This window comes from Crinia signifera, chromosome 1 (assembly GCF_055691185.1).
Source record: "Crinia signifera chromosome 1, ASM5569118v1, whole genome shotgun sequence".
Lineage (NCBI taxonomy): Eukaryota > Metazoa > Chordata > Amphibia > Anura > Myobatrachidae > Crinia > Crinia signifera.
Genome location: NC_139217.1, coordinates 52,638,284 through 52,782,462, shown reverse-complemented (window position 1 = coordinate 52,782,462; position 144,179 = coordinate 52,638,284). Strand labels below are relative to the sequence as shown.

Genomic DNA, 144,179 nt, shown 5'->3' with positions numbered 1-144,179 from the left:
GGGGTGGCGTGGGGCTGCTTTTAACTATGTAAGCACCCATTAGGGTGCTTATACAATAAAAAATCGTAACGCATCGCATGCATCGTATGCGGCTATATGGCATGCAATGCGATGCAATGGCATAAGATGCCATAAGATGAAAAAATTGGGCGCCGTGCAAGGAAACAAGTACCCAAAATTGAACTGCAAATCTTTTTTGTACCAGACAGGCGCCCAGAGGATATAAAGCAATGTATAGTATTACTTTTATGGAATTAGAATGACATTCTAATAACCACTTACAAAGACATTAAGAGATTAGTACGTATAATTTTATGCTACCAATTAGGACAAATAAAGCAGCGATAGTACTTGGTCAGAGAGAGGCAAGTGCTTCCCATTGAAATAAGTCATTATTCCCTCATTATACATTCTATTACTGAGCATTGATCAGCATTTTAGAGTTCAATCAGAAAATACATTACAACCAAATAAATCAGGAATATGTCATGAATATGTATATATTATTTCTCATGACTCAACACATCTGTAAGGGCAAAACTTTACTCTTTATCTTAAAATAATTGTCTGACAATCAATCTTATATTTATTCTTTTGGTACTTGATTCCTAGCACGGCGCCCGTCGTGGGTCATCGCATACCTTAAGTTAAGGTATGCGATGGACTCGACCGATGCGATTTTTGGGCTATTTTTAGCCTTTTTACAACAATTAAAAAATCGCGTCCATCGCATGCCTTAACTTAAGGTATGCGATGCGACCGACGCTATTTAACATTAAATGCATTGTATTCAATGTTAAATTCCTATGAAAAATCGGGTCCATTGTATGCCATTATAATGGCATACAATGGGACCGATGCAATGGACCCGATTTTACAGGAAACAATGTTAAATGGCCCAATGGACCCGATTTTTGATTGTATACCCACCCTGATGGGTAATTTGTATGTCAAATGCCCCCCCATTGTTAAGGGCACCCCACGATGAACACCAACCCGAAGCGTGGTGAGCACAGTGACCCTGCGAGGGGCGGCGGTACGCGTCCTCCGACCTTTTCATACCCCCACTATCCACGTTGGCGTGGACTTGATCTTATATAGTGTGGCGAGCGTAGCGAGCCACCGAGCCCGAAGCGTGGCGAGCGGACGCGTAATACCTGTGAATCCCCTTGCGGGGCTCGCTGCGCTCGCCGCGATTCGCGCTCGCTACACTATATGAATTCAACTCCACGGTGACGTGGATAGTGGGGGTAGGAAAATGTCGGAGGACGCGTACCTCCGCCGCTCGCTACGCTTTGGGTTGGTGTTCATCGTGGGGTGGCGTTAACAATGGGGGGGCATTTGACCCATCAGGGTGGGGATACAATGAAAATTGGGCTCTGGGGGCATATAACATTAGGGCCAATGTAAAATTGGGTCTCAGGGACCATTTTACATTGGTTCCAATGTAAAAATCGCGTCGATCACATCGATCACATCACATGCAATTTGGTTGCATGCAATGCGATCAACACGATTTTTAGGACCCGATGGATACAATTTTTATCGCTGGCGCCGTGCTAGGAAACAAGTACCATTCTTTTATATAACACTGTCCCTGATTCATACTCTGGGCCGGATGCACTAAGCTTCAAAAGTGATAAAATGAGAGTGATAAACAGCCAGCCAATCAGCTCCTGCCTGACATTTCTAGGATCTGATTGGCTGGCTGTTTATCACTCTCCGTTTTATCACGTTGAAGCTTAGTGCATCTGGCCCTCTATCACTGGATTGCGAATTAGCAGCCTGTGCGATTATGGAAGAGCCCCCGCGAACGAAGCTGGTGCACAGGGACTGGGGGAACGATTCTGGTGAGATTGCACTTACCTGACCGATGGGCTCCGATGATTCTCAGCCCAGCGATCAGATCTGAATCTGGGGTAAGTTAACTTAAGCTTCTAAAAATGAAAAGAGGTGATGTTGCCCATAGCAACCCATCAGATTCTGTCATTTTCTCGGATGCAATAAACAAACGATAGACAGAATCTGATTGGTTGCTATGGGAACATCACCTCTATTAATTGTTAGAAGTTTTAGTAAAATTACCACTATGTGGGATTCAGAGTCATTAGAGAGCTGTAGGAAGGCCCCGCCCCCTATCTCCCCTCACAGCTCTCGGGGAGCAGGATGTACAGATGGGGCTTGTCCCTCCTAACCCTGCCCATCTCCCTGAAGCGGAGACGGGTAGGGACACGCAGCTTCCCTGCCGAGAGACTGGGACACGCGTGCGTGTGAGACGCACGCGCGTCCCAGTTCAGTGTAGCCCCTGTCCGCCGGCGCTCGCCAGCGGGGAGGGTCTGGCGAGTCCCGGCCAAGGATGGCAGGGGCTACATCTGTACTATGGGTAAAATTTGGTCAGTTTTCTGAAAACTGACATTTTCAGAGGCTTTCTGCTCTGACTCCCGAGCCCCTCTCCCTCCATCATATGGCGTGCTCCCCTGACAGCTGTGCATGCACAACTGGACTCCTGGTTTATAAACCCAGATGTTTTCAATTCCGAGGACAGATCTGATCATAATGGCTGCCTTTGCATAATTATTCAGGGATGCAGCCAGCCTGTGCTGTAACTTGTGGGACGTGGGCCCAGGTGCAAAAAGTTAACTTAGGCCCCTCCTCCATCCCAACCCAAGTTCACTATAACTTATTGCTGATTTGGGAAGCACTGGGCCCTTTAGTCATCAGGGGCCCCGGTGCAATGCACCTGCTGCACCTGATGGCAGTTTCACCTCTGCAGTCAGCATCTCAGCGGTCAGGATGCCGGCCTATATTAAAACGATACCAGAATCCTGTCTGCTGCCTAAACACTGGTGACGGAACTACTGTATGAAAGAATCATGGTGCGAGTGCTGGAATACCTACATCTGGCATCCTGATTGGTGAGAATGGGTTAGGGTTAGGCACTAGTGGGGGGATTTAGGGTTAGGCTGTGGGAAAGGAAAGGTTAGGGCTAGGCTGTGATGAGAGGAGGGGGGTCAGTATAGCCACTTAGAAGGGGGAAGGGGGTTAGAGTCATGCTGCGGAGGTGTTATATAAATGTAGCGGGGTATAGGGGTTAGGGTACTAGAAGGGAGGGTTAGGCTGCAGGGGGAGGGTAAGTATACTTACCTGACCCCTGTTGGGATTCCCTCCTTCAGGATGCCGGCGTTGATATGTTTCTCATTATTCATGAATACGACATTAATGAATGGCACTATGCATGCTATAAGTGACGGGTTGTATCGTATGCTGTATGTTATATATGTCCATATGGAATCACTTGGGGACATTTATCAAAGCTTGTTAAGTGACAAAGTGGAGAGAGATACATTTCCAACCAATCACCTTCTATCATTTTACAGGCTGTGTTTGAAACATGAGTTAGAAGCTTGATTGGTTGGTACTTTATCTCTTTCCACATTATCTCTCTCCAAACTTCGATAAATCTCCCCCCTCAATTCCACGAACACGAGGAGATATTGGTATCGGTACTCTCATTCACCATTACCCTACCTACGCTTTCCTTTTAATATGCTTCTATATCCTTAACAAACACTCGGAAGCACCACAGCACAGTTCTAACTTTCCAATACAATATAGGACAGCACTTTATACATCCTTTGTACGAGAACAAGTTCTACTTAATCCTTTCTGCAGTAGTGCCACTCCAGTCATCTTCATCCACGTCTCTGCTGCTCTCTCGTTCCATTTCCTATTATTTATTTATTTTATTTAAGTGTTCTAAATCAAATGGTGAATTTCTTACCAAGTGCACTTCAGCATTGCAGAATGTTAGGCAGGCTGGAGTGCAGATACCTGTATACAGGGAGCGCTCCCTTCTCACATAGGTATGAGTGGTAAAAAAAAAGTGAAGTGATTTAACTTACATTTGTTTTATTGTGTCAATTACTTTGTTATAATTTAAATAATAATAATAATAATAATAATAATAATAATAATAATAAAAGTTTTAAATAATGCTGATTTCCCACTACAGACCCATTTTAAGTACTGGTATTTTTAAACGGTATTTAAAACGGTATTAGCATTCCCACTGCAGCAGATTACCGTTTTAAATACCGTTTAAGTACCATTCCCATTGCAGGTAAAATGTTTTTAATCCCCTTGTGTCCCCTTGTACCTGTCCTGCCCCCCCTCCCCCTTACCTGCCAGCTGTTACCCTCGCTCCCCCCCTCCCTGGTACCCCCCTCCCCCCCTGCCCTAGTACCTTGCTCCCCCGTACCCCCCTCCCCCGGTACCTTGCTCCCCCCATACCCCCCTCCCCCCCTGCCCTGGTACCTTGCTCCCCCTGTACCCCCCATCCCCCCCTGCCCTGGTACCTTGCTCCGGGGCAGTGCAGTAGGCAGCGAGTCGGCAGGTCCCCCACTGATGCAGACAGCAGGGCCACTGGGGGCACTGGCGATCCAGGCAGGTCCATGCTCAGGAGGAGGAAGGTCCCTGCCATGAATGGGAAATAGCGTAGCCGCTCATTTAATATGCGCATATTTAATTAGCGGCTCATTAGATATGTGCATATTTAATGAGCGGCTCCGCGATTTCCCATTTGCGGCAGGGACCCCCGCCGATGAAATGACAATCTCCTAATGGACCTTCCTCTGCTTCCTCCTCCCACACTACTTCCCCCTCCTACAGGACAGGTACCAGGGAGGGGGAAGTAGTGTGGGATGTTAAATACCGTTTAAGAGGCATTCTCACTGCCTCAAAAACGGTATTTTACCGTGTAGGACTCTGCTTTTGAAACGGGTTGAAATACCGGTTAACTTTAACCGGTATTTCAACTCTGGCGCTTTCCCACTGCAGCCTTAAACGGTAAATTGCGCTGAAAAATCGGCAATTTACCGTTTTAGACCTGCAGTGGGAAAGGGGCATAAAAGGTGGCAAAGTGGGCTTTATGATACATTGTATTGCCCAATTTTCTGTTCACAATTAAATGGGATAAAATACAGTACAGTAATAGCGCCTCATTCATGGGAGTACTAAATTCCTATATTTACAATGGTGGTTTAAAAGCGGAGAGGGCCATTGTGCTGGCTATTCTCAGGCCCCCTATTCTTTGACAGTTCTGTAGACACTGGCATTGTTGCAGTCTACTGCACATGTGCAGATCTCCAGAAACATGGCGCTCATGCCCCTGGGGAATGCTGTCCGTCCTCCCCCAGGACAGCCGCTGCATTTTCTTACTTTTTTCACCCTGTGGGAAGCTAGATTTTCTGTTGTACTCCTATAAAGGTATCTTTATGTTATTTTTGAATCCTAGATTTGGATTTTCTTCTCTACCATAAGAATATTTTATGTGTGTTTTATTAAGTCGCCAGGTGGGATCATAGACTGTTATAATAAAGAAAGTAGTCTTCCTTTTCCTGTTTCTTTTGTTGGGTCTATTGAACGTGGATAATATTAGAGAAAAATATCCAAATCCAGGATTTGAAAACACCATAAAGATACCTTTATAGGAGTACCACAGAAAATCTAGCTGTAAGTAGAGTATGTTATCCCCCTCTTATTTCTCTCACATTTGAGTGATTATGGTGAAAATACTTACTAAAGGTATATAAAAGAAATCTTTATGAGAGAATATGAATTCACATATGTGTGAATACAGTAAGCCACCTTCATCAATCTACTATTCCTTTACCTATTTTCTTGTCACAATCCTGCCAGAACTCAGTGTGTTTGTCCTGTCTTACCTGCCTGTCAGTCTTGTTTCTCAGCCTGCTGCAGCAAGATCTGAGTATTTGCTTGTAATGAGCACCTGGGTGATTCTGATTCAGCCATTAACTCTGTGGTTACCACTTGAAAGATACAAGTTCCCTGTTGGCCTCATCCAGAGACTGTTCCAGGTGTGGCCATTCCCAATCACCCGGATGGCCAATCAGTGCTGCTCTGAGGGGTTATCCTCCCAGCCCTGCATAGACACTTTGCTTTTGCATTGTTGTCAATAACTTGGGAGGAAGCTTCAGCTTGTGTTCCTGCTTTAGCTCTGTGGTATTCCAGTTACCCAGCATTTGTATCCTGCTTCCAAGTACCTGCTCCAGCATTCCTACACCTGTGTGCTTCCAAGACCCTGCACCAGTGTTCTTGCACCTGTGTGCCTCCAACACCCTGCACCAGCGTTCCTACACCTGTGTGCCTTCAAGACCCTGCACCAGTGTTCACCTGTTCCTGCATTACAAGTACCTGCACCAGTGTTACCCTGTACCTGTATCCAGTACCTGCTTCCTGTCCCTGCACCTGTGTTCCCGAGTCGCCTGCACCTGTGTTCCCGAGTCGCCTGCACCTGTGTTCCCGAGTCGCCTGCACCTGTGTTCCCGAGTCGCCTGCACCTGTGTTCCCGAGTCGCCTGCACCTGTGTTCCCGAGTCGCCTGCACCTGTGTTCCCGAGTCGCCTGCACCTGTGTTCCCGAGTCGCCTGCACCTGTGTTCCCGAGTCGCCTGCACCTGTGTTCCCGAGTCGCCTGCACCTGTGTTCCCAGTTGCCTGCACCTGTGCTTCCAAGTTATCTGCACCTGTGTTCATCTGTGCCAGTGTTCATCCGTACCTGTGCTTCCGAGTTACCTGCACCTGTGCTTCCGAGTTTCCTGCACCTGTGCTTCCGAGTTTCCTGCACCTGTGCTTCCGAGTTTCCTGCACCTGTGCTTCCGAGTTTCCTGCACCTGTGTTCATCTGCACCAGTGTTCATCCGTCCCTGCATTTCGAATTACCTGCACCTGTGCTTCCGAGTTACCTGCACCTGTGCTTTCGAGTTACCTGCACCTGTGCTTTCGAGTTACCTGCACCTGTGCTTCCGAGTTACCTGCACCTGTGCTTCCGAGTTACCTGCACCTGTGCTTCCGAGCTTCCTGCACCTGTGCTTACGAGTTTCCAGCACCTGTGACCACTTGCACCCGCACGCTCCAGCATCTGCACCTGTGTCCACCTGTCTCTGCGTGCCTCAGTACCTGCACCCGCAACCACCTTCATCACTGCCTACAGTGCTTCCAGCACCTGCTCTTAAGTGGTCCAACTCCGTGCTTCCGGCACCTGCTCTCCAGTGGTCCAACTCCGTGCTTCCGGCACCTGCTCTCCAGTGGTCCAACTCCGTGCTTCCGGCACCTGCACTCCAGTGGCCCTACTCTGTGCTTTCCAGCTCCTGTGCTCCCGTGCCTCCAAGTAACTTATCAGTTCCCAGCTTTCCAAAGACTTTTACAGACTTTCAAATGTCCCCTGTACCAGTTCATTCTATGCAATAAACATTACCCATTTGTATCCACTTGCCTCCGTCCTGTTTCCATTGGGTTGTCAGCTAGCCACCAAGGTCACTCCCGGGTCCCAAATCCCCAGTCGTGACATTTCTTATATAAATTGGATACATTTATCCTGTTATATATAAAGATACCTTTATGAACATTTCATGCTTCACTTTGGTGTGAGTACTTTACACCTACTGTACGTGTTGTGCTTTACAAAAGTATTCTAAATTGACTGTTTGCCTCTACTATAAGAAATAGTACATAAATAGATTTCTGGGCATACTACACTACATATATCCTATTCCCTTTCTTTCATGTTCATGAACTGTGATACCGTGGAAGAAAGGGGTATGGGTCACATTAAAGGTTGACAGGGCATAGGTCAATACAGAAAATAGGTCAACATGGCTAAGGTCGAGAGGGTCGGAAATTCGACACAACCATTAGGTCGACCATGGGAATATCAAAGCCAAAAGGTTAACATGAGTTTTTCATGTATTTTTGTCCCGAATTTCGACGTAAGTCAATATGGATACCTTATCAGTGTACCGTGTCCCCTCAAATTTTTGGAAAAAAAATTGCTCTAGGACTCAGTGACATCCCCTCCCACTTATTTTTTTCAAAACAATCCTCTAAATTTTCTAATTTAGAAAATGTTTTGTATATTATTATTATCACTACTAATAGTTTTGATATAAAATATTTTATTGTCCACAAGAGAAAACATTAGCAATCCACTCATCTCTAATGTGCGTGGCGCTCCATAGTCCTCTGTTGTATTACTGCTTTATGACATCCATTTAGTTAATTTAACACCATCCCTTTAATTTATGTTTTGCTCTCTTGTGCGGCATATGGCCCGAGGTATAATAGTTTTAACGACATTTGGAAATTACCTATGTTATTATAAATTATTGCCAACGACAATGATATATCTCAAGACAATATAACGATGCTAAATTTTACGACCCATATGCTTGTTCTAATTATACCGCAGTCGGGATATATTTCATTATCAATAATAACAAGTTTTCTAATAAGAAACTTTCGCGTAGAGTTTGCGTCTATCGGTTTCCAATACCATCTGTAACTCTTTTCCACGTGGCTTATCCAGGAGCCCGGGTACTCTTTCATCTTAAAGATTTCTCTTTCTTCATTACACAGTAATGAGTTCCTTGATATAAATATTGATACATCTATAACATTCTCTGCACAATGTTACAAAAGTGCAACTCTGTGTTACACGATGAATCACTCCGGTATAAATAATTTATGCATAATATGTTTTACTATAACTGGAGATACTGTTTTCTGAAAAGTACATCTGGTCTGAAATACTAAGGGTGACATTCTATGGACTGCGATTTGCGTTTTTTGGGGTTAATTAGACCAGAAAATGGCGATATCGCATTTTTCCATTAAATCGCTAATTTAATGGGATGCGCTAAGGGACTGAAATCGCATATTATGTGCGTTAAGGTATGCTGAGTAAAAGTGCGAGATTAATTCGCATTTTTATCGCATCCAGATGTTTTCGTATAGAAAAGTATACAAGTTGCTTATGTAATGCAATGCGCATTTGCACATCGCACTTTTTTGGTCCCTAATTATCGCACTTATTTCAGACCAGGGTCTGTTTGGCGAATTAGCCCGAACCCTGCACAGATCGCAATGTTCTGTGCAGGGTGCTGCTGTAAAAAATAAAACAAAGGGTTAAAAAAAAAAAAAAAAAAACGAGCGCGGGGTCCCCCGCCAGAGTATAACCAGCCCCGGGCTCACTGAGCCGGTGCTGGTGACATAAAATCAGCATCCCCGACAAATAGGGGTCCCCTGGATTTCATGAAACCAGCACCAGGCTCAAGGTCCGGCGCTGGTTCCCAAAATACGGGGGACAAAATGACTAGGGGTCCCCCGTATTTTAAGAACCAGCACCGGACACAACCAGCCAGCAGGGTAATGCCACAGCCGGGGGAAACTTATTATATAAGCTCCCGCAGCCAAAGCATTAACCCCCTGGCTGGTCAGCATGGGCAGGGGTCCTGGGGAAGTGGGGACCCCCCCAAATGAAGGGGTCCCCCCCCTCCAGGACTTACCAGCCCATGCTGATAGTCCGGGGCTGTCCCCGATGCCCCTGAGCGGTGGGCATCGGGCTGATGGCTTGTGTAAAAAAAAGAATAAAAACTATTGTTTTGTACTGGCGAACTATGAGTCCCAGCAAGCCTACCCCGCATGCTGGGACTTGGAGAACCACAAGTCCCAGCATGCGGGGCATTAAAGGGCCGAGGAAGTAACATCTCTGCGCATCTAGAGCAGAGATGTTACCTCCTCGGCGTCTGTATTCAGAATGATTTCTGGCCAATCAGGAGCCGACTTTCTCGGAAACATCTCTGCGCCTGTCAAAGTCCTGCGAGCCGGGTACCAGATGGGAGCAGCGCTGTCACCGGAGAGGATGCCGAGGTTGTCGCCGGGGACCAGGTGAGTTGGATTTCCTTCCTTAGGTACCCCTGGGGACTACCTCGGATCCCGGACCCCGGATTCTGCAGCCCAGGAGCCCCGGAACCCCAGGACCAGCCCCGGAACCAGGACCAAGGCCCCGGAACCGGACTCTTCTGCCCTGGAGCCCCGGAGGACGGACCCAGGATCCAGGGACCGACCTACGGGCTCAAGGTAGGTAAGTATCAGTGTGTGTGTGTTTTGTGTGTATTAAACTTTTATTTTACAGTGTGTCAGTGTGTTTTTGTTAACTATTTTTTGTACTGCAGAACTACAAGTGCCGGCGGGCCCTTTAATGCCCCGCATGCTGGGACTTGTGGTTCTCCAAGTCCCAGCATGCGGGGTAGGCTTGCTGGGACTCATAGTTCGCCAGTACAAAACAATAGTTTTTATTCTTTTTTTTACACAAGCCATCAGCCCGATGCCCACCGCCCAGGGGCATCGGGGACAGCCCCGGACTATCAGCATGGGCTGGTAAGTCCTGGAGGGGGGGGACCCCTTCATTTGGGGGGGTCCCCACTTCCCCAGGACCCCTGCTGACCAGCCAGGGGGTTAATGCTTTGGCCGCGGGAGCTTATATAATGTTTCCCCCGGCTGTGGCATTACCCTGCTGGCTGGTTGTGTCCGGTGCTGGTTCTTAAAATACGGGGGACCCCTAGTCATTTTGTCCCCTGTATTTTGGGAACCAGCGCCGGACCTTGAGCCTGGTGCTGGTTTCATGAAATCAAGGGGACCCCTATTTGTCGGGGACCCTGATTTTATGTCACCAGCACCGGCTCAATACGTCCGGGGCTGGTTATGCTCGGGCGGGGGACCCCGCGCTCGTTTTTTTTTTTTTAACTTTGCGCTGTCCTGCAAACGTGCGATTTTCAGACATGAAAATCGCACATTTTCAGGACTAAAGACAGCGCACCACTTCGCCGCAAATCGCCCCTCTTCGCACTTTTCAGCCTCCAATGCGCATCACATTAAATAAGCGAATTTTGACTGAAAAGTGCGAATTGAAAAAAGGCGATTTGCGGCGATGTGGTGCGCGAAAAAAACATGCGCATTTAGCGCAAAGCATAGAATGTCACCCTTAACTTTTTTTTTTTTTTAAAACAATAACATAATATTCTCTTAAATTTTTTACCTCGATCAAAATGTTTGGATTGTCTCTAACAATCTGAGTATTCTCTATTTCTGTGTTGAATCCATTTTTGCAGACATTTTTGAATTTTAATTGTCATCAATGTTACCGTCAGTGGTGTAAGTTCATTTCAGTTGCCCAGAGGCAAGATAAATATTGGTGCCCAACAGAACAACCCCTCCCCCCCCCCTCCACACACACACCACCTTATATAAATATATGTCATGTATATCATGTTTAACCCCTTGAGTGGTGGGTTTTGCTGGGGCAGGACAAACCTACAAGGGCAGGTTTGTCCTGCCCCAGCAAAACCCACCACATGAAGTTGTAGGCCTCCGCCCCTGACCTGAGCTTCCATAGCGCCGCTGCGCTGTCCCCCCTGCCTTTGCCGGTGCCTGTCGCATTTAGCAGTGATGTCGGCAGCAGGCTGGGGGATGTTCGCGGCGGCTCGGGAGGACTCGGGTGCCTGAGCGCTCCCGAGTCCCCCCGAGCCGCGCCGACCATCTCCGAGCCTGCCGCCAACGTCACTGTAAAATGAGTGATGGGCTGGCTGGCGGGTCAGGGAAGCTCCGGCGCAGCGATCACCGGAGCAAAGGTGATGGGGAGGACTGGGGGGACTACAGGTTTGCGACGGGGGTGTTCTGTAGAGGTGCTGGACACTTGGACACCACTGGCGCGCACCTATTGTATATAAGTGGTATGCCTGGAGATTTTTTCTGGGACAGCCCGCTGCGGCAGCGCAGCTGAGCCCGGAAAACCACTCAAGGGGTTAAAATAAAGAGATTGTGACGTCTGTGGTCCTGTGAGGAGGGGGAGTCAGCCACATTACTGTTATCAATGGCTTTCAATTAAGTGATTCAAGCTTGCAGGAGAAGAGAAGAGAGGTGCCCAATTGGGAGCAGGAGCCCAGCAGCAGATGACTCCATTGCCTCCCAGTTACCATCAGTGTTATATATGCATCTTTACCTCTGTTCCTGATCATTCCGTTTTATAGACTAAAAAACTACATATAAACGTTAAATATTATCCTTACTCTACTTTTTCTCTAAATACTCTCAATTCTTTTTATGCTACACAACTGCAAGAGTCTTTACCCTGTTTTTTGATTGGTGCTCACCCTCTATTTATATTCATTGGGGTTATCCAATTATTCACAGAAATTTTCAAAGTTTAAAAACCAAGCGTTTTAAACAATTTTTTGTATCAACAATATTTTTTTTTGTCTATCCACTTAGGTTATTATTTCTTGAGCCTGAAAAATATACTGTTACAGTATCTCCACGAAAAAATACATATTATTGGCAAAAGGTCACAGAGCTATGTATTTTCGCGGTCGTGCTCGTGGAAGGTAAAGCTAGATTTAGGGAATTTGATTTTACCCATCTGAGGCAAGTGAAATTAAATACCCAATAAGGGTTAACTGGACATCCCTGACTATAGTAATTACCCACAGAATACTATCACAGCTAATTGGATACCGCATTCGATTTTGATCCTGATGCGCTGACCTGCGCATCAAACTCGAATAGAAAAAAATAGAAAAATAGACTGTGCAGGCAAGACTATATAGTACAGATCTGTACGATAAAGTCCAAATCAAATGCCCTTGCCTTGCTGTGCAATTTGATCCCGATTAGATCCCGATCAAATCGTGATTGAATAGCAAGGCAATCGCATCTTGTGTACACCCCTCTTGTCTGATACCAAGGGGCTTATTTACCAAAGGTAAATATTTATCGATTTTAAATAGTTACCATCACATACTTGCACTGTCAGATTGTCACATTAACATGATTTTTTTTTTTTATTCTTTTGTTCTATGTATCAATCCTCATTAAAACTTTAACTGTAGTCAGGGGCGTTTTATAAAATGAGGTGGAAATGTGCGAGAATTTGCCTGGGCCACCTCCGGACCAGAAATGTAGCAAAGATTAGAAAATATTATTTTCCATGTTCTGTGCCAGGCTCTTGCACTCTTTCAGTGACCTCCGGGGCAATGGTTAGCATTACTGCCTCACAACGCTGAGGTCATGGAGTTGATTCCCACCATGGCACCATTGTGTTGAAATCTTAATTGCAGTGTAAAAATAATGCAGCCAGTATTTACCCTGCACAGAAACAAAACAACTCACATAAATGTAACTCTCTCTGCACATGTTACATCTGCCCCACCTGCAGTGCACCTGGTTTTGCCCATTTTCCAAACAAATTTGTACTGCGATCAGATCTGAATAAAGGCCTTTGTGTGCGCTATATAAGAAACTATTAATTAATAATAAAATAAATAAATAAATATGGTACAGGTTTCTGCACAGAGACTTTGCTATTTTATGTGCAGAAGCTGGTCCCCCTTGACTTCAGTGCTTGAGTGCATCACACATCTGGAACCCTTTGTAGATTCACCACTAATTGGGGTTTGTAATGCCCCGTACACATGATTCGATTTGGTCTATTTTTCTATTTGATTTTGTTTATATAAGCAAAATCGAATCATAATCGAATGGACAACGAACGGTTTTCAGACACATTCGATGCTAATTCGATCCCAATGTGCGGCCCCACGGCCTCAAAATCGAATAGAAGAAAAAACTTTGCAGGCAAGACTATAATCGTACAGATCTGTACTATATAGTCCAAATCAAATATGTTTTGCTTGCCGTTTGATTCAATTGATTAATCGAATCAGGATCGCATTGCAAGCTGAATTGCACTGTGTAAACACCCCTTCATTGAAGTAGTCTCAATTATTGTGCTTTATTTAAACTCATTTAAAAATTAAAGTTAAAATAATTCTTATACGGGTTCTCCCTTAATATTGTTGCAAATTGAGAGAAAATCTCGCAAAATTTTTGCTTTCAAATGTTATATCTTTGCTCTTTACATATCTATATATATATATATATATATATATATATATATATATATATATATATATATATATATATAGGTTCACAGACTTGGCGAATCCTAAGTCAATTTGAGCAGCTCTAACCGAAATCTGTATGCCTGCAAAGTGCTTACCTACACTTAGACAACTGTTTTATTCCTTTGGATGTCTCCTTTTTTATGGAGATTTTAGTCAGACTAATTGATGTAAGAGCCAGACTTATTTTAAGTAAAATCAGACTTATTGATGGCTGTCAGCAGTGTTAAGAGGAAAAGGAAAGTGAAGTTTTGCAATGTAAGACTTTCAAACCTTTTTTCATGAGCAACTTACAGTAGCTATTGCATTTGTGTATCCCAGGCTGTCTGTGCAGCGGACAACTCTTACTTTGCACCCAGAGTAAATTCTGTCTTCCAATGGCAGCCCCCCGCACCCCACCACAGAACTCTCCAACACTAGTATAAGCTCCGCCTCTTCACAGGCAGAACAGTACTTACTGGCTTAGCCTTCAATGGAGAGAGCAAGGAGTCAGGAGCCCTTAGCAACAAAGATTGTTATGATGCCACAATGACCTTGCTCTCTCAATATGACCTCAGTTCATGAGCAAAGTGGATGAACAGGATGCTCACAATAGCAAATAATGGGGCAGATGTATTAAGCCTTAACAAGAGATAAATGCAAGGGTGATAAGGAGAGATAAACGTCCAGCCAATCACCTGCTAACTGCCATGTTACAGGCTGTGTTTGAAAAAAGTCAGTTAGCAGGTGATTGGCTGGACGTATATCTCTCCTTATCACCGTTGCATTTATCTCTTGTTAAGGCTTAAAAACATCTGCCCCGGTATTTCAGGAGACACTCTTGTATTGTTTGCCTGTTAAACATTATTACGTAAGATCCCTGATAGAGTGCAGAGATGATTGGAGGCACACATCACACACTAGTAAGCTGGGCAGGGTCCCTGCGGCGGATGGGAACTAGTATAATAATTAATACCGCTACTAGTTCCCATCCGCCACAGGGACCCCGCCGCTAACTTCCTATCCACCGAAGGGACCCCACCGCTGACTGTGTTTTCAGACTCAGGGGCACAGGTTGGCAACGAGCGTCGGGTGAGCTCCGGCCGTGGCCCGTGGGTGCTCATTTTTTATGGGTGCTCGGGCCCCGGAGTACCCACTGTTTCTGCACCTATGATAATAACAACAATCGCAATGATTGATAATATAAATGTGCAGACCACAGCATGATTGCTGTATACACATACAGTATGCTGAGCACAGTTCAAATTAAACTTGGAGCTAGCGCAGAACCTCCCAGCTACAATGAATAGAGGATGGTTTTGAGAACGCTGCATTTTTACTTTCCCTCTATAAACATGAACAATGCATTAATTATGAAAACAATAACATTAAACAACTTGAACAATTATATTTATTTTTACAATTCTTTTGCATTACTTACCCAGCAAACTATGAATTATTGAATCCTGGATCTTATCCATTCAATTTGGCACCTGCATTGAGATTTCACAGCTCTGAGATAAATCAAAAGGTGACATTTTGTTTATTTAATGAAATAGATTTGATTTTATCATTTGTTTATAATAGGAATTGGATGTAAAGTTTACAGTAGGACTTGTTTATGTAACTTGTCTTTATCTGTATATAAAGCTCACAGTGAGCTCCCAACCTGTTAAATTGGCACATACTGTAGGACAGTCCTTGTACCCTATTATTTTCTCTAAACATTTTTATTGCTGCTTAACTATACCCCCTCCCCCCCAAAAAAAAAGTATTTTACCATTTGAACTATGAATTTTTTTTTGTTATACAATAATAACAGTAACGATTACATTTAACTGCCTAAATTCTTTTTTTTTTTTTTTCAACTCTGGTAGGTATAGGTAAATTAAGAAAATATGAAGGTAAAAATGTGTGCTTATTTCTCCAAAAATGTAAAGCCACCCAAATTTTGTGGATCTGAAAACGGACAAAAACCCTGGTTTTATTTTACTGCGGTTCAAAAATCAGAAATGTAATAGGATAAGAGATTCAGAAAGTGAGAGGTTTGGTAAGAAATCTCCAGATTTTTTAAAGCGGCAATCATTTACACTGCAAAACCAGTATGATTTTGTAGTGTAAATGATTGCAGCTTTAAAAAATCTGGAGATTTCTTACCAAACCTCTCACTTTCTGAATCTCTTATCCTATTAAATTTCACCCTTTAAGTCCAAATTTTGGGGATTGGATTGCAAAAATGGCATGATCTTAGCTGTTTTTATACATTTTTATAATAGACATTTTTCAATAGACTTTAGATGGAACTGAAATTTGCATCCAAAATAAAACACTTGAGAATGATTTTGCCTAAATCTGATTATGAATTAGGACCAAAACCAGAACCTGAGGATCGGATAACAATTCTAAATATAGTTGTTATTATTATTATTATTATTATTATTATTATTATTAGATGTTTTCCATTGCTCGCAGTTCGAATTAAAACACAACATCATTTTTGATAGTTAGGTCGTCCTTTTGCTTGCATCAACCTTTTTACTATGTCGATCTTGTGCTTGTTGACCATATGGTGTCAACCTGCGGACTGTCTACCTAGTCACTGACCTATCACCCAGATCCTGAGCATTGATTGGTAAAATTGTACAGTTTTACTTTTGCTTCTCAGTTCTGCAGCAGCACTGTTTCTGTTTATGTAAATTTACATTTCACAAAATTTCTAATCTATGAATAGAACTGGGAGGAATTAATTCTACTGTGCGGAGTTAGAACTGGGAAACAATGAAAGCCAGATTCCACTGGCGGAACATGTAAGATTTCACAGCCAAATGTTGAACCGAGTCAAATATTTTGCAGAGCAGTTTAGAAAATGTCACTTGTTTCTATCCGGTAGTCTGTTAGCGAGATGGGATCATAACTGGAAACTGAACAACATGCCGTGACTGTCTGTACACTGATCAGTGCTGGATCACAGGTTATTATACTGATGAACCATGCTGGGTGAGACCTATAGCAGAATATTGACTCCCAAAGTGTAGACTGCTGTGCTAAAATATGCAAATGTCTCAGGAGGCATCTAAAAGTAAAACACTGCATGAACATCGGACATGTGACAATAGCCGCGTACACACTATGCAATAAAATGAGCGGCATCGCTCATATTGGCTCTTCTGAATGATATCACTCAAATTGCCCAGTGTGTACACTATTGCCGATAAACGATGCATGCTCCAGAGGGTTATTATAGACCCCCTCAGTCGCACTCCTGGAAAACATTTCCTTTTTACGCTTGATGTCGCCATCCCACCGCTGAGCCCAAACACAGCAGTAGTCAATCATACTGCAGTGGCATTACACCCCCAGATATGCAGATCCAAAAACATTGCACCTTTGTAAAAAGGAGGGCCATGAGTTTGACACCACTTGTTCTAGAAGGTGCTAAATAATAAATAAGACAAATCCAATTGGTTGCTATGGGCAACATCCCATCTTCAATAGATCTCCTATCTTAGTAATTTTACCCCTATGTGTAGAGGATGACTTACATCAGCAATGTTAGATAGAAATATGTAAATATTACATGCCATACTTCAATAACATTTACAGATGGAGCAGCCGCCAGCTCCATCTGAGATGGATGCGCGAGCGGCTCACTCGATCGTGCATCCCCGTCAGCAAAGCGGCGGGGAGTGGCTTCTCTGCCCGTCTCCACTTCAGGGAGATGGGCAGGGAGCGAGGGCAGGCTGGGGCAGCTGGAGCAGAGCAGGGGGAGGGGCAGAGCTGGGCGGAGGGCTGCTACAGCCTCCGACAGACCGGGGCACGTGAGTGTCTCGTGCGCGCGTGAAACCTTCTGTTGGAGGACGGCGGGTGGCAACGATTGGCGATAGAGCAGCCAGGAGCAGCTCAAATGAGAGTATCTGTATATATAGTATCTGTATATATGTATACGTAGAAATCTTTATATTTTGATTTAAAAAAATATTTTTTGGAATTTTTTTTCTTTTCTTTTGATGAATGTTATGAGGCCTACACACAGAGCGATTTCAGGGCATTGCCTACGCGATCTAACTAGCTTGCTTAGAAAATGCCCCTACATCGCCCCGTTTGTAGGGGCCATAGCTATAGCGATGCTTGGCCTTGCGCTTCGCTATCACCTGGCAATTAATGTCCAGCATGCTGAATTAATCTAGTTAATCGCAGGGCAGGGCTGGTGTTCTCACTGGAGAACACTGGCGCTGACAGATCGTTCAACACCAACCGCCGACACATTGTTGCAATCTAGTATTGCTCAGAACACTCAGCAAATCTCCCCGTGCGTAGGCCCCTTTAGGATTGACCGGGTTTAAGTACTCCTTGTTGTACTTTATTTCCATTATGTAGATTATGGTGTTTTTGTACCGGTTGTGGACAAACCAGAGCGATATAATCAGCACTGCCCCTAGTCTGGAATCAGGCTTTGTACAATATGCTTGTGCAGGAAAAAAACAAAAAACTGTTTGCATGGACATCTGGATTAAGTGCGAAGATTTTTGCTATTAAGTAACCAAAAGCTCTTGTTTGGCACACTGTATCTTTAGAAAATCTGCTTTGGTTGACTCATAAAACCAGGTCAGCTGAGAGTTTATAATGTGATTCTGCTAATTCAGGTTTTATGTCTTTAATAATCACTGTGTTGTGCAGCAGAAGTTCAGAAATGACTTGTTGTTTATCAGGACTGCAGCACGCAGGGAACATTAAGTGGCCTCATTAACTATTTAAATAATTTACAAAATTCCAGTGTTGACAAAGCAAAAAAAAAAAAAAAAAGTACATCCCAGAACACATGTAGGTCAGACAAGGGTTTATCTTTGCTATTTTTAAACATATAAGCTCTGGAATTGAATGGACAGAAAATGCAGGGCTTTTGTACATTGGGACTTGTTCTTGGGTTTAAAGTAGCAGTAATATTACAATAACGCAACATTAAATACATTAAATCATTGCAAAGTGGGGAGTCTTTACATTTTGTAATACTTGTCCTATGCATCGAGTTTATTTGGGACTGATATACAGCGATGTGGAGAGGTCTATGAATTTTATTTTACATTCCCAGAACTGACTAGGTCTTCCCTTCCTAGATTTGACCTTGAGAGTTTCCTTGGCTGTAAATACCGTACATAAGAACTGATTAAAAATGCAATCAAAGAAAACGTCTATACATTCACTGCGGATGTACTGTATATATTCCCATTTGCTTGTATATAATCAGACCACTGCTGGAGACTGTGGCCAAAAGGGCATGTTCTACAATCAACAGTAGACTTATGAAAGTAGCTTTCTGGGAAATGGTTATTCATTTAGTTACAGACATTACAGGAATCTGTCCAAAGAGGAGTTGGAGTATAGCAACAGCTACAGGCGGAGTATTGCATTGTAAACTACACTGGAAGAACAATAGAGGGCTCTTCCTTATAAATTGGAAATTTCCAATAAATACATAGTCTGACTTCTCTTTGCACCAAGGAATTCTTAAATACATTTATGCCTGGTACACATCAGAACAATCCCGATTGTTAGTAGATTGTTAGCAGAACGTGCAATGGTCGCACGATCTGTTGGAGCACATGATCTGCATCCAATCCGATCCCAATCCGATCTAATGCTGGGTACACACCAAAACGATTTGGATTGGATGCAAATCGTATGCAAATCGGATCGTATGATTTGCATACAATTTACATATGATTTACATACGATTTGCATACAATCCGATCCCATCTGTATTCAGATGAATGGATCTTTTACAGATCCTACCTGCAGCAGGTAGGATCGGATTCGGATCAAATTCAGATCCAACCAAACGATTTTGACCAAATCTGCATCCAATCAGTCTGAATTGGATCCAGATTGATGGGATTGTGCCAAAATCGTTTTGGTGTGTACCCAGCATAAGTCTGTATCCAGTTGAATGGATCTTTTACAGATCCTACCTGCAGGAGGTAGGAGCTGTAAAATGAGCAAAGGACAGTGGGGACACACATCGGATTGGAATTGGATCTAAACATACAAAACCATACAATCTACTGTACATCCAATCGGTCGGAATTGGATCCAGATTGATGGGATTGAGCCCTAATCGTTCTGGTGTGTACCCTACATACATCCTGGATGGAATAAATAGCTTATTTGCAGAATAATTTTGGAAATAAATGAAAGTATGGGAACCTGACCCTTTTTTTCTGTAATTTTATCATGAAGCAAATGAACAGATTTTAACATTGAAACCATCTGAGTTATACAAAAATCTGCACCTTTCACACGTTCCCATCCTAAATATATATTGATTGATACATTGAAAGGCTTTGCAAATGAAACATACTGCATATACAGTATTTACAATTGCCTTATTAACTTTGAAGTATCCACACAGATGCCTGAACTTTACAATCTGTGTACATACAGTTACCATGGTTGTGTTAGCGCACAAGTAAACGAGCATTGGCGACTCGACAGGCAAGTCAATGAAAAAGGAAATCTGATCAAACAGTGGGGCAGACATATTAAGCCTGGTGAAGTGATAAAGTAGATGGTGATAACTCACCAGCCAATCAACTGTCAAGTAATAGTGTGGGTTTGAAAAATGGCTGTTAGGGGCAGATTGGCTGGTGCATTATCCCCAGCCACATCACTTCACCAGGCTTAATAAATCTTCCCCAGATTTGCCTGCTTGGGGCAGGTAGCTGTTCTTGTACACATCCCATCGCAGCACCGGGGGAGGGGGTTGGAGAGGTGGGCATTCGGAATAGTTGGAGGGCGAGAAGGAGGAGGAAAGAGAGATGAGTGAACATTTAAAGCTGGAAAACATTTGGAAACGCGCATGTGCGTTTTGGGTATAGAGCAATTAAGTACTTTTTAAGGAGAAGTTTGGACTGGATTTTGAGGGGTATGGAGCCGGTGACACGGGCTGCAGAGGGGGAAGAGTGGATTAAACAACATACAACACGCAAGAAAAAAAACACTTTGGGCAGTATTCAATGAGGCCAATTCGCCATGTTTCATGGCGAATTTGTGCTATTTTCACTTTGGAAGGTGATTTTTTTGTGTCAGAAAGCCAATCACCCTATTCCACGTGCACTTTTCACCGTCTGCGAACAGTGAATGAAGGACAATTCGCCGTCTGATAGTCTCCGCAATTCGCTGTGGTTTTTCAATGGGTTTTTCAATGTGATTCGCCGTGAGTGTATTCAATGAGAAGATGGCGAATTGCTTTCTAAGTTATTTTCGCCTTGTGTCACTGTGTAGCAATTGCCATCTTTTTATGGGGAACTGGAATGTGAACTTTTAAATTTGGTGTAAAAAAAAATCAGGAATTTTATTATCTGAAGGGGCATGCTATTTTTTTTGTGCTTACAGCACATGAATATATATTTAATGTAAAATATATTTTTTTTTTTTACACATAACAGCCGCTAAATAGATATTCATATATTTACTGCTCCCGATCATTACATATGCAGGATCGGGAGCAGTACATACCTGGTCCCCTGCTGGCTCTCCCGGGGGGCAGCTTGTGCTGCCTGGGTCCCGGGGAGCCCTCCTCCCCCACATACATTCTGGGGCTGTCCCCTGGCTCCCTGCGGCGGTTAAGATTTGCCGTCAGGGGCAGCGAGCCCCTGCGGCATTGAATACTGGGCCAGTGAGGGCTGGCAGTGAAGGCTCCAGCCCTCCGGAACACGATTCGCTGCACATGCCGAATTTGGTCATTGAATACTGCCCATTGGGTAAATTTTACGAAGATGGGGGGTTTATTGAGGACGGGATGTTGCTCTGGGCAACCAATCCGATTCTATGATCTTCTACAAGGTGCTAAATAAGAAGTTGAATCCATCGTCAATAGAACCCCCATCTTAGTAAATTTACCCCGTTGATAGCAAACACCTTGAAACAGGTTCCACATTCCACATTAACATTGTAATAGATTAATTAAATATTTCTCAGGGCATATTTGCTATCATGTATAAAATGATATATGATATATGCTTATAATGTAATGTATAATCTTATCAGTGCGGGTCAAGGAGTGTAATAAGCTCCTGTTATCTTGCATCAGGCAGCGGAATATGTAACAATATATTATTTCTTTCTGTCTCATGTATTATCAAAGAAAGTTGCGATCACAGCAATTTTCTTGCACAAGAGCCATTTAAAATGTAATTTAGAGATATTTTTTTATCTAGACTTGAACAAGTTTTGTACATGATAAATGTCTTGCATTACATTTTGACATAGAAAAATCTCTTACCTTCATAGTCTGCACAATTCTGAAACAATGAAAAAAAGTTACCTACAGAAAAGTTTAAATTCCCTGTGATTATAATTACACTGGAGATGAAAGTAATGCTAGCCATACACTTATGTGATCGGATTCAATAGGACATCGGAGTGTGATGTCCATCATATCTGATCGCATCTTATGGTGCAAAACTTGCCCCCTTTCAGCACCCGATGTCGTATGCCATATTGCGATGGCACGTCGGGTGCCGGAAGAGGACGGGCAGAGGGTGGGGGATTAGGGTAGCTCTAGAAGTAGTGCTAGCGGGCGGTGGGGGTCAGTGCGGCGGCAGGATTTAAAAAAATTAAAACACTGGGCGGCACTCTGATTGGCTGAGCTCTCTCAGCCAATCAGAGGGCTGCCCAGAGTTTTAAACAATTATGCTGCCACTGCTGAACCCCATCGCGCCTTCACAGCGCTAAACTACCCACACGGATGCCACCAGCCTTCTCTCTGTCCCCCTTTCCCCAAAACCAATATTGCCATGGAGCAGAAAGAGGCCTGCCGCACTGGAGGGAGACCAAGGCAGCATGTGACCTTCAAGACATATGAGAGGCAGATTCGCCAAATCATACCACCAAAGGTGCTTCCAGGAGTGTACATTAAGGACAGGCCCCCCACTCCACCTTATGCTGGTGAGTGTCAACAAATTTACACAAAAACCTTTGCATTGTAATGTTTACATACAATTATGAGATGTTTTTATTTGAGTTCAATTGAAGTGCTGTTGTGGAACTACATATCCCAGGAAGGTGCCCTTAGGAAAGTGATGTTTGTTAATTAATGCATTGTGGGTTTTTTGGGGTCATGTCGTTTCACAACTGCTAGTAGTGTGTGTTAACCATACAACTAATGTGACTCTGTTAAGGTGTAATCCAGAATAATCAATCAGAATGAGTCAACATACACATTCATATGGTCCCCCACTAATCATCGACATGGTGTAAATGTCGATATGGAGAAGGTCAACATGCATTTGTTAAAAGTATTTGTCAGCCGACATGTACTGTAGCAACAGGTGGTTTTTCATGGCTTACCATCCACTAGGGCAGTGGTTCCCAACCTGGGGTACTAGTACCCCTGGGGGTACTCTGCAGACCAGTTGGGGGTACTTGGAAATAATATTGGTAATGGCGGAAGAAGAAAAAGTCTCCCAATGGCAAAAGAAGTCTACCATTGCCATGGAAACAAGCCACATTGTGTCATTTCCAGTTCCATCTGCAGTTTCATAAGCTTTTGCCCAACCAGCAATTCACTGAGAGCTACCTGTGAACATCTGCCCCGCACTGACATGGGTGGAAGAAGCATTCATCCTACAGGCGTTAACGGGAGCTCTGTAGACAATACACAGCCAGCGGCCAGACAAAGACGGACCTGATTCCTTACCATATACTAGTCCACGGCTACTCCTTAATATTAGGCCATGCATACTGCTCACTTTCACTCATAAGTACTGTGAAAATTAAAAATTGAGAGGAGGGGTACTTATAAATGAAAAGCCTAATCAAGGGGTACGGGAGATAAAAAAGGTTGGGAACCACTGCACTAGGGCGTGGAGGGATAATAAAATATTGTGCCGACCGTAGTCATGCACCGAGACACAAGCATGGTAACCACAGTAAGCCATGCGAGGGGACACGGTACACTTACAAAGTGTCCATGTCGACCTATGTTGACATACGCACCCTGCGATCTCCTCCAAACGTCCCAGCTCACAAACTAGCAGCTCAACTCCACTCTGCAAAAACTCCAACTCAAAATCCCTCACAGGTGTCCATAATCATGTTGGGGTATATGTAGGGGAGTTTATGAGTGTTGTGTGGGTCACCTGTGAGGGAACTAACCATTTCTGTGATTTGGGAATGTTTTCTGGGTGTAATTTGCCAGCCTCAACCTGGTCTATTTTTTTTTAGATTTAAAATCACTAGCGAATGGCGATTTCCGAAATCGCACCCTATTAAATCTGCGATTTATATACTTTACAATGGGAAAACATCTGGATGCGGTAAAAAATGCGAATTTAATTTGCACAATAGCCAAAAAATGTGGAAAATACAGAAAATCACACCCTATTTACAAAACACATGCAAATTCGCCATTTTATGGTCACAAAATCGCAAAAAAACTGAAAATCAAACCCTAATAAATGTCACCCAATGTCCATGATGCAAGCAAAACCTGGCAATGCAATCCTGCCCACTCTACAGGCTCACTATGCTCATTTGAGAATACACAGAAGCTATGCTTACACATAGGTGAGATGCACACATGCTTGCGCGTCCATTGTGCGCTGAGAGCGGGCTATTTAAATCTGTCTCTCTCTGTAGAACATGTTTAATAACTATGTCCCCAAGTAGGATTTTCCAATAGCCTTTTCTTGACAGATAAAAAGAGCGATAGCTGGGTCTAGGCGCAAGGTTGGACTGACCCACACACCTAAAGGGGAAACTAATAGTCAACACGGATAGTGAAGTATGAATAAATTGGCTAAAATAAAAAAAAATTGTGAAAAACTCATGTCAGCCTTTTTCATGTGTCGTGTATTGGCATATCGACCTTTTGCTTCTATCAACCTTTTGTCAATATCAACCTTGTGCATGTCAACTTTTTCCACGCCTCGACCTACAGTATTGCCTGTTGGCTGGTAGTTTTCAACCTATTGTCTGTTAACATATCAACCGGAACAATACTAGCAGTATTTAATATAGATATATTTATCAAGGGGCCCAGCCCGAGCACTCTTCAATGGTTTGGCAAACCAATGTGGTGGCTGGCCACATTCACTTTGGAGACTGGCCACACCCCTAATCATTGGCCTCAGCACAGCATTACTTGATGGGCCCTTTATGACCCAGTTCGACACTGTCTATGTAATAATCTCACGCCATGTCCACACTTTTCGTATAGGTTAATGGCCCAGGGTTCTTTCTTAGCAAAACTACTTTTATCCTCATCTCGTTGAATGTTATGTGATTAAGAAACACACTAACAGTTCAAGGTGCATTCGGTACATTTAATAAGACATCTATTTATTTAATAAGACAACCGTTCGCGTCTTTCTTGACTGTAGGGCATAATTAATCTTTCATGAAAAAGTGTACATCCTTTGTTACGTGGAGAATTTTGACAAATGTTTCTTGAGTGCAATCAGGTTCCTTAAAGAACGGATTATTCCCGCACTGCAGGGTACTTAGACATTAAAAGTGGATCTGAGGTTGTCAGACGATGATCTGGGGCAAAGTAATGAAGGTTTCATTGTAGAACTACCGTCACGCTGTTCTTCTGTTTAATAAGATGCGTAATCTTTGTCTTGCGCTGAATTCCTGACACTTTCAATGATATATAAAGAGACTTTCTTCATTAGTGATTTGCAATGGCAGGCAATTGTCCACAATACGGTGGCAGGTTTTAGGCTTTGCCTACAGCAGTGGCGCTAATATACAGATGGAGCCTGGCTCATCCTTTGCCGGTGCCCGTCAGATCCCCTTCTCTGGCGAGCGCCGGCGATAGGGACTGGGACGCGCGTGCATCTCACGTGCGTCCCAGTATCACAACGTCTGGGCAGAGTCTCCCTGCCTGTCGCCGCTTTAGGGAGATGCTGGCCAGTTTGGGGGGAGGGGTCGGGGAGGCGAGGGGTACCGGCGGCGGGGACCCACCGCAGGCTCGTGCGGCCGCGCCCCTGGCAGTAGCCGGCCGCTGGCGGGGGCTGGCAATAGAATCGCCAGCCCCCGCAAAGATGTAGCCGGCTACGTCTGTTCGTGGGGGTGGCAGCTTAGGAGTGCGCATGTCACATGATGCAGAAAGGTGATTTATAGTTATATTTGTTGTCATCATTACTTTTGTCTTATTTTGAAGAGATTGTGCTGCTATTATACAATTGCAACATTTGTCCCAATACGTGGACATGGTTCTCCATTACTGCATTCAGCAGAGGCAGGTACCAGCACCATAACTGTGTGTGTGTGTGTGTGTGTGGGGGGGGGGGGGGGGCAATTCAGACATGATCGCTCATCTCCAAATTTGCCCCTGGTCCCTATGGTGGGGGGGGGGGGGGGTTGCGCATGAGTGTGCAAGCCTCTGGAGCCAATGCCTTTGGCGCATTTCACACTCCCTGGGGCAGTTGCTCACTGATGGGCAACAGGGGGAGGTCGCTGAGGTTCCATGGGCATGCCCACAAAAATGGTTGGGGAACCTATAGAAATGCTGGGTGGGCCCATCAGAACATCGGTGTCTCCATGCCTGCTTGGGGCAGGTGGCTGACGTTAATCCCTCCAGGATAAAAGTAAGTATAGACTTACTTTTATCTACTATAGGAGGAAAAATCCTTCCATGGTGAGCGACCATTACATTGGTTTTTGCTCCTTGCAGCCACATGCAAGCCGATGTGTATGCACGTGCATGCTAGTGCGGGGATTCGCTATGCAGAGTGGGGGGGGGGGGTGTGCTTGGCGGGCTGGTGTTTGCATTCTCTCTAGGCAGCAAATACACAGAGGAAAAATCGAACAAATGATATGAAGACAGCGCTCCACAGTGTGCTGATGTGCCAACAAGCTGCTATCACAATTACTGGGGGTGGTAACTCCCACAGTCAAAGACAAGAAAAAATAATGGTGGATGACAGCGCTAAAACACCGGTATTAAAATAATGACATATTTAATCTCATTGCCTCAAAAACAATGTAAACATGAAAATTAAAAATAAGAAAACGTAAATTAAGGACTTAATTTGAAAATATCACGTGTAATACAAATGAATATTCACCCACTGGTTCCACATTGAATGCTGTGAATGTAGCTCACATGTAGGAGTCCATTCCTATGGTGCCCAATGGTGGTGGTCGTTGGTTGTGTATACAGGTGCTTTGGAATATCTGACCGAGTGTCAAACTGAGGAATGCCAAGGGGTGGAAGGCCTGTCAAAAACAGGAGAAGGGCCACTGTGTTCCTGCCTCCGCCAAGGTCCATGCCCCCTGTTATCCGCACCACACAGGACATTGTGCTTGTACCCGTCACCAACTGTCTTCCCCTGTCACCCACTCTTTCTCTCTGTCACACTCTGTCTCCCACTGCTTTACACTGTGACCCTCTACCTCTCCCTGTCACCCACTGCCATGTTGCATATTGTGGACTTGGGTACTTTTGCTCTGCTACTGTTTTTCACACATATGTTTATATGTCCCATAATTGACCATGCAGTCAAAGCACAAACCAAGCATGAAGTCAAATGAATTGTCTGTAGTCCTATGAGACAGGATTGTCTTGAGGCACAAATCTGAGGAAGTGAACATAAAATTATCTACTGCTTTGAAGGTCCCAATAAGCAAAGTGGCCTCCATCATCCGTAAATAGAAGTTCGGAACCACCAGGACTCTTCCTAGAGCTGGCTGGTCATTTAAACTGAGCGATCGGGGGAGAAGGGCACTAGTCAGGGAGGTGACCAAGAACCCGATGGTCACTCTGTCAGAGCTACAGCATTCCTCTGTGGAAAGTGGAGAATCTTCCAGAAGGACAACCATATCTGCAGCAATCCACCAGTCAGGCCTGTATGGTACAGTGGCCAAACGGAATCCACTTTAAAAAAAAGCACATGATAGCCTCACAGACCATGAGAAACAAAATTCTCTGGTCTGATGAGACATAGATTGAGCTTTTTGTCATGAATACCAGGCGTCATCTATGGATGAAACCAGGCACCACTCATCACCTCTCACCAGGCCAATTCCATCCCCACAGTGAAGCATGGTATTGGTAGCATCATGCTTTGAGGATGTTTTTCAGTGGAAGGAACTAAGGAGGTTATTCTGATCGTAGCGGCCAAACGTGCGTACGTTCCAAAATAACGTACGCTCTCCGTACGCGGCCGTTGGGGTTAAGTCCACCCACAAGTCTGCCGCATACGTACGGTCAGAAACAACGTCAAAGGGGAGTGGCGTACAATTGAGCGTACGCCAACGTACACGGACGGCCCAGCCCTTACACTCCGACAACTGACGTACAACAGAGCGTACGCCACCGTTTACGGACGTCTCTCGTCCGTCTTCCCACCGACTTCTTGCGGCTATCTGAGCGTACGCCAGCTTGCACGGACGGGTCCCTATTGTTTTCAATAGAAAACTCAGCTTATGTCACCGCTCGTGAGAGTGAGCGTACGTCCGTGCACGCTGGCATACCCTTCACATATATGGACCTGCAAATCTTGCCTTTCAACTACAAATCAGACAATTAATTAATTATTCTAATTGTCTACCTTAATAAAGACCCTAATAAAACAACATTTTAACCCTCATTACATGTATATTTGTTATGTTCTAATGTGGCTTTTTAATCACTATCTATGTGTCCCCATATTGCTGTTACTTTTAAATCAAGTTATGTTGGTGTTTCTGTATATGTACTAAATACTTCCATAATTAGTTTGTCCAAAATGTGTAACATGTATACCTACCCTGATGTTATGTGTGATGTTTTAATCTAACAACATTAAACATTCATGCATTTTCACTATGTGTTATTTTACTCAAAAACACACACATTCACACATCAATCATTACCCCTCACCTCAAATTACAAATATAACTTACATTACACATCTGTATGTACCTACCCTTACAAGCCCTCTAACATATTTATTATTAAAAACACAGGCAATTTCTAACAGAATATAAACTTTTATTTTGAACAAACATAATAAGGGGGGGGGGGATAAAAATAAATTAAATGAGGGCCTCCAGTTGGCCAAAAAGAATATATAAATATAGGAGGGTCAGGAATATTTCCCTCATGATCCGTGCCACCTCCTCCTGGTGCTGTTCAGTGTCTGTAGTGAAGGGATAAAAAAAAAAAAATAATATATAACATACACAAATGTTTGTTGTATTTGTACATAATAAAAAGTTGTGAGTTATGTGTGAAGGCCACATACATTTTTAAACTACATTGAAGATGGGTCTGCTGTAAACACAGTACTAAAAAATAATATGTTAACACACACATACTGTACATCGTAAATAACATTAATTAAATTACTCCTTCTTGGATGAATGTATGCTGTATCCCAATTGGTAGTTTGGTTTTGGGGGACTCTCCTCTAACCTCACAATTAGGCTGTGCTATTTAAGGGTTATGACATTGTTGCGGCTTAAGCACTCCTTACTATTTTAAATTTAGGACATTGCTGTACAAATTATAGGCCTAAAGCTATGTTTGTAAAGCATGCATCCGCATGGCCTCACACACTATTAACAAAACAATCTATAAATTTATGTTGCACATCATGCTGGGAAGTGGAGTTACCCAACACCTGGAGCCACATAACTACAACACCACTAATGTCGGATATCTCATTGGATGTACTGTTATGTCAATTATTCAAGGGGTGAGGCATGGCCACACTCCAAAAAACCACCAAGGGGACCCTTGTTCCTGGAGAAGGACAGGCCACACCTCATGGTCGCCCTGCAGTGATATGTTGCAACTAATGTTGATGTTGGATACACATATGTGGTTGTTGTGATTGTTTATGTGTAGAAATGTGTAGGTAAACATTAGACACATTATTTACTTACGGCTAGTTGAGCCATCCTGCTCGCCGCTGGTTGGGTGTGCGGTGGTTGGGGGGGTCAGGAGCAAGGGGGATGGGATAGGACTTTGGATACTGGTAGTGGGTTGGAGTGGGGATTGGAGAGGTTTGGGGGTGGGTGGTGGAGAGGTGTAGGGGGGTTGGAAATGGGGTGGGGAGGGGGTGGGGGTAGGGGTGTGGGTGGGAGTTGGGGAGGGGGTGGGGGTTGGGGAGGGGGTTGGGGAGGGGGTTGGGGTGGGGGTTGGGGAGGGGGTGGGGGTTGGGGAGGGGGTTGGGGTGGGGGTTGGGGAGGGGGTGGGGGTTGGGGAGGGGGTGGGGGTAGGGGTGTGGGTGGGGGTAGGGGTGTGGGTGGGGGTAGGGGTGTGGGTGGGGGTTGGGGAGGGGGTGGGGGTTGGGGAGGGGGTGGGGGAAGGGGAAGGGGATGGCAAAATTTGGTGGGCCCCAGCTTGACCCATTGTCTCCTCCTCTTCCTCCTCCTCTTCCTCCTCCTCGTCTGGCTGCTCCTGGGCTGCCTGGTCCCGGGCTGCCTGCTCCCGGGCTTCTATGCGGGCTCTTGCCCGTGCTGAAATGTTCATGTTGATGGCATAGAAATCGAAGATTGGGTTTCATAAAAAAGGGGGAAAGAAAAATTCACATTAGTCATGCTCATAACCTTCCAAATTATCATTGCTGTTATATTTCAGACATTTATCATGCAAACTAATTGATATGCTACACCCAAAAACTGAGCAACTACTTAAACCCCCCCCTATACACCCCCTATACACCCCCTATACACCCCTATACACCCCTATACACCCCCTATACACCCCCTATACACCCCCTATACACCCCCTATACATCCCCTATACACCCCCTATACACCCCCTATACACCCATATACACCCCCTATACACCCCATATACACCCCATATACACCCCATATACACCCCATATACACCCCCTATACACCCATATACAGCCCTATACACCCCCTATACACCCCATATACACCCATATACACCCCATATACACCCCCTATACACCCCCTATACACCCCATATACACCCATATACACCCCCTATACACCCATATACACCCCCTATACACCCATATACACCCCCTATACACCCCATATACACCCACATACTCAGGAACATATTTATAAAAAGTTCAGAAAACATTGCAAAAAAACGCAGACATACTAGTAAATAAAAACTTACATCGGGCAATATGGCGGCGAAGTGAAGAAAGCAACACTGGCTGCCGCCAGCGCAGGTCAGACCAGCGCCGCTCAACTTGGCCCAGGCTTCTGTGGACGCCGGTCCGGGCGAAGATTAGCCGGCGGGCAGCATTATATGCCCGCCGCTTGTCCATGTTGGACACATATGGGCCCCTGGGCCCCAGGCGCCGGTCCATGACCTCAACCAAGGCCAACAGCTCCTGGGTAGAAAACGCCCTAGCCCTGGTTGAAGTCATAGTGGCAATGGCGCAGTTATTAATTGCAGGTACATATATCACTTTTGGTGCTTGCTGATTGGTGTAAAAAATTGTTTGTTTAGTATTAACTTTATTAATCCTTCTTACATTAACAAACTGGATGCGAATAGAAACTTACGCGGACCGTTCCGATATACACACACCATAACCAACAGCATGCATTCAATGTATAGAGAGGAACTGTATATACAGTGTGCGTAAAAGAATACACGCAACCGTCTACTAATAAATACGCTGCTAAAAGGGTCACAATGCAACATGTTGGTGTATGACAATTTCAGACTCATGACATATGTAAGGAAAGCATTATAACGTGATGTTTTGAAATGTGACTCACAAAGCATACACGAACTCCAACAGATACCAGCTGACAACACTCATCATTGGAATGACAGGTGCTCACATTTCACGATGTAGCACACAATGCTCCACAACCTGTGTATGTGCATATACAGGTGATTGATCAGGTGCGTTGAGACCTGCGTAATTTAAGCGGCAATTATCGGCGGGAAATATCGGCGTAAATTAGCTACTACATTGCGGGGAAAAATATACGCCCCCTTGTTCATGGCGGGAGATTAACATATAAATATTCAGTCAGATGCAGGCCAGAATTGCTGCAAACATGTCTAACTCAGACGATTCCGCAGCTGAGGACGATCTACAGAGAGCTACAGCAGAATCCCTGCTTGAAGCTTTGCAGAAGAGGGAACAGGAGCGGAGAAGGAGGGCTCAAGAGAGAAGTAGCCTGCAAGACCAAGCGGGCCCCTCACTAACAGCCCCTGTTCAACCTCCACCAGCTCCACAAGGGCCAAGAAACCAGCCAGAACAAGAGGTTGCATCTCTCCAAACAGGTGTGACCCAGCAGGTGCATGGTGAGAGAACTGGGGCCACCAGAAAACGAGCTGCAACATCTAGGGTGAGGACTGAGCAGGATACCACCACCAAAAAGAGAAACCCTGCATTTGTAGAGGCAGAATTAAGAATTTTAGTGCCCAGAGCACGCAAATGGATCGAATTGCCAACCAGGAAGCCGGGTGCCAGTGCAAGGAGAAACCTTTGGGACAAGATCACAGAGGAAGTGAACCAGGTGTCACCAGTGGTCAGAGATTGGCTAGCGGTGAAGAAAAGGCAAGTGTGTTTGTCCCCCTGATAATGTCATATGTGTGTACATATGTTACATGTATGTTTTGAGAATAATAGAAAGGTGTGTTTGTAGATAGTGCTACACTTCAATGTCACATGTGAACACAACCATGTCTAATAACCCACATTGATATATGAAACATGCACCATTGGTGTGATGTGAGGTTATGGGCACAGTTCTGCTCATGTGAAGTATGTGAAGTATGTGATGGGACAAGAGAAAGTGTGTTTTGGAAAGAGTTGTTGTAACATGTTCCATATGATGCAACTGAAACAAGAATGACCAAACTGTGCACATGTAGCTGGTGAGAAACTACACATCCCAGTATGCCATCCCATAGTTAAATGACTCCATAATAACCACACTGTCAAGCTATGGTGGAATGTGTAGTTTCACAACAGGTGGAGGTGCATAATTTGGCCATGGATGATGTCATTTCTGCATAGTGATCTATGTATGTGCATTTAGTGGCCTAATGAATGAGATGAGACACTGAAATGCCTCCTAATGGAGACATTAATGTGTGTGTGGGACACATATGGCTAAAAAACATAAGATCACCCACACTAGGAAATGTAACGTAGTCATGATGTTCACTAGCACAGTGGTGCACATATCTCATGGTGATATTTGTATTTTTAAACTTGTAGGTGGACAGACTTCAAAACGACACTGAAGAGGAAGATGACTGACCGGTACAACCACAGCATGTCCACCGGGAGAGGTCCTATGCCCGATAATTTGGAGTATACCCCCCTGGAGCAGGACGCCTTGGACGTCATTGATGTGGCCGAGGTCAGGGGGATCTCCAATATGGACAGTGAGCTCCCGGCGGAGGTCTTTGATGCTGCTTTTGATGGTAAGTCACAGTAATGCATTGTATTTTGAAAGATATTTTTTAGTGCGTATGTGATGGTGACATTGTTTTCAATTATTATCCTAGCAGAAGCAGAAACCCAGGATGAACCGGCAGCAACTTCCTCTGCAGAGCCACAGGTGGAGCAAGTGGTCCAGCCTCCACCAATCCCCCATCTGCTGGCCCACCCCAAGCTGCTCCCCAACCTTCCACCTCTGCTGACCCTCCTGTGTCCACTAGGGGAAGACGCCGCAAGCCATCTGAGCCAAAGGCCCCTGTCCCCAAGGCCCCATCTAAAAGGGGGAAAAAAGGGCCCAAATAATGAGACCTGGTTAACTTCCTCTGTGGTTGGACCCCAAATGTTTAAATTGCACTGGACATCCACTTCCTGAGTTGGCCATCGATCCATTTTCGTGCCATGGGCATTAAAGTTCTTATTTTGACCTCTACAAATGCAGGATAAATTTTTGGTGGTGTGTATCTTGCTTAGTATTCACCCTGGTTGTTGCAGTACGTATTCTGGTGTCCCCATTTATTTCACCATTGCATTTGCAGGGTAACACATGTTTGGAGATATGCAACCTCTTGTTCTGGCTGTTTTTTTATTTTTGTGTCTATTTTATTTGTTTATTTGATTTATGACATGAAAGTGTCAAATAAGCTGTGATGCTGAACAGCAAATAAATTTATTTTACCAATTAAAACAAAATTGTTGTATGTGTAATTTCTTGTGTGAAACAAATACTAGATTTATGTGTACTTACTGACCAGGGTATTTTTGAACATTTGTTGAAGTGTGGTAGAAGTTTCCCATGTGTAACCCTCTCCATGGCCATTCCCATGTTCCTATCCAACTTTTCCCTGCTAATTAGTTTGTGTCAGCACATGTGCAGAGCAACTTAATAGGTGAGAAAGCAGTTTGTGTGCAGGTGAGGTAGCTCCTACAGTAGTAGGTAAAAGCAGGTCCAGAACAATGCTTTCCTCATGGAGTGGGTGAGGCAGACAAACAAGGGTCAAAAGGTACATTTGTGTAGGAATGCATATGTGTCCTCCCTAAAAAAAGATGTGTGAATCGGCCAAACATGAGAAAATTGCTTGTGAACAAACATGTATAACTTTTTAAATATATATGATTTTACAGTGTCATAAGCAGATGTAGGAATCCTTTGTTAGAGAGATGTGAGTGCAATAATGTGATTGGTGGCATCTTACATCCAGAGTGTAGTAAAATCCAATTCATAGCAGATCAGATAGTGGTACAGTTCTGTATTTTGGGTACTATACAAAGATTGTGTGCAAAATAGTGGGCATGGGCTTAAAACGGTACTTGTTTCCTAGCACGGCCACAACGATTTAGATCGTTGTGGTCGTAAGATAAAAAATCGGATCGATCGCATCGCATGCGATTTGGTCGCATGCGATGCGACCGATCCGACCGACCGATTTTTCACCCGATTTTTTTTTTTTTTTCACCTGATTATTTTTAATTGCCCCCCCAAATGTTACTAAGTGGGCTAGACCCCACGATAGACGTCAACCCGAAGCGTGGCGAGCGCAGCGAGCCCGCGAGGGGCGGCGGTGCGCGTCCTCCGACCTTTTCATTCCCCTACTATCCACTAGGGCGTGGAGTGAGAATAGAATAGTGTGGCGAGCGCAGCGAGCCACCGAGCCCGAAGCGTGGCGAGCGCAGCGAGCCCCGCGAGGGGACGCGTATAACTTCACAGGTATACGCGTCCCCTCGCGGGGCTCGCTGCGCTCGCCACGCTTCGGGCTCGGTGGCTCGCTGCGCTCGCCACACTATTCTATTCTCACTCCACGCCCTAGTGGATAGTAGGGGAATGAAAAGGTCGGAGGACGCGCACCGCCGCCCCTCGCGGGCTCGCTGCGCTCGCCACGCTTCGGGTTGACGTCTATCGTGGGGTCATGGCGGGCACATAAAAAATGTGAAATGGGTCATATTGGCCCATTTCACCTTTTTTATCATTTTTCCCTATGTGAGATGGACTTAATCAAGTCCATCTCATCTTGTGCCATTATAATGGCACAAGACCGACAAGATCCTCCCGATTTCAATGTTAAAAGATTTTTTAACATTGAAGTCTATGGAAAAATCGGGTCAATCGGTCGGTCGCATCGCGGCCGATTTTAATTGGTCGCGACCGACCGATTGACCCGATTTCTGTCAATCAAAGGGAAAAAATTGTTAAAAATCGGCCACATCGTAAGGATCGTGTCCCTTAATTAAGAGCCACGATCACTCACGATTGTGGCCGTTCTAGGAAACAAGTACCCTTAAAACATTGCTGAAACATCCTTTGTAGGTGTTAGATGTGGTTTATGTTATTGTATCATAAATACAAAACCTATGTTTGTATTAGAGTGAACACGTTGACACATGTCGACTTGTGTAGATTGAGTGTGCTACTGTGTAAAGTCTATGAAAGCACGTAGTGAATGTGTATAACTGTTTAGCAAATAGCTACCTTAGCATATATAAGCAGGTCTTAAAAAGATTCTTACCTTAAATTAAACAAACCTTTAAATGTCGAGAAGTATAGAAAGATAAGCTTCCAATGTGTTTGAGTGCTGTGTGTGGCTTGCAGGTAGTGAAATCATGGTTTGGACTTAATAGACTGCAGCATTGCTTATTACATTCAGGTGTATGTGTTTGAGTAGTAATCAGCGTTAATTAGCAAACCCAGGCGCACGCTGGCATGCGGTATCTGTAGGGGTGGTCTGAGCTGGCGGTTGGCGGCCGCCTGTTTTGTGTCCGAAATGAACGGTGCTTTAGGCGATCGTGCGGTAGTAGCACCGCTCATTTTTGGTGCACACCCCCGTGTACGCCCATATTTACGCCCATTTTCCCTCATTATTTCGGCCGCTCCCCTCATCACGCCCCTATGCCGCCCCCAATGCCCGTACACTCGCGTACAGGTTTTTTCGCACGTAGAGACCCGTCCGTAAGCGTTGTGGAGTGTTCGCGCCTGCGCATTAGCGAATGTACGCATGCGCAGATCATAAAAAACCCCGGGACGTACGCGTACGGCCCGGCCGCACCAACCAGAATAAGACCCTAAGTGACTAGTCAGGATAGAGGAAAAGAGGAATGCAGCAATGTACAGAGACACCCTGGATGAAAACCTGCTCCAGAGTGCTCTTGACCTTGAACTGGGACGACGACTCATCTTCCAACAGAACATAAGCCAAGATATGAAAGGGAATGGTTTCAGGACAACTCAGTAAATGTCCTTGAGTGGTCGAGCCAAAGTCCAGACTTGAATCCGATTGAACATCTCTGGAGAGATCTGAAAATTGCTTTGCACCGACGCTTCCCATCCAACCTGATGGAGCCTGAGAGGTGCTGCAAAGAGGAATGGGCAAAACTGGCCAAGATAGGTGTTCCAAGCTTCTGGCATTATATTCAAAAAGACTTGAGGCTGTTATTGCTGCCAAAGGTGCATCAACAATTTATTGAGCATAGACTGTGCATAGAATTTTGAGGGAGAAAATGAATTTATTCCATTTTGGAACTTGTCACATAACAAAATGTGAAAAAAGTGAAGCGTTGTGAATACTTTCCGGATGCGCTGTATATTTCTTCACTGTTTGCAGCACTTTTTGCACTATTGATAATATCACTTTGAGGCACTGGTCACTTTAATGTTGCAACTTATTTAAACTTCCCCGTTTCATTTTGTATTACACACACAGTGCTGTAATGTTCTAGAAACGATTTCAGGAACATGTTTAAACGAATCTCTGTTTTACAGGGAGAAAGACAAGCATTGCCTTGTTACTTTTCAAGTATTCACACGTTTGCTTCCGTTAAAATGACATTAGCACATGAACCTGAAATCTTCATACATCAAGGACTAATTGGATTCAAACACTTGTCACTTGAAATCTAGCAATTAGTCCCTATAAATGGAAAGATGTAGAGATCCGGGAAGCTGCGTTTGGCTGCAGGTTTTCTCAATGTCTGAACAAATCAAATAAGATGTTAGTGCAATAAGGTTTGATGTCCCAATTATACGCCTTGGGTGTTTTGTGATGCACAAAAACAGACGAGAAGGGGCTCTGTCACAGTGACAAGTGTAATTGTGTGACAACCTAAGGTGCTCAAAAACGCTAATATAAAGCAATTTACAGGGGCAGGGTCAATGTTTTGGATGTCATTTGGATGTCTTCAATTTGTGTTCAGTGAAGTAGTCAGATTTTTAAATAAGGAAATATAGTGTGTGTGTGTGTGTGTGTATGTCTCATAACACTAAATTGTATAAGTATGAATGGAATGTCCTGGGAAATACTGTATGTAACACAATAGATGCTAATATAAGTGTTCTAGTATTGTGGATCCCTCTTTAGCTGTATCATTAGCTATTGTGCAGGATATTTAAACCTTCTAGCAAGTTTGTGGTTTGTGTGTTACATAACCTTAAATAAACTTAATTAAATAATGACACAGAGGGTGGGGGAGCATCTCGCCACCGGTGTCTGATTAAGGTCCACATGGGCCTGGAGCTGAAATTTACAAAGGGCGCAAACCCCATACTGTCTAAAAGAACATTGCACTCCAAAGATGCGTACAAAAAGGGGTGTGGTATCACAAGTAGAGATGTGCGGCGGCCACTTTTTCGGGTTTTGGTTTTGGATCTGGATTGGTTTTGGCAAAACCACCCTTGTGGGTTTTGGTTTTGGATCTGGATTTTTATGAAAAAATGCTAAAAATGGCTAAAATAACAGAATTTGGTCCTGTTTTTGCCCATAAAGTATTATAAACCTCAATAACATTAGTTTCCACTCATTTCTAGTCAATTTTGATCACTTCACAGCTTACAAAATTGTTTTAATTTACTGTAGTTGGGCCAAAAGGGTATCCCGAGGTAGCTGGATGACTAAGCTAAGCGACAGCAGTCGTCATCACATACATGTGGACCTTACACTTCCAAACTGGCAGAGCGGCACTGCAGGGGCAGACAGGGTGGCAGTTTAATAAACTATCCCAAAAAAAGAGAAATGCTCCAAACAGCAAATACAAAGAGGTATCGGCCTTGTCATGACTGGTGGTAGCAGCTTCAGCACTCCCACTATTTCCTCCTCCATCATCCTCCAAAAATGTGTTTTTATTTTATTTATTACTTTTATTTATTTTTCTTACTTTACACTGGACACAGCCTGTCACACTGGACACTGCCCCTGGACACTGGATACAGCCTGTCACCCTGGACACAGCCCCTGGACAATGGGCACAGCCTCTGGACACAGCTCCTGTACACTGGACACAGCCGTCACACTGGACACTGGATATATGTCGTCACACTGGACACTGGATATATGTCGTCACACTGGACACTGGATATATGTCACGCTGGACACAGGATATATGCCGGCACACATTACATGTCACACTGGACACAGGATATATGTTGTGACTTGTGACACTGGACACAGGATATATGTCGTCACACTGGACACAGGATATATGTCGTCACACTGGACACAGGATATATGTCGTCACACTGGACACTGGATATATGTCGTCACAGTGGACACAGGATATATGTCGTCACACTGGACAATGGATATATGTCACGCTGGACACAGGATATATGCCGGCACACATTACATGTCACACTGGACACAGGATATATGTTGTGACTTGTGACACTGGACACAGGATATATTGTCGTCACACTGGCCACTGGATATATGTCGTCACACTGGACACAGGATATATGTCGTCACACTGGACACTGGATATATGTCGTCACACTGGACACTGGATATATGTCGTCACACTGGACAATGGATATATGTCACGCTGGACACAGGATATATGCCGGCACACATAACATGTCACACTGGACACAGGATATATGTTGTGACTTGTGACACTGGACACAGGATATATTGTCGTCACACTGGCCACTGGATATATGTCGTCACACTTGGACACAGGATATATGTCGTCACACTGGATATATGTCGTCACACTGGACACTGGATATATGTCGTCACTCTGGACACTGGATATATGTCGTCACACTGGACAATGGATATATATCACGCTGGACACAGGATATATGCCGGCACACATTACATGTCACACTGGACACAGGATATATGTTGTGACTTGTGACACTGGACACAGGATATATTGTCGTCACACTGGCCACTGGATATATGTCGTCACACTGGACACAGGATATATGTCGTCACACTGGACACAGGATATGTTGTCACACAGGACACAGGATATATGTCGTGAGTGACTCGTGACACTGGACAATGGATAAGATATAGGCCGTCACACTGGACACAGCCCCTTGTATTACGGCAGCCCCTGTACACAGTGTACTACTCAGCAGCACTGCAGCCCCTGCGTGTGAGCACTGCAGCACTGAGTTAGTTAGTTAAATCACAAAAAACACAGGGTTCAGGGCTAAATAAATCACAACACAGGGCTTAGGGCTAAATAAATCACAACAGGGCACGGGCCACAGTACAGCCCCTGGACAGTGGACACTGCAGCCCCTGCGTGTGAGCACTGCAGCACCTAGTTAGTTAAATCACACTACAGGGCTCAGGCCTATAAACAGTCACTGACTCTCAAGTCTACAACACAGGGCAGTGAGGGCACAGGGCAGGTCACGGAGCACAGCACAGCACAGGGCAGTGAGGGCACAGGGCAGGTCACGGAGCACAGCACAGCACAGGGCAGTGAGGGCACAGGGCAGGTCACGGAGCACAGCACAGGGCAGTGAGGGCACAGGGCAGGTCACGGAGCACAGCACAGGGCCATACCTCCCAACTGTCACGATTCCGTCGGGACAGTCCCGATTTTCGGGTCCTGTCCCGACGTCCCACCCGCGGCAGGCATTGTCCCGCTGCGGGGGGTGGCAGTTGGGAGACCCCCCAATGTAGTAGAATAGACGCTGTGCGCATGCGCACAGCGTCTATTCTCGTATGAAAATGAGGTCGCGGCTAATTAGCATAAGCCGCGCCCTCATTTGCATACGCCACGCCCCCTTTTCGGGCGCTCGCGCGGCGAAGCCGCGCGAGTGTCCCTATTTCTTAAAATGAAAAGTTGGGAGGTATGCAGGGCAGTGAGGGCACAGGGCAGGTCACGGAGCACAGCACAGCACGGAGCACATGGCACGGAGCACAGCACAGGGCAGTGAGGGCACAGGGCAGGTCACGGAGCACAGCACAGCACGGAGCACATGGCACAGAGCACAGCACGGAGCACACGGAGCTTCCCAACCACCCTCTTCCCTCTCCAAGATTGGAGTGAAGATGGCGGGGCGCGCGTGCGTCTTTTATAAGATCCCGCTCCCGCGAGAATCCGACAGCGCGATGATGACGTTCGGCCTCGTTATTGGTCCGGAATTCAGGCGGGAACTCCCGAGCCGGCTCGGATCTGGCCCGGATCCCCGATATTCGGATCTGTCGGATCTCGGGGATCCGGACCCGCTCATCTCTAATCACAAGGAAGGGGCTTGGTGTTGTGTCTGGTTCTGTTCAACTCCACGTCTTCTCAGTTCTTCAACCCGGATCCAATTATCTTCTTCCCCTAGTCCACGTCTTCTCAGTTCTTCAACCCGTACCCAGTTACCTTCATCATCACCTCACATCTTCCAGTTCCTCATCTTCACCACTAAAGAGCCTTGCCCAGTCTTGAAGTATTGTTACGCGCAAGAACTGATTGCGCTCACTTCCTCAATTATTCTTTTGACTTTTCTCAAAGACGTTTATTGGGATCAGCCTGTTTTCTATTTATGAAAAAGTCTATCATTAAACCAGCTTGTTTTAACCCTGCAATCTCTAGTCCGAGTGTAGTTCCTGAGCTTCACACAAACCCATCCAAACCCACTACTGTGACACTGTGACACTTATATCCATAATAATGTCCCCTTGGTAGCCATGCCACCAATCCAATTGAGGAGATCTTACCGTATGTCAACCCTTCAGTGTTCATTAGTCAAATGTTTGAATTGTGGAATAATATGTACACTTTTGTAAAAGTAATCTATGTAAATTCATGTTGAAGATCACTAACTTTGAATGGTCATGAAAACACTTAGTAACTTATATTATGTATTATATTACATAATGTATTATATTACAAAATGGCCGCCCCCATACAGCAGACAGTTTCAGAGAACTGTGTGCTATATGGGGGCGGCCATTTTGTGGTGGTAATAGGTAAGCCTGCGGGGGATTGGGGGGAGGTGTAACTATAGCACCGCAGCCCCCGGCGCCCCCATATGCACAGCGCCCCCCCGCGGTGGCGGGGGCTGCGGTGCTATAGTTACGCCACTGAATGACACACAGACATGGAGGGTGTCTATATAAATGATGCCTTAATTGGCTAGGCACCAGCTTCTTTAGTAAGTTTTGCACACACTGTTATGACTAGTTCCCCATCACCAAAAGGACCCGCATGTGACGTCATGTGAAAGTTGTGTGATGCCTTTACAGCATTCTTTATTTTGTCTCTAATCTAGGTTTGGTGTAGGTTATTATCTTTTATTTGAGCTGCATTGTAACCTCGGAGACTCGTTAGCTTGCCACACCACAGGTTACTTTTTCCCCCTCCAAGAAGATGTGGATCCAGTGCATGATGGGAAAGGTCCTCCTGGCAAAGGTGATCTAGCCGCCACCCAGCACACATAGCAGGTAGCTGCATGTGGCCAGCTGGGGTGTGATGGAGTTGAGCTCAGAGAGTGGCAGCGGGGAGGGGGGGGGGGGCTTCCCACCAACCCAATCCACCCCTGTGCCACCTCATGTTTGACAAGCTGATGACTTCTGCTGATTTTACATATTTTGGCACAGCTGCAGCTTACAAAAATGCATCAGCTGTGCCTATTGCATCCATTTCTTAATTAGGTCCAATGTTCCTTGTTACTGTAAAATAAATGTATATCAGTAATCACCTCAGAGTTTTGCGACCTATAGTTATATTCAGTGGACGTACATTACTCCCATCATCGTCTTCAGTTAGAGATGTTATTTTTCATGCTGTAAATATTGGCGTCTCTGTATTCTACATGCTTACAAAATACATGACTATATATAGGTTTATCTTTACCCTTTGAAAGTCTATTACTGCTTAATGAACACTTCCACCTGTTTGGTGCTATGAGTCATAGGACATATGTGATGCTTCAATTGTTGTTTCTCTTCTTTTTTTTTGGAGGGGGGGGGGGGGGGGATGCAGAGTCAGTGTTTGTATTGCCTCTCCATGGCTTCCCCCTTGCTTAGGTACAGTAGGTGTCTTATTGGTGCATGGGTCCAGGGGACTGATTGGCCATAGGGCCAGATTCTCTAAGCTTCAAAAGTGATAAAATGGAGAGTGATAAACAGCCAGCCAATCAGCTCCTGTCTGACATTTTTCAAACACAGTCTGTGACATGGCAGGTCGGAGCTGATTTGCTGGCTGTTTATCACTCTCCATTTTATCACTTTTGAAGCTTAGAGAATCTAGCCCATAGTCCTTACAGGGAAGATTCCCTGGTAGGCTGACGCATCTTTGAGGTCACCTGTCACCCAGTGACTTTTTTTCTTCTTTTAAGATGTAGCCCCACCCCTCCCACATAAACAACCTTTGCCTGTTCAAGGAGCAGAGTACCCAACACTGCAAATTCTCAGTCAGTTACCTATCTATATCCATTGTGACATCTGTTAAAGGGACAGGAGTGGGTGCTATCTAGGGGTGTAACAATTTCTGGGGTGTTTCTGGGCTGCACTGGTGGTGGATATTTGTAATATTTGGGGGATTATGGTAATGAGTTATTTGTCTGCATGATGGATGTGTTGGGGTCTGTGTTCACTGTTCAGTGTCAGTCAGAGGTGAGGTATTATTAGAAATGGGAGCCGGACAGTTTCTTTACAGTCAGGATCCCGACAGTCATTACCCCGACGTCAGGATCCTGACAGTCAAAACCCCAACACTCGTCCACGACCTCCATAGAAGGAGAATAGAATAGGTGCACTGTACCCGCAAGGGGTTTTGTTGCGCTTGCCCCGCTGTCTGAGTCCGGCCAGTCGGGATCCCGATGTCGGACTAATGACTGTCGGGCTAATGACTGTCGGGACTATATACCACACCCATTACAAATGTAGAGCAGAGATGGGGAACCTTTGGCCCTCCAGCTATTTATGCTATTGCTATTTTGCTATTTGGCCATGCTAAAACTGTTGCAGGTCATGCTGGGATGTGTAGTTCAACAACAGCGGAGGGATGAAGGTTACCCATCCCTGATGTAGAGGTTTGTGGTTTGTCACCACAACTTAATGTTCTGAAGGGCCACTAGTCTGCCAAGTATATTGAAACCAATGACCTACAAACAGGTGTACTGATGTATTTATACCCATTTTGATGTTGGTTCCACCTACATTTGATTTGACTCCACCCCCCGTGAGGCCACTCCTAAAAAACTATTCCTATGCCACCATGAGTGATTTCTGGGATGTTGGTTCCCTTTATTTATTTATTTTTACAGCATTCACCGAAGGGGAGAGAATTCATTCGAAGGTTGCCAACTATAAAATGATTTCTCCCCTTCGGAAATAAAAGTCGGTCTGAGATGACTTATTTCCTCCAGCAAATCGCCGAAATGGGGGCGAGCACTCAAATCATGTGATGGCATTTTCCCCAGCAGGCATCAATCCGGCTGCATTCCCCTGATTGGACCCTAAGTTAGCATTGAATACTGTAGCTGTGGAGTTTATAGTGAATTGCAGAAAACTTCAGGAGCCACAGCATGCTGTTCAATACATTCTTCTCCACCTGTATGTTTTGGGGGTGGGGCTTAAGACATTATGCAGAGACTATGCTTAACTGTTGAATGTCCGTTTAAATTATTTTCAATTTGTCACCCAAACAATCTGACCTTGGCCCTTATTCAGATCTACAGTACAAATTTGTTCTCAAAATGGGCAAAACCATTGGCACTGCAGGTGGGGCAGATGTAACATGTGCAGAGAGAGTTAGATTTGTGTGAGTTATTTTGTTTCTGTGCAGGGTAAATTCTGGCTGCATTATTTTTACACTGCAATTTAGATTTCAGTTTTAACACAGCCCACCTAAATTTACCTCTCTCTGCACATGTTACATCTGCCCCACCTGCAGCGCACATGGTTTTGCCCATTTTCCGAACACATTTGTACTACGATCAGATCTGAATAAGGACCCGTGTTACAATACAATAGGTCAGTGGAAGCTACTGAATCATTTTGCCGATATCCACATGCAGACCAGAATATGATAGTGAGTTATTAAAACCAAATATTCATGCTGAATGTATATCCATATCATCATCGGGGGAACGGTCGCCGTGGGTGACACTGAGGCGATACTTCAGCATCACGGATGCCATGACTCGGGGGCACTGAAATTGTGCAGCGATTCTGAGCATCAGAATAAAGTCTGATATATTTTGATGCCTGATTCAGTTCTCATGATTTCATTATCGAATGGATGTCGATTTCCCCAAAAAAACCTGTTATTTCTGTTTCTCCAGAGTCTTTTAGGGCGGTCTATTATATACATGCTATATCTATGCACGGAGTCTTACCAATAATCCCAAACAATTCCCTGTCAGCGCAGTATAATGAGGCTAGTCTCACAATGTCTCGCTGCCAGCTGAGCAATCAATTGTAAACACCGGAAAAGCACCCGCTGCGCTAAATATAGACATCCCCGTGTACTGTGGGGGTCTTATAGCAGATTCAAGTATAAAAGTCTCTGTCAACATCTCAACAGATGATGTTTATGTTCCTTCGTCAAGTACCTTCTCCAGAACATAGAAACACACACTGTAATTACTTAAAAGCTACAGAACATTACAGGTTTTATTTTATGCTTAGTAAAATGTTATTTTGAAGAAGCGTTGCCCATTTCAGCAAGGTTCGGAACAATCCATCTAATTTCAGATTCTACAAAGGGTCTGATTCAGATCTGTTCGCTAGGCTTAGGGTAATCGCAGCCTAGCGAACATGGCCAACCACCAGCATGCCCCCCCCCCAGGTGCCCGAATCCCCTTGGTAACATGCAAGGGGATGTAGCTGACTACTGAATGATCTTTCTCCCCTTTGGTAATAACGGTCAGGGTAGACTGACTTTTATCCGGGGCGCGATCTGCTGAATTCAGGGTGGAAGCTGACGTCATGTGACATCAGCTGCGGGCATCGCCACGCCTGTGTTCTCAGGGCAACGCCCAGTGTTTTTATGGGGACGCCCATAAAATGCTGAGCATTGTCCTGCTCCGCCCCCTGCCTGCCCCTGGCCCTCCTTTCCTGGAGCAAACGGCTTGGCGAGTGTGAAATGCACATGTGCAAACCCCGAACGTCGGGGATGGATTCGGACCCAAACTAATGGGTCTGAATAGGCCACAAAGGGACGTATTTAGGTTGTAATCTAGTGTTCATTCTAGCACTAGCCATCCTTAAAAACCCATGCAGTTCCTGTTCCCTGCCTGGGATGTCGCTGTCTGCTGTGGTGTTTCTAGCACAGGTCTGGTTTGCCTATCAGTGCTGATATACAGACCACAATGTGCTAGAAGCACTACAGCAGACAGCGACACCCCAGGCAGTGAAGAGGAACTGCATGGCTTTTCAAAGTTATCGGGTGCTAGAATGAACACTAATGTAATCTAACCTGCAGCTTTCTAATTATCGGGAAACTGCGCACTCGCAGGACGCACTCTGTGCATGTGCAGAACGGGTCCTGCAATTGCCACTCAGAAATGCAATCGCTTCTGCCTGATTGACAGACAAAGGCGTTCGCAGTCAGGGATGGGGCCGGAAGCGGGTAACGTTCAGCAAAAAGACTGTGTCGCATATACATTTTCCTTAGTCTCTCAACGCACTCTGTGTAAGGTCAGACTTAGGGGCCAGCTGTATCAAGCTTCAAAAAGTGATAAAATGGAGAGTGATAAACAGCCAGCCAATCAGCTCCTACCTGTCATTTTTCAAACCCAGCCCGTAACATGACAGGCAGGAGTTAATAGGCTGGTTGTTTATCTCTCCATTTTATCACTTTTTGAAGCTTGATACATCTGGTCCTTACTCTTACAGTCGCATATGAACATCACTGCAGTCAGAGTGGCCATTTTCAAAAGAAACTGACAAAACTTTGCGCCAGGCAGGGGTTGCCTGCGGAGTTCATGTTGAATCCATCCAATGGACGCCGATGATGGAGAGCCTGGATCCATCAGCACACTAGACCAGGGGTTCTCAAATTCGGGCCTCAGGACCCCGCACTGTTCACGTTTTCCAGGTCACCCAGACAGGTGCACTCATTACTCACTGGCACATTTTAAAAGATCCACAGGTGGAGCTAATTATTTTACTTGATTCTGTGAGGAGACCTGCAAAACATGCACTGTGTGGGGTCCTGAGGACCAACTTTGAGAACCTGTGCACTAGAGCAATGCTCATTCCATCACATGGATGGCAATGCTTAAACTCTTGTTTGCATTTTTCACAGTTTAGAATCCATAAGAAATCCCACTTGCCCATAATCTGCATGCATCTCTGAATCAGTGGAATCTGTGGAATCTATTGCTGGGGGTTAATGGGGCCACCACCACTGCAGAATCTGTCACCCTCCCCCTCCTCACCGCCAGCTGGGACCAGCATATTCTCCTGTCTGCAGTCTTGGTGCTCATCCTGTTAGATTGTCACTTGCAAAATGGCCGCCCCCTCACAGCAGATGGTTATTAAAGATGCTAGAGAAGGCGGCGTCCTCCTCTTGCATCCTAAATAACGGTTTGCTTTAAAGTGGTGGCCATTTTGCAATCCTAACAGGAGGAGCGCTAGGACCGCAGACAAGAGGATCTGCTGGTCCCGGCGGCAGCAATGGACTGGGAGGTGAAGGTGAGAAGGGGAGGAAGGGGAGCCCAAGAGAAGGGGAGCCCAAATCATAGTTACGCCATTGTTGGACATTCATTTTCACAAGATACAAAATCACATGGAAAAGGCAATGTGACACTGTGAAATGCTAACATGAAATTTTTTTTTTTTTTTTTAAAGGAAAACACTAATGCCGGCCAGAATCCCTGAAGAGGACCTGCCAGACTTGCAGATATAAGAGAGGACAAGCTGCTGAAGCCACAATGGGCTGAGAAGGACAGGGCTTATTGCATTACATGTAACACATAATCCAATTTGTTCCTTATTTAGACCCCCAATGTGCAAAGAAATTGGAAATGCTTTAAAGTGAATGAATCCCACAGAGGGATGTTTCAGATTTGACAGCAGCACTCAAATTGAAGAAAGCATTAGGACACGTCAAAAATACATTCAGACGCTCAAATCAGAAAGTTATTTATTGGGATGACTACATCAAGCTGACACGTTCCCTGGGGAGCATCACATGGGCTCTGGCTGCAGTTATCAGAGATACAACATGCCACTTTCTATCTGTAGCTGGCAGGGCCACCATCGGGGGGGACTTCAAGGACTGGAGTTCTGGGCCTGGACTGAGAGGGCCCCTCTTTGGCTTCTCCAACCAGCTCATTACACAGTAAGCAGCCAAATACAGCACCATTTCTCGCTGCGACACCACTTTATTGCACTGACATCCTCTTAATGCCCCCATACATCTATATCCCAACAACGATTAGCAATCTACCCAGCTATCAGGCAAATTAAATATATAAAAATGTCTGATTCCTTTTGTTCAATATTCCTGCCTCTGTGTATGTTTGTTTTTTCCCGTGAGGCCTCTGTGTTTTTTTTTTTTACCTGTGAGGCATGTGTTTGCATTTTTGGGGGGGGGGGGGGGGGTGAACTTTTTCAGGTTTGCGCGTTCGTAAGCAACAAAACAGAATCCACTCCTTATGACCCCCCCGACAGATAGCAAATCAGGCCGTTACTGATTTTGGCAAAACACCACGGTCGTGTGGTTCACGGCCCAGCCGAGGGGGGGGGGGGGGAGTGTTGGGGGAGAGGCTGGTTCTCATCTCCTATGGGCCGGCTGATCAAAAAGTGACCTGGTTTCCTGCCAGGGCCGAGATCCGCCCCATGTCTGGGCCCTAAGCTACTGCCGGACCTCCACTGATTGTGCCCACCCATTGGAAACTTATCGTGTTTTCTGTTTTACCATCTGCAGTTTCTGCACACATGAACGCCCGCCCGCCGACCAGCAAATGATTTCTACAGTGCTTGCAAATCTAAGTCACTCTCTGGTGACTCAGATTTGTGGCACCCTGGTACAAGAAGAGGGTGGGCACAGTGGCGTAACTAAGTTTTGGGCGCCCCCCCGCCGTTAAGGGGGGGGCACCCCCCCGCCAAGCACCCCCAATCCCCCGCCGCCCATGCAAACCCCCCCCATCCCCCGCCGCCCATGCAACCCCCCCCCCCCCCCATTACCCTGCAGCCTTACCTATAGCGCTGGTCCCGGCGGCTCCGTTCTTCTGCTGAGGACCACCACAAAATGGCCGCCCCCATACAGCAGACAGTTTCAGAGAACTGTGTGCTATATGGGGACGGCCATTTTGTGGTGGTCCTCAGCAGTAGAACGGAGCCGCCAGGACCAGCGAGATAGGTAAATCTGCGGGGGATTGGGGGGGGTAACTATAGCACCGCAGCCCCCGGCGCCCCCACATGCACAGCGCCCCCCCCGCGGTGGCGGGGGCTGCGGTGCTATAGTTACGCCGCTGGGTGGGCAGCTGACATCCGGTGGCGTCAGCTGCCAGCCCCGGCACCCGCGTAATGGTCAAATTAATGTGAGAATGCCCAGCACTTTTATGGGGACGCTCATGAAACGCTGGGTGTTCCCATGGGCGTGACCTGTGTCTGCCTCCCCAAGCCTCCCGCCCGCACTGCTCTGTGCGAACAGGCCGGCGACTATACAAGTCACCGCATCCGTGGCCTGCACATGCGCATAAACGGGTATGCACGCGCAGCATCAACATCGCTCACCGTTGGGAATTCGCAACCAGAATGACCTCCAAATTCTTTTAAAATTACAGCTGTATACAGTGTACGGCAAACTTTCCATCACACAATATCGCCATTCTCCGGTCTGAAGTTTTATATCTGTTATTTCAGTTATCACAGCCTGTCGGATTGTGTGCAGCAATAGGAGTAGTCCGCTCACAATGCAACTGTCGTTCCCAGAGATAAAGAAGAATAACAGTTGCCCTGCAGGCTGAGAGTCATGGAAGAGAGGTGGTTGGTGTGACATTGTTATTAGTACAGCAAGTGCTAAAAGATGATGACAAAGTAACAGGTGGGGACTGAAATAATAAATAACTGCTGGACAATACATAACTGAATTACTGCAGGGGGACACTGGCTGCTACACTTATTACTGATTTTATTTGTCTGCCATAATCTAACCGAGATTTACCATTGTTCTTCCAACAAATGAAAGGTTTACAGATTTGTACTATAAGATAAACTATGTTTATTATTAAGGCAAGGAATGAATGAAAAACTTGCACGCAAACAAAGGGAACAATATAAATGATACATACATGTTTTCTTGAATGGCCTAGAACAGGGCAGGCAATCTTTAGCACTAGTGCCACAAGGTGGCACATGAAGGGGCGGTCACTCTCTTTATATGCACATGGTGGTGTTCCTTCCTCCTGCTGCACATCCTTCCCTGATAGGAGAGTCCTTTGTGATGTACCGAATCCTCTCCGAACTTGGGAACCCAAGCATGGCCACCGCATACTCAACCAGGCCCCAATCTCTGGTCACCTAAGTGCATTTACTTAACTAGACACAAACCCATCTTCACTAGATACTGCTCTTTCTTATCGTTCTGCCTTTTTATAATAGCTTTCTCGCTTCAGCCCTAGACAAAGTGTCACAAAGCCCATTGCAGGGGTCCTTGTGGGTTTTCCTTAGTGAAAATCACTGGCACCTTGGACTCCACTATGGCCCTTATTCAGATCTGATTGCACTACAAATTTGTTCTCAAAATGGGCAAAACCATGTGCACTGCAGGTGGGGCAGATGTAACATGTGCACAGAGAGTTAAATTTGGGTGGGGTGTGCTGAAACTGAAAACTAAATTGCAGTGTAAAAATAATGCACCCAGTATTTACCCTGCACAGAAACAAAATAACTCACACAAATGTAACTCTCTCTGCACATATTACATCTGCCCCACCTGCAGTGCACATGGTTTTGCCCATTTTGAGAACAAATTTTTACTAAGATAAGATCTCAATAAGGGCCTATATCCAATCCATAAATATGGGTCAGCATCCTCTAGATCTAGCTATGAGTTTGTGACAAAAATCAGCCCCAGCTACATTACATGGCCCACCAAGCAATGCTTCACCTCCCATGTAGAGGAGAATATTTTATTATCCACACAGTCTTTTAACAATCAATGCCCTTTTTTTTATCTCCAACACTTTTCTCGACACACCAACAGACATCAACAACAGAACGTGTAACAGCACCCCTGTGACGGTGTAGTGCGATGTCGTACCTGGTTGTAAGTTAAGCGGCTTCAGGGATCTTCGTGGCCTCTTCTGGACTACCTGCGGCAGAGAATGGCACACCCCAAGGAGCACCAACTAAAGGAATACTACTACAGTTAGCAGCGACAATAAGTTATTTACCAACACACGGACTGGCCGCTGCAATATTTCAATAGGTTGCAAGTAACAAATACTCAACAGATAGGCAGTCACAGTAAAGCATAATCCCCCCCTGCAGTGCACATGGTTTTGTCAATCGAAGAAGGAATTTTTCAGAAGGAGTGAACCAAAATATCCTGCATAATTCATATGGTTCTATTATTGATGGACTTGGTTCAGTTTTATTTGACACTAGCTGAACCGCCTGGCGTTACCCGGGATAACCTTGGGGTTTTTTTATTTCCAAAATTGCTGAAAAATGTCATCTTACAGTATGCGGTGCCAAAGACCTAAAGCCGCCCATACATGGTCCGTTTAACGGATCCGTTCGGCACTTATATAGTACACATCGCATTGCATTGCATGCCTTGTGCATGCATTGTGCATGCAATGCGATGCGATGAACAGCTAGTACAAAAAGTATGTGCAGCACATACTTTTTGTACCGTACGATGAGATGCGCGGGAGCACGCATCTCATAGTACAGAACGGACGGTCTGGGAACGGACCATCTATGGGCACCTTAAGATTGTAATTTGTTAAAGATTCCACCATAATGTTAGAATGTGTTTGCATTGATACTCAATGATGGCAATGAAATCAGGTGTGGTGTTGTTGTTTGAAACACAACGCTCCTGAGTTGATAACTTGTATGTGTTGATGAATTCCACATCCACTCCTGAGATTTAGCACCTATGACAGTAATCTCCAACATCTGAGGGTCAGAAATCGATACAAAATCAGAAAGGGACGTGGCCACACCGCCATTTCTATACTTTCAATGGTACAGTTTCTAGGGTGTGTAATTCTAGGGTGTGTAACAGGCGCTGAGTGCGTGGAGACCGGGGTGGGCGTTACTTACCGCGCCATAATTAATTAAAAATTCACCGCTCCCTGCCACTGCCGCTCCCCTCACCAATCCTGCCTGCAGCAGTTTTTGAGGTCTGGAGATCTGTAAAGCACATGCACCGGGTGTCTCTACCAAACAGTGGGGCAGCCCCTGAGTGTGGGAGCAGGTCCGCGGGCCTGGCCACATGACGCGATGCATGCTACCCGCACCACTGGGAACGGGTGCAATGGGCCAAATTCTTCCCTACACCCGCCGGGCCAAGCCACCGATCCAGCCATCGCTATCATAAATGGGTGCATTGATAAGGTTTGGAGTGTAAGAAGTTGAAGAATAAGACTGAGATAAAGATTTGCCATGTTAAAGTGTACAATTTACTCAATAAATCGTGAAACACCAATTATGCCCACAATATCCATACCCCCTCCACCTATAGATTTGTTTTGCAACCCACCGCCATCCAAACAATGAGTTTGAATCAGAATTAATTTTTTAATCATACTTTCATTTCTTGATTGTACTTCTATGTACACATATTTATTTCACAATTTATTGAGTAAATTGTGCACTATAACTTGACAAATCTTTATCTCAGTCTTATTCTTCAACTTCTTACACTCAACATTCAAACAAATACAGGCAGCGTTCATGCCCATCGACCAAACATTATCTATGAACCAAAAGAGTCTGAGAAACCATTAAGGCAGAGCAGTGCCTGATATCCAACTGACTAACAGGGTGAGTGCAGTGTACCCACTTTGTATTGATCAACGGGTGCATTGGCCAGGACAAAGATTTCTCAGTGCAACTATCCAGGGAGCGCAGAGACGGATATGGGAAAAAAAAGAAAAAGCGGTACATTAGGCACAGTTTTTATTTGCCTGCACAGACTGTTAAATAAACTGCAAATTATTTTTTATGTGTTTGTGTGTGTTGTACTGTTTTTGTGTGTGTGTTGTGTTGTATGTATCTGTCCAATGCGTAAGTGTGTGAGGTGTGCTATGTATATTCAGTATGTGTATGTGTGTGTTGTGCCTTTGTGTATCTGTGCAGTGTTGAAGTGTGTGTTTTGTGTGTTGTACTGTGTTTTGGGTGTGTGGTGAATGTGGGTGTGTGTTGTGCTGTTAGAGGTATGTTATGTGTGTGTGTTGTGTGTATCTGCCCAATGTGTAAGTGCATAAGGTGTGCTATGTATAAATGTGTGTTTGTTGTACTGTTTTGGGGTGTGTCATACCTCCCAACATGACTCTCTCCAGGAGGGACACATTGCTCTGTTTCTGGAATTCCCTCATAATGTATGATTGCTGTCACCTGTTTCACACAGGTTAATTGATAAGAAAGGTGCTTCAACACAGGTGATGGCAATCATTAATTAAGGAAGAAGTCCAGAAACAGAGCATTGTGTCCCTCCTGGAGAGGGTCATGTTGGGCTGTATACAAATTTTTGGTCATGTTGGGTTGTATGGTGTGTTGTAGTGTATATGGGTTTGTGATGTACTGCATGTGGTGTGTTATGTGTGAGTTTTTTTGTGTGTATCTGTCCAATGTGTAACTGTGTGAGGTGCGCTACGTATATATGTGTGTGTTGTGTGCTATATGTGCATATGTGGTGTACTGTGTGTGTGTGAGATGTGTGGTCTATGTATATCCTCAATTATTCCTAATTGTTTAAAGCCTTCACCATAATGTTAGAATGTGTCATTCATACTCAATGACATCAATTAAATCAGGTGTGGAGTTGTTCCTTCGTCAACGGTTTCCCAAATCGTCAATCTTTTTCCCAGATCATCAATGAAGGCAAATTAAAACTTGTTTTTTAAATTTCTAAGTGAAATTTCCACAAAACGTGCACACCACCGGGTCCAGAGGTATCTTGATGCTGAATTTGGTGGCTCTGAGTGCCACGGTGTGTCTGCAATGTGACAGACACGCACACACACACACTATTCAACTTATTATATAGATTGACACCACAGTGTAATGCTGGATACACGCCTAAAAAATTATCTGTCCAATCTATCTTGTGAGAACAAAAATCTGGTACTATATGGGTTCAAAGGACAATTAAACATTTGCTTCCAAATATTGAAAAGCAGACAATGGTCATTCAGACAAATTGATTAAAACAGTTTGATTGAACAAATGGATCCAAACAATCATTTTGATCTGTTTTCCAGTGTATGGGAGCAAATGATTAACTGTATTTGCTCCCATACATTGTCAGATTTCTGTTCCCACAAGACAGATTGGACAGATAAATCTTTAAGTGTGTACCCAGTTTGAGGATGAACGTTTGGTTTCTGGAGAGCACCAACAGGAAGTATTAATATTAAAATATTATTCTTATACAGTGGGCAGAAGGGGTGTTCAGTGCAGTCACGTCTACTCTCTGAACTAAAGGGTGGAAAATGAACGGGCGGGGGGGAGGGGCCATCGGGCTCTTTCAGGTCCCCTCAACAGTCCCGGGTAAAAAAGTACCCCCTGCCTCGGTGCCAGTGGTAAAAGTTCATTCCAGTTGCACAGAGGCAAGATAAATATTGGTACCCCCCAAATACCTCAACCAGTAAGATGTCTGTCTCTAGTATGACAGGTCATGGGTTCTAATACAACGTTTGACACTTACAAAAATGATGTTAGGAGGGGGAGTCAGCCACAGAAGTGATATCAACCGCTTTCAATTAACTGATTCAAACCGGCAGGGGAGCAAAGGTGCCCCCTTGGGAGCAGCAGCCCGGTGTCAGATGACCCATTTCACACCAGAAATACAGAGACCAACCCGGGAATTAAATTCCAGGGACATGCAGGGACATTCCCGGGTTGGGACCCAATCACACATGCTTTTTGAAGCAAGGACAACCCGGGTCGGCACCTTTCACACTGAACCCGGGATGACCCTGCATTTCTATGAGAATATCATACCCCTTTTCCATCTACAAACCGGGTGGCACCCGGGATTTTGTACCCGGCTACAACCTGGGTGTGAGCCAGCTTGCGAACCCATTCACACTAGCGTCCCCACTAGCGTCCCCACCCGGAATTTGTCCCTGGAACCTTTCACACCAGCTCTAGTCCCGGGTTGTTCCCGGAACCAACCTGGGAATTAAGGCTGGTGTGAAAGGGGTATTAATTGCCTCCCAGTGTTAAGCCTCTGCTCGGTGCCACTCAGGACCACCACTTGGCAGCTTTAGGCATTTAGAACAGAAAAAAGAAGAAAGAACTATCTCTTTTTGGGGGGCACGCTTGTTTGATTTGCTTAAAACTTAGCTTTTAATTTTTATTAGTAAAAAAAGGGGGTATAATGTTTCACCAAAATACAAACCAGACAAACGAAACTAACATACATAAATACACAAAAACGTGCTGTTTCCCTTACTTTTTACAGTGACTGATATTTGACTGTATGTCACTCTAAGATTATAAGGTTATGTCAGCTCACGAAAATATAAAGGATACCTTCTTGTACAATTTGTAAGACAACGTAATAGTTTACACTGTTTGTAGGCAAACACGCAGCCCACACACGCACCGATCGCGGCGTGCGTTGTGGGCTTAGCACACATAGCATTGCATCGTATGCCTTGTGCATACGATGTGCATGCGATGCGATGCTGTGCTAGAAAAAGCTAGTACAAAAAGTATGTGCAGCACATACTTTTTGTACTGTACGATGAGGTGCCGCGGGAGCGCGCACCCCATCGTACAGCATCGCACCGCCGGCAACGGTGCGTGTGTGGCCTCCTTTAGATAGATTGCAGTTTAAATTGTAGTTAAACAATCACCTTTGCTACTGTATTATTCTACTATGTTTACACTTGTATTGGATGTAACTAGTAGTACAATTAAATTATCTATGAATAAATCTACAGTAAGTCTATAATCTATGAACACGAATTCTCTGAGGCTTACAATGGTTTAAAAAAGTATCAACTTGCATGTAAGTAATAAGTTTGTTGTAAACTTGTTACATTATATCACCTCTAGTACATATAGAGAAAGGAAAAGGAGCAAAATTGCATTTAAAGCTAGTACATAGTATTAAATCTCAGTTTTCCATTAGTATTGGTTGACTAGTTAATGCAATTATACTGTTCTGGCATCAGAAATGCAAATGCAAATAGTAGTAGGCCGTGGTGACCCTAAGAAGACAAAAGAGAGATAGAACCTCCACTTTACCTCTCTCACTGCTGCTTCTTGCCGGGCACCGTTTACTTCTAGGCAAGTGAGCGAGTGATAGTGGTATTGTCGCCTAGGTGGAGTTAGGGGATAATTCCTCTTGCATTCACTGGTTCACTGCAGTCCCCAATTCACTGTATCCCGCCACCTAATGTTAGGTTTATACAGTATGTACATTAAAAGGTTCTTGTGGAGGTATGAAAGAGAGTATCAATGCCGTTTTGAAATGCAGATTGGGCCGGACACGATGCTCTGTGTCTTAGAAGAATGCTCTGCAGGGGGGGATGTAAGCAAAATGCTTCAGCCGCAAGACCCTAGTGCAAACAGCCATAGGGCAGTATTCAATGTCCCTAATCGTGATGTGCAGCGAATCCTGTTTAGGATCAGATTGGTGGCCGCACATCCCCCCGTGGAGCCCGCAAGTGGAGCAGGTTGGCGGCTGCACGCAACCCCCCCCCCCCCCCATCGAGCAGCAGGGCGGCAATGACCCCATCTGTAGAGCGAGTAACTAAGTGGCCACACCTCCCCCGTGGAGCCCGCAGCTGCATCCACACACACACACCCCCCACCCCCCGTGGAGTGGGTGTGCGGTGGGATGCGTACCCTCCCGCCCCGCCTGGGGCACAGATAGCAATCGCACTGGCCCTGGTGCCACTGATGCCATTTTCGGTACTTCAAATTGGAATTGGAAAACCGCTCCATCCGTTGAAATCCTTTGTCTGTCTCCAAGTACTAGATACACATATATTTCTACAGATACTTTTTCTCACATGATAATTTAATTAGCTGTTTGCAGTAAATAAAATATGCTGCTATCTACTGTAGCTGGGACTCACATATTCTTTAGGATGCATTAATATTCCTAAGGATTTGTGAAAGATTTACATGATACTCACTGTGGGTATTGAATATGCTGCTGAAGTTTGCTTGCAAAACAAGCGCTCCTTAATTAAATATTTTTATGATTTTTACCAATATGCTCTTCTGTTTGTATGAATTATATTACCGCTTTTTTTTATCTTTTGTAAAATTTGTAAAAGATATCTATATTAACATCTTCCAAACGCTGGTGGAATAGGACACACTAATGACTTTACAGATAAACAGAACATTGAATTCAATCTACATCAGATTAGAAAATGTCTTCAAGTGGATTGCAGAAATATACAGAGATGGTCAGAAAAGCGGTGGATTTGTGGTGCGTACACACTATGATTATTCAACCAATATCATTCATTTTAGCCCATTATTGATCAAAATATCATCCAGTATGTATGCTACGAGCGACAAATGACCATGTGCGGTCCCGATGCTCGTACATCAAGGTTGCTTGTCGACTGTGCAACCAGGTATATTTAGGATATCTTTCAAAAAAGCTATAGAGTCTTGCTAGATCGTTCGTCATTCATCGTTCAGTATGTATGTATGTAGAATATCGCTGGCTCAGGGTCACGATCCCGGTAATAAGACGTATATTCTTACCTCTATAGTGTGTCTCCAGACATCACCTGCCTGTCATGTCTGCCTGTCAGCACCAGTCTACTCTGGCTTCCATGCTGCCGTAATTATCATAGGCCTCAACCACCTGCTTTACAAACACTGTTTCCCTCCATCCTTGGACATGGGAGCAGCCATGCCCATTCCAGGCACCTGTTTGTTAACAGCCAATCCTGAGCTTCCTCCTGTCTTGCTAATTGCTCAACCAATCAGCGCACACTGGCTGCTATAAGTATACTGGGTTGTGAACAGGGAAGTGGCCAGTTCAATGATGTCTGCAGCCTGCAGTAGTTGCCACTTATGCATCTGCTCTTGTAAGGAATACTTCCCACATAGACTCTAATTACATCCAGCTGCTAAGTCTGGCTCCTACCAGTGTATTAACCTGTTCAGCTCCAGCTGATTCCAAGCACTGCTGTTACCTGCATTTTTTTCTCTCTCTTTCAGGGCTCCCCATCTTGCTCCAGGACCTGGAGCTCCCTGCTGCCATTCGTAATGCATCAGTGACAGTGACCAGGTGGCAGGTCACACTCGGGGAGGTTTGGACGGCTCAGGGGGGAATCGAGCGTCCGAACTCCTAAGCGCTCCCGAGTCCACCCGAACCTACCGGAGCGGGGCTTCCCACCTGGTCACTGATGCAATGATAATGGCGGCGGCAGCAGCAGGGGAGCTCCGGCTTACTATTTCCGGAGTGTGGAGGTCAGGTGGGGAGCGACAAGAGGGGGGCACAATGGGAGGGTGCCGCCAGTGGTGCACAGCTGGAGGCACCACTGGCGCACACCTACCTGCTTGTGGTATGCCCGGATATTTTTCAGGACAGCCCGTTGTGGCAGCGCAGCTGAGCCTGGAAAATTTCCTGCCATACCACTGAAGTGGTTAAAGTAGTATTTTCCCAATTATTGCTACCACTCCTCTAATTGTTCTATTCTGTCCTCTCTAAATAAGTATAACTATGTCCCATTCGAAATTTTCATTGCTACATGATTTTCTAACTGCTGCAATACATACCTGCCTGCTCTAACAGAATAGCTGGGAGCCTCCTAGAAATTTTGTCCGGCCCCCCAGGAGAAGGTGCAAGTCTCCCAGCATAATTTTTAGTGAATCGCGTCATTGTGGGCCCCACCCCCTGTCCTACAATACCCTTAATCTCGGCACTGGGGGAGCATTGGATTTTGAGGACACTCCCCCACTGTGCCCTTAACCTATGTTACTCCCCTCGGCCACACACCCTCCCCGGCAGTGGCGTAACTATAGAGGGTGCAGGGGATGCAGCTACTATGGGGCCCGAGGGCTTGAGGGGGCCCCGAGAACCAGCAGGTAATCCCCTGCATCCTCTATAGTTACAGCACTGGCTGCTATTTTTTAAATATTTTTTGTTTGCAGCTTTTCATTTTTTTTTTATATATTCCGGCGCGGGCACGGTGCTGCTGAGTTAAGCAGTTCCTGGTTTAGAGAGATGCTGTGTGCTGCCTGGGGTCCTGTTAGGGCAGGCTGCTTCTAGCGCCTGACTAAAGGGCGCTGCGACTGCCCCATCCATTTGCCGGGCGCTCGCTGACATTGAAGTTACAAGTGGGCGCCCGGCGGCTCATGCAGGGATGTCGGAGTGAGAGCTGTACAATGCTCTCACAGTCTCCTGGCACTACCCGCCGCAACAGCGCAGTGGAGTCGGATGGCAGCTGTTCATCCAGGCTCACACCCGGGCCAGTGCAGTCTAGAGTCCACAGTCCAGCCACTGTCTGATACCAGATAACTTGCAAAAAGTGGGGAGATTACATGTATCCAACTCTTGTGCCTGCTATTCTCCATTGCACCTGAATATCACTGCTACCCCTGTGACAGCCTGTCTCCCCCTATCCCACCTGCGCGTGCATATCTACCCCAGCAAGTGACAACCTACTTCCTTCCCCCTCACCTTAATATGCCTGTCCCCCTCACCCTCATGTACACGCTGACCCCCCCCCCCCCAGTAAGTGATAGCCTGCACCCCCACTTGTGCGTGTGTGGGTGCCTGCAACCCCCCCCCCCCCCCTTCCCTGTGTGACAGTCTGCCTTTTCTCTTCCCACTCTCAATCTGAGTGGGGGGGGGGGGGCCATAGCCAGATTTTGCTATGGGGCCCATAAGGTTCTAGTTACGCCTCTGCTCCCCGGTATGTTAAAATGGGGTGTATTCAGTGTTCCCTCTAAGCTGTGCGCGTGTGCGCGCGCACACAACTCGCCGAGCCCGCGCACAGACATTACAACTGAGCGCACAAAGGTTAAAATCTTGTTTTAGTGGGCCACGAGTTTAATAAGGTTGAAAATCACTGCTATAGTCTATATGTGTGGTGTGTGAAGTCTGTAAACATTCAAATTGCTTTATTAACTCAACAGAACTCGAAACCTAGGCCTGTATACGTTATGTGACGCACAAAAATGTACATTTCCTTCCAAAGTTGCACAGCCAATATCTTTTTCTGCACAAAGCCTTCGTAAAATTAGAGGGAACATTGGGTGTATTCAATGGTTTCTGCGAGCTGTGACAGGCACATCGGAATACGGCCAAATTCGGCCCATTCCGATCAGGTATGAATTGGGCCCTTAATTATGTTTTTCACAATACTAGTGTTAAACGACATGTTTCTAGAGCTGACGAGGAATTTGGGCAGGAAAAAAAGCATAATAAATATGTACACTGCACACAATCACTGTTTGCTAAAACATTTCAGTAACTTTTAATAACAAAATACGATAATCTTTTTTCAAAAAGAAACAAGAAAGAAAAATGTTGGCATCTGTTGGCAAGACCCCATCATACGCATGGCATGTTGATGCACTGAAGTACTGAGAGCCAGAAGCACTAAGCTTCAAAAAGTGATCAAGTGAATCAGCCAATCAGCTCCTACCTGTCATATTTCAAACCCAGCCTGTAACATGACAGGTAGGAGACGATTGGCTGGCTGTTTATCACTCTCCACTTTATCACTTTTGAAGGTTAATACCTCTGGCCCTGAGTGACTTGCAGACACCTGCATTGTTGCGCCCTGTCGGAGCGGTCTGTTACTGCGCACCTTCAAGGAAACGCGCTCGGTGCAACAAAGTGAAAATTTTACTTTCACAGAGATATTTTTGAAAGCCAGAAAGTGAGTTATTCTCATTCAAATGTAATATAATAATAATAATAATAATAATAATAATAATAATAATGATATTTATATAGCGCTTTTCTCCCAATAGGACTCAAAGTGGAGGCGTTCGCAACAGGATGGGCTGGAAGCTGAAGGGCATCAAGCGGATGCAGGGGACCTCCCAGCATTATATGGATATGCCCACAAAAATGTGTGTGTGTGTGTGGGGGGGGGGGGGGGGCGGCACGCCCATGGAAATGCTGGGTGCACCTCTGTGAACACATTCTCGTCCATGCATCCTTGGGGGGGGGCTGACATCACATGACATCAGTGCTTGCCCCCAATTCGGCGGATAGACTTACTTTTCAGAGTAAAGATTGGAGAAATCCTTCCTTGATTAGCGACTATGGAATGATTTCTCCTCTGTGCGTCTGCATGCGAGCAGATGTGTAAGGTTACACCTCTGCTCGCATGCTAGTATGGGATTTTGCTCACAGGGGGAGGGGCATGCGTTCGATGGGGAGGTCTGAATCGAACCTTAGGTTACAATCATCAGCAAACAAAATTATCTAAGTTTTCAATTGTTACTGCAACAAAACATATGACCACGCCTGGTAAAGAGTAGGGATGAGCGGGTTCGGATCCTAGAGATCCAAACCCCCTCGAACTTACCTGATCCGAGTTCGATGGGTCCCCGCCATTTTCCGAGTCCAAAACGAGGGCGAACGTCACCTTCCCACTGTTGGATTCTCGCGAGACCGCGATATATATACTTCCCGGCGCTCAGCGCCATTTTCAAACAGGCTGGTGATTTCAGACAGCACGGATGTGTCCGTGCTGTCTGCTGAGAAGGGGAAGGAATCCTGCAGGGGGGGGGGCAGCCAAGGGAGGTTATTTATGCATAGAAGGGACTGCTACAGAGGGGGCTGCATTATTGTAATAAAAGAAAAAAATGTAAAGCAAAAAAAAACATTTTTTTTTTAAAAATTACTGCTGCTAGTGTATCCGGATAAGTCCAGGGTGCCTGCATGTGTGCTGTATCAGTCCAGGGGGGCCCACATGTGTGCTGTATCTGTAAAGGGGTGCCTACATGTGTTCCTTATCAGTCCACGGGTGCCCGCATGTGTCCCATATCAGTCCAGGGGTGCCCACATGTGTGCCGTATAATTCCATGGGTCCCGTATCAGTCTAGGAGTGCCTGCTTGTGTGCTGTATAATACCATGGGTGCCCCCATGTGTCCCGTATCAGTCCAGGGGTGCCCACATGTGTGCCGTATAATACCATGGGTGCCCCCATGTGTCCCGTATCAGTCCAGGGTTGCCCGCATGTGTCCCATATCAGTCCAGGGGTGCCCACATCTGTGTCATATAATTCCAGGTGTGCCCCCATATGTCCCATATTAGACATGGGGGGTGAGATTTAATAGGATGAGAGATTCAGAAAGTGAGAGATTTGGGAAGAAATCTCCAGTTTTTTTAAAGCAGCAATCATTTACACTGCAAAATTAAACTGGTTTGAGGTGTTCAGAATAGACTGGAAATGAGTGGAAATGAATGTTATTGAGTTTAATATAGCGTAGGAGCAAAAAAAAAAACTAAATTCTGTGATTTTATTATGCTTTAAAAAAAAATAAAAAATCAGAACCCAAAACCCGAAAAACAAAACGTTGTTTTGGCAAAACCCAGTAGAACCCAAAACCTGAAGGTAATCAGAACCCAAAACGCAAAAAGTGGCCAGTGCACATCCCTAGTAAAGAGAGGTATAAAAAAGCTCAAATTAGATTTTATAATGGTTTTTGGAAAATAGTTTTATAAATTTTTTATACAATCACATAAATGATTAAATGCCACTTTTAGAATAACCCAAATAACAGAGCAGCGCCGCTTTTAAAAAAGGGTAAATCGACCACCTTCCGTAATCCTACTGCTATCAGCCTGAACTTGTGTTGCTGGTCTTTTGAATTGTTGACATAATTCAATATTTTAAATAGACATATATTCAGTAATGTATTTCCATTTAAAAGCCATCATTTTTCACTTTCCTGGTACAGATGCGTCTTAGAAATATTTGTGTATAATTTTTTACTCCCGACATTGTGCCATGCTTTCAATATTTAAGATGAGAAAAAAATGCCATTTATTACAATTATTTCCAAGTTTGAGGTTTTAAAAAGCAACTAATGGGCATGAAAACTACTTAGGTGCGGAGCGGTGCTGTAAACTACTTCTGAATGATATACCATTTGCACATTACATTTACAATATCAACTCCGAGCAAAGTGATTTTACATACTGCATTTTTTATGTTTTACTAAACAAAAATATAATGTAATTCAAACCAATAAATATAAAGCATCAGTGATAGGATTAATAAATCGCTTCTGCAGAGCTTACCAGTGTTTCAACCACTTTCCAGATTCCGTTCTTTGTGAACTATTTTATCCTTGTTTTTTTTAAGGGCACAGGGTCTGATTCAGAGGTAAATGCAGTGATAATATGGGCAGTGGCATACTTGCCTACTTTTTCAGTCTCACATCTGGGAGAAGTCCAAATAAGGAGACTGTCAGCTGCACATACGTTTTACATGACGTATGCAGGGGGGACGTGGACCCACTCATTAATATTCGCTGCGCTTGGTCCCGCTCATTACATATGCATGGAGCAGGACCAGCACAGCGCTCCCTGCACCTCCCCACCTGCTCTGTCTCCACTCGGGCCTCAGAAGACTCCCCGTCAGCCCCCCACCTCCTCTGCCCCCCCCCTGCTGCTGTGTGTGGCGCTGGCAGGGAGGCTGCCATCCCTCTGCCTTCCACTGTCCTCCATTCGCAGGTTAGTTGGAATTTCGCAGTCAGGGGCAGCGAGCCCCTGACCAGTTGAATAGGTTGGAAGCGGGGCGGGCGGCGAAATGATGACCCTGGAGAATCACAGCGAGCACACGGCGAATCCAAAATGCTGTTTGCTTGCCGTAGCTTTGAATACGGGCCAAATACTTGATATCCAATAACACTGGAGGGACAGCAGGTGGAGCTGTCATGTATGTGTACGTGTTTAGTATCTGTGATGTGTAACTGCACTTGTTTGTTATCCTGTGTTTGATGGAGGAGATCTGAAGGTCACACGGAGAGAGAGATGGTCATGCAGTTATTGCTGCTCATATACAGTTAACCTGTTCTGAATGTCAGTTTGTATTATGATCGGTTGTCCGGTGTGTGTCTATGATTGAAGAATAACTCCAAAGGCGATCCTGACTCCATGGGTAAAGCACTCTATGCCAACAAGGGGGACCCGGGTTTTGGTAGTCTCACGTCCATTCCTGGAGAGTTAGCAATGTATGGCGAGAGTTGAGGGTACTAATTACTTGGGCCCAGGCAGTGCCAGATTAAGCCTTTGTAGGGCCCCGGGGCACTTTAGACAGGGGGGCCCCTTGCACTTGTCATTACTGGCCGCATGGGAGAATATTACACTGTCAAAACACAGAGTAAAGGCAGTACAAACTTGGTCAATGGGTAACTATATATATAACAAATAAAAAGGGGCGCCCAATAGTGTAGTATTGTCAATTCAGGAAAAAAAATTAATGAATAAAAATGGGGTACGTTAAATACACATCATGCATACCGCAATAGTCCTCAGTGGTGGACTTAAAACCACATGGTGTTTAAAACATATCTACACTGGCAAATGCAGGAACGTTTAAGCTTGAGACGCTAGTACACTCACAGCTACCATAGGCAGGGATGCCTCCCTCTGCACCTTACTCTGTAGGATTGTAGGAGACCTCACAGGCTCAGTGCTGCCTCTGAACCCTCCCATGACTAGGCTGCTGCTGCTGCAGTCCTCCATGGGCCTGAGAAGCATGTATTTGAATGAGGCAAAAAACAATTTTAGTGGGTGTTCTTAAGTGACAGAATGAGGCAAATATTTTCCAATTATTTGTTGACCCTTTGCCTGCTCCCAGAGCCTGCACTACCATAAGGCCGCTTTAGTCAGCTGTGTAATGGTAGAGCCGCCCGGGAGCAAGCAAAGGGTTAACCAACCATTGCAATATTGATCTGCTTCATGCAAATCTCTTAAATGGGAATGTTATTGTTCTAGTGCGTATCACAATATGTTCTGCCTGAGAGTGGGATTTTATTCACACACCGAAGATTTATCCAGGAGAAACTTTCATTTGTCTCTTACAGGTTTCATTTTCCCTTGTCAGGAACCATTTAAGCTTTGCCGCGAGTGTCTATTGCACTAAAGCTTCCGCCTCATTCCAAATGTCCTTGCCCCATGGAATTGCATTTAAAGGTTTCATAAATCAAAAAAAAAAAATCAAAACTTTTTTTTAAAATGAATTTTACAATAACATTCACAGACTACATACATAACAATGGCAGAAATCTTAAACAGCAAATTTATTGTTGAAAGAATAATTTACTAATAAATTATTTTAATAATTGACTTAATGTACTGCATCGTTACTTATTCAAAACGGTACTCTTTACCTAGCACGGCGCCCATCGCGACCATCGCGACCATCGCATGCACTAAAAAACGGGTGCAATGCGATGCCCGCGATGGCCGCGATTTCCCATAGGGACCAATGTTAAAAATCAGATTGGTCGCGATTTTAGTGTTAAAAGTCAGATTGGTCGCGATTTTTACATAGGAATCAATGTTAAATGGGCCACAGAGCCCTAATAGTCCCCCTGAAGTGTGAAATGGCCCCCACAATTTTTAACGCCACCCCACGATCAACGTGAACCCGAAGCGTGGCGAGCGCAGCGAGCCCTCGAGGGGCGGCGGTACGCGTCCTCCGACCTTTTCATACCCCCACTATCGACGTCGGCGTGGAGTTGAGAATAGAATAGTGTGGCGAGCGCAGCGAGCCACCGAGCCCGAAGCGTGGCGAGCGCAGCGAGCCCCGCGAGGGGACGCGGATACCTTCACAGGTAAACGCGTCCCCTCGCGGGCTTCACAGGTGTCCGCGTCGCCACGGACACCTGTGAAGCCCGTGAGGGGACGCGTATAACTGTGAAGGGGTACGTTAAATACACATCATGCATACCGCAATAGTCCTCAGTGGTGGACTTAAAACCACATGGTGTTTAAAACATATCTACACTGGCAAATGCAGGAACGTTTAAGCTTGAGACGCTAGTACACTCACAGCTACCATAGGCAGGGATGCCTCCCTCTGCACCTTACTCTGTAGGATTGTAGGAGACCTCACAGGCTCAGTGCTGCCTCTGAACCCTCCCATGACTAGGCTGCTGCTGCTGCAGTCCTCCATGGGCCTGAGAAGCATGTATTTGAATGAGGCAAAAAACAATTTTAGTGGGTGTTCTTAAGTGACAGAATGAGGCAAATATTTTCCAATTATTTGTTGACCCTTTGCCTGCTCCCAGAGCCTGCACTACCATAAGGCCGCTTTAGTCAGCTGTGTAATGGTAGAGCCGCCCGGGAGCAAGCAAAGGGTTAACCAACCATTGCAATATTGATCTGCTTCATGCAAATCTCTTAAATGGGAATGTTATTGTTCTAGTGCGTATCACAATATGTTCTGCCTGAGAGTGGGATTTTATTCACACACCGAAGATTTATCCAGGAGAAACTTTCATTTGTCTCTTACAGGTTTCATTTTCCCTTGTCAGGAACCATTTAAGCTTTGCCGCGAGTGTCTATTGCACTAAAGCTTCCGCCTCATTCCAAATGTCCTTGCCCCATGGAATTGCATTTAAAGGTTTCATAAATCAAAAAAAAAAAATCAAAACTTTTTTTTAAAATGAATTTTACAATAACATTCACAGACTACATACATAACAATGGCAGAAATCTTAAACAGCAAATTTATTGTTGAAAGAATAATTTACTAATAAATTATTTTAATAATTGACTTAATGTACTGCATCGTTACTTATTCAAAACGGTACTCTTTACCTAGCACGGCGCCCATCGCGACCATCGCGACCATCGCATGCACTAAAAAACGGGTGCAATGCGATGCCCGCGATGGCCGCGATTTCCCATAGGGACCAATGTTAAAAATCAGATTGGTCGCGATTTTAGTGTTAAAAGTCAGATTGGTCGCGATTTTTACATAGGAATCAATGTTAAATGGGCCACAGAGCCCTAATAGTCCCCCTGAAGTGTGAAATGGCCCCCACAATTTTTAACGCCACCCCACGATCAACGTGAACCCGAAGCGTGGCGAGCGCAGCGAGCCCTCGAGGGGCGGCGGTACGCGTCCTCCGACCTTTTCATACCCCCACTATCGACGTCGGCGTGGAGTTGAGAATAGAATAGTGTGGCGAGCGCAGCGAGCCACCGAGCCCGAAGCGTGGCGAGCGCAGCGAGCCCCGCGAGGGGACGCGGATACCTTCACAGGTAAACGCGTCCCCTCGCGGGCTTCACAGGTGTCCGCGTCGCCACGGACACCTGTGAAGCCCGTGAGGGGACGCGTATAACTGTGAAGGTATCCGCGTCCCCTCGCGGGGCTCGCTGCGCTCGCCACGCTTCGGGCTCGGTGGCTCGCTGCGCTCGCCACACTATTCTATTCTCAACTCCACGCCGACGTGGATAGTGGGGGTATGAAAAGGTCGGAGGACGCGTACCGCCGCCCCTCGCGGGCTCGCTGCGCTCGCCACGCTTCGGGTTCACGTTGATCGTGGGGTGGCGTTAAAAATTGTGGGGGCCATTTCACACTTCAGGGGGACTATTAGGGCTCTGTGGCCCATTAAACATTGTTTCCTATGTAAAAATCGCGGGCATTGAGCCAATTAACGCTAAAATCGCGACCAATCTGACTTTTAACATTGATCCCTATGGGAAAATCGCGGGCATCGCGGCCATCGCGTCGCACCCGTTTTTGATTTACCCGCGATGCCCGCGATTTTTTACCCCCGACGCCCGCGATTGTAATCGCGGGCGCCGTGCTAGGTAAAGAGTACCTTCAAAACTATTAGAATTATATTTAGTGACTACCATTATGCAGGGTCTTACATCGGCCCTGGCAGTGAATGGGGTCTAATTATATTTGGTGTAACTGGTGAATAATGTGTTTTTTTTTTTAAAATAAGTTATTTAATGCACAAATTTGACATTGCGCTGTAGTCCTTTACATCAGTTTCTGCCACAGTGGATCTTACAATCTGTATTTCCTGTCACATGCACACACACACACACACACACACAAGCAGGGGCAGGAACTAAAAGTGGTGCTGGAAAAATTTCCGGAAGTGGCTTTACGTTGGTGGCACCAAATCAAATGTAGGCAGAACCAACACCAAGTGATGTGAGATTAGTACATCGCCACACCACCAGACCTTTAAGCTACTGTGACAAATCACAAGCCCCCACATGTGACATAATAACTCACTCCCACCACTGACACTGTCCACAGGCCCCCAAACCCTCCATCATGCAGACACACAACTCATTACCATAATCTCATTACCATAATATCCCCACCCCTTCCCCGATGGAGCCCAGAACAGCCCAGACATTGTTAGACCCACGGATAGCACCCACTCATGTCCCTGTAACAGATTGTTATAAATGGGCGCAAGACTTAAGGTGGCCATACACATGCAGATTTATCTTCAGATCTGGCTGGTTGGAACAAAAACATGCTTATGGATGAGAGCAAATGACAGTTGACGATTTGCTTGGAAATGCTGGAAAACTGACAAACTGTCACTCATCCATAACCATAGTTTTGTTACAACCAGCCAGATCTGAAAATAAATCTTACTAGTGTATGGGCACCTTTAGGGTGGAATGTACTAAAGGAAAAATGCGGTAAAACCCCCGTTTTCGGGGGTTTTACCCCATTTTCAAGTGTACTAATACCCGTCCGCCACGTCTTCGCAAGGTAGGGTATCACCACCTATGGGCTTCTATCGTCACCCGCCGCAGATGCCTACTCCCCTCCCTGGTCCTCCATCAAACCTCCTCCCACTAGCAGTATGTCATAGCCCACACACTACATCACAGGTATCAAGGGGGGCCTCCGTCACTGCTTTGTGATGCTAGGTGCATATGTTAATACATATGTGCTAGGATCGCTGCGGCGGCGCGGCGAGGGGCAGCGATGTATTTTAATACATCTTGCCCATAGATGAGTATTTGTAGCATCAGGTATTCTGCTCATAGAAAAGGGAAAGATTGTTTGTGTGGGAGAGAGGTGGGGGATGGGGCCAGTACTATAGTCAGGGCCACATCTTAAAAATTGTGAACTTTTAAAATAAAGTGTTTTGTTTTTTACAATTGGTGTAAAAAAATCTGGAATTTTATTCTGAGGAGGGGCATGCTATTTTTATTCATGATCTGTAAGCACTTGAATATATATTTAATTTAAAAAAATATATATATATTTTTGGTACTTATGTATTATAACGGCGCCCGATTTCATCCAAATCGCATCCGATATCGCATCCGATTTATCGGCCGATCTGCGGCCGATTTTCTACCGATTTTGGCCGATTTGATCTGCGATGCGATTTTGCGTCCGATTTTCGGCCGATTTTTTGCCGATTTTCGGTCATTTCCTGATGATTTGCATGTTATTCCATCCTTGCACACCCCCAGGTACTATGCGATGGTATGCGATGTGATTTTCGGGAAAATGCCCCTGATTGTACAATTAAATATCGCATAGCAACGCATGCCAGCAAGTGGCTTGCGATGCGATGTGATTTTCAATGGTAAATGCACCCCCATTGTTAACGCCACCCCCACTATCAACGCCAACCCGAAGCGTTGCGAGCGCAGGCGGTACGCGTCCTCCGACCTTTTCATACCCCCACTATCCACGTCGGCCTGGAGTTGATTTTAGATAGTGTGGCGAGCGCAGCGAGCCACCGAGCCCGAAGCGTGGCGAGCGCAGCGAGCCCCGCGAGGGGACGCGGATTACTTTACATGTATTCCGCGTCCCCTCGCGGGGCTCGCTGCGCTCGCCACGCTTCGGGCTCGGTGGCTCGCTGCGCTCGCCACACTATCTAAAATCAACTCCACGCCAACGTGGATAGTGGGGGTATGAAAAGGTCGGAGGACGCGTACCGCCGCCCCTCGCGGGCTCGCTACGCTCGCCACGCTTCGGGTTGGCGTTGATAGTGGGGGTGGCGTTAACAATGGGGGTGCATTTAACATTGTAAGCACCCATCTGGGTGATTGTACAATTACAAATCGAATCGCTTCACATGCATCGCATGGCATGCATCACATGCCACTATATTGCATGCGATGCACTACGATGGAAATCGGGGGTGTGCAAGATGTGCTATAATGGAACAGCATGCAAATTGGCCGGAAAAAGTGAAAAATCGGCCGATCCGATTTTTCCATGCGATTTGCGGCCGATTTCGTGGGTGCCGTCATAATACACAAGTACCATATTTTTTTTTTACACAGACCAGCCAGCAGGGGGCCGGAGCCGAGCCGCTCATTAGATATTCATATATTCACTTCACCCGATCCTTACATATGCATGATCTGGTGTAGTCAATATACCCGGTCCCCTGCTGGCACGCCCGGGGGGCAGCCTGTGCTGCCTGGCTCCAGGGGAGCCCACCTCCCCCCCACAAACGTTCTGGGGCAGGCAGGGAGACTTCCATCTCCCTGCCTGCCACCGTCCTCAGGCTCCCTGCGGCGTCCGCCACAGGAGCTCAAATTCGCCAGTCAGGAGCAGTGAGCCCCTGACTCGTTGAATACCGGAGCCGGCAAGGCTCCGGAACGCAGCGAGCAGTGGCGAATGTGCAGCGAATCCTAAACAGGATTCGCTGCACGTCGCCAGTATTCACATTGAATACCGCACATAAACTCCACGGAGATTAATTGAGTAGTAATGGAGCTCATGCTCTTCGTTGGGAATTGAACTCAACCTTAGTGATGTTTGCTGCAGTTAGGGACTAACTATATTTATCCCGGTCACATTTATGTTCGCTTTTAGCCATCTGTTTGGACGATATTGCTTTAGTGGTTAAATGTATTACAGTATGATAGAAAAAAGAATTCCAGTGTCATTGCATGTGGCTCTGTTGTGTGTGGAAGGTCCCTACATATACTTCCTCTCCAATCATTTATTTCATTTCAGTAACTTTATCGAGGCATGGTCGGAATTGTATGGTGTACCTCAGCTATATGCAGACCATGTCCTCTGACAGTATCGCATACATTTTTGCATGGTTCTTTCAGTAGGTCCATCACTAACTCTGACCATCCTAGTAATAGTACAGTATGTGCTGTCAGCAGATTTTATCAGGACCTTATACTGTAACTCCTTATTTGTGTTCTATTTAGGGCTTAAAGTGGTCCTGGAGAGGTGCGAAGACTCATTTTGCTCCACCACCTATAAGCTCCTCCGCTCACCCAATCAGGCAAAGCCAGGGCCCGTGGTAGGTGTTTGGCACACCAATGCAAACTATAATGCTTTTATTTGGAAATTAAGGTGCAGGGCCAAGGTGGAGGTTGAACTAGTTCCACCCATACTTACAAATAATTATTTTAGAGCACTAGAAAGAAAATACCACTCCAGCTGCTGTCACTCCCAGCAAAGGACAAGAAAACGTACAAGGCTAAGCCAGCGCTAGAGGCATTATATAAAACAAACCAATGAATAGCAATTATAATTAAAGGTAAGTAAAACATGTAATCTATAAAAATGACACACACACATATATACCAGCCAGCATTATTAAAATAGAAATTTGAATCAGCATAGACCTTTCTATGTTCATTTATTATAGAAGTCAGTATTGGTAGTTGGTTAATGAATAGTCTTTTATTGTGCAAACAGTCAGGAAGTCCTCTCAGTTATATTCCTGGGTTAGTAACAGTCATGCAGTCAACAAGTATATCCAGTAGCAATGCTGGAAATCATTTTTAGCATTTTTTTACAGTGCTAGTGGGGTTTAGTTACCACTCCAGATGTGGGCAGTCCCCTCCAATGGATCCTCGTCCGGGGGTCTCCCTTTATCAATGATTGGGGCTTTTCGGGGTGCCCGGAGTCAAATGTTGCTACCACTTATGGATGATAGTCCGCTATTGCAAGTGCAGGTGGTGAGAAAGTAAGCAGAAAGATTGTGAACTGACTCGTTTCCCTGCCTGCGTGTCTCGGCGGCCTTCTCAAAGGTCATGTTGCACCCATGCTTGACTACCTTAAGAGTCTCCCCCCCCCCCCCTCCGGGAGGAGCCCTGGAATGGAGACTCTGCAGCTTTTCCAGGGGAGGGGGGCTCAACATAATTAAGCCCCACCCCATTCTTGTAAATGCTGTGATTTGCTGCTCTTTGGGAGGGGTTGGTACTACATTTCTCGATTTGTGTCATTTTAGCCCCATCCCCTCCCCAAAGATCTGCAAATTCCAGTATTTAACCGGCAGAGTAGGGATGGCCATCATTGCCACTGCCATCGATGGTTGCTATCAATGGCAATTCGGCAACTGGCCATCGATAGTGCTTAACTATGCAATGGATGACCATCGATATTTTTACATATCGATGGTCATCCATTGTGTTTGATTGATTGGCCTGTGGGCCAATCAAAACACGGGGGCGGGGCTTCGAGGGTGTCGGAGGGCGGAGCTATGCTCCGTGTTCCAGCACTTTGGAAAAAAAACAAAAAACAAAACATTGTTTTGCTATTCCATCGATGGAGGGAAACCATCTGGTACTCCCCTATCGATGGCAAAAGTATTCGACATCGGCCATGAACCATCGATGATTTCGAATCATCGATGGTCGATGGCCATCCCTACAGCAGAGGGAGGGGTGCGGGGGCTTATGTGGGGGCCCTGCCAAATTAGAGAGGCTTGCCCACCATTCTGGGGGGCCAGGAGGGAGACCCGGTTTTTGGGGACCCTCACGGCCATTCTGGTAGGGTAGGTCCATATGGTTCCACCTCACCATTGCAGGTGGTGGAACTCAGATTGCACAGACACAGCTGTGATCACCATAGTGTCCATCAAGGAATCAAAGTTCTCAGGGGCACTACACTGGCACCTAACCACTGGAGATGTTCACAAACCAACAGAGGCACCTCACCACCAGAGATGTTTGCAAAGCAGATTTAGAGGAAACACAATGGCTTCCTGCATGTGGTATGTTTTCTCTAAACGAAAATCAGCATGAAGTGGCTGTCAGCTTCTGATTTATTTAGAATCTCCTATATATTTGGCTACATCTGTCACTCAAAGTGGGTGTCTGTGTCTATAACGCTCTGTACCTGGACTTTCCTCTTAATGGGAGTTATTCTAGTTCATTCTTTCTGACAAAATCCTTCTTAGATGGACAAAACCATGTGCACTGCGGGTGGGGCAGATGTAACTTGTGCAGAGATAATTAGATTTGGGTGGGGTTTTTCTTCAAAGTGAGATCTATATTGCAGTGTAAAATAAAGCAGTCAGTATTTTCCCTGCACAGAAACAAAATAACTCACCCAAATCTAATTCTATCTGCACATGTTACATCTGCCCCCCTGCAGTGCACATGGTTTTGTCCATCTAAGAAGGATTTTGTCAGAAAGAATGAACTAGAATAAACCCCAATGTGTGATTGCCTTCATCTGTGCTGAACACCTTTCTGAGAAATTAACCTGTTTAAAACAGGTGATGGCAATCATACATTAAGGGGAAGTCTAGAAACAGAGCATTGTGTCCCTCCTGGAGAGGGTCATGTTGGGAGGTATGTGACAGAGAACCAGCCCAGTGAGCCTACAGACAGTGCCAGACACCCACTGCCTTCCCATGTTGCCCAGCACTGCTACTCCACAGCCACCAGGTGAGCGCCCCCCTCCCGCGGTTTGCGGCAAAACCTCCCCCCCGCGTGCCCCCCCCCGCAATTTGCGGCAAAAATACCCGCTCCCCCGCGACCCCCCCTACCGCGATTCGCAGCAAAAACACCCCCGCGACCCCCCCTCCCGCGATTCGCTGCAAAAATACCCCCCACGACCCCTCCCGCAATTCGCGGCATAACCACCACCCCGCGACCCCCCCCTCCCGCGAATCGCGGCAAACCCTCCCCCGTGACCCCCCCCCCCGATTCGCGGAAAAAACACCCCCCCCCGCGACCTCCCTCCCGCGATTCGCGGCAAAAAGAACCCCCCCCGCGACCCCCCCTTGCACGATTGGCGGCACCCCCCCTGCGACCCCCCTCCCGCGATTCGCGGCACCCCCCCCCGCAATTCGCAGCAGCCCCAGGATTAAATGGCACATGCAAAACACTGACATGGCTATGGTCGACAATGAAAAAGGTTGACATGAGTTTTTGAAGATTTATTTTTAATTTTTTTTATTTTTTCATATTCATTGTCATGTGTCGACATGGACACCAATGAAGTGGCACACTTATGTCAACATTTACATGTGTTGACCTTTCTGTGTTGATTTTTTCTTGTGGCGATTCGCGTCACACCCCCCGCAACCCCCCCTCCCGCGATTCGCGGCACCCCCCGTGACCCCCCACCTCCCGCAATTCGCGGCAACCCCCCACCGGAACCCCTGTGAACCCCGCCCTCCCGCGATTCGCGGTACCCACCCCCGCGACCCCCCCTCCCGCAATTCGCGGCACCCCCCGCGATTCGCGGCAGCCCCAGGATTAAATGGCACATGCAAAACACTGGCACGGCTATGGTCGACAATGAAAAAGGTTGACATGAGTTTTTGAAGATTTATTTCATTTTTTGAATGTTTTCATATTCATTGTCATGTGTCAACATGGACACCAATGAAGTGGCACACTTATGTCAACATTTACATGTGTTGACCTTTCTGTGTTGAGTTTTTCTTGTGGCGATTCACGTCACACCCCCCGCAAACCCCCCTCCCGCGATTCGCGGCACCCCCCGTGACCCCCCACCTCCCGCAATTCGCGGCAACCCCCCACCGGAACCCCTGTGAACCCCGCCCTCCCGCGATTCGCGGCACCCAACCCCGCGACCCCCCCCTCCCGCAATTCGCGGCACCCCCCGTGATTCGCGACAGCTCCGGAATTAAATTGCACATGGAAAACAATGACATGGCTATGGTCGACAATGAAAAAGGTTGACATGAGTTTTTGAAGTTTTTTTTTTCATTTTTTGAATGTTTTCATATTCATTCTCATGTGTCGACATGGACACCAATGAAGTGCCACACTTATGTCAACATTTACATGTGTTGACCTTTCTGTGTTGATTTTTTCTTGTGGCGATTCGCGTCACACCCCCCCACCCCCCCGCAACCCCCACTCCCGCGATTCACGGCACACACACACACCCCCGCGATTCTCGGCACCCCACCCCGTGACCCCCCCTCCCGTGATTCACGGCACATCCCCCTCGACCCCCCCTACCATGATTCGCCGCAACCCCCGCCCTTGAAACCCCCCTCCCGCGATTTGCGGCAACCCACCCCGCGACCCCCCTCCCGCGATTCTCTGCAATCCCTCCCCTCCCGCGATTCGCAGCATCCACCCCCCCACAACCCCCCCCTCCTGCAATTCGCGGCACCCCCCGCGACCCCCCCTCCTGCAATTCGCGGCACCCTCCGCGACCCCCCCTCCCGCGATTTGCGGACACCTAAGTTGCAATACAGGGCATCTTTCATACAATTCTAACCATATTTCTCATATACAAACGTTCACAAATTAAGGGGGCGCAGCCCCTTACGACGGTGTGAAGAGCGCCCGTAGGGCGCGATGAATCACCTAGTTATTTTATATTTAGGGCAGTGGATTTTTAATGGAACTAAATAAGTCTTGGTAACTTGCATAGAGCTACATGCATAAATGTGTCTAATTAACCTTAGATTCTCTGCCTCCTGCTGACAGCTCTGTGCTAGATCACTATGGCCCTTATTTAGGTTTGCTCAGTCAATAGCGAACATTGCAGCTGACTGAGTTACTGAGACACCGGTCCCTGAATACAATTTTGGGGACAAGTACAAGTTGGATATAACATAAACAAGTAGTTGACTTGAAATTAGGGTACTTATGTAATATCTGGACTCCCGTTTTTCTTATGAGACCGCGTCCCCTCGCGGGGCTCGCTGCGCTCACCACGCTTCGGGCACGGTGGCTCGCTGCGCTCGCCACACTATATAAAATCAACTCCATGCGTAGTTGGATAGTAGGGGTATGAAAAAATGGGGTGCATTTAACATGGGAGTCCAGATAATACATAAGTACCGAAATTAGTATATTATATTTTAATTTTGCATTTTAAACAATAGTAGGATGCACAACTGGACATTTACCTTTATAAATCCAGGAATGCCTTGTCTTCTCTATTTGCCCACAGGTGCCCTCTGCTCTGTAACTCAGACAAAGCCTCCCTGGTGACAAATTCAAACCTCCTCAGTGAATACAGTCCTGCTTTGTTTGTAGAACTGAGCCAAAGTCAATCATCTGAGTGCAGCGTTCACAACACTTTAATTCTTTGTCTGCGATCCAGTCCAAGGCCAGTTACATCATGTAGAATTTCTGCTTGTGAGGATGTGATCCTGACCATTTTTCTATTAACTGCTTAGAACCTTGCTGTGCCCATGACCTCTGCTTTATCTGGTTACTTACCATATCATATCATATCATGAACCTGTACCTCGCTTGTAGTAACACCTGCTTACTATTAGGTAGGCATGATTGACAGGCAGATAAAGAGCCAAACTTCCTTATGATATTTATTAGTGAAGACTGGTCCAATAGGCTCAGTGTCATGGCAATGCCGGTGATAACCCCTAATAGAATATACGGTACTTGTGAGTTATCTGGGCTGCCGATTTTTTGATTGTATGCCTTAAGTTAAGGCATACAATCAGATGCGATGCGATGCGATATCGCATCGCATCGCATGCGATCATCGGATGCGATGACCCGATTTTTCCATAGGAATCAATGTTAAAATGGACTGAGTCCATTTTAACATGGAATTCAATGGGAAAAAGGGGTCCTTTTCATACCCCTACTATCCAAGTGGGCATGGAGTTGGATATAAACCTGTGGCGAGCGTAGCGAGCCACCGAGCCCGAAGCGTGGCGAGCGAAGCGAGCCCCGCGAGGGGACGGTATTCTGTGTCCCCTCGCGGGGCTCGCTACGCTCGCCACGCTTCGGGCTCGGTGGCTCGCTACGCTCGCCACAGGTTTATATCCAACTCCATGCCCACTTGGATAGTAGGGGTATGAAAAGGACCCCTTTTTCCCATTGAATTCCATGTTAAAATGGACTCAGTCCATTTTAACATTGATTCCTATGGAAAAATCGGGTCATCGCATCGCATCGCATCCGATGGTCGCATGCGATGCGATGCGATGTGCCCGATCCGACCCGATTTAGAAATCGGCAGTCCGGATAACTCACAAGTACCGAATATACTGTAGGTATGCCACCTGGATTTATGACGTAGGAAAACCAAACATAAAATAGTTTGAAACTTGGTTTTATAAACATCTAGAAAATGATCATAAAACAACCAGAAAGAGATATATTAAAACATGTATAGTTTGTAAATAATACCTTAAAACTGCAATAACTCTTGGAAAATGAGACCCGACAGATTGATGACCTTTATTTTTTGCCTATAAAAAGCGACATTTGTTAGATCCTGTTCCTTCAAGAGCTCCAGCAAAGTCCCTGAAAAAGTCACTATATATATATATATATATATATATATAGCATCCCACTGACGAAGTCGAGTGACGAAACGCGTAGGGTCATGGCTTGACAGACGCAATCTGAGACTCCCGCTGTGGAGACGGCCGCGAGCTGAGCGGCACGTGTACCGCAACGCTGACCAGACAGCTGCCGCTAGAAGGAGTTGTGAGTGAACTGGGAGGCCGGTGGCCGTGTTGGTGATTTGTGTGGATCATTTTTATGTCTTGTGGTAATCAGCCCACAGCTGATGTGAAATTTGTGGTACGCACATTTTATGGAAAATGTCCATTTTAGCTTTGATTTTTAAAGTAATAAATCTCTGGTAATGCACTATTAGGCGCCCCTGCCTGTTTTCTTGTAGTGTGTTGCTGTGGATCCCTTGGAGTTTTGGGACAAAGAAAGGGAGCAGCCATCCGCTCTAAGGATAAGTGCTTTGGAAAAGACTGTGGATCTGCCAAGATTGGCAATTGACGGACTGGTAAAACAGGTGTCAGCACCCTAAATATATATATATATAATGGACTTCATCAGTGTTCTTCCACTTCATCTGCCATATACCATATTTATCAGTTTTGCTTATGATTTTGGCTGTGATACCGCGTAGCATTTTGTGATGCCGTTCATCAAGTCTTACCAACTATCCGTATCTGTTTATACTTGTGGCCATAATAAAGACTTGTTACTTTTACTTGCTGTGGTCCCATTTTCAAGGTAATTATTCTGGGTGCCACCTGGTATGCACAACAGCACCTTTAAGGCACCTCAATTCACTTACCAGTCGGCCTCTACTTCTGTGGTTAACTCCAGCCAGGATCTGACTACAGGTGTGACAATTATTATTAGACTATTAATATATTACAGGTTACTCTACAAAGGAGACATTGGTGCCATTCCACTATTATTTTATTTGTTTTTATTGAGGTTCCCTACCTTCAGGGCAGTGGCCTAACTATAAATTTAGCTCCCCCCTGCCCAAAAAATTGTGGTGCCCCCCCCCCAGCCTTCTTAAGTAAAACATGACAATGATGCAGACTGGTTATCTGGGCCACTGTGCACCGCCATGTGTAGTGCTGCAGCTCTCCAGGAGTGATGTGCACCCATGCGGAGTAACAGGGAGGACATCCCATCCACTGACATACTGTAGCCTTCCTTCACCAAGGAAAGACCAGAGATACTAGCAGCCGGAGGTGTGTGCGGGTAAGGACACCGGCCGCCCCCAGGCGCAGAGGAGGTGAGGAGACTGGGGAGGGGGGCGGGCTGTCACCTACGGTACGCAGCCACCGCTGCCCACTACTAATGAGTGACGGCAAACTGTGTATTCGTACAGGACAGCAGGTAATTTTCAGTGCGCCCGAGACCTCTAGCTCCCCCAAGCCACAGCTGGGGCTGCCACACTATAGTTACGCCACTGCTTCAGGGAATGTAACTGGTCAGGCTGCTTTCCACTGTATTATTTCTATTGTTTGTAGTGTGATAAGGGTATTGTTTCCTAATTGATTACCTAACACTTGCATTTTAACTTACAGTAACCAGGGGCTACATTCTCTCTCTGTGGATCTTGTACATGTATAAAGTAGCCTTAAAACAAATTATAACAAAACTACAAAAAAGTATTTGGGTCTGGTAGACTATACATAATCATGATTCACACATGTGATTAATTTATGCTGTCATTTGCGATTAAACAAGATCTCTTAATGTGCCTTCTTGACCACTCGCATCCCAGCGGTGCCTCCAAATGTTTAACAACTGCTCACCTGTAGCTATATTTCGACAACCTTGTAAAACTCACAAATGCAGTTGCTTTTTTTTACTTTGGCAGTGCCTCCACTCAAGATTTTTATTGGTGACAACAGGGAAATCTTAAAAAAAAAAAAAAAAACATTTACACAAAATTTAAATGACAATTTGCAATCACTATTATATAATGAAATGGAATGTTGTTTACATGAATCATGAAATAAGCATTTACTGAGTTATAAACCATGAATATATATCCAAATACGAATTATAATAGAACTGCAGCTGCTTCACAATTAGTGGGGCAGCACGGATGGTGTAATGATTAGCATTACTGCCTCACAGCATTGAGGTCAAGGGTTCGAGTCTCACCATGGCTGTGCGGAGTTTGTATATTCTCCCCATGCTTGTGTGGGTTTACTCCGGGTACTCGGTTTCCTTCCACAATCCAAAAATATACTGGTAGGTTAATTGGCTTCCAACAAATTTACCCTAGAGTGTGCATGTACATTTGTACATATAGTATGCATGGACATACTGTAAGTATGACTATATATGTATATATATATAAATATATATATATATATATATATATACAGAGAACTTCCCAAGTTGGGAAAAACAGCACTCACCAGACTTCAGCAAAGTGTTGATAAGGTTCAAAGTCCCGATAGTTTTAATAGTGTACAAGCTTACCGACGTTTCGGTCCCTTAGGACCATTCTCAAGGCAGCAGGGTACAGTCAGAATATCAGCAACAGCAGTAAACGCGAAACAGGGACTTTGAACCTTATCAACACTTTGCTGAAGTCTGGTGAGTGCTGTTTTTCCCAACTTGGGAAGTTCTCTGTATACATATAGCTGGGTCCGTTTGAACTCAGCTACATATACGGCACCCCAGCGGTTACCTCCTTGAGGGTGAGAGTGCAGGTCTTTTTGTGTATATATATATATACATATCACAACCCAAAATCTCTGAAATTGCGCTATTTAATTCCAATTTACTAAATAGGTCGCTGTTGACACTCAGACCCCTACTAGCTGGGACTGAAAATACCTACAATACACAACACAATAGTGTCTTCAGCGCCCTTAGTTTGTAATGTCCATACAATATAATACACAGTAATAATATAATGTTGTTTAAAATAATTAGATACACTTCATAGGTGGTTCTTTTGAAGAAATTTTTCTTTTATTTTTCAAAAAACGTGATCAATACCCAACGCGTTTCGCCTCGTTAAGAAGCTTCATCAGGGGTTTGCGATCTATAAAAATATATAGTATACATAAAAATCACATTTTGGACATTACATAATTTAAAACATTACATATTTTTAAAAATAATACATATATATATATACAAAATTACACATAAAATTATATGTTATAAAATTATAGTGACAATGATACTGATAAACAGATGGAAGGAACAGACTTATATTACCAAAAAAAAGGATATTTAATTAATAAATTTAGTTTATTTATCAATTCTGTGATCTTTCGGGATATAAAGGTACATACCTTCTTTCTCTATGAACTCTAGTATTTAGTACCCTTCAGAATCAGGTCATATTTAGTTGCAAACAGATAGAAATTTCTGTTGGTGGCCCAAGAGTTTTTTTAACCGGACGATAGAACCTAATGAATTTATATAGACATAATACTTCTATTTAGAAAACAATGATTAACAATTATAGTTTCCTATTCATTATTTTATATTTAGTGTACATACCTTATCTAAAATATGAGCCCCATGTATAACGTAATTTTTCAGAAAAAATGTATCTACAAGAATGCGGTTGAATTTCTAAAGAAGAAAATAAATAAAATGGTTGGTTTTATTTCTAATAAAATATCCATATATGTCCTATGGGATTTATAACAAACACTTATATCAATATTTATGTTACATACCTCCTAGAATTTGTATTGGGGCATATTCAGTGATATAATTGACTTTTTTAATTCCGTAGGCTTATTGTCACAAGCCACAAACCTTTCAGATAATTCACTTTATATTTTGAGAATACTCCTAAAATAAACACATAATACATATTGGTATGTTAACTGGTACCATACTTTGCAATCATATAAGTTCAAGATTACTTAATGTGTACATTACCTTTTAGTATAGGGACATGTGCTCTCCTAGGGATCCAGCCAGCAAGTGAGTGAGCTGTGCTTGGACTGTGTATATATAGCGATTAGTCTGTGACATCACTTCCTTTATTCTAATTTAATTAAAGTGATAGTGATTTAATTTAATATAAACTTTTTCTGTGATATATATAATATGTGATTTAGATATTAGCTAGTTAGGAGATTTTAACCTCATATACATTAAGAATACCTATATAGGATCTTTGTATGTATAGATAAAATGCATATGGAGAAGTCGCCCCATAATGCATTGCGACTTTCGTTTCTTTAATAGTGCCTTTCTACATTACTTATAGTGGCTAAGAGTGTTATGTTTTAAGTAGGGGGTAAATCGGTATATAGCCGTTCTTGTCAAATTTAATTCTTGAGTGTAACGTGTCTTACAAAGTATATTTTCATTGTGCGTTCCACCCAAAGCGGAGTGGAACGCACCGCCATATTACCCGGAAGTGAGAAACGGGAATGTGTCTGACGCCGATAGGCGTAGTGAGGTGCATCACTAATATTCTCCGCTAGATCCCTCTTTCAAAGGGTTCCTCCTGTTTCTATATAGAGTGCAGCTTCATGTTAACGGTTTTGCTTTACTTTATTAGACAGTATGCGTCTCACCTAATATAGGGTGAAACGCAACGCCATTTTTAGATGTTTTAATATGGATTATGGAGTCTAGCTTTATTTGAAGTTTATAAGGACTAAAAAATTAGTGTTTAGTGTTTATTATAATAGTGATTAATTTTATGTGATATTATAATTTTTATTTTTATTTATATATTATTTATTTCGTTTTTTTAGATTTTTTTCTTGAAAAGCCTCTGATTGCAAAATCCTGGTCTCAGTTTTACAAAAATAATAATAATAATAATAATAATAATAATAATAATAATCCCAATGAGAAATGAAATATGATCACCATATACATTCACAATTAATCAATAATGCATATATGAATACATAAATTACATAGAGATAGTAAATGGAGATAATAGACATATGACATAGAATATACCAAATGACATAGAGTATACCAAATTTCCAATCACATTCTATATGTACATACAGTTCATAGTACTGGATGCCTGTCATACACTGAAATATACATTCCAGATCTCCATTTTTCTAAAAGATGGATATAACTTGAATGAAACATAATACAATGCAATATAAAAGAAAATAAAGAAAAAAAATATAACAATGACAATATTAATTAATATCATAAAAAGGCTGTGACTTCAATATTTTCATTAAGCCCCTTGGGGACCAAGGTGTCTAATGTGTAAATCCAATAGGATTCTCGCATAGCTAAGGTACGATCTTTATCACCCCCTCTAGGGTCATCTTTTATGTGTTCCAAGACCGAAAAACGAAGTGAGCATACCTCAGAGTTATGTTCTAATTCAAAATGTCTTGGGACACTATGATTTTGAACTTTCTTTTTTATATTTCTAAGATGTTCCTGGATGCGTATCTTTAGACACCTTTTTGTTTTTCCTACATACCATTTGTTACATCCACATTTGACTAAATATATCACGTAGGTCGTATCACAGGTCACTATCCCATTGAACTTACATTCTTTTCTTAAGTTTTCTGGAATTTTTGGGCCTTGTTTTTCTATATATTTGCAACATATGCATCTGTTGCATGGATATAGACCTTTTCTTTCGGGAAACAAAGAGATAGAAGGGTTAGGATTGGTTCCAGATGCAACATTATTTCTTGATCCCAATTTCTTTAATTTACTCGGAGCTAGTATACTCTTCAAATTCTTAGCTTTTTTAAACACGATATCAGGTTTCTCAGGCAGATGGGGTCCCAAGATAGGATCCAATTTAAGTAAGTAGGATAGGGTCCCAGGCAGATATATGTATATATGCTTTTTGTATGCTAAAAGGTAATGTACACATTAAGTAATCTTGAACTTATATGATTGCAAAGTATGGTACCAGTTAACATACCAATATGTGTCACACGTAGCCGCGACGGAGCGCGGCGGGTACAGTACTCACCCGTCCGCGCCCGCCGCCGGCTAGCGTGTGCAGGCTCCGGTCTGCGGGGTGCGGGTAGCGGCAGCTCTGGGTAGGGATGGCAGCAGTAGTGTGCCGGGAGGCCAGCGTCGCCATCTTGGTTGAGGGCAGGAGACAGATTGGCCCAGAGTGGAGGTTCCCTCCTCATCCTGTGCTGACAGCCAATGGCAGCCATCCCCTGGGGATATAGGGGATCTGCCTAGGCTGTTCAGTGTCAGTGCAATGAGTCTTTGGAGTCATTCACAACTCCTAGCTGATTCCCGGATCCTGGCTCTTTCTCTCCTGACTCTGGTGCCTTGCTCCCTGCATCTTGCTACAAGGAAGTTTTCTCCTGACACCAATGCTGCAAGTCCTACCTAGTGCTTGTTCCTGCTTGTGTCCCAGAATTACCCTGCACAGCTTCCCGCTGTCCTCCTTCATACAACTCATTCATTCCATCATCTTTCAGTCATCCGGATCCATTTCTTCTGTCATCAAATCAACCTCCTTCCGGATCCTCATCTATGTACTCTGGCTCACCAAGTATACGTTTCCAGATTTCCCTGCCCGTTATTAGTATTGTGCTGGACTCTATTTAATTTATTCCAACTGTCACTTAAAGAAGTATTTGAGTGAAGTTTATCATTTATGAAATCCGTTATTAAACCTGCACGTTTCAATCCTACTCCTCCTGGTCCGTCTCCGGTTCCTGTGCACCACACGACTCCATCCAGCCCTTTAGCCGTGACAGTTTGCACTGACCCGATGGAATCGGGTGAAGCACAGGCCTCCATGACGGATGTTCTTCAAGGCATCATGGCTCGATTGGAACAAGTAGAGACTACCCAGCGTCAAGTGGCTCAATTTCTCCAGACCTTGTCATCACCTCAGGCGGCTCCCTCAGTTTCAGCAGCACCAACTTCCGGAGCTTCGGCCCCTGCTGCTCCCCCTGGGCCAGCTGCTCCTCACCAGCTACACCTGTCAACCCCCAGTAAATATGACGGGTCCCCGAGGGGGTGTCGAGGATTCCTGAATCAATGTGATGTCCATTTTACCCTCCAGCCTTCCAATTTCCCCTCTCCCAAGACTCGGGTGGCTTACATCGTGTCCCTACTGGCGGGTCCAGCCCTGGAGTGGGTGTCCCCCCTTTGGGAGCGTGCGGATCCCATCCTCAATAACTATGAAGAATTTGTGGCCTCCTTCCGTCGCATCTTCGACGAGCCTGGCAGAGTGTCCTCCGCAGCCACGGAGATCCTAAGGATTCGTCAGGGCAGTCGCCCAGTGGGACAATATGTCGTACAATTTCAAACCCTGGCTTCCGAACTCAGATGGAACGAAGAGGCTCTCGTTTCTGCCTTCTGGAACGGCCTAGCCGGGCGCATCAAGGACGAGTTAGCAACTCGCGATTCTCCTTCCACCCTGGCTGAACTCATTTCATTATGTAACAAAGTCGATCTGCGACTCCAAGAACGCCAACTTGAGAGGAATCGCTCTGATCGCCTTCGCCCTCGATTTCCTTCCAATGTCGCACCAGCCTCCAAACCAACCCCGCCTCCTGCGGTGTCAACAGATGAGCCCATGCAAATCAACCGCTCCCGTCTCTCTCTCGAAGAGAAGTCCCGAAGACGGCGAGAGAATCTATGCATGTACTGTGGCTCCTCAGCTCACTTATTGGCTTCCTGCCCGCTGCGGCCGGGAAACGACCGCTCCTAATCTCCCCGAGGGAGGTCCGATTAGGAGTCTTGCTTCCATCTCCCTCTTCTTCTGATTCCACCATTCCGGTTACCCTTGTGTGTCCCCAAGGGAGAAAAAGAGTTCAGGCCCTATTGGACTCTGGAGCAGCGGGAAACTTCCTTTCTTCTTCTTTTGTTACCCAACATGCCCTGCCTGTGCAACCCCTGGATCACTCGCTGGTCCTCACTGCAGTGGATGGGAGTCGAATTCGTAGTGGACAAATCACCCATCAGACCACCCCGGTGACACTGCTCATAGGAGCTCTACATCAAGAGACCCTCGAATTCTTCATTCTTCCACAGTCCTCACACCAAATGGTCCTGGGCCTTCCCTGGCTCTCCAAACATAACCCACACATCGATTGGACCAATATGGAGGTCAAGGCCTGGGGAACAGATTGCCAGTCTACTTGCATTCCTCAGATCCTTCCGGTCTATCAGACCCATCCACAACGTGAGGGTAACTGTCCTTCATCCTCTTCAGCTCCACCCTTGTCGATACCCGCACCATATCGTTCATTTACAGATGTATTCAGTAAAGGTGGTGCCGACACCCTGCCTCCTCACCGTCCTTGGGACTGCCCGATAGAGCTGGTGGCCGGGAAATTCCCTCCTCGTGGCCGCATCTATCCCCTGTCGCTACCTGAGACTGAGGCCATGTCCTCGTACATTCAAGAGAACTTAAACAAAGGTTTCATTCGACCATCTACTTCTCCGGCCGGGGCCGGGTTTTTCTTTGTGAAAAAGAAAGATGGCGGTCTTCGGCCATGTATCGACTATAGGGGCCTGAACGACATCACCATTAAAAACCGCTATCCCTTACCCCTTATCGCAGAACTATTCGACAAGATCAGAGGGGCAGCAATCTTTACTAAATTGGACCTGCGAGGGGCCTACAATTTGATCCGGATCCGTCCAGGTGACGAGTGGAAGACGGCTTTTAACACGCGCGACGGCCACTATGAATACCTGGTGATGCCCTTCGGCCTTTGTAACGCCCCCGCTGTCTTCCAACAGTTTGTAAATGATATCTTTCGGGACTTGCTGTACCACTCCATCGTAGTCTATCTAGACGATATACTCATCTTCTCTCCAAATCTCCAACTTCACAGACAGACAGTGTCCGAAGTCCTACGACGTCTTCGCCAAAATCAACTGTTCTGCAAGTTGGAAAAGTGCGTTTTTGAGGTCACGTCCATTCCATTCTTGGGTCACATTCTCTCCGCCACTGGGATAGAAATGGACCCAGAGAAGGTGAGAGCCATCCAAGACTGGGCAGCCCCCACAACACTCAAAGGAATTCAGAGATTCCTAGGGTTCTCAAACTATTACCGGCGATTTATCCGGAACTTCTCTACTATCGCTGCTCCCCTCACTGCTCTCACTTGCAAGGGAGCTGATCCAAGCCGATGGTCGCCAGAAGCATCCTCTGCCTTCCAGCAGTTAAAGAGAGCATTCATGACGGCACCAATCCTCCTCCAACCAGACCTCGACAGGCCCTTCATTCTCGAGGTGGACGCATCCTCGGAAGGGATCGGGGCCATCTTGTCACAAAAAGGTGAGGATCAAGAATTACACCCTTGTGCCTTCCTCTCCAAAAAATTCCTCCCAGCAGAGAAGAATTACCCCATCGGGGAACAGGAGTTGCTTGCAGTCAAAACTGCGTTAGAGGAGTGGCGATACCTTCTGGAGGGGGCACGACATAAGATCACCGTGTATTCAGACCACAAAAATCTGTCCTTTCTTAAACAGGCTCAGTGCCTTACTGCCCGCCAAGCCCGTTGGGCCATGTTTTTTGAACGCTTTGATTTCCAAATTAAATTCCGACCTGGAACCACGAATACTAAGGCAGACGCTCTATCCCGCTCCTTTGAGACGACCTCTGACCTAGAGACACCTCCTCGTCCAATCCTCGATCCGCTGGTCTTCGCCCAAGTAACCGTACAGCCATCTCCTCCTCCAGGTAAAACGTTCGTTCCCCCCGAACTTCGCAAGAAAATATTGTCATGGGCACATTCTTCCCGCTTCGCAGGGCACGCAGGAGCACAAAAGACCTTGATGTTCCTGTCACGTTCTTATTGGTGGCCAACCATCCGCCACGACGTAACCAACTTCGTTGCCTCTTGTGTAAGATGTGCTCAGCATAAAGTGCCCAGAACAACTCCCGCTGGTCCTCTCCGCCCTCTAACCATTCCCACAGAACCATGGACCCATCTGTCAATGGACTTCATTTGCGAACTACCTCCCTCAAAAGGTCATACCGCAATCTGGGTAGTGGTCGACCGATTCTCGAAAATGGTCCATTTTTTCCCACTAAAAGGTCTCCCCTCTGCTCCAGTACTGGCTCAGCTATTCATCTCAACCATTTTTAAACTTCACGGACTGCCCAAAGAGATTGTATCCGCCCGCGGAGTACAGTTCGTTGCAAAGTTCTGGAGAGCTCTCTGTGCCGCGGTACAGGTCAAACTCAAGTTTTCCACTGCCTTTCATCCCCAGACCAACGGCCAGACAGAACGGGTGAATCAAGACTTGGAGGCCTTTATCCGACTGTTTGTCTCGTCTTCCCAAGATGACTGGGTGGATCTTCTCCCGTGGGCAGAATATATGCATAACAACTCCTATCACTCTTCCTCCGGAACCACCCCCTTCTTTACAGTATTCGGCAAACATCCACGATCTCCGGATTTCTCAGAATTATCCTCTTCCGAAGTTCCTGCAGCAACCACTTCATTACAACGCTTTGCTAAAATCTGGTCGGATGTCCACACCGCTCTTCTTAAATCTTCCGCCCGATACAAGAGGATGGCAGACAGGAAAAGAAGGGCAGCGCCCAGATTGAAAGTCGGAGACCGGGTATGGCTGTCTACCCGCCATATACGCCTCCGTCTGCCCTCTATGAAGCTGGCTCCCCGGTTCATTGGGCCATACCCTATCATCCAAGTCATTAATCCTGTCGCTTATAGACTTCAACTTCCTCCTTCCCTAAGGATTTCGAATTCCTTCCATGTGTCCCTCCTCAAGCCTTTAAGGTTGAACTCTTATCAAAAGAAGATTCCCAAACCGCCCAAGATTAACTCCGAAAGTGGGGCTGAATTCGAGGTAAGACGCATTATAGACTCTCGTTGCCGCAATTCTCGTACCCAGTATCTGGTGGAATGGGTTGGGTTTGGTCCCGAAGAGAACTCTTGGGTGGATTCCATTGATTTGCATGCTCCAAAACTGGTAAAGCAATTTCTCCAGAGAAATCCGCACAAGGCCCATAGGCGCCCTGGGGTCACCCTGAAAAGGGGGGGTACTGTCACACGTAGCCGCGACGGAGCGCGGCGGGTACAGTACTCACCCGTCCGCGCCCGCCGCCGGCTAGCGTGTGCAGGCTCCGGTCTGCGGGGTGCGGGTAGCGGCAGCTCTGGGTAGGGATGGCAGCAGTAGTGTGCCGGGAGGCCAGCGTCGCCATCTTGGTTGAGGGCAGGAGACAGATTGGCCCAGAGTGGAGGTTCCCTCCTCATCCTGTGCTGACAGCCAATGGCAGCCATCCCCTGGGGATATAGGGGATCTGCCTAGGCTGTTCAGTGTCAGTGCAATGAGTCTTTGGAGTCATTCACAACTCCTAGCTGATTCCCGGATCCTGGCTCTTTCTCTCCTGACTCTGGTGCCTTGCTCCCTGCATCTTGCTACAAGGAAGTTTTCTCCTGACACCAATGCTGCAAGTCCTACCTAGTGCTTGTTCCTGCTTGTGTCCCAGAATTACCCTGCACAGCTTCCCGCTGTCCTCCTTCATACAACTCATTCATTCCATCATCTTTCAGTCATCCGGATCCATTTCTTCTGTCATCAAATCAACCTCCTTCCGGATCCTCATCTATGTGCTCTGGCTCACCAAGTATACGTTTCCAGATTTCCCTGCCCGTTATTAGTATTGTGCTGGACTCTATTTAATTTATTCCAACTGTCACTTAAAGAAGTATTTGAGTGAAGTTTATCATTTATGAAATCCGTTATTAAACCTGCACGTTTCAATCCTACTCCTCCTGGTCCGTCTCCGGTTCCTGTGCACCACACGACTCCATCCAGCCCTTTAGCCGTGACAATATGTATTATGTGTTTATTTTAGGAGTATTCTCAAAATATAAAGTGAATTATCTGAAAGGTTTGTGGCTTGTGACAATAAGCCTACGGAATTAAAAAAGTCAATTATATCACTGAATATGCCCCAATACAAATTCTAGGAGGTATGTAACATAAATATTGATATAAGTGTTTGTTATAAATCCCATAGGACATATATGGATATTTTATTAGAAATAAAACCAACCATTTTATTTATTTTCTTCTTTAGAAATTCAACCGCATTCTTGTAGATACATTTTTTCTGAAAAATTACGTTATACATGGGGCTCATATTTTAGATAAGGTATGTACACTAAATATAAAATAATGAATAGGAAACTATAATTGTTAATCATTGTTTTCTAAATAGAAGTATTATGTCTATATAAATTCATTAGGTTCTATCGTCCGGTTAAAAAAACTCTTGGGCCACCAACAGAAATTTCTATCTGTTTGCAACTAAATATGACCTGATTCTGAAGGGTACTAAATACTAGAGTTCATAGAGAAAGAAGGTATGTACCTTTATATCCCGAAAGATCACAGAATTGATAAATAAACTAAATTTATTAATTAAATATCCTTTTTTTGGTAATATAAGTCTGTTCCTTCCATCTGTTTATCAGTATCATTGTCACTATAATTTTATAACATATAATTTTATGTGTAATTTTGTATATATATATGTCTTATTTTTAAAAATATGTAATGTTTTAAATTATGTAATGTCCAAAATGTGATTTTTATGTATACTATATATTTTTATAGATCGCAAACCCCTGATGAAGCTTCTTAACGAGGCGAAACGCGTTGGGTATTGATCACGTTTTTTGAAAAATAAAAGAAAAATTTCTTCAAAAGAACCACCTATGAAGTGTATCTAATTATTTTAAACAACATTATATTATTACTGTGTATTATATTGTATGGACATTACAAACTAAGGGCGCTGAAGACACTATTGTGTTGTGTATTATATATATACATATATATATATATATATATATATATATATATATATATATATATATATATACAAATCCAAGAACTGCCGGCACTCGCTGGGTTAATGGTGCAGCATGCTCCAGGTGCCAGAACGAAATGATACAGAGATTTCCAATGTTCAGTGAAGAGCAAAAAACGGCACTCAGGAGACTGATTTCATGCAGACAAAAACGATGTATTAAAGTGTACAGGGGAACGTTTCGGGGAGTGACCCCCTTCTTCAGCCCCAACCTACAGCACTGGAAAATACATAATACAAACAATTTATACTCACCTGGCTGCAGGACACCCCAGGACGCGCCAACAGCGTGTAACCAGCCGGCGGAAGTGAATCACTGACGACTTCCGGTACGCGATGCGCAGCCTTAGTTGCTAGGCAACATCTGGCTTGCGCTTCACATCACAGGAAGTGCAGCGTTCCACCTTCACTGCCGGGAGGAACATGACTGAAGCGCCTTCACTTAGAGCGCCCGCAGCCAGGAGTACAACAATATAAAAACACAGGCTAATCTGACGCATACCAATCTGGCTCCAGAGTGTCAGCAGCGCGCGGCTGGGACCACTGTAGACCAAACACTGACATCATGATTGCATAGGTGTGTCTTACCGTGGAGCTCCCACTCAGCAGACCCACCATGGATATCAGGAGTAGTCCACAAGTGTTCCCGCCGACACGATGTCGACTCCTGGGCATCTTGACTGGCTGTGCGTGTAGCCTGAAACAAAACATAAGAAATACATAAAAAACATGTTAGCAAGGTGGAACAGCAAAACAGTATATGTACATGGCTTCAAAAAATCCCAAACAAAATATATAAGTCAGAACAAGATATTAATGGACCATACTACTAGATTTAATAAAGGGTGTTCCAATTAATCTTTTCGTTGAGGCCGTTGGGATGAATGGTACCCAACTTAAAGATCCATTCAGATTCTTTAATCAGGAGTTTTTTAGATCTATCTCCCCCACGTGGAGTTTCAGCCACATGATCGATCATGAAGTACTTGAGGGAGGTAATAGTGTGGCCACACTGTTTGAAGTGACGTGCCACCGGCTGATCAATCTCCCTGCCCCGAAGGGTCAGGTTGATCGCAGACCGGTGGGCCGTCATACGCTCCCTAAATGTGCGGGAGGTCTGCCCTATGTAGTAAAGACCACATGGGCAGACAATGATGTACACGACATGTGACATCCTGCAGTGCAATACCTGCCTGATGTCAAACATCTTAGGACCATGTGGATGCTTGAATTTTTTGCAAGACACGATGTGTCTGCAAGTCTCACAATCCCAACAGCTGTAACAGCCCGGAGCCTTGGTGTAAGTGTTGAGGGGTTTGGGTATCCCCATGCCTGTGATGTCAGCCTTGACCAGGCGGTCACGCAAATTTGGACCCCTGCGGAAGGCTGCTAGTGGCCTAAGTGTGTTAAGTCCCGGTAAATCCGGGTCTGTTTTAACAATGGGCCACAGAGCATTAGTGGCATGGCGGATCACAACACTAGCAGTAGAAAAGGAGCTAGACCAAGGTAAGACTGCAGCGGAATTTTTGGGTTTGGATTTGAGTAAATCAGAACGGGGAATTTGTAACACTTCCAATTTTTGTGACTGTAGAATTTTTGGGTCATAACCCCTCGTCACAAATTTGGAAATGAGGGTATCCAAACGTGATTCCAACTTGCTGGGATCGCTGACGATGCGAGCAACTCTCATCATCTGCGACCGCGGAAGCCCCCGTTTGAGAGCCGGAGGGTGGTGGCTCGACCCAAGCAAGAAGGTATTCCTGTCAACATCTTTAAAGTAAATTCTTTTAAATACTTTAAAGATGTTGACAGGAATACCTTCTTGCTTGGGTCGAGCCACCACCCTCCGGCTCTCAAACGGGGGCTTCCGCGGTCGCAGATGATGAGAGTTGCTCGCATCGTCAGCGATCCCAGCAAGTTGGAATCACGTTTGGATACCCTCATTTCCAAATTTGTGACGAGGGGTTATGACCCAAAAATTCTACAGTCACAAAAATTGGAAGTGTTACAAATTCCCCGTTCTGATTTACTCAAATCCAAACCCAAAAATTCCGCTGCAGTCTTACCTTGGTCTAGCTCCTTTTCTACTGCTAGTGTTGTGATCCGCCATGCCACTAATGCTCTGTGGCCCATTGTTAAAACAGACCCGGATTTACCGGGACTTAACACACTTAGGCCACTAGCAGCCTTCCGCAGGGGTCCAAATTTGCGTGACCGCCTGGTCAAGGCTGACATCACAGGCATGGGGATACCCAAACCCCTCAACACTTACACCAAGGCTCCGGGCTGTTACAGCTGTTGGGATTGTGAGACTTGCAGACACATCGTGTCTTGCAAAAAATTCAAGCATCCACATGGTCCTAAGATGTTTGACATCAGGCAGGTATTGCACTGCAGGATGTCACATGTCGTGTACATCATTGTCTGCCCATGTGGTCTTTACTACATAGGGCAGACCTCCCGCACATTTAGGGAGCGTATGACGGCCCACCGGTCTGCGATCAACCTGACCCTTCGGGGCAGGGAGATTGATCAGCCGGTGGCACGTCACTTCAAACAGTGTGGCCACACTATTACCTCCCTCAAGTACTTCATGATCGATCATGTGGCTGAAACTCCACGTGGGGGAGATAGATCTAAAAAACTCCTGATTAAAGAATCTGAATGGATCTTTAAGTTGGGTACCATTCATCCCAACGGCCTCAACGAAAAGATTAATTGGAACACCCTTTATTAAATCTAGTAGTATGGTCCATTAATATCTTGTTCTGACTTATATATTTTGTTTGGGATTTTTTGAAGCCATGTACATATACTGTTTTGCTGTTCCACCTTGCTAACATGTTTTTTATGTATTTCTTATGTTTTGTTTCAGGCTACACGCACAGCCAGTCAAGATGCCCAGGAGTCGACATCGTGTCGGCGGGAACACTTGTGGACTACTCCTGATATCCATGGTGGGTCTGCTGAGTGGGAGCTCCACGGTAAGACACACCTATGCAATCATGATGTCAGTGTTTGGTCTACAGTGGTCCCAGCCGCGCGCTGCTGACACTCTGGAGCCAGATTGGTATGCGTCAGATTAGCCTGTGTTTTTATATTGTTGTACTCCTGGCTGCGGGCGCTCTAAGTGAAGGCGCTTCAGTCATGTTCCTCCCGGCAGTGAAGGTGGAACGCTGCACTTCCTGTGATGTGAAGCGCAAGCCAGATGTTGCCTAGCAACTAAGGCTGCGCATCGCGTACCGGAAGTCGTCAGTGATTCACTTCCGCCGGCTGGTTACACGCTGTTGGCGCGTCCTGGGGTGTCCTGCAGCCAGGTGAGTATAAATTGTTTGTATTATGTATTTTCCAGTGCTGTAGGTTGGGGCTGAAGAAGGGGGTCACTCCCCGAAACGTTCCCCTGTACACTTTAATACATCGTTTTTGTCTGCATGAAATCAGTCTCCTGAGTGCCGTTTTTTGCTCTTCACTGAACATTGGAAATCTCTATATATATATATATATATAAAGTCCTAGTATCGGCACTCGCCCCTTGCTGGTGATTAATGTAGCCAGGTGCCCTCCTGGGTATGCGGGTACAATAGTAGTAGGTAGATTGGCGGCACTCACGGCGTCAGGAAATGAAGACACGCTACAACAAGGTGAAGCTTGATCAATGCATTTAAGCTTGCAAGCTTAAATGCATTGATCAATTCATGAACTAAAACCCCATTATTTATTTGATTAATTGTATACTAAGGTGAGTTAGTTCATTATGGAGAGTGTTGAGTCCCTGTATTTGTATTTATTAGAGCATGTGGTCACAGGCCATTTCACCCCAACCTGGGAATGGCGAGTGCTGCTTGCACCCCATTCACAGGGATGGCGAGTGTTGTGGTACTCTGTATGTGTGTGTGTGTATATATATATATATATATATATATATATATATATATATGTGTAGCCTTTTTCTTCTTGGCCTTTAATAGGATTAACTGAGAGAGACCAGTCACACCAATCCCCTGTTCATCCCCATCCTGTATTTTTCTCTCTCAAAGCCTTGAAAGTGCTTGGCGCTAAATACAGCTTTTTTCTGCTTTGGTTACATGCTTTGTCTGAGTGCTTCTGTTCCATTGGATATAGTAGTGTTTACATGGGTGGACCAGAATCGCTGTTCTTTGAATGTGGAGTCCCAACAAAGAAATCATTATTCGCCCGGCAGATCAGGGGGGAGGAGTTGTAGTTCAAAATGTATCCGACTATGTGAATGACATTTACTTACAATTGGGTGAAAAAGAAATATACGAATGTCTCCCCAGGGACCCGACGCTGAGATATCAAAAGGAACTTGACTCAGTGTTAGCTATGGGATTATCGAAGGGTGTGCGATGGGGTCCTCAATGCCCCATTATGCGCCAACTGCTATATGTTTGTAGTAGAACAACTAAGTTTATTTTCCAGACCTGAAATAAGATGTAACTTGCGTCTATATACACGCTATATAGATGACCTTCTGGTCATCTGGTCAGGATCCAGAGACGCCATAAAATCTGTTATTCAGAACCATAACCTAACTTCTTCACCGATTAAATTAACATTTGAGATGAATGAGTCCATCATTCATTATTCAGATGTGAAAATTACATTCCATAATGGTACATTAAAAACTGCTTTATTCTCCAAACCCACCGACCGCAACAACTTGCTATTAGCAAGTAGTTGTCACCCAGTTCCATTGAAAGTGGGGCTTCCTTTGTCCCAGATGTTACGTGTCAGCCGTATCACCAGTGACCCACAAGAACTAGAGGGAGTCTTGTCAGAGATGGTCCATAAATTCTTGTAACGTGGCTATACTGAGGCATCCCTTATGGAAGCAAAAAGTAAAGCTTTGTCAATCCCTAAGGATAAACTATTCCTTCCTAAAGACAAATCATCCCAACAAAATAAATGTGTTTGGGTCAACAGGTATCATCATGAAAGCAGTCAGATACATCGGTCAGCCAAAAAATATTGGCCAATTATCAGCGGAGAACAATCACTTAAATCTCTGGGCAATCATAGGCTTATGAGTGCTTACTCGAATGGTAGGAATCTCAAATCCTACCTAGTAAAAAATTATGTAGCTCCTCTGCTTGTAAATCCCTCTGTCACACCGTTCTTTGGCACAGCCCATCCAGGTTGCTTTAAATGCACGGGGTGCACCACGTGTAACTATATGGTGGCAGGTGACAAATTCTACCATCCGTTCTCTGGAAAATCAGATTCGTCAACTTGTCACCTGCAGCACCAAGTTTGTGGTGTACCTCATTAGTTGCCCCTGCGGCCGACACTACGTCGGCAAAACTGAAAGAGCCTTTAAAGAGCATGCAGCGATGCATCACTCTACCATCAAAGCCGCATTGACAACTGGCCGCGTTGAGCATCCCGTGGGTCGGCATTTTGCAGATGCAAGACACAGTCTGGCAACTTTGAGAAGAAGGGGACGGACAAATGGGTATTTAGGTAAGATGTTTTGTGTATTTGTTTGTTGAAGCACCCTGATGAAAATGCTAATAAAGCATTGAAATGTTGGTATATCATACCTCTAGTGGGACTCTTTTGGTACTTATATATTAGCAGAGCGCCCGTTACGTAGTTTGCATAGTGGTGTATTGAGAATACCAATACACCACTATGCTGGCTACGTAAACTACGTAACTTACGCAAATTACATAAATTACGCAAATTACGTAATTTACGTAACTGGAGCTGTGCTAATACATAATGGTTCATATCCCCACTATCCTCGTCATACCCTCAGTGTCCACGTGGGCAGAGAGTTAAATTTAGAAAGTGTGGCGAGCGCAGTGAGCCACCGAGCCCAAAGCGTGGCTCGGACTGTGTAGCCATAGACCCACCATTAATCTCAATGTTCTCCATATTTGCAAATGTGTACGCAGCTGCAAACAAGTTCAAGATGGATCCAGTGGGCATCTCTTTTTTTATTCCTGAGTAACAGCATCACTTGCCAACATTAAGAGCTCCATAGTAAAGAGAATTGCAATTGCATACAAATATACTAAAATTATAAATGAATAAATAAATATATATATATGGCTAACTACTCCTCACCTCTATGATGCGATATACTGCCAGTGACCACTAGAGTCCACTTGATGATGCCATAACAGAAAGATGCCATATCACAAAGTGAAAGCAATTTTTGCAGTGAAAGTAAAAACTGTCACGCATCGAAGTGAAAGTACATTGCAGAAGCTGCCATTTTGAAGGGCTTTTAACTAGTAATTAATAATAGTAATACATAAATGTGTATTTTGCATATTGCTTTTTTAAACGGAACCATAGATTGTTGCATTCTCTAGTGATGTTGTGTTTAAGTTATTATTTTACGTAAAAAAAAAAAATATTTAGCAAAACAAGCACAATAAAGAAATCAAAATAAACTAAATATCTATAAAATACTAATATTTGCCCTAGAATAAGGGATATATTAGAGTAGAATAGACAGAATAAGGGATGATAAACTGACTTACGGCTATGTTTTTTTTTTCCTTTACCCATACCCTCCAACATTTTAGCGATGGAAATCGGTACAGGGGGCATGGTCACATATATAGGGGCGTGTCCATGTGTAGAGGGGGTGTGGCAACACCTCATATATCCGTGGCCACGCCCCCACCTGAGGATGAACATTAATTTTAAAATTGTACTGCACCCCCATTCAAGTCCAGCGGCCGTGATGCCAGTCAGTTCACCGGTGGCGGGTGCGCAGGAAGCATGCTGGACGGGTGCGCAGGCAGCGTGCGGGACAGTCAGGGACCCAGGAAGCGTGCTGAGTGCTGACGTCAGACAGCGCTTCAGCGCTGGCTGCCGTGATACCGCACAAGCCACACTGGGACACAATTATCCTTACTGGGTCTGCGTATATGCGTCCAGCCGTCCACGGTCCATCACAGCCTGCAGCCATCGCCTGCGGGCTCAGAGGAGCGGCTACCGACAAAGAAAATCAGTACATTTGATTTTTAGCCGGTACAGTCCGTTAAAAAGCGGTACTGTACTGGCTAAAACGGTACAGTTGGAGGGTATGCTTAACCCCCCTCCCCACTATTGATCCAGTATGTTGGACATAAAGGACCGAACAACATATCATTTATTTTTGTTCATTGCGATTAATAAGAGTACAGATCTACATTACATTTCCATGACAACTATGTTATTAGATGACCTAGAACATATAAAAGCTTAAATATAAAATAAAAACCATTTAGCAGAAATGGAAGGCTACATCTGACCAATGTATTAAGGCAAATAAAATTAGAACTACTCTAGAGCGTAATCTATCATTCTGTTTTGCATCCTAGCAGTCATGACTGCCATGTGTTATGCTGGTTGCCATGACTACCATGAAATGTTTATGAAGAAATCCTGCAGACATATTATACAGCAGATTTTATACTCAGTGAAAGTAGTGACACAAAGCATGTCCTTTCTCAGGTTTCCTTTATCCCGTAATGCCCACATATTTAAGGATTAGATATTTGGACTGGCAGGATTATGTCCTGGTCATAGTTAATCAGTGTACCTGTGTCTTGTATCTCCTAATGCTATTAAAAATGTGGTGCCCTCTTTGGCAATTTTAATGGCTCTGGCAGTGTTGGTGGGCATCTAAATCCAAAAGGGGCCCTGTGTGGCGCACCTCCAGCACCATCGGTTATTCTGCCGCTGTATATAGCGAGGCACTTTTACCAGGCTTGCCTACCCTCCCGGAATGGCCGGGAGCCTCCCGGAAATCGGGTCCTTCTCCCACCCCCCCGGGAAGGTGGGCAAGTCTCCTGCATTCTGCTAATTGCCCCTGATCCCCCCTTGTCCGCTGGTGTAATTACCTGAAATCGCGGGTCTGCGGAGAGGGGGCGGGCTAAAATGACGCGATCCCGGCATTTTGTGGCATTTAAGCCCCGCCCCCTCTCTGTGGCGGCCCGCGAATCACGGAGTTTTCTGGCATGGGGGTGGGGCCAAGTGATGTCAGACTTGCTCCCGCCCCCTGACGTGTTGCTTCTCTGGGCTTCTCCCGGAGAGGTGAAATTAAAAGTAGGCAAGTATGACTTGTACAATATTTCCACTCTGTCCATGCTGTCGACTTTCTAGCCAGACCTACTGTATTCAAGCATTTGGACCCCATAGAAGTATATGTATTTTCATAAATGATATCTCCTATAGGTCCTGATCATAAGTATATACCACAATAAATGGGTTTTATTTTGGCAGTCTCCAAAGTGTTAAATAAACCTAGTCTAATTTATACACATATATACCAGCCAGCAAAGAGTTGCATGATTTATTTATTTTTCTTTTGTTCTGCTGGATGGCATCAATAAAATTATGCTTCTTCTTATAGCTGAAACCAATGCTTTGTTAGAACCATTGGTACTATTTAGCAATTAACCCCTATTAATTCTGTGACAATGGTATTATATCATTATTTATTTATTTATTTATTACCAGTTATTTATATAGCGCACACAGATTCCGCAGCTCTTTACAGAGAATATATGAACATTTGCATCAGTCCCTGCCCCAGTGGAGCTTACAATCTATATTCCCTACCACATGCACATGCACACACAATTATGCTAGGGTTCATTTGGTTGGGAAGCTATGAGCCTACCAGCAGGGCAGCCGAGAGGTATGCCGTCCCCGGTAAAATTTGAGAGCATGGCCTAATTGTGGGAGGCGTGGCCCTTCCGTGATTAGGTCACGCTTTCAAAATGTTTAAGGTGGGTAAAAAAAAAACACTCTAAAGTCAGCTTTCAACCCCCCACCTCAGCAGCAGCAGCAGCAGCAGCAGCAGCACACACCTACAGCATGTGCTGTGCTGACAGCAGGCTCAGCATGAGCTCTCACGCCGTCAGTGAGACGCTAATGCTGAGCCTGCTGTCAGCACAGATCGGACCAGGCCCCCGCCGGGCCCCTCCAGCAATCCTAGACCTGGGTAATTAGTACCCCCACCCCCCTCTCGGCGGCCCTGCTTACCAGTATATTACTGGTTGTGGGAGAAAATCGGAGCACCTGGAGGAAACCCACGCAATCACTGGGAGAATATACAAACCCATGACCTATTATCACATATTGCAAAATCTCTTTAATATATATTATATATAGTTGGGGCAGTAGCGCAGTACTACCTAACCATTTAAATATACACATATATATATATATATATATATATATACATATACACACAGGACCTGCACTCTCACCCCTGTGTCGAGGTAGCCGCTGGGGTGCCATTTAAACAGTGCATATAACAAGACAGTGCTATATAGATACAGTAACTCCCGTTAAGGAAAACAGCACTCACCAGACTTCATTCACCAGTAGTCATCAGGATCAAGGTGTCCCGTTTTTAATAGTGTAAATGTGGAGCCTGCCGACGTTTCGGTCCTACAGGACCATTCTCAAGGCAGAAAGTGTTCAATGCAGCAACAAACAGCAAAAGTATACAGTAGGTAACAGGGACCTGTTACCTACTGTATACTTTTGCTGTTTGTAGCTGCATTGGACACTTTCTGCCTTGAGAATGGTCCTGTAGGACCGAAACATCTATATACATTACACCATTACCATTTCTGTTGTGATGCCACAAAGCGTCCGCAGAACGATACAGGGCAGACACTGTATAGTAACAGTGTAACTTTACATATCATAGGGACAATAAAATGTAGCCTGCTATTTCTTAGGCACAGCTATAAAAATACAGAGTAGCTAAGGTGCACACATGGGGCTAGGGAAGGGAAACTCAAAACAGATTTTGCTTCACCTAACCAGTCTCTGCAGGGCTGTGAATAAGGGAAATGGCTAGCTTTATCTAATCCACTCATATACATTTTTTATTGAATGCAACTTTCTGCTAATACCACTTCCATGGAGTACATCCATGCATCTGAACTGGTTAGGATCAAGACATCTACATTGAGCGGATACAAACGGATGACCAGCAGATGGAATGCCAGCAGTCAGAATACTGATAGAGGTAATCCTTACAGGAAGCCAGCAATATACTTACCTTTCTCCTGCACCATCCTTAACTTTAACCCTTGCTTAACTTCCTTCCCTAACCCTAAACCCAGCACCCACAGCCTAACTCTAACTCTCCCCACTAGTGCCCACTTCTAACCATACTACCCCACCATCTAAACCTCATCCTTCCACCCTGCAGTCAAACCCTTAGGTTTGGGCCACACATAGCGGCGCAGCGGGTCCTTCTGCTTGGCTGCAGGCCGCACCTATGCAGCTGCCCACATATTAGCGGTGGGTCCGCAGACGCCGGGTTCTAACACAGCATGATGCGGTAGGACTAGACGTTGGGACGGCCAGATTTCAGGAAGAACACAATGTACAACCTTACTTGCCTCCCCCCAACCCGGTCTAGGTCTAACGCGAACCTACCCCGTATTCATATGGGCGACGTCAGCATCCCTTTTATGTTGGCATTCCAGCATCAGTATTATGGCTTCCGTTATTCCAACCACCAGGATGCTAATTGCATATCTGCAAGCTGAAATACTGCTTCGGAAGCAGTCATCAGTTGCTCCACTCTAGGTGCAGAATCTCTATCAGAGTATGGCCTCCAGTGTGGGTGATTAACCCTTTGCAGTCCAAATAGTTTTTTGCAATTCAAACGGTCTGTTTTAATTTTTTTAATTAATTGTAATTTTGTATTATCATTATTATTATTATTATTATTATTATTATCATTAATAAAAAAAATGGTCAACTTTGAATGTTGAACAATGTTAATGTTCTTATTTTAAAGTGGCTCACCACTGGACCTGCTACTAGCGCCAGGGCTGTTGAGCCTGACTAGACGTTGGATCTGAAAGGGTTAAGTGCCTGATATCGCAACCACACCCATAAGATGGACCATCTCTGTGCCTCAAAATATTCTTCTCTCAGTTACTGCCCAGAAAGGGATTGGTATGAAATCCCAGCGGTCGGAATCCCGGCGGTCAAAATCCCAACACCGGAATCCCGATCGCCGAACTCGCAAGAAGGGGGGGGGGGGAAGCGTGGATTGCCCATAGAGGGACATAGTGCCGGGATTTCAGCGGTCGGGATTCCGGCATCGGGATTTCGACTGCCTGGATTCCGACCGCCGGGATTCCGACCGCGGGATACTAACTGGATCCCCCCAGGAGCGTCCACCACAATTCTAATACATTTCGGATGTCATGTGTCTCAGTTGCAAGTATTGGCATGGCGAGTGTGTTATAATCACTGAAAGGAACTGAGAGACAAAGGGCAAGGAGCACTGGAAACAACCATAGAGCCTGGGAGGAATATGGGGAAGGAGGGTCCTGCCCATGAGGTCTTACATACTAAGAGCAATCAAACAGCTATATTATATAGCAGGGATGCTAATATTCCTCTCCTTTCTATTTTTACAATAACAAACACTTAATATAATATTGTATAACTGTTATGTAACTGTCAGAAAACCTCTCAGGGCATCACAACATGACCTGCGTGTGACTGATTGGAGCCTTCAATTCATGCCACACGGTTTCTCAGATTCTGCCGCACGGTTTCTCAGTTTCTGCCACACGGTTTCTCAGTTTCTGCCACACGGTTTCTCAGTTTCGTTCCAGTTCCTGATCAGAATGAGTCACAACCGAACAACTGCCTTTGTCTGCAATCGCTCCACACAGTATGTGTCAGAGGTTTGTTTTGGGAAGAGGTTGTGTAAATGTATAATATTGTAGCAAAAGGAAGATGCAATGTGATGCCAAATGTAACTCTGCCCACAGATTTAGTCATCCTGCGTGTGCCCTTTCATTTGGAAAGTCTCTAAAGTCGTTCTGTTATATGTGCCACTGCCATCACAAACCTAATAGCAAAAAACACACACGCACACACACACACACACACACACACAAAAGGCCATCTGGTACCGTATATTGAACACGTAACAACCATTTGTGAATGTTTTTAGAAAGTTGGTTTACCACGAAGGACAATGTAGAGTAGAACTCTGGACAGTAGTGACACATATTACCATTTTTTATGGCCACAAATGTGCGGTGAGAACAAACATATTAAACAAATGTCAAGGAGTTATTGTATGTTATTTCTTAAGCTTCATAGAACAGGGAAAGCATTTCAAAAATGTGCTGAAATTTCACCAATTTTGGATTATTTCAAGATGAAATTCAAGACAGTCGAAGAGGTTTCACCACATAGCGAGTGGCGACGGTGAATAGATTATTTGCTGGCGCTCGCACACATCAGTGCAGGGCGTGGGTTTGTGGGCAGGGGGATTCGCCCATGGGAGTGCCCAACGTTTCATGGGCGTTCCCATGAAAATGCTGGGCGTTCTCATAGTAGTTACCCGATGACGCGGGTGTGGGGGGTAGGCATCTCGCATCAGCGGAGGTCAGCTGCCGACCATCGAATGATGGACCGAGCAGTCAGGCAGCCACAAGTCCTCCAGCCCACTCGGACATTTATCTGTGCGAAAGCAGGGATATGGGCTGGCAGCTGACATCCGGCTATGTCAGCTGTCCGACCCCCACATGTGCGTCACCGCCAAATTTCCATACGCACGCCCAGCGTTTTCATGGGAACGCCCATGAAACGCGGGGCGTATGCATATGGTAATGAGCCCAACCAGCCCTTCACGCCCCTCTCCACCCCCTGCTCGGATGGTTCCTCTGCACATGCGCAAACACAAAACATCGGCTGGCCACCCGCACACGCAGCCGTCCGACTCAATCAGAATAAGGGCCTAAATGTGGAACATATAACTGTATAAACTGTACAGAACTGACAGATCATTTTAATGAAAACATATTATCCCTTCCTTAATCCTAACTACTTTCCTGCTTGAAATTTCACTACAACTTAGATGTCCTGTGGTCAGAGGCGTAAAGGGGTCGATTCTGAGTTACACGCAGTGAACCGAATTCGGCCCCTGTTGCCTCGACAGTCCGGGTTTGTGCATGTGGAAACCCTGACTGCGAATGGCTGCGGCGAGTTGCTCAGTTCGTAGAGGGGAGGTGCTGGGCCTTTCCATAGGTACATGGGTGGGCCGACGCCTGCTGGGGTGGGCGGCTGATGTCACATGACATCCGCTGCCCGCCCTCTCTTTGGGCCTTATTCTAGTTCACTCTTTCTGACAAAATCCTTGTAACTTGTGCAGAGAGTTAGATTTGGGTGGGGTTTTACTTCAAAGTGAGATCTATATTGCAGTGTAAAAATAAAGCAGTCAGGGGCAGATTTATTAAGCTTGGAGTAGAGATAAACTGGAGAAAAAGCGGAGAAAAGGTAAAAGGAGATAAAGCACCAGCCAATCAACTCCCAACTGTCTTTTTCAAACACAGCTGATTGGCTGGTGCTATATCTCCTTTTACCTTTTCTCCGCTTTATCTCCAGTTTATCTCTTCTCCAAGCTTAATAAATCTGCCCCTGAGTATTTACCCTGCACAGAAACAAAATAACTCACCCAAATCTAATTCTCTCTGCACGTTACTTCTGCCCCCCTGCAGTGCACATGGTTTACTGCAGGGGGGCAGAAGTAACCCCCTGCAGTAAACCATCAAATGACCATCAAATGTTTGAGTAACTGACCATCAAATGTTTTCTCCTTCTGCGGACACATCCCTTTGCAATGGGATACAGCAGCAGGGGGGCGGTTATTCAGCAGAGTGTCGGCGCAGCATCGCAGGGACTCGGTAAGATGCATGTGTGGGTCTGATTGCCGAGTCAATCAGAATGACAGGGGGGGAAATAATGAATGACAAGCGAGTCACAGTCCAGTGACTAGAGCCGTGATAGAGCCTCTTTGCTGTTTGAATATTCAAATGTGTGATCCCATTCAGTGACTAGTGCAATGTTCCTGGAATATGACTATTACCACCTCCACCCTCTACATTCATTTTAACAGAAAAGCCTGACGCTGGCATATTTAACATAATGCAATCACCACCGCTGAAGTGAAGAAGAGCCACTAAGAATCAGGCTGTGTGCATGCTGAATATAAGATGAAAGGGGGCTGAAAGGACACAGAGAACCAGGAAAGCTAGCAATAGGACACAGAGCATGGAGCTGCTGGAGTGACAGAGACTTAGATGTGCATAAGGGGCACTACTGTGATCATTATATGTATACAGGGCACTACTTCTGTGGCTATTACTTGTATAAGGGGCGCAACTGTTGTTGGCATTATGCATAAGGCCACTACTACTGTGGGATTTGTTTAAAGGGGGCACTATTGTGTGGCACAACAGGTATAAAGGGTACTACTGTGTAGCATAACATGAATAAAGGGCAATGCTATGTGGTGTATTATGAATCAGAGACACTACATGTGGTGTAATGTGAATAAGATTGTGCTTCTTTGTGGCATATTTTGAATGGGGAGTACTATTCAGTCACCATGCCCCTTTATAAAAACCACTGTCCCTTTATAACGTTTGGGAGGTAGGGCATAGATTTAGAGTTTGCAGGAGGGTGTCGATATCCCTAGCACTGGCCTTGGCTCCACCTAGCCAGGGGACTGGGTGGCAGGTGAAATGAGTTCAGCAAACTCCCCAGGACAATTTTCAGCATTGTCAATTATCAGCCAACAGATTTATTAAAGTTTTCCAGCTATTTGTGGAAAACACAGTTTGCTTTGATTTATCAAAAGGCCCAATAGGAACAGGTAACAATGCCACTCAGATCCCTGCTGATACAGAGGACCTCGTTGACAATCACTCACCATACGCTAGAACACGTCTAGAGCACTGACACACTATTATTAGGTTGTAATCATTTACTGTACATGATTGATGATTAATGTGTCTGTTTGAAGCAATTGTAATTTTTTTTTTTGTTAACCTGTCAGTTTCCCATTTCTAATTAACAGTAGAATAAAGGGAGAGACCTCTGCAGCAAAAATTAAATAATAAATAATAAATATTTAGGGAGGTATTACCACCACTAATTATCACACCAGGGCTATTCTATAAACCCCGATCATGACACATATCAGCGGTTTGGTTCCAAATCTGTGATATGTGCCCTTTATTTCTGCTGGGGATTTAGGTATTTTTCCAAAAAAAAAAAAACTCTGGGGGTTTCAGGAAGAATAACTAAATTGGGGTGATAAATTCGGAAAGCCCCCATTTTTCACAGCTGCGACCCTTATTGTAGCTAATTGAATCCCCCCCTTAGTGCAGGCTTTGCCTTAAGCTGTTATAAATCTTGATTATAAACCAAATAGAATGACAAGTACGTGTTAAACAACCAAGCTAAATCATCACTGCTCCTCTAGATGCCTTTCCGGGCAGGGGGGTTAGGTTACTAATTGCTAATTTTTAGCTACAGTCTTCTTTAGTAAATAGACCTTTCCCTAAACAGAACATGACACTACCCCCTGGGCTGGCAGTAGACAAGTGTGAAGTTGGCCCAGCTCAGTCACCCTCAAAATTTAGGGGTTTATTCTGGTTGATTCGCTCGGATGTGAATTCGCATCCTTGCGAGTCAACTAGTTCCCTTCTTGCGAATGGTGGTACACCGGCAACCATTCGCACAGCGCGTACATTCGCACAGCATACGAATGGATGTTTTACATAAACATCCATTCACAGCCTGCGGGGGAAAGGCCCCCACACACTAGAACGATTTTTTGTCTGATTTCCGACCGATTGCCCGATATATCGGCCGATTTTTACCGATAATCGGCCGGTTATTGACGATTATCGGTCAAAATCGACTGATTTTTCTGACGATCGGTCGGACAATCAGTAAAAAAATCGTTCTAGTGTGTGGGGGCCTGAACACCCCCATCATTCAATGGTCATCGACCATCGAATGATGTGGAAGGCACACGCACATCTAAGGTTGCTCAGAGCAGGTGATGTCAGCTGCCCGTCCCCCGCCCCATCGGCCCATAAGCATGGGAGCCCATATGCTAAACTTTTTCCTCAGGTGCTCTCAGCAGCAGTGGCATATTTATAAGGGATGCAGTTAAAATCCCGGCGGTCGGGATCCCGGCGTTCAGAATCCCGACGCCGGAATCCCGACTGCCGAAATCCCGACACTTTCTCCCCCCCCGTGAAGGGAGAATAAATTAGCGTGCGGAGCTTAGCGAGGCACCAGGCCCGCTGCATGGCGAGCGCAGCAAGCCCGCAAGGGGGGGCCATCCACATCCCCCCCTTGTCGGGATTTCGGCGGTCGGGATTCCGGCGTCGGGATTTTGAACGCCGGGATCCCGACCGCCGGGATTTCATACTGAATCCATTTATAATGGGTGCAATGTGTACAGTGCACACAGGCCCCTGAGTCCCAGGGGGACCCACACCTCACGCACTGCATCCATTTTTTAATACTCACCCCTTGGGAGTTCCACGATAAAGACAGCAGTGCTGCCGTAATCACCGGAGAAATGGCCTCAGCGCCATTTTTCGTAGTTCTACACATGCACAGTACGTTCTCAGCCATCTAGTGCCCAGATTCTACTGTGTTGTGCTGCAGCTGGCAGAGAGGAGGAGGCCCGAACGGAGGAGGATGCTCATGGGCCTCCTCCTCTCTTAAAGCACCCCTGCTCAGCGGGGTATATTTTCCTATACACAGAATTAAAGTTCAGATGTCTTTGATGAAAATGAAGAAAAGTATCGGTAAACATGTTATAATAATATGATATACTAGTAAGCCCACTCGAAGCAAAAGCTTTGAAAGCTAGTCTGCTACCTTCTGTGTTTGTGCATGTGTGAGAAAGAGATGTAGTTTCACTCTCTGCCAGCAGATGCCGGTGTTTTGGAAAATCAAGGACACCAGACAGAGAGAGAGAGAGAAAGAGAGAGAGAGAGAGATGATAAAAGAGTGTAATGTAGACGGTTACTGTATGTACAGTAAATGTGTAACTATAGCTGGAAAGCCATAGATTTCACTAGTATGAGGGCAGAAACCCTGAGGTCTAGGAGACATAGAACAATGTGCAATTCTAGCATCCAACGGTGTGGGTGCCTGGTTCCATATTGCTGTGTGCAGCAGCAGAGCAGGGGTGTGCTGTAGGATGTGGGCTTCTTACACATTTTTGTGTGGTACAGTACGTATTAGTTTGCACATTTCAGGGTAGGAAGGATGAACAAAGGTTTAAGGATAAAAGTGGAAGCAACATGGGATGATTGCCATGTGGAGGAGAAAGGCACCCTGGCAGTACTGCATACATATAGATAGACCACACAGACCTGCTAGTCCTCCACCAGTGTAGGGGCAGAACAAACATGGTCTCTGTGTTCTCCGGCACACAAAGCTGACATGTAAGTAGTGCTTAATTCCGACACAAAATGCATGAAGCATTACTGCTAATGCTGGATAATACTTACACAAGTTGTTCTTTGAAGTGACCCACTAATCTCTGTATAAAACCACATGTGCCACAAGACCGCTGCGAGACACTAATCACAGACACAATGGGGGAGATGCATCAAGACTTGGAGAGAAATAAACTGAAAAAGAGATATAGGTGTTGATTCAGAATATTCGTGTAGGTCCCAGTGCGGACTCTTCTCCGATGGTGGAGGTGTTCGCAGTGACAAGCAGGGGGCGGTCGTTGGGGTCAGTGTTTCATGGGAGTACCTACAAAAATGGTGGATGCACACATGCTGGGCAGACATATGTGAACGCAGGCATGCCCCCGGACAAAACCACGTGCACTGCAGGTGGGGCAGATGTAACATGTGTAGAGAGAGTTAGATTTGGGTGGGGTTTTTCTTCAAAGTGAGATCTATATTGCAGTGTAAAAATAAAGCAGTCAGTATTTTCCCTGCACAGAAACAAAATAACTCACCCAAATCTAATTATCTCTGCACATGTTACATCTGCCCCACCCGCAGTGCTCATGGTTTTGTCCATTTGAGAAGGAATTAGCTTTTGCGAGTGAAGCAGAATAAGGGCCTTCATCTCTCCATGGCTTGATACATCTCCCCTATATTACAGCGTTCCTAGTTCACTCCTTTCAAAATAAAAGGAAATCAGGGCAGTAGAACATTATGATACTAAGTTAGTTATCACAGGACAATGCTACAAAAGCACTTATTAACATATTCATCTAATCATTCACCTCTGAGTCATTGCAGCGACAAGAACCTTCATTTACCTGGAAATATGCTGAATCTAATATAATGTCAAAGTATCCCACTATATATATATAGATAGATACAGTAGATAGAGAGAGAGAGAGAGAGAGAGAGAGAGAGAGAGAGAGAGAGAGAGAGAGACCAGTAATAAGCATACACGTTATTTTTTTCTAAATGAAATTATAACAGTTTAAAAAAAAAACACCTTATGATCTCTCTATCCCTAATGCAGGGATGAGGAACCTTCCAGTTATTGTTGAACTACACATCCCAGCATGCCTTGCTACATTTTGCTATTTGGCCATGTTAGAACGGTTGCAGGGCATGCTGGGAGCTGTAGTTCCACAACAGCTGGAGGGCCGAAGGTTCCCTATCCCTGCCCTAATGAAATATCCTAATGATCAGATTGGATTCTATGAGGCATTCAATCAATAGTGTAAATGGCAATTCTAACGGTCACCCTGCCCACAGTATGTGTAAGCAAAATATAAAGTGTGTATACTTGTATCAGCCCATCCTAAGCAAGGCATAGTACATACTATACAGATTCTATGACCACTGACTCCACAGCCACTGACCCCACAGCCACTGACCCCACAGCCACGAAATGAGACAGCACATCGCCTTTTATTATGAAATATATTTGCTTCAGAACAAATTTAAAATATACTTTAGCAGAAGCTGCCCAGAAAAGACAGCAAATAAACAGGAGAAACACGTGTACCTGGTGGAAAGCTAAAAACACAGGTTCCTCAGTCTGATTGCCTGCCCTTTGCTTATAAGGTAGAAAAAAAATGTGTTACAGGCATGTGTAAAATACTCCTCATCATCGATGCGTCCCAGGACTCAGTGCTATGGGGCATCATGCCTGTACATTCACATTGTCACACACTGTTACATCACCTTGGCCATGGAGGCAGAGTGCTACCTACTGTATCTCCATCGGTCCCTACCTCTCCTCAGCACCCCCAAGGCAGAGCTGTGCCAATATTGCAAGTATCTCAGTGCATTCATCTCTTTCTCTTACTCAAGCAGATAATTTTTTTGAAGGAGCGCCTGAAATCCTGGTTGAAGATAGTGTAGATGACAGGGTTGAGGGAGCTGTTGCAGTAGCCTATCCAAAAGAAAAACTTGAATAAAGTTTCTGGGATGGCACAGGACTCCCTGCAGATCCCATACAGGCTGTAGCTGAAAAAGAAAGGGAACCAGCAGACCACAAACACCCCCATGACCACGGCCAAGACAAAGGTGAACCTCTTCTCCCTGGCTTGGGTGATCTTCCTTCTGGAGATGCTGTTCCTCTTCTTCTTCCTGGAGGAGAACACGTCAATGGACTTGTTGCTGGACCTGGACAGGCGGCTGGACTGCTTGGAGAAGCTCCTCCTGTCCTTGCTGGAGTCAGTGTTGTCCTCTCGGCTGCTGCTTTTTCTCCTCTTGCTCTCGGACAGGCTGCTGTCCTCCAGGTCCAGCTCATCTACTTCGGTGGCTTTTGGTGGGGTGGGACGGGGTGTGCAATGTCCGTTCTCCTTCTCCACGGGGTATTTGCTAGAGGTCCCCTTGCTATAGCCATTCTCTATGTTGGATGGGCACTCTGGTACTGGTTTCTTCTCGGACAATGTCCTGGTCCTCAGCTTGGCCACCTGGTAGATTCGAATATAAACCAGGATCATGATTACACAGGGCGCAAAGAAGGACCCTATGGAGGAGGACAGGATGTACCACGTCTCATCATTCAGTTCACACTTCTCATCCCAGTCTGTGGAGTTGGCATTTCTCATAGCTTCCCCTCCGACCCTGTCCATGGAGATCAGAGGTGGGAAGGAGATGACAGCAGATATCAGCCAAACAGTGACAATAATCCCTTTGATCCTCCTGGGGGTCCTCTTGAGGTTGTACTCTACAGCCTGGGTGACAGACCAGTATCTGTCCAAGCTGATGGCACAGAGGTGGACTATGGAGGAGGTACAGAAGAGCACATCCAAAGCCAGGTAGATATCACACCAGATGTCCCCAAAGTACCAGTAGCCCATCAGCTCATTTGCCAGAGAGAAGGGCATGACCAAGGCAGCCACCAGGATGTCTGCCCCAGCCAACGACACCAAGAAAAGGTTCTGGGGGGCTTTTAGAGCCCTACTAGTCAACACCGCAATAACTACAAACACATTCCCCACGATGGTGAAAATAATGAGAAAGCCGACAATAGCTGCCAAGCCCCAAATGGCAGTAACTGAATATTGCCCTTCCCCATGAGATCCAGAGGAAGGGAAGAAAGTACTGTTGGCATTATCACTGGTGTTGTCAGAAACATCCATACTGGTATTAAAGTGGCAACCACATAGCTCCATAGCCTCACCGTTGTGAGTCCCTTCCCAAGTTATTATCTCCTCAGCCCTCATCTCCAGTCATTGTCCATGTGCCTCCCTCATTCCAGATAGCTTCCATCGGGTCCCAAGGTGTGGCAAAGCTCTCCACATCTCCGCGACCAGCATCCTTCTATTTTAACTAGTGCCATCAGGTTGCCCACAGCAGAGACCCGGAGCCTGTGTACATATTCCCATCCTGGTCGCTTCTCTTGCCTTGGACTCAGTGATCCAGCAGGGGCAGTGTTCAAAGTACACTAAGAGGAGGTGGCACTGGGTAAGTGCACAGTGATCCTGAGGTTATGTGCATCCGAAGCATCTGGTCTTATATCAGCAAACCTGACTCCTGAGCCCCAGCTCTGAGCTGTGTGCTCAGCCGCCCTGGCAAATGCAAAGCTCTTTCCAGGAGGAGAGTATGTGTGTGTGATGGCAAAAATCCCTGTGATCTCCTACTCAATGCACCACCTCCTTGTGTTCTCCAACAGAAATAAGAAAGCACCATGGATGTGACAAGAATTAAATGCAATGGCCTCAGCTGCTGGGGAGCATGGACTGAATTCCTGGCAAGTGTCTTTCCTTCACCTGGCAAGTCTTGCATGCATGGCAGAGCAGGTGGCAATGGATCGCAGAACTGTGCACAGCAGCAGATAATAGCTTTATGCAATCCCAGTCCCACATTAGCAGCGGTGTATGTAATGAGAGTTGAGTTTTAGAATAACTACAGCGCAGGGGGTTCTTGCATTGAATCATTGATTCATTTTTCTGTATAGATAGGTGGCATTAAGAACAGCATTGACCCAGCAGATGAGCTACTGAACACCTTGAGCGCCTGATTCATGATGCACCAGCACTGCAAAGTTACAGTATAGTGTGCATTCTGTATATCTCCTGCTGATGTGGAACTAGAAGTTCCAGCATTCCCAGTAAAATGGGCAGTGTAGCAATTCCCACATCTGTTGTCAGAGCTGATGGATAGAAACGAGCGAACGAATGTTATTGGCTTCGATTTGCTATCTGCTATCGTTGCAGGGCTGTTATCATCGGTGCGGGTCTACATCATGCAACATATACAAGTGATGTACTGTATAGTGCAGTTCCAGCTCCAGTACATATGGTCTGTGCTATTCCTAATTCTGCCGCTAGAGGTCAGTGTTTGCTCGCAGATGGCAGGCAGCAGGGGAGAGAGAGAGGTGGCAAATGCAACCTGCCTTTTAAATGTAAGATCTCACAACCATTTCCAGAGCTTTATAACATTAACCTTTCTCAGTAACAGCTATTGTCATTCACAAATCATTGCGAACAGGTCGCGGTGTATGTTGTATAATCATATAAAGGAATCCACAGAATATACAGTATATCATCTTACATCCCACCCATACCCAATAGAAAGGGATTCTGGATCAAACATCATAGGATTTTTTGTTTGTCTCAATAGAGAACCAGGCTAAGTACACTATAGGAGACTGCATTATTTCTGTAACATATTGATTGACTTGTATGGCTTTACAACCCTTTATCAGTAATCCAGAAGGCATGGCGCTGTTTCTGAATGTGATCATTGGACTTTATTTGTGTTTGTAGAACCCAGCAGGGGGGGATTGACCCAGGGCTATTGTTTTCTTCTTTCCTGATTATTTTGGCAACATGCCAGCAAAAAGTAAATACGATTCACCAACTGCCAACTATCAGCTCCCTCATTAAGGACTTCTCTGCAATTGTCTTATAAACTGCTGCTCATCCATACCCTGAATCTAAAAAGAAATTTCACATTAAAAACACACTGTATGTTAATTAACTTTTTTGGGTTTTAGAAACCTATTTATTAATTAATGATTGTGATAAAGCCCCAAAAATTAGCTTAACGCTCCAAATTGCAGCTTTTTGTGGCCCTTTATTAGAGATATTGGTTGGGGGAAGATATTGGAACAAAGGGGTCTATGTACTAAGGCTTGGAGAAAGATGGCCAGCCGAGGCCCCCCCCCCCCCCCCCCCGCCCAACCACCAGACTGACCACAAGATGCTGCGATTGGGAGGTAAGGGCTACCCCCATTGGTGTAAATGAGTGACCCAGGTTAACCGTTTACACTGCTCCTGAACCTGGGTCTCCCCCGTATTCAATCCGGAACTCCCTGGTTGAATTGCCGGGTCTTTGGACCCGGGATATTTTTAAGGGGCCCATTTACAATGAGCTCCATCCCGGGTTGAACCAGCAATAACCCAGGAAATGTTCTTGGTGTAAAAGGGGCATAATACTATTACTTTACTTCAAAGTCCAGGCTTGGCTTATGCAATGTGCGGCCGCAGTGGTTACTGGAGGGGGATCCTGAGGATGAAGAGTCCCTGTAAACCAGTAATGCCCCAGTAACTGGACAATGTCTGCCCTGATGTCCACTAGGATGTGTTATATTGCAACATGAAGGGGATATTTGTCAATGCTTGGAGAGAGATACAATTTATATAGATACAGTTCTAGCCAATCAGCTTCTACCTGACATTTTACTGTCTGTGCTTGAAGACTGACAGTTCAGAGCTGATTGGTTGGTGCTTTATCTGTCCAAGCTCTTATAAATACCCCATATTTACCTCATACCCTATAAATATCCCATACCTCAGGACCCCCCAACAGTTCACGTTTTCCAAGTCTCCACACAGAATCACAAGTGAAGCAATTATCCCCACCGGTGGATCTTTTAAAATGTGTCAGTGAATAATGAGTGCACCTGCAGGGTGACCTGGAAAACGTGCACTGTTTGGGGGGGTCCTGAGGACCAAGGTTGAGAACCACTGCAATATAGTAATGTGGCTTTTTGGGGCTGTTTTTCATGACACATAATCTTAGTGGGTTATAATTATTTATTTACTCCCTCTTACAGAAGATGCAGTTTGCAAAGTACAATAGAATCAATTGTCAGAAAGCTACTTAGCGCGCACACCCACCGGTTTCTGGAGTGGTGTGAGATATTGTTGCACACGGCGATGTTCCACATCCTTACATACTGATGGAAGGCAGCAACATAATTATGTTCTGGCAGATTTTTAATCTGCAATTATAGCATACTGTATGTTATTTAACATGCGTGAAATGTTAATCTGACCATCAGCTGTTAGAAAAAACAAACAAAGCTGTTCTATTCCTGGAGAGATGGATGTGTAGCAGTCTGCAAGGCAGATCCAATATTGTCCTGCAATCAGATAACCAGAAGTGGCATTTATTTAGGGATACTTCATATAGGGACAGATGTATCAAGCTTTAAAAAGTGATAAAATTGAGAGCGATAAACAGTTAGCCAATCAGCTCCAATCTGCCATGTCATAGGCTGGATTTGAAAAATGTCAGGCAGGAGCTGATTGGCTGGTTGTTTATCACTCTCCATTTTATCACTGGCCCTTAAGGTGCTAGGAAAGCATTTGGGTGCCGTTACAGCTGTATTAGGCCTGATTGTGATGCATACATCTGTGAAAAACCATGTGGGCTGCAGGTGGGGCTGATATAAAGGGTGCAGAGAGAGTTATCTACACAGGTTTATTTCAGGGTTGTCTACCCTTTCGGAATGGCCGGGAGGCTCCCGAAAATCGGGTCCCCCTCCTGGCCCCCCAGAAAGGTGGGCTACCCTTCCAGATACCACCCCCCCCTCCCCCCCCCCCCCGCAGCAGCATTAATTTCCCACAATTGATGGCTTTTCAGGGGAGGGGGCTAAAGATGACATCTACATCAGTCCCCGCCCCCGAAGTGCGGCTTCTCCCGGAGAGGAGACTTTAAAAGTAGGCAACGCTGGTTTGAGCTTACTGTGTATAAATTCAGTGGTACAAATCAAAAACATATGTATTGCTTTCAAATCTGAGAACCAGTATACATTAATATAATGAATATTCATAGAGTTTAGAGGGATCGAACAAAATGCCATGGAAAACAAAACAATAAAAGAAAAGAAACAGCAGGACAACCAGCATCAGATCCGAGTCATCTCACAGTTTCCCTGACACACGATAGATCTTATGTGTTTAATCTCACGTAAGATCTATCTTAAGATCTGCACCTGCCAGCATACTGATCGTTAGCAGCATCTTCAGATCTTAAGGTGCCCATACACGGTCCATTTAATGGATCCGTTCGGGACTTAAATAGTATACATCGTATCGTATCGCATGCCTTGTGCATGCATTGTGCATGCACTGCGATCCGATACGATGTGTAGCTAGCACAAAAAGTATGTGCAGCACATACTTTTTGTACCGTACTATGTGATGCGTGGGAGCGCGCATCGCATAGTACAGAACAGAGCCGGACACAACGGAGCATGTATGGGCTTCTTTAATGGTGTGACAACGCAATGCAATTTCCCACTGCATCCAATCGCATCTGAAACGCTTTTTTCCAGCATCTGCGATGACACATCGGATGCTGGAAGAAGGATGTCGGGTAGCGTTGTAGTGGAGCTGGCGGCAGGAGGGCTAGTGGGTGGTGGTAGTCACTAGTCAGCGAAGGTGACGGCAGGCGTTAGCATGTGAAAAAAATGTCAAAAGACTGGGCTGGCTCTGTGCAGCCTTCCGATTGGCTCTCCAATCAGAGAGCCACCCAGTCTTTTGAATTTTTTTTTCTAATTCTGCTGCCCGCCACCACCTCGCTGACTACCGTTGCCCACATGCCCTTCTGCTGCTCGCCTCCAGCTCCTTTACGCCGCCACCCCCCAGCTGTCCTGCCACCTGTCAGCCAGCCCTGCTACACCGCCCCCTTTTCCCACTGACCACATGCGATCACACATGCAATGTAATCGATATACTGTGCAGCACATAATATCTGGCAACGCAACATTTGACCGGTGGGCCCATTCATCGCGTCAGGTGACACATGCGATGGCATGCTGCCCATGTGACTTGTCACTGCGATTTATCATAATATCTGGAACGCATGCAATATCTCACATGTGTATGGGAACCATAAGATCACGACTCGCAGGCCCGTGCATCCTACCGAAACACCTCCTGATGTGCACTAAAACACACACAATGCATCGCATGACCCGTCGAAATCGTGCGCTCGGGACAGAAAGCGTTCTGATGTATGGCCAGCTTAAGGATAATGCAATGATAATGGTTGCTAAGCAACAACTACAGATAAACAGTAGAAAACCAACAGAAAGAAGAGACAGTGGGAGTCAGATGAATAAGGCAGAGAGTAGATGATATAAATGATGTATAGGAAATGACATTTATCACACATCTGAAAACAATACTGTATGGTCGAAGTGTTAAAGTTCTTTCATTTCAAGGATTTGCAAGGTAACGCTGGGTACACACCAAACAATGCAGAGCACACAACGTCATGATGTATCATTGCCAACTGCATTTGCTGTCATTCCGTGGGGTAACCCACGGAACAACCCACAGAAGGACCCACGGGAGAGCTTGATCATGGCTAAACAGTGAGCGATGTGGTCGATATATGTCATCCAATTAATCGCCTAGTGTTTACACGACTTAATACACTTTTTTATGTTGTGTCCGACTCAGAATTAGTACCATAATGTTCCTTTGGGTGATTGTGGGTGACATATAATTTTGCATTTCATTCTACTGACTGATATATTATGTTGTCTGTGTGTTATTTGCTTGTCCTTGACCACACTCCTGTCTGATGACTTTATTCCGATTTTGCTGGCATGTTGTTACGCAGCTTGTTGGATTATTCTCCCAGCGGCAAAACGTCAGCCCCATCCCTCGGAGGCAGGATTTCTTCCTCAGAGCATAAGCTGTCACCAAAGTACAGGAGCAATGCTATTAATGGGAGGCCCTCCCTGCCATTTAAACAAGCAACATCCAATCAAAGTTCTACCCTTAGGCAGAGCCCATGGTTGGATGTAAACAGAGTTGCAGTCATGTGACCTATGCAGCCTCCAGCAGTAGCATCATAGGTGCTAGGCAACAAGCAGTTGCCATGGGGAACAAAATAGCAGCAACAGCCCACTACTAACAAGTTGCTAACACTATCTACAGTATGTGTCTATCTATATCTATCTATCTATCTATCTATCTATCTATCTATCTATCTATCTATCTATCTGTCTGTAAGTCTGTCCATCCCTCTCGCTATAAGGGAGATTTATCAAAGCTTTGAGAGATAAAGTAGCAACAAATCAGCTCCTAACTGCCACGTTGCAGGCTGTGTGTGAAAAATGAGCTGATTGGTCCGTACTTTATCTCCCTCCACTTTACGTCTTTGATAAATCTCTCCCTATATAAGATATATATACAGAGATGGAGCCCGCTTATCAGCCGCTCTCGACACCCCATTCAGCGTGCTGCAGCGGGAATGCGGCGCGCGTGCATGAGAGATGCTCATGCGCCTCATTCGCGGCAATGGATACGCAAGCATGTGAGACCTTTGTGTGGCCCAGTCTAGGGTGAGCAGAGCGCTGAGACGGTTTGTTTCGGCGCGCCGACGCCACAGATGAGCACGACTCCATCTGTAAATGTAATAAGTAATTCAAACTATGCTAATGATTGTAAATTATATAATCTAAACACATACATAATTAAAACATCTGTTCACACCACTTAATTGGCCCTAAAGTAAATGTGCATCTCCTTTCAGGCCTCAAATGACGCAATGGGATATTTCTCTAGCTCAGTCCAGAAAGAGCAAAGCTTGATCCAAGTCTGGTCGTGACCAGGAGCCAGGGGCGGATTGGCCCACTGGGAAACCGGGCCATTTTCCGGTGGGCCGGCCCAAAACTCTTAAAAAAGGGTCCGGCAGCGCTCGCTCCTGGGCCGGGAAGCGGCTGCAGCACATGGCCGCGGGAGGGCAGCTGCACATGCGCGCACAGCACCTCCCGCTGCCTGATTCAAGATCCCGAGCGGCGGATACAGGGACACTGGACACCGGGAGGAAGCCGCCCCAGGTGAGCCATCCCCCTAATCCCCCCCCCGGGCACGCATCACTATCACCGCTACCCCCCCCCCCCCCCCCCGGGCGCGCATCGCAACTCCCTCCGCCACCCCCCCTTCCCAATCTGCCCCTGCCAGGAGCGGTCTGCACATGTACAAATTAATTGCAAACCATAACCAACGTGTTTCATCCAATGGCCTTCTTCAGGTTTCACATGCAATTTGCATGGTATCCAAGATCAATTTTAGAACTCGTACATGTAACAAATAGGCTGCCTGAACATTCAAACTCGTGTGTATCTCGCATTTGTACTACTTGCATGGTGCAAACTCACATCCAGATTTTTTTTCCTTTGAAAATATGTAACTCCAAAATGTAACGGGGGCAAGTTTTTACTCAATACAATATATAAATAAAAACTTAATTTAAAAAATAAATAAAAATATAGCCCTGCTTTAGGCTGGCGAGTTTGTCAGAAGCCTGCACAATTCAGCCAGAACCTTGTAGGCTTCTGTGTGTAAAAGTAAAAAATCGGAGGAACTACTAGTGTGATGTCCCCCCCTAAAAGCAGAACCAGCCCCAGGCTCTTTGAGACAGTCCTTGTTCAAAATTATACAGTTAAATAAAATGTGTAGGGTTCCCCTGTATTAATGAGCCAGCACTGGGCTAGATGCTAAAAAATGTACACTGGTTCTAAAAATACTTGTGGGAACAATTACCCCCCCCCACTAAGGGGGGTAATGCCACAGCCACGGGGCACACTTGACGGGTCACCCTGATGAAAACATGCTAACCCCAACTACTGTAGTTAGCCCAAGGCTCAGCCTCAAACCTGGGGCTATACCCGGGACCAGAGATAGAACCACCATTGGTGCAGGAGGCTGTCACCCTCTTCCTGTCACCCACTGTTTTTCTCTGTCACTCTCTGCCTCCCTCTGCCTCCCTCTGCCTCTCCCATCACCCTCTGCCTCTCCCTGTCACCCACTGCCGTGTTGCATATTGTGAACTTGGGTTGGGGTAAAAGAGGGGGGCCCAAAGTATATTTTTGCACCTGCGCCCACAAATTCCGCCACTGCCCGTCACCCCTGGATGATGAGTGTCGAGTTCATAGGAAATCAGTGAAAGTTAGACCACAATCCTCATCCGCTAGAATATGGCAAAACAATAGCACTTTCTTCTTCTCGTTGAATAAAGCTAAAACGGGTGAAAATTGCTCACTGAGCAACCTTCAGCCCAGCGATTTTCCCCATCACCGCCGTCCATACACGCTCAGTATGTATGGACCTTTAGACTGTTACAAGCAAGTTCATGAATTGTCACAATGAATTGTCTGGGCGATGAAGAAACAGTGTGCAGTATGGCAATTGTAAGAACAGTGCTCTATTCAATTACGTGGCTGTTTATTCATTTTATTACTAATACATTATTTACTGCTAATCCCCATAAATATGCTGCCAAGAAATTGTTCTGAGCTACATAAAGCGGATTTAACATGTTCTCTGTAAAGCAGCGTTCAGGAGCCACCGATTTACACCATTGATTTCCTCCCTATTTTAAAATTCTGTTTTAACGTTCATTAGGCGCCCTGCTGAATCATTATGTGAGAGATCTAGAGGGGAACATTAATACTCGCAGTAAAACTAAATTACAGGGACAGGAGGGGAAAAAAAAAAGAAAGACAGTGAGTGTAAATTAGAATATCATTGATTTAAACTTAAAATACAAAAAAAAAAAAATCATTATTCTTCCGAATTCTGCGTCAAAGGAAATAAGAAGGATTAAAAATCAGTGGGGTTTAAATTAGTTTGATATTCCGGCTTTTAATCTACAATATGTTCAATATGTCACTTAAAAAATATATGGTAAAAGGGCAAAAAAGATTCTGATCCTTGGGGCCCATTTATCAATAAATATTTGTCAAAAGGTCGACAATCAATAGGTGGACAGCGTCAAAAGGTCGACATGAAAAATGTTGATACATGAAAAGGCTGACATGAGTTTTTCACGGGTTTTCGTGTCGACGCCTGATGACTATAACTGCTATCGCGCACAGGGAAGCCGAGAGGAATGCCGGGCCCCGGTAAAATGTTGTGGGCGTGGCCTAAGTGTGTGTGTTGTGGGAACCTCCCACACTTAGGCCACGCCCCCAAAATGTTTAGAGGAGGGTGAAAGAAAACTCTAAAAACTGTAATCTCAGAAGCAGCACACACCTACAGCATGTGCTGTGCTGACTACAGGCTCAGCATGACCTCTCACGCTGTCAGTGAGATACTCATGCTGAGCCTGCTGTCAGCACAGCACATGCTGTAGAAGTGTGTGCTACTGTTGCTACCCGGGAGGGATGGAGGGGAAAGAGAGGGGTCAGACCAGGGCCCCTGCGGGGCCCCTTCAGCAAGCCTGGGCCCGGGTAATTAGTACCCACTCCCCCCCTCTCTCGGCTCCCCTGACCATACTGCACCAGCTTATATCTTTTTACTTATCTCGAAATATCTCCCATCTCGGCCACTCCGCTCTGCACAAGATTTGTGTCTGTCTTCTGCACGTATTACAAGCAGGGCTGATGGAAGGCACCGGAGCGCCTCAATCGCGCGGGGGGGGGGGGGGGAGTGTATGAGGGATGCACCAGCGGAGCGAGGCACCTGGCCCAACATGCATAGCGAGAGTGCGCGATCAGGGGAGCCGAGAGAGGGGGGGAGTGGGTACTAATTACCCGGGCCCAGGCTTGCTGAAGGGGCCCCGCAGGGGCCCTGGTCTGACCCCTCTCTTTCCCCTCCATCCCTCCCGGGTAGCAACAGTAGCACACACTTCTACAGCATGTGCTGTGCTGACAGCAGGCTCAGCATGAGTGTATCACTGACAGCGTGAGAGGTCATGCTGAGCCTGTAGTCAGCACAGCACATGCTGTAGGTGTGTGCTGCTTCTGAGATTACAGTTTTTAGAGTTTTCTTTCACCCTCCTCTAAACATTTTGGGGGCGTGGCCTAAGTGTGGGAGGTTCCCACAACACACACACTTAGGCCACGCCCACAACATTTTACCGGGGCCCGGCATTCCTCTCGGCTTCCCTGAGTATGGTTAATAGCTTTATATGCGAGTAGAAGTGTTTTATATTGAATACGGTAAAATACAGGTAACCAATGGAGGGACTGGCAGAGCGGATCAGCAGACGATGAGCGTCTTGCAAGGAAGATCAGCCTAGCAGCAGCATTTAAAATGGATTCTAGTGGTGAGAGTCTGTTCTTGGGAAGACCAGTTAGGAGACTATGCAATAATCAATGCGGGATATAATGAGTGCATGGATAAGAGATTTGGTAGTGTCTTGTGTGAAATATGGTCGTATTTTGATATATTTTTAAGATGCATGTAACATGATTTAGAGACAGATTGAAAGTGGGGAACAAAGGACAGTTCAGAGCCGTGGATGACCTCTAGGCAACAAACTTGTGGGTTAGGGTAGATTGTGGAGTTGTCAACAGTTATGGAGATATCAGGATGGTAACTACTCTTGAATTTTTGCAATGACAGAAAAGTGTGTCATGGTGTGGTGCACCATAGGGAAGTAAATCACAACAATAAAATGTAGCCTTTATTAGACATATTTAAACTGCAAAATATAATAAGCATACAGACAATTAACAAACAAGGTGAAAATGGTGCACGTTTGAAAACAGCACATGCAGGACTTCTTGTGTGAGTTGTAAGTCTCTATTATATTTATGTAATTTCAGATTTTCAACGTTTGTCTGTTAATTGCAACAGTTTCAAATTAAATGGGGAAAACAGAGTCAAATCTCCATGGTCTGGGATCACTCTGTTACAATCTGGCAGCAATGTTCCCAAGTATCACTCTGTGATTAGAAACTGTTACTCTTCATGCAGAGGCTGTCTATATTAGACCGAATTATGCATGAACTGCCAGTGATAATGTCTTGGTCTGATGATAATCTTTATGTGCAAGTCACCTCAACATAATAATAGTGTATTGGCCTATTTAATGGCAGAAGAGTTGACATGTTGGGGGAAATTTACTAAAGGAAATTTGTAAAAAAATAGGTGTATTTGTATCCAGAAATACACTTATTTTTGACATTTACTATCCCGAAAATACGGCAATTCGTATTTGTATTGATGTGCTATACATATACGATACAAATACACCTATTTTTTACAAATTTCCTTTAGTAAATTTCCCCCGTTGTGTCGATTTAATACCCTCAATATATATATCTTCACAATTGATATATATGTTTGTGAGAAAAATGGGTATAAAATAGTGTATTGAATATACCTATGAAGGGGGACATGCACAACTAGATAAAAAAGAAGGCATGTAGTACGTTTCAACTGACAGACCGTGGGTCCACCCAATCAGTGTTGATTGCCTGTTCCCCAGGATCCTAAAAGGGGATAACACTGTGCTGATTTACAATTGATATAATAAACCCACAGCGGGCGATATGATTAATTAAATTGGGTATGAAAAACCTCAAATAATGTATCGCTCACACTGGGATATTAGATGCACACAGCGTAACATGCAGGTGATCAGCTAGTAATGTAGGTGCGACTCTCAGCGTGACAGTGATACACTAATACACTGATAGTGACAGTTATACACTAGTGATTAGATAACAGGCAGAACACTGTGCTCTTCATCTCAATAAAAAAACTTCTCACAGAGCTGATAATTCATCCTTCTGTTATATACAGTAGTGTCTCTACTGAAAGCTCTCTTATCACCTCTAGACAATGGTGGTAGTCATTACCCATGATGAGCCACTATCTATGAGACTCAGAAGACACAAGTGACTTTCATCTACAGTATATAGCGCACTTTCTCCAATAGGACTCAAAGGCGCTTTACAGACATCAGAAGCAATGAACATAGGACCTTAAGGCCCCCATACACTAGCCGATTTTGGTCAGATTTCAGCCAGATCAGTCGGATCTGGCCGAAATCGGACCAAAATCGGCTAGTTTTGATGTCCCCTCAGATCCGATGCGTGGTCCCGTGCGCATCGGATCTGTGTCGGGTGGTCGGACCTGCTGCACGTCCGACCACCCGACTTGGGACCTAGTGGGGCGGCGCGGCGGTAGAGGGAGCAGGGGGGGCTGGGGACGCTGCGGGGGACACAGGCGGCATAGAGCCGGGCAGGGGGAGCCGGCGGGAGCTGTCAGTATGGAAGGAAAAAAAAAAAAGCCCATACAATGAATGGGCAGCCTGTGATTGGCTGAGCGCTCTCTCAGCCAGTCAGCAATTGGCTGAGAGAGCGCTCAGCAGCCAATCACAGGCTGCCCATTCATTGTATGGGCTTTTTTTTTTCTTCGGTACAGACAGCTCCCGGCTCCCCCTGCCCGGCTCAGCTGTAAGTAATTGCCACAGCGTCCGTCCCCCGCAGCGTCCGTCCCCCCAGCCGCCTCAATGTCCCCCTGCCCCCTGCTCCCTTCACATTGCAGCTCCCCTGGAGTTGCAAATGATACATCGCATGCGATGTATCATTTGCAAAACCTGGCACATCAAGTGCCAAATCGTGTGTCCCCCTCCCGGGGAGCTGCAGGGGGGAATCAGGTCTGACTTGTCCTTAGGACAAGTCGGACTAATGTATGGGGGCCTTTATTCTAGATAATTCGCAGTGCTGCGAAGTTCGTAGAACTGCGTGTCTTTTTAATCCCGCCCACCACTCACATTGCTACCCGCCCCCCTTAGCACAATGAATTTTCCCACACGGGTGGGAATGGATGATTTGCATAAACATCGATTCGCAGCCTAGTGGGCGACACCGACATCGCCAACCATCGAATGATGTGGAGCGTACGCACAAAACTAAGACAATCTCAGGTGTCTTAGCTTTGCGTGTGTCCTGTGGATACATTTGTAGCTGCACTCACACTTGCTATTGGAGAGGCCCGTGCATCCCTGGAGATCAGCTCAGCCTGCGGGTCTACAGATGCACTGAAGCACTCAATGTAGGATGATACTGCAGTCATCTGCAGTTAGTGATATTTCTGCAGTCATGCTGCGCTATATGCAAATGATGCAATGGGCGTTCTTGTGCACTTATACTCTTCCAACATGAGTAGGAAGAGTGGGAAGAACAATGGCAATTGAATGACCCTCAATGAGTTCTTCCTCAGGGTGGTTACTAGACTTTTCAGGAAATAAGAACGTCTCCCTCACATTCAGTTTGCACAAACACAGTGGATTATAAAGACCATGTAGACAATCCTACAGTACCACATGTCTAGGGCCCTTATTCTGATCGGTGCGGATATTCCCGCATTCTTACGGAGCGGTCCGCACGCTACGGTGTTTTGCCGCATGCGGCCATCGTCCGTAGAAACGCCCACGTGTCCTCCGCATTCGGACGGACTCACTCTTTAAGAACAGGGTGTGTTTACGGACGACATACAAACCATGCGTGTGCGGGAGAAACACTCAGATTCGGCACGGTATTACAGAGTATTACAGAGTATGCTCGGGAATACCGCATCCGAACGGGAGCCAAGCGGTGCTACCGCACGTAAGCGGAGTATTTACGCCAAACAACCCACTATTAAGTATCTTCTGCAAGACATCACATGACCCACTTATTCAATTACCTATCCTCATAAAAAAAACTGCTTATTTGGAACATGTCGAATACACATGTGTATTGCTAGTATTAATATTGTGTCATGTCCATTGTTAGCAGTTTGAAAGTGTCTGACAAGTACAGGATATGTGGGTGTTTAGGAAGGGTTCCTTGAAGCAGCAATGGTTTCAATTAAAGCACTGACAAGCGGCCTATTAGTGAGTAATGAGTAAAGGAGTAGATTCTATTGGGTTCAGGTGTTAATGCTTGTAGTCATTAGGCGTACGTTCGCCTACCGCATGAACGAGTGGTGTCCGCAAAGCAATAGTACACTTGTGGACACCGCACATTTCTTCCCCTTTTGATCGCGTGCATTCGGAGTGCTATCCGAATGTACGCCCCCCAACATAAGTGTACTCCCCCGTGTCCGCCCATGTTTCCGCCCCGTTTTGCCCACTTTGAAACTACGCCCATGTGACATTCCGCATGACGCCCATAATACGCCCATATTTCCCGACTGATTGCGGGGAACAGTTTTGTACGGGATTTGGCCGAACTGGTACGGAGTCAAGGCGTGGCACATGCGCGTTGCGTTCTCCACGCATGCGCAGACGCCGAAAAGACGCGATCCGTAAGAATGCGGTAAAGTCCGCGTCAATCAGAATAAGGGCCTAGGTCATCATGGCTCAGCAGGCAGTATAAGGCGTCTATACATTTATTGTGTTTGTACCTTAATAAAACCTGGCAATAAGGCGCCACGTGATGTCCAGCTCCATCTTTCAAGGGGCAGTGCTTCCCAATGCCAACTTATGCCAAGTGACCGCTGGACTGTGGCACTGTACCATCTAGTTTTAGAAAAATGGTAAGTGTACCGAAATTAATTTAAATGCCTGAAAGCCAAGGGAGGGTGGGTGGCATTATCACTTGCCTATCGCTTGCAGTCTCCACCACCAACATCTTATTTCAGAAGGACAATGCCATATTGAACCTCTTTTCTTTACATTATATGCTCTTTGGAGCATTGGCAGCTTGTTTTGTGGGGGCCCAAACAAACCAATAAGTTCAGCCACAGTCGTGTGGCAAACCCTGTCACTGAAATGATTGGTTTGTTAAAGTGTGCATGTCCTGTTAAAACAACATAAAAGTTGGAGGCAGGGCCCAAGGACAATTCCATCTTTCACCTTTTTCTTTGCATTATGTGCTCGTTGGAGAATTTTGTTGGCACAGTTTTTAAAACTACCATCCCGTCTGCCACTGCAGTGCCACTCCTAGATGTGCCATCTGTTTGTGCCGCTCCTCTTATGTCACTTAGTATAGTCATCCAGCTACCTCTGTGCAACCTTTTGGTCTCAAACAATAAAAAAAAACAGATCCAAAAACAAAATCAAAAGGGTGGTTTTGGCGAAACCAATCCAGATCCAAAACCAATCACATCACCAGTGCACATCCCTAAATCCTAGTTCTTCTTTAGTGTCACCTATCCTTCCCAGAAATGTTTGAGAGGGAATTATACACAGCTGCAAGAGCCTTTGGCTACAAAATTGTTCATTTAGGGCTCAGTCACAATTCCTATCATTAGTTTTAGAACTAGGACGGCGCAGTGATAAATGCCATGACAGGGGACGGCGGAACAGCACAGCCATGGTCATATAAAACATGGAGTTTGAATTGTTATTTTGTCACTCCATTATAGTAATATCTCTGCACAAGGAAATAAACACCAATTATCTGTCCATTACACCGGGGACTCTCTGGTGCATAATATGCCTGGATTGATGTAATTTATTCACAAACTCAACAACATTGTGTTTCCTTAAGAAAGGATGACAAGTGTCAGATAACAATTTACATATGCGCTGTATGTTGTTCCTGTTGTTTCTGCTTCTGATAAATCACATTAATCCCTCCATGGAGACTCATGTTCTTTATGATGCAGAGGCCCAGACTCTACAGTACTGTATGTGCTCACTGTTAGCGGTGCTGCTTGTCAATCATGGCCGCAGTCAGGAAGCCAGAGAGGTACTGTATATGCCCAACATCATTCAGTCTTGCAGTCAATGGCATTCCACATAATGGGACTGATTCAGCCCTGTTCCTACGGGTCTGAATCTGGATCCGTTTTCTATGGGTGAGGGTCTACGTATGCACGAATAAGGGCATGTGCAGACCCCGTCTGCGAACGCCTTCGCCCAATATTACAGTCACTGAGGCATTTGCATGGGTAGGGGAGGGCCGAGGGCAAGCAGGGGGCGGCTTCCGGCAGATGCTCAGCATTTTATGGGCATTCTCACGGAAATGGTAGATGTTCCCCTAGGAACACAGATGGGTCAATGTCTGTGTTGGGTGGGCGGCTGACGTCACATGACATTAGTGCCCGCTCCCTTTTTGGTGATCTGCGGTGTAAATAAAAGTAACTATACACTGAGTTTTATTACCAAAGGGGACAGAAACATTCTATGGTCGGCGACATCACAGCTTACTTCATAGGACAATGGCTGGCTGGATACACTTGGCAACAGAGCAGTGGTACAAACACAAGGCAGGTATCTAGTTTAATGATGTCTTGCAAATTAGTGATGTACTAGCTGCAGGAACCCGCTCTGCTTGAATATATATATATATATATATATATATATATATATATATATACACACAGTAGATAGATCAGTCAGTGAGGCAGGGATGTGCTGCAGTTAGTGAGGCAGGGAGGGCTTCTGTACGTGAGGCAGGATTGTGCTGCTGTCAGTGAGGCAGGATTGTGCTTCTGTCAGTAAGGCAGGGAGGGCTTCTGTCAGTGAGGCAGGATTGTGCTGCTGTCAGTGAGGCACGGATGTGCTGCTGTCAGTGAGTCGGATGTCAATTAGTCAGGGATGCGCTGCTGTCAGTGAGGCAGGATTGTGCTGCTGACAGTAAGGTGGGGATGTGCTGTTGTCGGTGAGGCAGGGGGATGTACTGATGTCAGTGAGGTGGGGATGGGCTGCTGTCAGTGAGGCAGGGATGTACTGATGTCAGTGAGTTGGATGTCAATTAGTCAGGTATGCGCTGCTGTCAGTGAGGCGAGGATGTGCTTTTGTCAGTGAGGCAGTGATGGGCTTCTGTCAGCGAGGCAGGATTGTGCTGCTGACAGTAAGGTGGAGATGTGCTGTTGTCAGTGAGGCAGGGGGATGTACTGATGTCAGTGAGGTGGGGATGGGCTGCTGTCAGTGAGGCAGGTGGATGTACTTATATCTTTGATCGGCTGTCAATGAGTCAGGGATGTGCTGCTGTCAGTGAAGCGGTGATGTGCTGTGCAAGACATAGACATATACATAGACAAGTTCACAGCTCTATAACCCTTATACAACCTTAGAGACCCCTCCTCCTTTGCCAACATCCCTCTTCCTAGCCTATTGCACATAGCCCATTCTCCAGCCCTTCCCCTAGCTCGGCGAGATAGCCCCTTGTTTCCCTTCTAGTCCTATTTATTTAGATCCCCCTCTGGTTTCGCCCGATTTTCCAACAATATATGCTTCCCACTGGGCTATTCCATACCGTGCCCTGAAAGCCAACACAGTTTTGCCACTGTTCCAGTGTCACTGGTAAGAAAGAGGAAAAACAAAAAAGGAAAACAGAAAACACAACGTTTATATTAGTGTGCACCTATTCCTTCATTATTTGTGACTTTGTGCCGTGCCTACATTAGATTAAATTCCCCATGTGTCGATAAACACTATTGGCTGCTAAGTATACAATCTATCGTTCCTTCTGTGACTTCTTAATGTGGAGTCACCTCTTGCGCATACATGCACTGACTCCTCCCATCGTGTACAAGGTGCGTGTCTAAACAGTTCACTTATATTATAGGGCTAAAAAGCCCCGCTCTGTGTAAATCGGGAGATCCCCCCATACCCATACCTCTCTAAATATGAATTCTACTTTCTACTCAAAAAAAGTGCTTAAATATTTACCCTCTCACTATTATATACTCTATAGTTGACTGACCTGTTCCAGTGGCCCCATATACCCTGGTACTTAATGAACGAGCCCCGGGATGCACATACATATTTTTCATGTTCACTGGTCTGGTTTACCAAGTTGACCCATTCTCCATGAAGCGGAGCCAAGGGAGACATCCACCGTCGGGCTATTATTACCTTAGCTAGGGCCGCAAGACTTTTCACCAACTGTCTCATCTCGCAATTAATTACCCCTTCCTTCCATATACCTAGGACCAGATTTGTTTTATTCAGAGCTACTCTCGGAACCCCTAACTGAGCTAGGGTTTTCTTTATTTCGTCCCAAAACCTGCTAACCTCCCTGCAGCTCCACAGTAAGTGGTCAAATGTAGCCGACCCTACTCCGCATTTAGGACATCCATCGGACGCTGAGCCAGTATATTTTTTCATTTTGACCGGTGTAATATAGGTCCTATGCAGAATATTAAATTGGACCTGTTGCGTCCGCATTAAATTGGTCGACTGCCGAGGGCTTGCCAAGGCCACCCTCCACCTGTTCTCATCTAGCTGGGGGATATCCTCGGTCCATTTTGCCCATAAGGCCCCTAACTCCTCGGATTGGGTAAAAGAGTGTAGGTACTGATACATTTCGGACATCCGATTCCCCTTCGCTAGTTGTTTAATAAATATTTTACAGGGAGCCTCCTCCACCACCCACGTTTCTGCCTTGCAGCAATGGGTCATGGTGCTTCTTACTTGTAAGTATCTAAAGAATACTTCCTTGGGTAAGCTGAACTCTGCTTGTAACTGGGAAAAGGATTTAAACACCCCATCTTGGCACCATTGCCCTATATTAGTAATTCCATAGGAATTCCATACTACCCCTCCTTGTTGTTCCTTGAGTTCCCTCATTCCAGGCAGAGATAGGATGGGGGTGTCTGGGTCCAGACCAACAGCTTTTGTTAATTTACAGGACCATCTCCATACTTTAACCGCTTGACTGATTATAGGGGGGAGGTCCCGACGGAGCCCCCTCACAAACAGTCTTTGGAGAGGAGAGAAGTCTGGATCCACATACTCCACAAGGCTTCGTAATTCTACCGAGTCCTCCCCTGGCCTAACCCACGCACAGATTTGTACCATCTGTGCGGCCATATAATATATTTTAAAGTCTGGAAGGGCCAGTCCACCTTTTTCCCTATCCCGGCACATAATATCCATATAAATGTGGAGACTATGCTCTTTATCTTCCTGAAATACTCATCCTTAATAAAAACAGGGGAGTGTTGGGCGATATACAAAAACTTAGGCAATATTACCATCTTGACCAGATTGACCCGGCCAATTTGTGAAATCTGAAATCTGGACCAGCTTCGGCACTTGGTCTTTAGTTCTTTAATAAACGGGATTAGAGTGTCAGAAATAAAATCCACTGAATTCCTGGAAAAACAAATTCCCAAATACCGAAATTTTCCCACCCTTTTTAGTTGTACATCTAACGCTTGGCTTGTCCCACCTTCATTTCCTATCTGAATATAATTGGATTTATCCCAGTTCATTGTAAGGCCAGAATATCCCTCAAACTCCTGTATAGATTTTATCACCCCAGGTAGATCCCCGGGCACTGCCAGTCCGACCAAGAGATCATCCGCATACAGCGAAACTAAGTTTCTGCTGGGACCCCCTCCCCCATTCCCTCTGCCCAGAGCCGCTCTCAGCACACACGCCAGGGGCTCCACCACCACTGCAAACAGCAGGGGGGATAGAGGACAACCCTGGCGCGTACCTCTGGAGAGAGAGAAGGGGGGAGACGTATACCCATTTATGGTCACTCTAGCCTTCGGATTTTGGTAGAGCAGTGAGACCCGTTTAATAAACCTCTCCCCAAACCCAAAGGCCCGCAACACCCTCCATAGGAACGGCCATTCGACCGAGTCGAATGCCTTGTTCGCGTCAAATGACCTCCATCACCCCCTGTTCCCCCATTTGCGCCAGCCAAAATGCCTGCAGTTTCCAATATCTAAACCCTATCTGGGTCTCTAAGTCAATCTCCATTGTGACCGGGGAATAATCCGATATCCCTCTGGCTTTGTAGTCCACATGTTTAATTTTAGTAAGGGCTTTGTCTTAGACAAGAATCAAATCGATCCTTGAAAACGCTTTATGGGAGGAATACTGCCGTAGATCGGGGTTTCTCATTCGCCAGGGATCCTTCCACCCTATCTCTTCTATAAACTCAGAAAACCTATTTCCTTCACTACGGATTTCTATTTCTGACCTATTCCATCTATTAAGACTGGACCTTATTAAAGTCCCCCAGACAGATTACCATATTGTCCGGGTATGATGCTGCAAATTCCACTGCCATTCTTACCACATCGTAGGAGAATGGGGATGGAATGTAAACTGTAAGTATACAAAACCGTACATGATCAATTGCACATTCCATAAATATATATCTTCCCCCAGTATCAATCTTTACAAAACCTACTTCAAACACCACAGATTTTTTGATCAGGATTGCAACCCCACGGGAGGAAGTAGAGAAAGGAGCATGGAAACTATGACCAATCCAGGGACGTTTTAAAGAGCCCACACGTTCCTTAGTCAAATGGGTCTCTTGCAAACAGATAATATCAGAGTCCATGCTCCTGCACTGCTTCAGGACCAAGGCTCTTTTTACCCTGCAGTTCAGGCCTCTGACGTTCCAGGTCATAAATCTAACCATTTGAACTGTACAACAATGAAAGCCGAATTTTTACATTTATCCCGTCCTCTTCGGCAAGTGCACAATAGGCCTCTTATACTTAACAGGTAATCCTGGCCCCTCAGGTACAATCTAGAGATAGATTTTAACTTATTCTTGCTGTGAACATACGTAGACAAATACAAAGACATATAGACACACATAAACACACACCCCCTCCCTCCACCCCCCCTCCCTCCGCCCTCACCCTGTATAACCAGAACCCATGGCATACTGTACCTATATCCCTTCCACCCATCCACATATAATCCCTCCCTTTACACTATCACAAACAGGCCTGGGGCAATTAACTAATGACCACCAAAGAAGCCTACCCCCGCCTCCCCCCATGTACCCCACACTAACCTACACAGGATCTGTAAACAGGAAAAAAGATAAACAGCTATCTTCCCCACGCTAATTTTCCTTTGAGCATAACACAAAAACCCCACAAAGATCTATATATACATACTGACATAAAGATAAACAGCCTGTACCCAACACTTTGTAATTTTTAAAGTAAAGCCAGATCTATAAACTGCGACTGTGGTCAAAAACTTCTACCAGTGCAGAAACACATTTTTATCTTGCCAAGACTTGTTTCCTTCCGGGATATGTGGCATCAAGCCAGCTCGCCGCCTCCCCGGGAGTGAAAAAAATTTTCGTAACCCCATCCACCACTACTCTCAGTTTTGACGGATAGAGCATAGAATATTTCAATTCCAACTCCCTAAGGCGGGTTTTAATTTCCCTAAATTTTGCACGGTCCTTCTGGACCTCTAAGGGAAAATCCGGGAAGGCAGAGATCCTGCTGCCATTATAGGCAAAGTCCATCTTGTCCCTGGCCAATCTTAGTACCGTATCCCAGTCTATAAAGTTTAAAAACTTCGCAATTAATGTACGAGATGGATCTCCCGGAGGGGGGGCCCGACCTGGAATACGGTGGGCTCTCTCAATTGCAAATTGTGCAGAGAAGGCCTTATTGCCAAACATCTGAGTCAGCCACTCTTCCAAAAACTTTTCCGGAGCATTGCCCTCTATCCGCTCTTTAAACCCAATGAAATGGATATTGTTCCGTCTGAGCCTTCCTTCCATGTCCGACATTTTATAGCGTAATTCAGTCATTTGGCCGCTCATAGATTTAACCTGGGACTGCAGTGGACCAACTATATCTTCCACAGCTGCAATTCGAGTCTCAGCCTCAGTTACTCTCTCGCGCAGTTTTTGGGCATCATTCCTAAGTAAAGTAATGTCAGACTGGACTTTATTAATTTGCTCAAGATGTGGGGATGTGCTGCTGTCAGTGAGGCGGGGATGTGCTGCTATCAGTGAGGCGGGGATGTGCTGCTGTCAGTGAGGCAGGGATGTGCTGCTGTCAGTGAGACAGGGTTGTGCTGCTGTCAGTGAGGCAGGGATGTGCTGCTATCAGTGAGGTGGGGATGTGCTGCTGTCAGTGAGGCGGGGATGTGCTGCTTTCAGTGAGGCAGTGATGTGCTGCTGTCAGTGAGGTGTTGACGTGCTGCTATAAGCGAGGGGGATATGCTGCTGTCAGTGAGGAAAGGATGTGCTGCTGTCAGTGAGGCATTGATATGCTTGTTATGGCAGCATTGCCATTTTGGTCTTGTGTGCAGTGCCTCTGGTTACTCAGAGGTGCTGCTGCTGTTTTGCATCCTGCAGTACCTCTGTGTGGCCAGAGGTGCTGCTGTTTGGCCCTGCATGCAGGGTTGTGGTTGCTGAGGACAGTCCCAGCTGGTGTAATCAGCTGGGCTGGGCTGTTCTCAGAGTGCCATTCCCAGCTGCTGCACATGTGATTGATTGTGGGCCTGTCTCCATGTGCAGCAGCTATTGGTCTTAGCTGCCTTTTAAAGAGGCATTGGCCCTGAGCTCAGGGCCTTTGATAGTCCTTGGTTTGTGAACCTCATGTTTGTTGACTGAGAACTTCTTATGCCATGTCCTGGTTCCTTGTATCCCGAGTCCTTGTATCCTAAGTTCTTGAGTTCTGTTATCTTGCTTTTTTGATTCTGTTCCTGTATGTATCCTGTACCTGTTCCTGAGTAAAGCAGTGAGTTCCATCCAGCATGCCTCTGTCCGTCTGTGCCTCCGGCAGTTATATTCCAGTCGTGCTGTCCCAGCAACTCCTAACATTATCAAAGGCCATACCGAATTGCTCGAGGGGGAACAGTGTAAATCTTGCTATGGAGCCTAACCCATCTCAAAGCCTGGAAGATCAGATCAGAGACCTGGCCCGTATTCTGGCAGGCTTGTATCGGAAGGTGCAGGCCCCCGGAGCGGTGTCCAATGTGCACCTCCCCAAAGCTGCATCCGATGCCTCAGCCGATGGTGTGCCCCCAGGAGAGGTGGCCGATCCCGTAGCTGATGGTGTGTTCCCAGGAGAGGTGGCCGATGTAATTGCCGATGTCGTATATCGCAGTGGGTCCGATGTCCAGGTCTCCGCCAGTGAGTCCGATGTCCAGGTCTCCGCCAGTGAGTCCGATGTCCAGGTCTCCGCCAGTGAGTCCGATGTCCAGGTCTCCGCCAGTGAGTCCGATGTCCAGGTCTCAGCCATTGAGTCCGATATCCAGCTCTCCGCCAGTGAGTCCGATGTCCAGCTCTCCGCCAGTGAGTCCGATGTCCAGCTCTCTGCCAGTGAGTCCGATGTCCAGGTATCCGCCAGAGGGTCCGATGTTCCGGACTCCGCCAGAGGGTCCGATGTTCCGGTCTCCGCCAGAGGGTCCGATGTTCCGGTCTCCGCCAGAGGGTCCGATGTTCCGGTCTCCGCCAGAGGGTCCGATGTTCCGGTCTCCGCCAGAGGGTCCGATGTTCCGGTCTCCGCCAGAGGGTCCGATGTTCCGGTCTCCGCCAGAGGGTCCGATGTTCCGGTCTCCGCCAGAGGGTCCGATGTTCCGGTCTCCGCCAGAGGGTCCGATGTTCCGGTCTCCGCCAGAGGGTCCGATGTTCCGGTCTCCGCCAGAGGGTCCGATGTTCCGGTATCCGCCAGAGGGTCCGATGTTCCGGTCCCCGCCAAGGAGCCCGATGATCCGGTCCCCGCCAAAGAGCCCGATGATCCGGTCCTCGCCAAAGAGCCCGATGATCCGGTCCTCGCCAAAGAGCCCGATGATCCGGTCCTCGCCAAAGAGCCCGATGATCCGGTCCTCGCCAAAGAGCCCGATGATCCGGTCCTCGCCAAAGAGCCCGATGATCCGGTCCTCGCCAAAGAGCCCGATGATCCGGTCCTCGCCAAAGAGCCCGATGATCCGGTCCTCGCCAAAGAGCCCGATGATCCGGTCCTCGCCAAGGAGCCCGATGATCCGGTCCCCGCCAAGGAGCCCGATGTTCTAGCCCCAGGAGGGGGTTCCGTCTGTCCAGCCCCAGGAGGGGGTTCCGTCTGTCCAGCCCCAGGAGGGGGTTCCGTCTGTCCAGCCCCAGGAGGGGCTTCCGTCTGTCCAGCCCCAGGAGGGGGTTCCGTCTGTCCAGCCCCAGGAGGGGGTTCCGTCTGTCCAGCCCCAGGAGGGGGTTCCGTCTGTCTAGCCCCAGGAGGGGGTTCCGTCTGTCCAGCCCCAGGAGGGGGTTCTGTCCAGCCGCAGGAGGAGGACGCTATTGCCGTGGCCTCCGGGCCTGAGTCTGTTGCCTCCGCGGCCTCCGGGCCTGAGTCTGTTGCCTCCGCAGCCTCCGGGCCTGAGTCTGTTGCCTCCGCGGCCTCCGGGCCTGAGTCTGTTGCCTCCGCGGCCTCCGGGCCTGAGTCTGTTGCCTCCGCGGCCTCCGGGCCTGAGTCTGTTGCCTCCGCGGCCTCCGGGCCTGAGTCTGTTGCCTCCGTGGCCTCCGGGCCTGAGTCTGTTGCCTCCGGGCCTGAGTCTTTTGCCTTCGCGGCCTCCGGGCCTGAGTCTGTTGCCTCCGTGGCCTCCGGGCCTGAGTCCGTTAATGCCCATGTCATCGAGCATAAGTTGAGAGCCGCCGTGTCGGCTGTCAGTCGCAATGTCCTTTCTTTTAGTACTCTATCGCTTGCCATGCCAGAGGTCCGTGAGTGTCCATCCGAAGTGCCAGAGGTCCGTGAGGGTCCATTCGAAGTGCCAGAGGTCCGTGAGGGTCCATCCGAAAGTGCCAGAGGTCCGTGAGGGTCCATCCGAAGTGCCAGAGGTCCGTGAGGGTCCATCCGAAGTGCCAGAGGTCTGTGATGATCCAGCCCCAGAAGGGGGTCCTTGCATCATTGACCCAGGAGGGGTTCTTTCTGCTCTTGCCTACGGGCATAAGATTCCATCTCTCTGGAGAGCCGTCACGGTGGTCGTCATTCCGTAAAAAAATTTTTTTGAACTGAACCAGATCTTTAAAAGAGGCACCATCGTGAACTTTCTAAAGGCGTCTGGAATCCGCCTTCTCAAGGGGGGCATTATGTTATGGCAGCATTGCCATTTTGGTCTTGTGTGCAGTGCCTCTGGTTACTCAGAGGTGCTGCTGCTGTTTTGCATCCTGCAGTACCTCTGTGTGGCCAGAGGTGCTGCTGTTTGGCCCTGCATGCAGGGTTGTGGTTGCTGAGGACAGTCCCAGCTGGTGTAATCAGCTGGGCTGGGCTGTTCTCAGAGTGCCATTCCCAGCTGCTGCACATGTGATTGATTGTGGGCCTGTCTCCATGTGCAGCAGCTATTGGTCTTAGCTGCCTTTTAAAGAGGCATTGGCCCTGAGCTCAGGGCCTTTGATAGTCCTTGGTTTGTGAACCTCATGTTTGTTGACTGAGAACTTCTTATGCCATGTCCTGGTTCCTTGTATCCCGAGTCCTTGTATCCTAAGTTCTTGAGTTCTGTTATCTTGCTTTTTTGATTCTGTTCCTGTATGTATCCTGTACCTGTTCCTGAGTAAAGCAGTGAGTTCCATCCAGCATGCCTCTGTCCGTCTGTGCCTCCGGCAGTTATATTCCAGTCGTGCTGTCCCAGCAACTCCTAACAATGCTGCTGTAAGCGAAGGGGATGTGCTGCTGTCAGTGAGGCGGGGATGTGCTGCTGTCAGTGAGGTGTTGACGTGCTGCTATAAGCGAGGAAAGGATGTGCTGCTGTCAGTGAGGCATTGATATGCTGCTGTAAGCGAAGGGGATGTGCTGCTGTCAGTGAGGTAGGGATGGGCTGCTGTCAGTGAGGCAGGGATGTGCTGCTGTCAGTGAGGTAGGGATGGGCTGCTGTCAGTGAGGTAGGGATGTGCTGCTTTCAGTGAGGCAGTGATGTGCTGCTGTCAGTGAGGTGTTGACGTGCTGCTATAAGCGAGGGGGATATGCTGCTGTCAGTGAGGAAAGGATGTGCTGCTGTCAGTGAGGCATTGATATGCTGCTGTAAGCGAAGGGGATGTGCTGCTGTCAGTGAGGTAGGGATGGGCTGCTGTCAGTGAGGTAGGGATGGGCTGCTGTCGATAGGGCTTTGGTGTGAAGCTGTCACACCTTATATAGTCACAGCTTTATATGTAGTCCCTGTCCAAGGACTCTGACGACTGACCATAATGATACTTAGCAAATGATCTGCCTGGGAAAATTTCCTACACAATGGTAAAAAAAAACACATTGGTTAAGTGGTTTCCGAGTTTATCTCAAACAGACAAACAAGCAGACTGACCTAGAAGTACTGTAACCTGCACTATACCCAAGCCTCACTGTACATACACATACCCCCAAGCACATGATTATTATCAGTGGCCAATGTGCACCTTGGCTGCTCATGACTGGGTCTCTGTGCCCCTGTTAAGCCGTAATCAATCATCCTTTTTTTGAGCAGCTCCCCAAAATTTCCCCAACCATAAAAGCAGTGTGGGTGTACAGTGCATAATACTTTGAGACACACTTAAATATTGAGGGAGTTAAAGTGCTGGACAGTATGGATCTGATACAGTGCAAGTCGGGTACGCTGCAGGTCCGATACAGTGCAGGTTGGATACAGTGCAAGGAACACACTGCAGGTCAAATATAATATATAATATTATATAAATACACTGGAGGTTATATACAGTGTGGGTCACAGTGCAGTTCAAATACAGTGCGGGTTGGCTTGGATACAGGGCAGTTTGGAGCTCAGGATACAGTGGAGGTCCGATAAAGGGGGGGGGGGGGCAAATTCTCTCTAATGGACAAAACCATGCAGCACTGCAGGTGGGGCAGATGCAACATGTGCAGAGAGAGTTAGATCTGGGTGTTATTTTGTTTCTGTGCAGGGTAAATACTGGCTGCTTTATTTATGGACTGCAATAAAGATATCGTTTGAAGTACAAACTCCACCCAAATCTAATACCCTCTGGCCAAACCCCACCCCCAGCAGCCTAACACACCCCGCTTATATACAAACACACCCCTCACTCTTACCTTTAAAACATCCGCAGAGTGCAGTCTATCTACCTGTGTGGGCCTAGAACTCCAGCAGCCTCTCCTCTGTGTCCACTCCTCCTTTGGCAGGAAGTAGGAGCCACACTCATAAGGCTCTGGGTCCCAAGTATCGCCGCCCATTTAGCCCCACCCCAGACAGGTCCCATGTAGCTCCGCCCAGGGACCTGGCAGCTTAGCTGGTGGTATCCCATCCCCCCCATCCCCCTGTCGCCGGGCCTTGTTACAGTGTGGGTTGGATACAGAAGTGTGGGTCAGATACATCATGGGTACAGTAGCATTCAAGTCCCCCCCGGTGGTAAATACAGTGGTGTCTGTGATGATGATGATGATGATGGACTGGGCACTGCAGTGCACACAGCGCTCTCTCAGTGCCTGCCATCCCTACTTTGTGTGTGGCTGCAGTGCAGCAGAAGCCTCTGGGTTGATGAGAATGTAGGGGTCAGTTTGCTGAGTGCAGTACCACGGTAACACGGTATTGGGCAGGGCAGCAGGCGGCACGCAGCATGTGAGTATATGCAGAATAGCGAACAGCGCTGAATCAGACACATAGTTATTTGCTTTCCTGATAATAATTTACATTTGAAAAAAAATATCAAGAAATATCAGCAGATGGTGACTGGGAATTGCCGGACTATAATTGCTCAATCTTATCATTTGCTACGGAAAAGAATAATATCAGCTCTGAGTATGCAGTGTGTGAGGTGATAACAGTAAGACCATGGTAAAATAATATTTCATTTAGTTATTATATTATGCTGCATTGGAAATTATAACTTTGGATTTCAATTTCGTACAACCAACACAGATTCTGGTTTACTCGCAATCATCTTCTATCTATCTATCTATCTATCTATCTATCTATCTATCTATCTATCTATCTATCTATCTATCTATCTATCTATCTATCTATCTATCTATCTATCTATCTGTGTCAGAGGTGGGGTTGCAGCACATATAGGGGAGAAATGCCAGCGACTCAGCATGGAATGGCAGTTGGTGGTAGTTGCTGTGCCTTCCCAATTTCAATCAGGGATGTGCAGTCAGTGGAGGCAGTGCCTCCCACAGTTCACCCAACCCAAGCCAGTACCCCAGGACAGGTGAGTGCTGCCCGGCGTGTGGACATGGGGGCCAGACTCACAGCTAGCCGGGGCTTGACCTACAGGGGCATTACTGAGGCAAGGAGTTTTAACTCTGGGGCAGCAGTCAGTAGTCCCTGGAGAGGGAGGGGGGGGGGAGGAGTGCAGCAGCAGGGCAGGCAGTTGGTAGCTGGAGGCGCCGTCCCACTTGGCTAGCATGCTGCACTGGCACAGACACAGCGAGGGGGGATTCTGATTTCCTCGCTTTATAGCGAGTTTGGTCCCGACCCAATGTTTAAGCGCATGCGCAGGCCTCCTTAGCGAATGGCTTTGGTGAATTGCAGAGACGCCGAGCCATTTGGGGGGGGGGGGGGGGGGGCTGGGTGTCCCTTTGAAAATGCTGGGCCATCCCATGGCTACGTCGGCAGACCGTTGCGGACAGCTGATGTCACAGGACGTCCACCGCCCGCCCCTTCTTCAGGCTGGCACACACAAGTAAGAGTCAGTTTAAACTGACTTTTATTTGCGAGGCCAGGAGAAATCATTTGATGTTGTCGACGGCCAGATGTTCGATGTTGAAACCAAGGCAGAGGAGATACTATCTGGAGGAGGTGGTGGATGCTGGCAGCAAGTAGCAGGCGGTTGACAGTGATGGATTTACCACTAAAGCCACACAGCCGCGGCTCTCAGTCCCTGCCCCCCCCCCCCCCCCCCAAGCAGCTGCAGCCGGGACCACAGAAGCAGATAAAGATTGCTTGGAATTGGTGGGAGCCAGCATAGGAGGTTCCTACACACAGCCAGAAGCCTGCAGGAGAGATACGCAGCTAGGTCACCCAGTCAGGTGAGATCCCTATGCTCCAGTGGATGCAGCCTCTCTTGACTCCGGCCACTACCCGCCTGCTCACATTCATTCAGATGAGGGTGGCTATCAGTGATTAAAGAAGGGAGATGAGGAAAGGAGGGGTTGCAGGTGTGATACATATGAGAGACAAAGTGAAGAAGAGGGGGCAGGCTGGGTGGCACAATGAAGGAGGGGGTCAGGCTGGGTGGCACAGTAAAGGAAGGGGGTAGGCTGGGTGGCACAGTGAAGGAAGGGGGCAGTCTGGGTTGCACAGTAAAGGCCGAGTCTCCCTTATCTGTACATTACAAAAACGGAAATATTCCGAAAACAGTGTTTTTTGACTGGGTTGTGTGAGCATTACACATTATACCACACACCACTATGCCCATTACACATTATATTCAACACGCCATAATGCCCATTACACATTGCCTGTTAAGGTGCAACAGCGCCTGTTCTTCCTGAGGCAACTCAGGAAATTCAACATCCCACAGGAGCTGCTGTGCGTATTCTACACCGCCATCGTGGAGTCTGTCTTATGTTCCTCGATCACAATCAATGATACGGTGGCGTAAGCTAGAACGACAAATAAAAACTGCAGAGGGTAGTGAAGACTGCGGAAAGGATCATAGGGACCGACCTCCCCCCAAAAGTGATCTGTTCTCATCCAGGTTAAGGAAACGCGCTGAGAAGATCGTGCAAGCTGCATCCCGGTCACAACCTGTTCAACATCCTACCATCCGGAAGACGGTTCAGGTCCATCCCCGTCAAAACATCCAGATCCGCAAGAAGCTTCTTTCCGTTAGCCGTCCATCACCTGAACAATCCAATCAAAGCGAATGCAATCCCAATATCAACAGCCAAACAATGTATTCCTACTTGGCGACCTGACCACCATAGTCGTAGCTAGAAATGAAATGCTTGTAATGTCTTTATGTAATATATGTAATGTCTCCCCCCCTTCCTTTTCATCCCTGCTTGATGCTGCACTGTAATCCACAAAAAATTCCTAGTGTGCGCAAGCATACATGGCCAATAAAGTTGATTCTATTCTATTCTATTCTATTAGCCTATTCATTACAGCCAGCAGCCGCACTGCCGATCCTCTGGGGCTACTATGTTTAAAATAAAAACATTTAAAAGTGCCAGAAATGACAGGAGGGCACGTGCACCCCCCCGATCCGTCTATGTATATTTCTATATATACAGTATATTTATATATATACCGTATAGCAGGCGGTGACGGCGGCACTCGGGTCCAATAACCACGCCATAAACAACTGTGTTTAGAACGTTTCAGCGCCCGTGGCACTTTTATCAAGTTCTTGATAAAAGCGCCATGGGCGCTGAAACGTTGTTCCAAACACAGTTATTGGACACGAGTGCCGCCGTCACCCGCCTGCTGTACATTGCCGCTGTTTCACACAGTGGACTCTGGAGAGCACCGTGCAAAGAATCTTCAGAACCCAGAGTGCCGGGGACTCGATGTACATTATATATACCGTATATATATATATTTATCATACTATTGCTTGTATGCAAAAGTTACAGTATGTGATAAGGTGCTGGCTCATCATAACCCTGATGACCACTGAATTTAAGTAAATAAACCTCTAACTTCTAATATCCCACACAATGCAAAATGTATATTTTGGGTTGAAATAATTTTTTAAAGTCTAGCCGCATTTAATTAATTTATAGTATCAAGTGCCAATATAGAGAAATATACTTTCAAACGCAAGGCCCTCTGTGAGCCTACTGTTTGCAGGTCTGACCTGTTCCAGACACAATTGACTTTCTATTGTTTTCAACAATTTGCAGATGATACTACTCCAGTAGTCTTGATTTCTAAGGGAAAGGAGGGCAGTTATAGGGCAGAGTTGCCGCAACTTGTTAAGTGGGGAGAGAGTCATTTCACTTATGCATTTTTTTAAATCAAATAAAAAGACTAAGGAGGTTGTGATAGAGTTTAGAAGACTATAAAAACCACCATTGAACCACTGTTTTTAACATTGTTGTATTTGGTGTTTATTGGAGTTGTGAGTACTATCTATTGCTTTGTACTTTCACTAATGCCTTTTTTCTGAATTGAACTACAAATTCTAACTGCAGTTATTGTCGCATCCAGCAAATGCTAATATATAATACTTGTGAACAGCTGGCATACAGGAGACAAGATAGATGCTGGAATACAGTATAGACCCATACACACTGGGTGATTTTGTCCTTTGAGTGTCTCAAAAGCCGTCCAGTGTGTACGGCCCGCACCCTCGCCGCGATCATCGCATCAACGCCAGTGGCCACCGCTCATCTGCCGGTATTACCAGCAGATGAGCGACGGGGTGGACAGCGATTTTCAGCCCAGTGATTTTCCCCATCATTGCTGTCCATACACGCTGGGAAACATCGCCCAGTGTGTATAGACCTTATGTGTCTAGTTCTCACAGCCGTATATCTAGAGATCTTTTCATTTTAGACTGTCAACCTCTTATTAAAAATTAAGTGAGGGTAGTCATTCTCTTTAACTTGATTTATGATGTTTATATACAGAGATCAGGAAGCCTGTCTTATTTCACTTCTGTAGGAAAGAAAACATTTAACGGTGTTTTATGTAGTTGTAGATCAACCAGTGTAATATTCTGTCATTGTTCGAACACAGTTTAAAATTGCTCTAAAATAAAACATTCCGGAAAGTATTAAAAACTACTCTGAAGTTCATCAGCTTTTTGATGAAATGATATCAAATAATTGAGAGTCCCTTGTTGTTGTTAATATTATTCATATTTGTATTATTATTATTATTATTATTATTATTATTATTATTATTATTATTATTATTATTATTTTGTTGTTATTATTATTTTGTAGACTGGGCAATGCTATTAGGAAACCTGTTCAAACCCCGGAATTTTAGCTTTACCCTGTCAAGACTGACCACATCCAGAATCAGCTAAATTGGGAGCTTACATCATGTGGACGATGTATACACTGAAAGATATTGGTGACCAATTTCCGGTGTACTTCCCCAGTGTCCTGGATGAACAATATTGTGCATACATACTGAATGATTTGCTGAACGATGAAGGATCTAGCTAGACTCTATAGCTTTTTGCATAATAAGTCCAAAATTGATCTGCCTGCTCAGGACAAACAACCTTAATGAACGACTTGTGGGACTGCGTATCGTCAGTCATTCGTAGCATACACACTGGCCGATATTTTGACCACTATTGTTCAGAAGGGCCAAGATACTGGTCAAAAAATCATCCAGTATGTATGCACCTCTACTGTAGTAAGAAGCTGAAAGATGGCTGAGTGAGGAGCAGAGGAAAGGGCTGAGGGAGGAGCAGAAGACATGGCTGAGTGAGGAGCAGAGGAAAGGGCTGAGTGAGGAGCAGAGGACAGGGCTGAGCGAGGAGCAGAGGACAGGGCTGAGCGAGGAGCATAAGACATGGCTGAGCGAGGAGCAAAGGGCATGGCTGAGCGAGGAGCAGAGGACAGGGCTGAGCGAGGAGCATAAGACATGGCTGAGCAAGGAGCAAAGGGCATGGCTGAGCGAGGAGCAGAGGACAGGGCTGAGCGAGGAGCAGAGGACATGGCTGAGTAAGGAGCAGAGGACCTGGCTGAGTAAGGAGCAGAGGACATGTCTGAGTGAGGAGCAGAGGACATGGCTGAGTACGGAGCAGAAGACATGCCTGAGTGAGGAGCAGAAGACATGGCTTAATGAAGAGCAGAAGACATGGCTTAATGAAGAGCAGAGGACATGGCTGAGTAAGAAGCAGAGGACATGGCTGAGTGAGGAGCAGAAGACATGGCTGAGTGAGGAGCAATGGAGATGATGTAATGTGAAGCTAAATGATGGCTGAGTACAGAGTAGAAGAAATGGCTTAGTAGGTGCCAATAAAATGGCTTATTAGGAGCCAAGTACAGTAGATTGCTTATGGAGGAGCTGAAGAGATGGCTTAGTGAGGAGATGTAGAAATCTAGGACGCGAGGGCATGAGTATAGATTAGAAGAAAAAAGATTTCATTCAGCTAGTAGAAAGAATTTCTTTACGGTCAGAACAGTCAAACTCTGGAACTCTCTTCCCAGAGAGGTGGTAACGGCTGGCTCATTAAATGCGTTCAAGGCAAAGTTGGACAAACATTTACTGGAGAAAAACATCCATGGGTACAAATAAGAAATATAATTTGTCTGTAAAATACCAGAACCTACCAAATCAGCAATGGATATCTATACCAGGTTGAACTAGATGGACGCAAGTCTTTTTTCAGCCTTACCTACTATGTAACTATGTAAATGGCTTAGTAAGGAGCTGGATTAATGAGAAGCTAGAGATGGCTGAGTGAGAAGTTATGGAGTTGGCTGAGTGAGAAGCTGAGAAAATGGCAGGCTCAGACTTGTCCAAAACATAGGGCCTTATTTTGGTTCATTCTTTCTGACAAAATCCTTCTTAGATGGGCAAAACCATGTGCACTGCGGGTGGGGCAGATGTAACTTGTGCAGAGAGAATTAGATTTAGGTGGGGTTTTACTTCAAAGTGAGATCTATATTGCAGTGTAAAAATAAAGCAGTCAGTATTTTCCCTGCACAGAAACAAAATTACTCACCCAAATCTAATTCTCTCTGCACATGTTACATCTGCCCCCCCTGCAGTGCACATGTTTTTGTCCATCTAAGAAGGATTTTGTCAGAAAGAATGAACCAAAATAAGGCCCATAGTTGGGAAAGCCTGCATTTTTTAAACCTTTGCAAACTAATCCTCAATGCATTCAATGTCTCTAATCAATCACCACACATGCACAGTGCGGTTGTGGCACAGTACAAAAAGAAATTAGTACATTTGTAAATTAGTCAGTACATGAAATACGAACGTATTTCACATTGAATGGGTAAGAATACGACTATTCATAACCATTCCATTTTTGCTAATGTCCCCCGTAGTTCAAATCGAATATACATCATTCGTTTCAATTTAATATAAGCAAACCATACTTCCCAACTAGGGTGGCCAATCTCAGGATTGTCAGGCTTCACAACTGCTCCGGCTGCACCGCCCGCCCGCCTCACTCTCTTCCACACCACCTGGTTCCTGCTCAGCTCCCGGCCACACCCTCCCATGCAAGTAAATATTTTTTTAATTAGGGAAGCATATCAAAGGAATCCCGGGATTGAGCATTTTTCAAACCCGAATCCAGGATTGAAAAAATGCCCTGGGATTGGCTACCCTACTCACAACATGCCCCATTCCAGGAGGGACAAAATACTCTCTGCCTGGACTTCATTCCTTATTTGTGAGTGCAATCACCTGACGCCAATCATATTTTAGAAGGGAAGTCTGGGTAGAGAGCATATTGTTCCTCTTGGAATAGGTCATGTTAGGAAATATGCACAAATACATGAATACCCCCCCCCCCCCTTCCTCCAGGCCCCTCTGTCTTAAGTGCCCCCCCTCCCCTTTAACAGAACCGCCAAATGTTTGGCCATAAGTTGTATGGATGCTGTTTGGCCATAGCTAACTCTATGAAAATAACACAACTTCAGTCTCAAGT

General features: G+C 45.8%; 1 protein-coding gene across 1 annotated transcript; it reads right to left on the bottom strand.

The window, feature by feature from the left end:
* Window positions 1–108,468: 108,468 nt before the first annotated feature.
* Window positions 108,469–111,269, bottom strand: ADRA2C (adrenoceptor alpha 2C). The gene has a single exon (XM_083151891.1). The coding sequence runs from the start codon at window positions 110,254–110,256 to the stop codon at window positions 108,871–108,873; it is 1,386 nt and encodes a 461-aa protein (XP_083008017.1). The 5' UTR covers window positions 110,257–111,269; the 3' UTR covers window positions 108,469–108,870.
* Between the last annotated feature and the right edge of the window lie 32,910 nt (window positions 111,270–144,179).

What these genes read in the sequence shown, in the direction of transcription:
- ADRA2C (XM_083151891.1), bottom strand. Translation starts at nt 110,256, where the DNA reads ATGAGGGCTGAGGAGATAATAACTTGGGAAGGGACTCACAACGGTGAG.